This window comes from Arachis ipaensis, chromosome B6 (genome assembly GCF_059453495.1).
Source record: "Arachis ipaensis isolate K30076 ecotype BB chromosome B6, ASM5945349v1, whole genome shotgun sequence".
Taxonomy (NCBI): Eukaryota; Viridiplantae; Streptophyta; class Magnoliopsida; order Fabales; family Fabaceae; genus Arachis; species Arachis ipaensis.
The window spans coordinates 150449553-150589543 of record NC_142441.1 but is presented as its reverse complement, the minus strand read 5'-3'; the positions used below and the strand labels follow the sequence as shown (position 1 = coordinate 150589543).

Sequence of the window (139991 nt, the reverse complement as noted above, 5' to 3'; positions counted from 1 at the left end):
ATGGATTTTTATTCGACCGTGTTCATACTTGTTCATCCCAATGGATATGTAGAAGACACTGTAGATGGACCCTTTCAAAGTTCGGAGCCTTTGTTGATGAGCATTCATCGTCAAAAGTCTCTGCTTGAGTTGAAGAATCTGATATTGAGGAATATGGGTGAACTTGAAAGGAAGCAGATATCTCGAATGGCGTATAGGTTGCATGTTAAAATTGGTCCGCAAGCATCCGACAGTCAGGTTTTTTGGCTCAAGTCTGATCAAGACATTCAGTTGATGTTTGGTTACCATGACTCAAATTCTGAGTTGCGGTGCATAGAGTTGTATGTTAAAGTTGAAGACACGATTAGTTCAGCCAGTTCAAAAGCCAATCCGCAAGTTGTTCAATCGGAGAATAATGTTGGTAGAGGAGCAAAGAGAGTAAAATCACCAGTGACATCCCCAAGTTTTGCGTTCCCCATCCTTTTTGAAAATTCAGAAGCTGTTGATGGAAACAGAAGCAACATTTGTGCAAGCCCAGGTGAGTTCTCTCATTGTTGAATTGTTTATCAATCATTCCAGTTGTCAAGTGTTTTGTCAATTTTGCATATAGCAATTTGCCAAACCACATCCATAATACCATATCTTAGTAAGAGAGGGAAAAAATCTAGGAAGAAAAACTCAAGAATGTAGTGAACTCCAGTTTAATTAGATTGTCTCACATAGAATGAAATAGCTAATATTTATGTTTCAATTTGTCGATATTTATTCTTTTTTTTTTTAAATAAAATATACAATGTCCTTTACTCAGCCTCTTTGGTGCTGACTGCTGAAGGGGAGTGTTAATTATGCTCTTAATAATCTGCCAAGGCCACTTTCCTATTGTTTAAAATTTTGATTACTGTGCTTACTATGCACAATGTAGCCAGTAAAATTTTGTGGGCACAGGTGCTGATCTAGGGCATCCACCTCCGCCAAAAATGCAAAAAATGGTGGATGGCAAAGGGAAGCCAGTTGAAAATGGTGTGCTGCTCCCCGCCATCGAGGAGTCTGATGTGTACTCGAAACACTTTCAAGCCCAAGGTGTGTGCCCCAACTTAGAGCCACCCATCACCTCCAACTCTCAGATGGTGCTAGAAGGCCGAGTTAAGGAATTGGAGATCCGCCTTGAGTCAAAAGAAAACGAGAGAGCTGCCTTGGAGGAATTGAAGGTTACTTTAACCGCCAAGATTAGTAATATGGAAAACAAGCTGAAAGAGGCTGATAAGGAGAAGTCGCAGTTAAGGGAGAAGGAAACAGCATCAAAAAGGAGAATTGAGCAGTTGGAGGAAGAGGTCAAACATCTGGGATGTTGCGTCCCTGAAGCAAAGGAGAGAGCACACAGGAACATCATGGAGCAAGTGCATCATCTGGCTCCGGGTATCGACTTTTCGCGTGTTCACCCTGATTATCGAGTTGTCAATGGGGAGATTGTAAATCCTAACAAGGATAGTGTAAATAATCCTCCTTTATCACAGGATGTTGCTTCTCATAATGTAAATAACCCTCCTTTGCCACAGCATGTTGCTTCTCAAATTGTAAATAATCCTCCTTTATCACAAAAGCAGTCTCAAGATGAACGCCACCTACCACACCCTGTACAAGCTTCTCTTCAAAATTCTCAGACAGTTGGAATTCAAAATTTGGGAAAAGATCCTGTTCCTAATAATGAGGTAGCCAAAACACTTAATCCCAGCAGCGAATCTCAGCAGTATGCAAAGTTGCAGCAAATAAGTAATCAACAGGCTACAGTCAATGAGCAGCCAGGAGGCCAAATTAATCGTCAAAAACAGGTACCATTTGGCATGTTTCTACCTATCTTGATACCTCAACTTCCCAAAGACCAAGCCATGCAACTTCAAACTCTATTTAGTAAATTGAAGGTGGGTTTCTCTAAATAATCTCACTACCTGGTCCTTTGGTAGTGGGAACCTTGTCTCTTTTCTTTGCTAAAGTCAGTTTTGTGTTGATAGGATATGATCAACTTAGGAACAGATATCCCATGCTACTCACTTTCTGTTTTGTGCATTTATTGTGTGTTATAGAAAGACGAAATAGCAAAAGACAGTTTTGTGCGGCTTATGAAAGGTATTGTAGGGGGCCAGATGCTTAGATTAGCAATGGCAAAAATACAAGCACAGGTAGGTTGAGAACAAGTTTAATTCTTGTTATGGATGAGTTTTACAGGTCCCATGAAATATATATGTTGATATCATGCTAAGATTCATTGTTCTATTCAGCTGTTACAGATGAGGCCCAACCAAGGACCTGTGGAGCAGCAGCACCCTGTTCGGATGCCCACTGTTGGCTTAGGTGCAAGGCCCAACCAAGGACCTGTGGAGCAGCAGCACCCTGTTCGGATGCCCACTGTTGGCTTAGGTGCCAGGCAATTAAATGATCCGCATGCTTTAGCTCCGCTTCATCAGTGAAGTATGAATGCTGCTGCAGACCAATCTCATATGACTTATTCAGCTGTCCAAACTATGGAGAACAATGCTAGAAAATCTCAAGAATGGAAACTCAGGGTTTGCAACCGAGCCAGTTGGCATATTGCAATTCCAACACTGTTAATCAGGAAGCAGAAAGATGATCTCTTCACATACAGAGGCAATAAGCAGCCACAGCAGCAGTATCTACATTTCCCATCAGCATATGGTAGTAGTGGTGGTAATTATAAGCCTTTTTCAAGGCCAACAAGTAGTACTGCTTCATCTATCAGACCACCACCATATGAGTCACATATGAATCAATTTCCGCCTCAAAGCACTTATCCAAATCACTTAGGTGGGACAACACAAGGCTTCATTGGTATGCCAAAACTTGAATGGTAGAACACTTCCAATGATCCCAAGTGTCTGCCAGGTGAATCTGTTGCTCTGTTAAACAATCCATCATCCCAACAAACTCCAAATGCATGGCAACCACCATCAAACAAAGATCAAAATTCAGGGCTATTGTCATCTGGTTATGTAAAAAAGGAACTTAGTGAATTACCCACTGAGCAGCGACTGGCAGAATATTTCTAAAATGCATGGATTGTGTTCTGGTAATTCTGCACAAATTGAACCAGGAGGTGCCAATCAAGGAACTATAAAGGACGAATTCTCAAGGGGCGTTCCAGCATCCAGAAGTATGGCACCTACAACATCTACTGGCCTTAACGTCACTCATTTCTGCTTCCCCTTCTGGAATGGGTCAACTAGTTCCTACTGTCTCGTTTGAGAGTGATATACTTGATCTTGACTAATGCAGTGGCTTAACTTTTGTGGATTAAATACTGTCCAATTATGATTGTTAATATGCGGTATGCACCTGATACCTGTAGTACCAACGCTATATTAAATGTATATGTACATAATATGTGTTCTCTTAGTGATGATATTCAGTAATTAAATTGTTGATAGCTATGGTTTTTTTTTTGCTGTCCTTATTCATATTTCAATCTTCTTGTAAGTCAGTTCTAAGAAAACAGTCATTTCTGCTTCCTCTTTTATGTTATTTTATTTTTGGTTGTTTATTGAGTTCTTTTTTATATGAAATTAAGTATCCACGAGAAGATTAAAACAATTGTGATTTTTCTCCCCATGGGGAAGGTACGCTTAATACAACATTGAAGAACAGGATGTGTTAAGGACAAGAAGTCTAGAATTAAAGATAACTTATTGTTTTCCCCACTAAAACCCTTTTGATCTTTGGTTGACCATGATATTTTAGTTGTTTGTTTGGTTTAGTGTCTTAGTGAGCTGTGACTTGGGGGAGACGGCATTCTCTCGAAGTGGCAACTTACGGTGGAGCAAGCCAGGCAGAAACACGAAGGAGGGACAGACATGTCATCTGGTTTTCAACCAGCTAAAGATGTAAATCACAAATCTTGAGCATCTGGAAAAAGTTCAAAGGATAATCACAAAGGGGATATAAAAGGTTCTACTACTTCTGCAACTTCAGGTGAGTTTTCTTTTAAACTCTTTATCTGTCATTTCGGTTGTCAAATAACTTAACCACAAGATGCAAGTCAATGTCAGGTATAGTATTCACAAAACTGACATCCCTAAAACTATTAAGTTGTAGATGAAAATGCGGCGTTGTCGTTGAATTATATTATCTTGCATGGAGGGTGATAATTTAACCAGGTTATTGCTGTTTGATTGTTTGTCCAGATATTTGTGCTTTTGACTCTTCCAGACAGAGGCTGGCAGAAAACATGGGAGAAATGATTCCTTCTGACTCAAACTAAAATGGCCGGAAGCATCTCTGTCAAGGATGTAATTGCTGTGCTCGAAAGATAACCACGGATGTCGAAATTGTCGCTCATTCATGGCTTGTATACTAAAAACATCAACATATGTTTGTGAACTTCTAATATTAAATTATGAATAATTTATCATGTAAAATTGTGAAAGTTTTAATTTCTAACTATTATGAATAATTTATCATGTAAAATTGTGAAAATTTTAATTTTATTAAGTTAGAAATGATTGAATTTATATATTTAAAATTATATGTAATTTTTTTAATAATTTTAATTAATATTTAATTAAACTGGTTGAATTTCGGTCAAATTCTGATTGAATCCCAGTCGAACCAATAAACTATTAAATCAATGACTTTACCGGTTTATTGACCAATTCGGTTCTCGCAATCTTGATATTTATTTTACTCTTTGAAACTTAAAAGTGTTGATTTGAATTTTGATTTATTTAAAAAAAAATCTACTAAGTCTTATAATAATGTCACTCTCTTTGTTTTTTGGCAGGACTTTTGTTTCATATTAGTGTAATATTGATATAGATAATTAAATATTATTGTAACAGCTACATTTTTTAATTTGTGAATAATATGATGTCTGAAATTGGATCATAAATTAAAGTTAAATTAAATTAATAAACATCAATTAATTCATATAAATTAACTTTTACAACTTATGTATAAAAAATTATTCATTAAATTAATTATTTATATAATATAAATTAAAATATAGGGATAAGTACTTTTTTCGTTCCCAAGGTCTGGAGTCAAAATCGATTTCGTCCCTAGCTTTTTTTTTTTTGTTAAAATCATCTTCAATGTTTAAAAACGCTTTAAAATCGTCATTTTCTATTTTTTTGGACCAAATTATCCTCATCATCATCATTCTCCTCTTCACCACCACCACTCCCTCACCCTTCCGGTAACCCCCACCCCCCCACCCCCTCACCACTCACCCCTCACCCTCCACTCCTCACCGCCTCCCCTCACCGCCTCACCTCACCCCCCACCCCTCACTGCCTCCCCCTCACCCCCTCACCTCATCCCCCACCCTCACCGTAACCCCCCCTCACCTCACCCCCCACCCTCACCGTATCCCCTCACCTCCCTCACCGTAACTCCCCCCTCCCACCCCTCACCCCACTCGGTCATCATCATCATCATCATCATCATCAGATTTCATCAACAACAACAAATTTCATCAAAAATTTAGAAGTTTAAATTTTACCAACAACAAATTTTATCAACAACAACAAATTTCATCAAAAACCACAGAAGAAGAAGAAAAGAATAAGAAGCAGCAGAAGGCAGAAAGCAAAAACAGAAAAACAGAGGCGGCGGGGGGCTGGACGCAGGGGCGACGGCGGGCTGGACGCGGGGCGGCCACGAGGGGCTGGACGCGGGGCGGCGGCGTGGGGCTGGACGCGGGGCGGCGGCGTGGGCTGGACGCGGGGCGGCGTGGGGCTGGACGCGGGGCGGCGGCGGAGGGCTGGACACGGGGCGACTGCGGGTTGGGGGTGATGGAGTGAGGGTGGGGGTGGGTGTAGGAGGAAAGGAAAATTGTGTGGGGGGGGGTGGAGGAGAGAAACGAAGAGATCTGATGGGGGGTGAGGGTGGGGTTTTTTTTTTTTAATTTTTATTAATAGTTAAAGGTAATTTGGTCAAAAAAAATAGAAAAGGACGATTTTAAAGTATTTTTAAACGTTGAGGATGATTTTAACAAAAAAAAAAAGGCTAGGGACGAAATCGATTTTGAGCCTAGACTTTGGGGACGAAAAAAGTACTTATCCCTAAAATATAAAATATATATGGTTAAAATTAAAAGAGTAAATTAAGATTCTCAATCATTATTTAGTTGATACGCTTTAAAAATTAAGAATTATATCGATTTGTGAACACAGCTTTAGAGACTAAAACAAAAAATAATTTTTTTTTCTCAAATTGTTATTTTTCATTATACATTTCTTTTAGTACAAAAAAAAGAACATATAAAAAAGATGACGTAAGTTGAAAAATCGTACTCGTTAACGCAAGAACGAACCGAGAGAATCCGTTAAACTCGAAAAATATTATAAACCGATTAAACTCAACAAAAGAAGGAGGTCGATGCCATGCTTTTGTATCTTCTCTGTGTGAACGCCACTGTTCAATACTTCGCGCGTTTTGGTGTTGGTTCTTGTTGAACGGGATTCTCACTTCTCTCCTTTGATCCTTTTTCCCCTTTTCTCTATTTTCCCCTTTCTTTTTCTTTTCCCTATTTGGTTGTTATCTTACTCGCTATTAATACCCTATTATTAATTATCCCCGTTTTGGTTGTTCTATTTTACTCTTCCTTTTTCTTTTTCTTTTTCTATTCGGTAGCTAATACCCTATTTTACCATTAATTATCCCCATTCATTTTCCCCTTTGTTGCGTTTTTCAACTGGGTAGCTGCCCTACAGGTGTTTGATGAATTTACCCAGTGAAACATAAATAGAGCGAGAGATTATACTGTATGTTCGAATAACTCTTAAACTTCTGTTGGGTAATCAGAGTTGGGATTGGAATTGCCATTGCCATGGATCCTTCTATTATGAAGCTCCTCGAAGATGACGAGGTTTTTCCCCGCTTTTTACCTATGGTTTTCTTTTGTTATTTATTTGTTTGGGGTGTTGCTGAACCACTATGTCTGGATGTGTACTTCACAGGATGAAACAATGCATTCAGGGGTGGATGTTGAAGCCTTCCAAGCTGCACTAAACAGAGACATAGGAGGATCTGCTTCCACTTCTGGTTCAGACCCAGGTACCCCAACTATGCTTTTTAATGTGTAATGTTTTTCTGAGTTGAAATAGTTAAATTCTCTCTGGTTTGTTTGTTTTTGATCGCTTGTTATGCCATTTGAATACACGGCTGCATAAACAGTGTTTAGACTTTAGACTATTGTTTATGAGCTTGTTTGGTCGAGATTTTGGTCAGATTGCAATCAAAATAATTGATTTTGAAAGAGTTGTTTTATGGTTGGGGATGGTGTTAGAAAAGTGAGTTTGGATTAATTATTCTGAGCGATAAAAGGAAAATCTATTATAAGGAGATAAATGTTTGACTATACTCTAGTGTTCATAAATGGGAAGGATCTACACAAATCCTTTAAAATCTGGCTGTAATGTAAGTGCTGTAATTTATCTAAGGGACAATGTATCCCCTAGCCAAAATGATGATGATGATGATGATGATGATGATGATAATGATGATGATTATTATTATTATTATTATTATTATTATTATTATTATCACGTACTTTTCCCCAAGGTGTTATTTCTGATTTTTGGTATCTAGAAACAATAGTAGAGGTACCACATTTAAAAGATCTCTTGAAGCGGAGATCAAGGAATGTAGTTGAACAAACTAAAAAGTTTCATCAACACAGTGGTAGTGGACAACATCTTTGAGAACTTAGATGATCTTAATTATTTAGCAGAATACAATCAAATAAATGTAGCACAATGACCTCTAACTCCAAGTATCAAATTTGACCAGTAGAGGTTGCAAAGCTTTGGTTGATATTTTCGCAAATGAAATATATTTTTCTAAATGAATTTCTGTACTAATATCTGTATTTTCAGATGTTAGTTTTCTTGTTTGTTTTTATTTTTCTTTTAATTGATTGTTGAGTCGTGTGATTTTTTATATTTGCTTGGTAATTTATGAATTGCATATGCTTTGTGCTTCTATACTCTCTGCAGTTTTGTCTCAAGGAAGCAACAGTACATTCACTCAGTCAATGCCACAGTGGCCAACTCCTAGCCATGAAAACCAAACCCAAGTTCAAAATCAAGAGCCTGAAACTGCACAGCAACGAGAGCAACCTTCATCTGAGGTGGAGCAAAAGCAACATGGATCTCTTGCTGAGCAAGTACAGCATGTTGCTTCCCAGGACGTAAATAATCCTCCTTTACCACAGCATGTTGCTTCCTCGGACGTAAATAATCCTCCTCTACCACAGCATGTTGGTTCTCAGAGTGTAAATAATCCTCCTTTGCCACAGCATGTTGGTTCCCAGAATGTAAATAATCCTCCTTTGCCGCAGCATGTTGCTTCTCAGACTGTAAGTAATCCTGCTTTATCACAAAAGCAGACTCAAGATGAAGGTCACCAACCACAGCCTGTACAAGCTTCTCTTCAAAATTCTCAGACAGTTGGAATTCAAAATTTGGGAAAAGATCCTGTTCCTAATAATGAGGTAGCCAAAACACTTAATCCCAGCAGCGAATCTCAGCAGTATGCGAAGTTGCAGCAAATAAGTAATCAACAGGCTACAGTCAATGAGCAGCCAGGAGGCCAAATTAATCGTCAAAAACAGGTACCATTTGGCATGTTGCTACCTATCTTGATACCTCAACTTCCCAAAGACCGAGCCATGCAACTTCAAACTCTATTTAGTAAATTGAAGGTGGGTTTCTCAAAATAATCTCACTATCTGGTCCTTTGGTAGTGGGAACCTTGTCTCTTTTCTTTGCTATAGTCAATTTTGTGTTGATAGGATATGATCAACTTAGGAACAGATATCCCATGCTACTCACTTTCTGTTTTGTGAATTTATTGTTTGTGTTATAGAAAGACGAAATAGCAAAAGACAGTTTTGTGCGGCTTATGAAAGGTATTGTAGGGGACCAGATGCTTAGATTAGCATTGAACAAAGTACAAGCTCAGCTACAAGCACAGGTAGGTTGAGAACAAGTTTAATATATATATATATATATCATGCCAAGATTCATTGTTCTTTTCTAATGTTATAGACGAGACCCAACCAAGGACCTGTGGGGCAGCAGCAACCTGTTCGGATGCCCACTGTTGGCTTAGGTGCAAGACAATTAAATGATCCCCATGCTTTAGCTCAGCTTCATCAGAGAAGTATGAATGCAGCTGCAGACCAATCTCGTATGACTTCTTCAGCTGTCCAAACTATGGAGAACAATGCTAGAAAATCTCAGGAATTGGATGCTAGAATGGAAACTCAGGGTTTGCAACCGAGCCAGTTGTCATCTTCCAATTCCATCAGTGTTAGTCAGGAAGCAGAAAGATCATCTGTTCATGTACACGGGCTTAATAAGCAGCCGCAGCCGCAGCCACAGCCTCAGCATCTACATTTCCCATCAGCATATGGCAGTAGTGGTGGTAATTATAGGCCTTTTTCAGGGCCAGCTAGTAGTTCTGCTTCATCTATCAGACCACCACCACATGAGTCACATATGAGTCAAATTCCACATCAAAGCACTGGTCCCAATCACTTAGGTGGGGCAACACAAGGCTTCATTGCTATGCCAAAACTTGAACAGCAGAACTCTTTGAATGATCCCAAGAGGCTGCCGGGTGGCTCTGTTGCTCTATTAAACAATCCGGCATCCCAGCAAACTCCAAATGCATGGCAACCACCATCAAACAAAGATCAAAGTTCAGGCTTCTTGTCATCTGGTTCTTATGTCAAAAAGGAACCTAGCGACATGCCCACTGAGCAGCAACATAGGCAGAATATTTCTAAAATCCATGCACTGCCTTCAGCTAATTCTGCACAAATCGAACAGGCAAGTGCCAATCAAGGAACTGTAAAGGATGAGTTCTCAAGGGGCCTTCCAGTATCCACAAGTATGGCACCTACAACATCTACTGGCTTGACATTACTCAATTCTGCTTCCCCTTCTGGAATGGCCCAACTAGATCCTAGTGTCTCAGTAAGTTTCCAAGTGATATACTTGATCTTGTCTAATATAGTGGCTAAAGTATTGTGGATCAAATATTGTCCAAATGTGATTGTTTTGATACATGGTATGCACCTGTCGTACAGTACCGATGTTTATATTAGATGTATATATACAAAATATTTGTTCTTTTATAGATGCATATTCAAGAGTTAAATTGTCTATAGCTTATGATTTATTTTCTGTCCTTATAACTTTATGAATCTTGTTGTAATTCAGTTTTAAGAAACAAGCATTTTTTTTTGTTTCTCCTTCCTCTTTTATTTTATTTTTTTTTATTCTTGGTAGTTTATTGAGGGTTTTTTGTTTTTGGTGGCATAGACCACAATGCTTTTAGTTTGGATTAGTATGCTGCAAACTTGGTTATTTTCATTAGTTACATGCTAGGAGTAGTGCTTTGAAACATTTTGATTATTTTACCCTATGCATTTATTGAGATGCCTCTGATGCTATTTATGTATTTAAGTTGCAGTGAAGAATAACAAGCATATAATGAAAAGCGTGCTTATTTTACCTTTCATGTCCTGCACTTTTTACCTTTAATTTTTTGAAACAATCTGCTATTGGGGCATAATATGAACTTCAAATTTGCTTTTCCAATTTCACTTTTTTGGGTAAATGCAAATTATCATTTTGTACGCACCCACTATTTAATAATATATTCAAACTTCATGCATAACTCTGACTCTTTGCCCCACTCTATTTTGTGTTTGATCAGTTAAGCACCCAGGTGCCATCAAACACTTCTGGAATTACTGTGAGGGCACCTGTGAAAAAGCCTTCTGTTGGCCAGAAGAAACCACTTGAAGCACTTGGTTCCTCACCTCCTCCTCCAAGGTGATCTGTCTTATTTGCCTGCAGCATGCTTCACTCTTGGAATTGTTCTTTCTTTTCTAAGTTCTAACTCATTTTGATGCATGCATCTTGTGCTCATATCCTCCAGTAAGAAGCAAAAGGGATCTGGGGGGGGATCCGTTGAACAAAGCATTGACCAGCTTAATGATGTCACTGCTGTTAGTGGAGTCGATTTGAGGGTACAATTCTGTGTTATGTTGAACTAAGCTTGATAGCTCAATGATAAGGGATGTCTACTCTCATTTCAAAATCTAAGGCCATTTTTTGCATCTTTTACAGGAAGAGGAAGAGCAGTTATTTTCAGGCCCCAAGGAGGACAGTCGGGTTTCAGAAGCAACTCGAAGAGCTGTGCAAGAAGAAGAGGAAAGGCTGATTTTGCAGAAAATTCCACTCCAGAAAAAATTGTTTGAGATTAGTAAGTGTCTTTTTCATATGTTATCTCCATATATTTTAATTTTTCCTTTTGAGCTTATCTGGATACAAACTAGCCACACCAGGCCTTACAGACAGTTGTTTTGTGTTATTACTGTCAGTGTTTAAGTATGGCTTGAAGGGTGTGAGCAATGATGTGGAGAGATGCTTGTCACTGGTGAGATTCAACCAAGATTTCAATTTTCATAACAGTAGGTTTGCATGTAATCTTACTTATTCAAACTGAGTTTTCAGTGTGTGGAGGAAAGAATGCGTGGACTGATAAGTAACCTGATTAGAATGTCAAAACAGGTTAGTTGTTCTCTACCTGCTTGCAGGAATATTCTCTCATAATTCAATAAAATTTCTTACTTTCAAGAATTTTCCTACCAGCGGGTTGATTTTGAGAAGACAAGACATCGGACTGTTGTCACCTCAGATGTTCAGCAGCAAATCATGACAATAAATAGGAAAGTAAGAGAGGAGTGGGAGAAAAGACAGGCAGAAGCAGAGAAGCTTCGGAAACAAAATGACGTGAGTATTTTGCACTTATCAGCATTTGAAACCTGTGCCTGTTTCTTAATTTCAGTCCATTTTAAAATATAGGGTGATGGTAATGCTGGAGCTGATGGTGACAAGGACAAGGACGAGGGTCGTAATAAATCATCAAAGGTTTTTTTTTTAATCCCATTCTTATATTTCTCCATTATCTACATGGAAACTCTTTTCATTAATATTTAGTAAGCTGCAGGTGAACAAGGAAGAGGATGACAAGATGAGGACAAATGCAGCAAATGTTGCTGCCCGTGCTGCTGTTGGGGGAGACGACATGCTCTCAAAGTGGCAACTTATGGCCGAGCAAGCCAGGCAGAAACGTGAAGGCGTGACGGACACGTCATCTGGTTCTCAACCAGCTAAAGATGCAAGTCGCAAATCTTCAGCATCTGGAAAAAGTACTAAGGATAATCACGAAGGGGATAAAAAAGGTTCTACTAATTTTGCAACTTCAGGTGAGTTTTCTTTTAAGCTGTTTTTTCTGTCATTTCAGTTGTCAAATAATTCAACCACAAGATGGATGTAAACTTTAGATATAGTATTCAGTATTCACCAAACTGACATCCATAAAACTATATCTTAAGTTGTGGATGAAAATGTGGCTTTGTTGTTGGATTGAACTCTAATAGAATTATATTATCTTGCATGGAATGTGATAACTAATCTTGTTTGATAGTCCATTAATTTTGTGGTTGAAATTGTTGTAGCAAACATTATTGCTGTTTGATTGTTTGTCCTATATTATTTTTAAATAATTCTGTTTGCTCTATTGACTCTTCCAAACAGGGGCTATCAGAAAACATGGGAGAAATAATTCCCTTTTGACTCAAACTAAGATTGCCCGAAGCATCTCTGTCAAGGATGTAATTGCTGTGCTCGAAAGAGAGCCACAGATGTCGAAATCGTCGCTCATTCATCGCTTGTACGAGAAGATTCATTCTGATGCTCAACCTGAGTGAAGTAGAATTACAGAGGGAGGTGATCTTGAACTTTTACCACTGATTTTCTTATCATCTTATGCTTACCAGCAGAAATCAAAAGGTCTCCTCAAAGGTGTGTTTAATTTTGCATATTTATCAGTACTAATTTGGATTTTAGAGCAGTTAAACATAAGTTTGGCATCCATCCTCTTGGCTTGGTCTCTGGGAAAAGAATGTTAAAAGAAAAATATATTTTGGTTAGGAGTTATAGTATTTTGATATATGAAGTAATTTATGTGTTTATTTTAAAAATGAGTTTGTCAATATTAAACAAGTAATCTGAATTTCAAGTTTCAACACAATTAAACACGCAATGTAACTTGTTTTCTTGAGAATATTCAACTTGTTCTTTTCTTCACGGGAGCTCCTACGCATTACGTATTTGTTTCACCCTTTATGTAACGGCCGCTATGGATGACCTTTTTGGGGCATTTTATATGAACTCCATACTCCTTTTAAGATTGAGAAAAGAAAAGTATCTGTTTAGAATTTTAGATAATATTAATCTTGGGTAATGCTAGGTAAACAAAAAAAAAACAGCCAAAATTTGTTTTATTTAGTATTAATTAATTGTCGCAACAATTAATGAATGCTAAATAAGGTAAGTTATGACTGTTTTTGGCTGATTTTCTTTGGTTACCAAATATTTTCGATTAATCTTTGACTATTTTTTTTTTCTAAAAGTAAAGCAAAATCAAAGTGAAACGAATATTATGCTTAACACAATTCAATTTTTCGTTATTAATGCATATATAATCATCAACAATATGGAATAATTCATGAAGGCAGCAAACATACCAAACCAGGATGTTTATTTGCTTAATATAAATGTTGGACCACAACCTAAAAACATATATAAAACATGGAATAAAATAAAATTCATACATGAGCTAGTATGCAACATTGGTCAGATAAGGATGATGAGTGTGTCAACCTGGTCCTTCACCCATTTTTCCGCCACAATGGGACCACGCTCCTAACACAGCACACCTTTTCCAAACTCAAAAAGTTACAAAATACAAAATTATAGTAACTTTATGTATAAAAAAACTCCAAACTTATTTCTCATGATAATGAATTAATGATATAAAATCCTTTTTAAAAGGATTTATTGCCAAAAGTAAATTTTCAACAATCGTATGATTAATCAAATAACAAATAGTGATGACTAAAATCAATGATAATAATTTCCTTCACTGTCATAATGATATAATAAATCTCTTTTATAGTGTCAACTTATTTTAATTAAATTATTTTTAAATTGCTGAGTATTTAAAAAGTTCACTTATTCTATACATGTGAAAATACTATATTTTTATAATTCATAAAAATTATATTTCACTATTTTATAAGATTTGAAATTTAACCTCTTTTTTTACTATATAAAATATCTATTTGAATAATACTACACATCTAAATTTTTTTAACCAAGTCCAACTAGTTGGTTTAACATAACAAAAATCAGTTATAGTTAGCATTATTTTAAGTCTTGTTATTTAACTTAATTAAACTTGGTTCATAAAAAGATTTAGATGCGTAAGATTATCTTATTTATTTTAACTAATTTCGAATGAGTACTGCTAGGGAGCTCCTGGGCCACTTATCCAAAAAGCTTACTCTTGACCTTTCGAATATAAAATTCTAATACCATGTTATGAAACCACTCATCCCAAAAGTATAACCTGATAGAACAATGTAACACTAATGGTCATATCTCTGATAATTTCTAAACCTCTATTATACACATTGTACGCTTAGGCCATTAACTCCCTATACTTTCTCATTTCGAATTAGTTATCGCTACACATTGTACTAGAATATATTAATACACTAGTTATAGTAAAAACAATATTATTAATGAAAACAACATCAAAATGAAAATAAATAAATAAATAAAAATGTATCCCATTATTAGAAGGGGGAAGACAGGCAAAGCATAAAGTTGAAAAAAACCGCAGAATATGCTTTTCTCTGCTCATCAAATTATCCTTTTCCTCTCTTCCTTCACCGCTTTTCTTCCTTTCTTCTTCTTCTTCTTCTTCCAAACATTCTCTCTCTAATCACACTTTCTTATTCTAATCCCTATTCTTAACCTCTTACTTCTCCATTATCATCGATCAAAATTCAGCGTAAACTTGTTCGTTTGTTAGTTAGTTAGTTATGGAGCTTGTAACTGCAAGCGATCTTTTTGTAACCGCTTCCTTAGCGCTGCTTCTCTCTCTTCTTGTTGCCAAGCTTGTTTCCATGGCCATGGCTTCTGATCCTAACACTCACAATTCACATCATCGACAACAACAACAAACCCTTGTGACTCTGCAGCAGGAACGGTTAACGGTTCAGAAGCCTCATAGTGAGAGAAAGGTGGAGTTTCTGAGTCCAATTCAGATTTCGACTGTCGAAACAGCTCGGAACAGGGAAGAAGAGTCTAAGGTTGAAATTGAGTCCAGAGTTGTTGATTTTGAAGTTGAAGCCTTATCAACCATTGCTGAGTTGAGCGAGGAACACGTGGCGGCGGAGGCGGCAGAAGAAGAAGAAGGAGAGGTCATTGAGACCAATGGCGACAGTGAAGAATTTGATCCTCGTGAAGCAGTTGAGGATTCTATGGAACAGAGTAAAACAGAACCAGTGGAGGATTTTGAAGAACAGAAAGAAACAGAACCTGTGAAAGATTCTGAAGAGCAAAGAGGAACAGAGGATTGTGAGGAGCAGAGAGAAGAAGAATGCTTGCAAGTTTGTGAAGAACAGAGAGAAACAGAGTGTTGTGAAGAAAAGAAAGGTTGTTCCGAAGATTGTGAAGAACAGAGGAAAACAGAGGGAATCACGGTTGAACCGTTCAACGATGAAGACGACCATGATGATGATGGTTGGGAAGGGATTGAAAGGAGTGAATTGGAGAAGGAGTTCATATCGGCTTCCGAATTCGTGGTTGGTGGAGGTGGTAATGGTTTAGGAAGTGATGTGCTAATGGAGTTGTATGGTCTTCACAAAATTGCAACAGAGGGTCCTTGTCATGAACCTCAACCAATGCCTCTCAAGCTCAATGCACGTGCAAAGTGGTATCAATTTTAATTTAATAAAAAACTTTCTCCCTAACTATTGCACTTGTTTGGAATGTATGAGTGTTTGGTTGGTTTGTTAGTTTGATTTGCCTAACTTGCATTGCCTTGCTTTGTTTGGTTACTCCATGTGGGATGATTTTGTTTTGCTTTTAATTAGAGTTGCATTTGCAAAGTGTATACTGTCCTTCTCTAAAATGGATCATTGCCAAACGTTTCATAAATATGTTGGCTTTATTTAGATGGAGATCTAAGCAATTTTTAGAAGTTTACATGACACCTTCATCCACTATTATTTTTGAATAAGCGCATTAGCACTTGATTCAAGAAGTGACATAATAAGGTTATAGGTTGGAATCTGTGGGTGAGGTTAGAAAATGTTATTGGCTTAATCATAGCTGCTTAACTTAGTAGAATGTCCCCCTTAAAATTTCTTTAGGTACAATCTCCTTTAGCCTTTTAAGGGTTAAGTAGTGCTGTTGTAAGAAAGTAATCAACTGGGGGAGTGAACCAAAAATTGGGCAAATTATAAGGGAATATCTAAAAGTGACTCCTAGATTATACAAGAGGAAATAAAGTTGTTTCACAGGATTTGGCTCCTTCGAGAATAAAGTGCAGCTCCTGAACCATTGATAAGAAAATCAACAGTTTTAGATTATATGAGTAGTTATAAATGTATTTTTTTTATCTTATTAAATCAGAAAACTGTTGATTTTCTCATCCATGATTCAAATAGTATAATTTATCTCTAAAGCACACCATGCATTTAGCGGAGCCAAATCCATGTTTAGAACACTCAAGCCAGGCAAATGAACATAAAATGAACACGTAAAAGGCCGTGCTGTACAAGTTACACGGTGTAGCTTGATTGCTAGTTATAATAACAGGGTTGAGAGCTGCTTTGTATGAGTAATCGAAAGTAGTGATTACATTGTGCAAGGAATGCTTGGCAAAAGCTGGGAAACATGACTCCGGATGCTGCAATGGAGAAGTATATCAGCGTTCTTTCGGATAAAGCTCTCGGGTGGATCAAAGATACTTCGGATGTGAGTTTGTGCTGTTAAGGCAAATTTTTCTTAAGAGTTATCTTTAGTGAAGTGACATCATGAACATTAGAGAACTTGATGTTAACTATTTATAACAGGGAACGATTGAACTTGAACCAAAAGGGTCAGAGGTTTCTGAGTTTGCTGTTCCTGAATCGAGCACATCTTTGTCTCATCCACAAATGACCATAAATGAAAGGTACTCAATAGTATACAGTCCATTTATACAGTGTCAACAAAAGATGCTTAATTTCTAAGTACTTTGGTTATCACACTAACATCCAATCAAGTGGTGCCACCTAAACAAAAATGGTTTCTTTTGAGGTAGCAGAAGTCAGCTGTTTTTGTCTACATGGTTGCATCGGATTGGATATCATATCAATGTAGAAGAGTATTTTAAAGAAGTCTCGAAATGAAAAAAGAAAAAGAAAGCTCAAATTGATCCTGGAAAGATATATGAGATGTCAAATTAGTTCTCCACTTTGGATTGAGTTAGTCCTTCTTTGATAAAATAATCATCAATTTACGATCAAAATCATGTTTGGTTATAAGTTGGAGAAAGAGAACTAGATGTTTATTATAAACATTGATGAACTAAATTGATGGCCAAATCTTAGGAGGACTATATTACTATTGTCTATACCTCTAATTAGAGTATGTGTTATTACAGGGAACTTGAACAAGAATCTGGTGCCCAAGATCATAGCACACCTGCAGAGACAGAGAAGAACAATGTAAGTTTGTAAAACCATTAGATATTAACTTATTTCGGAAGATATTATTTAATGATTGAATCCTAATTAAGATCTCTGGTGGTGTTGTTCAGTCTTAATAAGTAGCTAAGCTAAGAGATTGCACTATAGAAAAGCATGCTACGAAATTGTTATAAGGAACTTTAACATTGGGAAACATATCATTAATCTTGTAAATTTGGGATTGTTCTCTAGAGCAATCATTCTACCTTTGTTTGATTTAATTATATCAGTTTCCAACTCTTCTAACATTCCTTGATATGAAATTATGTGACACTCCGTTTCTTTGTAATTTATAAGATGTATTTTATAAACATAACTTTAGGAAAAATCAAAGTTACCCAATGAAAATTTATATCTATTGGACTGCTTAACGCTCTCAATCTTCATAACTAAATTAAAAACATCAACATAAGACAAAGCAGGTATGTCTGCATTTGAAAATAAATTTGATGTTCCTGTTTAAGAATTTTCCATTCTATATTAATCATCTTTTACCTGATTTCATGCATAGATTTATTTCAGCAACTAGAATTCTCAAGTATATATGCAAGCTAGCTTAGCATGGAAATTTTCAGGTTAAGAAATGATGGAACCTTTCTGCTCAAATCTCATGCCATATGGCATTTTCCAACATTTATCTCTGCAAAACGAAGACTGATTCCAAGATTGGAAGTTTGTTTTGAAGTGATGCAAGATTCTTGGGGTGTTTGCTTTCTCATTTGTTCCTTAAGGCGTGTGCTGAAAATGAAGTATTGTTAAATTGGAAGTGTTAATACACATTGTAAATAAATAAATGCATGTATATATGAATTAGTAGTATATCATCTCAGTCCTATGGCAATTACACGTAAATAGTATGCTCCTTATTGCAATAACTAAGGTTGACCAATTCAGTTTAATTTAATTAAGGTGCCTATTCCTATTCTACCTTTGTTTAAATTTTTCATTAATTAATGTGAAATATCCAGCTTCAAAACAAGTGTTACATTTACTCTTATGATTTTCAATTTTTATGTGAAATGAAAATTACCAAAACAAGGTGAAATTAATTCTACCAAATACTGTTGTAATATTACTAGCGATCTGGTACAAAGTGTGCCAAATTCTTACGTATGTTTTTTATCTTCTCGCAATATGTAATGTAATACATTTTTTCGACATGTTCAAATTTCAAGGTATTTATATTGAAGTGATTAACTGGCATCTCAATGAAATTTTTTTAACAATAAGATAACTTTTTAATTAAAACTGTTTATTGAAGGTCATTTTTTTTAGGGCTGTCTTATATGTTGTTTTAGGATTGCATATATATATATATACAAGGTTATTCCATTTTTCTTTTTAATTAATGATTTAAATTATCAGTATCTACATTTTTAATATTCTCATGATATGGAATAATTTTTTTTATAATAAGATAATTTTTATAGATTTATCTTGTTTGTTTGTAGCTACTATAAATACTGATATAAATCAACTGCTCTTGCTGCCAACAACAAGAAGGTTTATTAATTAAAGAGGATTTTCAATGTATAAAAGTATCTTAATGGTTTTGTTTTTAAATTAGCCTGATTATTTTTGTATATATATTAATTAAAAACAAAAAAATACTTTCTTGAAAGAATGAAAATAGAAATGAAGTTGCTTTTTTTTTTTCCACATAATATAGATCACGTACAACTGAATTTATTGGCAATTACAGAAATTTATAGAATCAATCTTACTAGATTTCAATATATTATCAATCAACATTAACACATCTTTCGGCTCAAGTGGTAATAAGTCTATTTACTCTAACTCACAGCAATAGGTTTATTCTTATTAGAATAATGATACACATTCAAATTTTTTTATTAACTAAGTCTAATTAAATTAGTCTGATATAACAAAAATCAGTTATGATTAGTATTATTCTAAGTCTTATTGTTTAATTTAGTTAAATTTAGTTCATAAAAAGATTTAAATGTGTAGCATTACTCTTATTTTTATTTTCTTGTAAAAATTGGGTGTTTTCACATTAATAATAAATTTATTTTTTTCTAATCTATTTTTAATCAATAGAATTTCTTCCAAATCAAATAATAAGCTGAGCAGAAAGATGATCACGATGCATTCAAATAATAGTCTTCACTGTGCATGAGTGCTCTGTATCTACTTTAATAATAGATAATAGATGTTCCATATGTTTATTTTCTATCTCATGAATTACTTAAGCAACATCGTTGTTAACCTAATTGAAATCTCATGGATCAAATATCAATTGAAGATAACTAAGTTGGGTTGGTCGAGTGGTCAGTTTACTCGTCTGCTTAACCAAGTGTTAGGGGTTCGAATCACGCCTTGTGCATGCGGGCAAAGGAGAGAGTAAAAAGGAAAGAGAGGAAAAAGAGAGGAAGTGAACATTGAGTTACCAATTGTTGACTGATTTTTTAATTAATTGATTGAATTAATATTAGCTCCCCATATTTTTATATATATGTAATGTTAGAGAGATAATATCTAAAATTATCTTGTATTATATAATATCCATAATTTATATAAAATTATACAATTATTTTAGACGGTTTGAGTTGATTTTTTTTAATTGTTTTTCACACGTTATTGCTTTTATATAAACATATATCATATAAATGAAATAAACTACGGAGAAAAACTGAAATTTTAACGGGATAATAATATGCTTATGCATCTATTTTATGTCCTCTATTTCTTTCATGTTTTTTGGGTTGTCAAAAAGTTGACAATAACGTTTTATTTATTTATTTAATGTTTGGATGCTGAAAACAACCAATTCTATGTAACAATATATAAAAGGTGCATAAAAATGTCTTCGTTTTTCCTTTTGTAACGTTGTCCTTGTCTCAAAACCCTTATTTCATGAATTATTGGTTCTCAATGCAACTTTGTTGGGGTAACCCTTGATTTATTACGTGGTTGCTATAAACGGTAGCTTCAATATATTCATATGCAAATCATATGAATAATTAATTGAGTATAGTTGTTGATATATTATAATCTATACAGTTAGCTTTGTAGGTTATTATAGGTTGTCAATTTTATTAAGGAGGTCCATGAACATGAGGAAAAGTCATTATTATTATTCAACATGAATCGACTTTTATTGACAAAATATTTTTGTCCATATTTCTGGTCTCTCATCTGTGAATGTGACTTATCAGCTACCCTATATAATTTGAGTTTATTTATGTATAGACTGTGAATTATATGGATGATCAAACTCTCAATTCTTTTTAACAATTGAAGGAGTAAAATATGATCTCTCACCATTAGTTTTATAAGTAAGAACAAGAATAAATATGAGAGAAAAAACAATGAAAAATTAAAAATTACACTTTACACTCTTAATTTTTTTAACAATTGAAAAGATCCATTCCCATCAAATAAATGTTTTACGATTCTAGTAATAATCACTAGGACCTAGGGGTATTTATGAGCCTGTCCAAAATTTATTTTGTATGAGAATAAGAGAAGTTTAGTTTTAATAGATTGATAGTATAAAGAGTTTATTTGATGATTGAATCAAATTTATGTTTTTAAATATTTTTTAAGTAATAAATTAAAAAAATAGTTATTTTTATTAATATTTTTTTGTAGTTCACGGTATTTTTCTTGTCGATCGACGGGACAAAGACTAATCCGTCGTAGATCTCCGATACTTATTTAAGTGGACGAATCAGCTGACTATTCGACCAATCTAAGTTAGTTTTACTTTTACTGATGTGTTAATACACGATTAGATATCTGCCTTGTAAAAATTAAATTTTAATTGAAATATGAAATTATTGATGTGTTAATACACGATTAGATATCTTAGATTGTTGTATATATAAGGAGGGATTTGAATCTCCGATACTTGTTTAAGCGGACGAGTGAACTGACCATTCTATCAATTTAAGTTAGTTTTATTTTTACTGATATGTTAATACAGGATTGGATATCTGCCTTGTGAAAATTAAATTTTAATTGAAATATGAAATTTTTCGAATTTTTTTTTTATAATCTCTAACTGAATGTAATTCCTAAATTAGTGGCTTGCGTAGAGATTCCATATTGGCTATGACATTTAACTAATTTTCTTGAGGGTTCCATATATAGCTTAGAAACCACAAAGAAAATATCAGATTCCATAATAATCAAGTAGGAATAATCATACGTAATTCTTACATCAAATTATACTGGCTATAATGATTTTTTTTTTAATAAACTATATATATGAAGTGGTCAATAGTATCATTGTAAATATGATACATAATAAAATTCTATGACATCGATGAATTTATATAGTCGACTCCATTTAGTGAGATAAAAATTTGTTATTGTTGACTTAATAATTTAACTACAAAATTCTTAGATGATTACTTACTAATAGATCTCACACAATAATCAAGGAAATTAAACTCAAATTCTTTTGTTTATGGACTCCATGATCACATGCGTCATACTCCATTAACCCTTTTCATAACATAATGATGATTAAGGCCCCGGAAACTGCGATTTGTATAATTGTGACTATATATATGAATATTCATAATGATATGATATATCACTTTATTAATTGGGTTCTCACTGTGATCTGGGACCAATGTATCTTCCATAAGATTAAATGTTCAACCAAATTAATGGCTAAAAAAGAAGCTAGCGCTTTAAAAATCGAATTAAACTGTCCAATTACATTGAATAGACTGCAAAATAAAAAGCTTTTAGTTTAAATATTCTTTATTTCAATTAGAGAGAACACTGAATTCGGTCTCTAACCGTTACTTCAAAAAATAAAACGTTCTTTAACCCAAAAAAAAAAAAAAAAAAAAAAAACTCAATTTCGTTATTGTCCCTTAGGCTACATTTGTTTTCAAAGACAGAATATTGAGAGACATGGATATAGATATTGTGTTCAGAGACATTAAATTAGTGTATTTTGTATCAATCCTGATAAAAAGGACAGAAACACTAACAAGAGACACTACTTATTTTTTATTTTTTTATTATTTTTGTTAATTTTTTATAATTATATTTTTTATTATTATATTTTTCTTCTCAAATTTTTTAAATGAAAAAAATAAGAATAAATTATATTTTCATAATTTGTTTTAATTTATCACCAAATAGAATATAAGAACACAAAATTTTATGTGTCCTTATTCTTTGTGTCTTGTTATCAGTATCTTATCTTGTCCTCTTTTCAGAAATAAACACAACCTTAACATTTTGGAATAATGTGATCTCTCTATCATTTTTATGGTTAATTTCTAAGAAAAATTATTTAGGTGATATGTTTGAGTAATGAGCTGGCATATTAAAAGTTATGTTGTCGGTTAAATTGGTTAAGAATCTTTTTGTTCCTAAATTTAAATTGTTCATAAACTTATTTGTTTTTATTCATTTAGACAAAACGATGTCGTTTTGACGTTAAATGGGTCGAGAATTTATTTATTTTAAAAAAATAATATAATAATTTTTAAAGTTAACTTTTTGTTACTATAATATTCATTATATTAATGTTTTTTTCGGTAAATTATTGAATGTATAATATAATAATATATATAAATTAATTAATAAACTATTTAAATTTAAAAATATTATTTATTATAAAAAATAATTTCCAATATATTTTTTAAATATATGAATAAAAAATTATGCAATTAAAAACAAAAAATATTAATAAAAATTGAAATATAATTTATAAATTATTAGTGGACACATTAATATATTTTTTGACATACGTGGCATATATAATAATTTATTATTATAATATTTATATTATTAGGCTTTGATTGACACAAATCTTTTTGAGTAATGACATACTGAATTTCTCATTTACTAGTATTAAATAAAATAAAACACACACACACACATATATATATATATATATATATATATAATCTATTAATACTATATATTATTATAAGATCAGAGATACATGGAAGATGTAACATTATAAGAAATGATATAGATTAATTAAATTTTTTGTACATTGAAATTCAATTATCTATATAGTAATAACTAATAAATTAGGAGTTATAACTTATAAAGAACTTTAAATATTGTTTGTATGTATAGCAATATATAATAATTAATTAGATTGAAATATTTGTAAATTTATATATGTAAAATAATAGTATTGTTAAAAATTAACTAACCTTTATAAAACATCTGCTACTTATCGTTGTTGACTTGATGTCACTCTTCATGGTTCTTTATGATGTAATTTTAGCAATTTTTTTTAATAGATTTAAATATTTTTATAAAAAAAAAAATTACTATTGCTTGAATATTAAAAATGTTACTTATTGACGGTCTAATAATCCATTCATGTATTTAGTAGCTACTAGTAATATATTATAGATATTATTTTTAAAATTATATTACTAATTTATTAATTGTATTTTAATTTTCACTAATATTTTTTGTTCTTAATTGCATAATTTTTTTATTTATAAATTTAAAAAGTATACTTAGTTTTATAATAAATAATATTTTTAAATTTGAATAATTTATTGATTAGTTTATACTTATTATACCATACATTCAATAATTTATTAAAAAAAATATTAATATAATGAATATCATAGCAATAAAAAATTAATTTTTAAAAAATTATATCAATTTTTTTTAAAACAAATATATTCTTAACAAACAGGTCCTTGACCAATTTAACGTCAATACGACATCGTTTTGTCTGAATAAATAAAGATAAATAAATTCTCGACTAATTTAAAGTTAAGCACAAATAAATCTCTAACTAATTTGACAATAACAATATAACACTTAACATGCTAAGTCATCACACAAATGTGTCACCTAAACAATTTTTGTTATAAATTAACTTGCAGAAATAACAAAGAATCGTAGTTCTCTATGAATTTTATTAATAAATATTGATGAAATACATTAACCGCAAGTTAACCAACAATAATAACATTGACCAAGTTAACCGCAAGCAATACATTAACCAGAAAAGGAAGCTAAGGTTATTAGTAATTAACACAAAAAATTAATAAAAATGTAGTTAGCATTAATGAGTGGTAGGTCCAAAATCCAGCTATTTGCCAGAATAAAGGAAAACAGAAGAAACAAGTTTACAAGTTGGAGATAGAAGCTGTCACTCAAACATCTTCCACACACTCCATGATTAAATGATTTTCTCGCTTTGTCTATTCAGCAAACCCCCCTTTTTTCTTATCTACAACCTCACCTTTAATTTTATATATATACACCAGAACCATAACTATCATCAACGATAATCTGTTTATTAACTTAATTAATTATATTCCTACCTTCATTGTTAAGGAATATTTTTCTTTATAGTTACTTTCCTGAAATATTCTATTTATGGACCCTTATTTTTCAATATATATACATATTATTTTTAGGAGACCACTTTAATAAAGACATTAAAAATGTATTTTTTTAAAGACGTTCATACATGTCATTTTATTATTGGACATCTTTATTAAATCGGTCAATAATTTATTTTTTAATAAACCAGAACAAAATCGGTTTATTATAGTAACAATAATAAACCCAATTGTCTGTATTATAATTATTAGACCCGATTTGATCCAATCGAATTATACCATCTAAACCGAATATCTTTAAATTTTTTTATGAAAAGACAATTATATCCTTGACTTTTAATTTTTCAGACATTTAAATTCCTACAAATTTAAAAATACAATTAAATCCCTAGAAAAAATTTGGATTTATTGTTATTGTTATAAAAAATCGATTTTATTCTAATTTATTAAGAAATTCAAAAATAATTGGTTTATTAATACGTCCAATAATAATTCGACACGTAAAGGTCTTTACAAAAAGACGTTTTACGCGTTTTTATGCTAGCATTCCCTTATTTTTATCTGTAAAATAAGCTGATTTGGATCAAATTAAATAGTGATTCGTTATATGGCATTCATACAAAAAAATGAAAACAAATAAAAAAAAGCCTTGAGTTTGAGTTTTTTAAATGAAATAAAAACTAATTAATAAGAATACATGTTCATCATAATAAATAAAACATAGTAGTAGATTTAGGGTTTAAATTTGATGGACTCACATATCTATATAGTATGATATCATAATAATAAGACACTTTATGTCATTTTCTCCACTTATATTGATATATGTATTAGTTCTAGGTAACCTTTTTTTTTTTTGTATAAATTAGATATAAATTTTGAGGTGGAAACTCAGATGCAATCGACTACTTCACTTGAAGTTAGTCGTTAGATGAAAATTTAATCAAATCAATCAAGTCATTTAACTTCTCTCAACTATCAACTTTACGTGAAGTCGACTACACTTGAGTTTTCACCAAATTTTGATTAGCACCTTATATTGAAGCACGTCCATAATAAAATTGATAGCTTATTCTGCTTGAGAAAGCTTCTTTCATTTAGGTAGTGTTTGTTTTGAGGTACTGAGACAGAGACTGAGAGACTGAGACTCAGTATCGTGTTTGTTAGTTCAGAAACTGGTACTAAAATTTCTGTCTCTGTCTCTAAAATTTCAGTATTTCAGTACCTCCAAAAAGTAGGGACACAGGGGACTGAAATTTTTAGAGATGGAGACTGAAACTTTAATAACATTTTATACTTAAAATACTTTCATTTCAATTAATTAATTCCAATTTTACTCTTTGTGCAAATTAAATTAGAGTTTCATTCTTGTTTCAATTCCTGTCTCCCATTTTGCACCAAACAGAATACTGAGATTTATTTCAATCCCTGTCTCTTAGTCTCTGTCTCTCAGTCTCAGTCTTTCCGTCTCTGTCTCTCCACCAAACGCTACCTTAGTGATGCCAAATCAATGGATTCTTCTTTAATTGTTGCCAAGTTAAATAAATCAAGGATTTAACTTCATTAAAAATTTTCATAATTGTGTTCAACATCTAGGAAGAAGTTCGACAGCAAAACATTTAATTAGGGAAGTGGATTAGATAGAAAATAAATAAATCGTAAAAGGGAGATGAAGACTTAATTATAAAAAGAATATACACAAAATAGTTAAATACTTAACTGAGATCAATATATAAATAATTTTACTGTAAATCATATATACTATAATACAATAATAATGTCTTTTAATATAGAATAAATATCTAAATTAATTATTAAAAAAAGTTTAAATTCGATATTTTTGTTTTTAATAAATTTTTATTTTTTAAAAATTATTTTTGTCTGACATATTAGTCTTTGCATTATTTTGAAGAGAAACTAATTTATTTTAGAGTATATTTTTTTAGCATTTAGCTAATAAAAATAATATTTTAGAATTTAAAAAAAATGTATTAGAAACTAAAATATTTAATTTAAAATTAAAGAATCAAATTAAATTCTTACTCTTTAATATATATAGTTGATTCTATGTGATGACTAACGAGATAAGACTTTATTGTTTGTTAAAATGTAGCATCTACATTTAAGGTGCAGATTTTCATCATGTACGGAAACAAACGTTTTGGGCACTTATTATTCTTTGTTATGCAAATTTCATACTCCACTAAAAAGTAAATAACACATTTTAACAAAATTAAAGCAACAAAAAGACAAAAGAAGTAGCCCCCCAAATTTCTACTGGCCAACCCTAATTATCAAAAGCAAAAGAATCCGTGTGTTTAGATTTCTCTTCATTGGACCCTACCACTTTATTAATTTCTTTTTGTCCAATATTATAAAAATGATATTCGTTATTTGTATTTATTATATTTGTATCAATTTGTGCATATTAAATTAATTTATATATTTAATCAATTCAAATTGATTGAATAGTTAGCTTATTTATCTGTTTAATTAAATAAGTGTTAAGTTTTTTTTTTAATTTCGTTTTATGCATGCAATAACTTGTGACAAATTATTCTTAAATAGAGTTTAAACTTACAGTAATTTAATTATTAATCTATCAAATTAGAAAATATAATCATTTAGAGAGACGCTCCAATAAAGATACTTAAAAGTTAAAACGTCTTTTTTTAAAGATGTTTGTTATTAACTAAAATTTAATACATATAATAATTTTAAAAATCCTAAAAATTCTAACCGTATAACGACACAAAGAAAAGAAAATGGTTAGTGTTACGGTGGGTAACCAGAGATTAGTGGCCGGATGGCGTTGGTTGGCCCAAACGTGTGAGGGAGGTGACTATCGAGTGAACCTGAAACTCGGTGTTCCTCCGTCCGACTTGTACGTGTGAAGGAATGGGGGGTGGTACCTGCAAGGACACTCCGATGCCTAAGTTAGCAAGAGTGTGAGCAGGTTAGAGAGTATTGGACTTAGTGATACCTGAGGGACGTCAGGGTATTTATAGTGGTGAACCAATAACCACCGCTGAAGTAGTGCCACCTTTTTAGGTGGATAACCGTTCCCATATCTTAGGGAGGTTAAGATATGGTTCTATGAAGTGGTTGGAGAGTTTCTAGGGGCAGTTACTCATTCGAATGAGTGTTATCTGCCAGCTAACCCTCGTATCCGACTTCTTGGGAGCAGGTCGTGCTCAGTACCGACTTCTGGAGATGAAGGCTGGTACTGGGTGAGGGCCAACCCTTTGGGTTGGGCCTTTTTGCTTGGATCCTGGACCTTTATTATTGGGCCAGGGTATGAACAGTGCCCCTACTCGAGCCCAATTTCTTTTTAGGATTTGGGTTCGAGTATTCAACTCGGGGTCGTAGCCGATTTGCAAGAGGACTGACGTGATGGTTTAAGAACCGACGTGGTTTTTCGTGACCTTTTGGTTCTGACAGTTACGTCTAATCAAGCGTCGTGTCCATTAGGGGTGTGCGTAGGGATTTAATGGCCTTGGTAACGGTGCATCTTTATTAATGATTGCCCCAATTTTACCATTATGCCCCTAACGTCTTTATAAATACTTTCCCTCTCTTTCGTTGTTTCGTTTCTGCAATCTTTCAAATTTCCCTTACATTTGTTCGTGCTGCGTTCTTGTGTTTCAAAGGCTTTTATTTCCTCCAGTCTTGATTTCAGACTTTAAAGGTTAGCCTTTCCCCTTCGGTAACATGCGTTCTATTTGCGTGTCTTTATCTTGTAGGTAGATTTGGTTTGTAGGCTTTAGTTCCGTACCCCTTCCCTTAGAGACCGTGTGTTGATTTTCCTTTTCTTTTGTAGGTTTCTTGTCACCCTTTTTTAAGAAAAGAAATGGCTTCCGTAGACGCTCTCTCCCAGTGGGTTGATGTTACGGTCCTAGGGGAGGAGCCCTCGGTTGATACTGAATTTATCACCCACCTGCGTACTCACTATAGAATTTGTATTTCTGAAGAAGATGAACCGAAGTACGAGTTGATAGTCCCGGGTCCAGAAGACCGGGTTTGTTTCGGGAGGGCCGACGAGACGGCCCCTCATTTCTTTTTTATGTATGAGAGCATGGTTACTCGTTTGGGCGTTTTTCTCCCCTTTTCAGAGTTTGAAATGTCTGTGTTGCGTCATTGCCGGGTTGCCCCCACCCAGCTTCACCCCAACTCTTGGGGTTTTTTGAAAATTTACCAATTCATCAGCCAGGCCTTAGAGTTTCCGACTTCTCTGAGGATTTTCTTCTATCTCTTCCATATGACCAAGCCCTTCAGTGGGTTAAATAATAAGCAACAGTGGGTGTCCTTCCGTGCCATTCAAGGTCGGAGGCTTTTTACCCTTTTTGACGAATCCTTTCATGATTTCAAAAACTATTTTTTTAAAGTTCAAGCAGTAGAGGGTCACCACCCCTTTTTCTTGGATGATGATTCTTCTCCCCGGTTCCCTTTATATTGGCTAGAGGCCTCTCCCTGCGAGAAATATGGTCTGGATGACCTGGATGAGGTGGAGGCGGCCATTGTGGGGTTCCTCCGAGAAGTGTGGGGGAGGGCCCCATATTTGGATACCAAAAAGTTTCTCCAGGGGTCGCCGACCTTTGTCCAGTCGCAACTAGGTAGCTTTTTGCGTTTTTCATTTATCTCCGACTTGCAACTTCTTTTACCGACTTGTCTGATTTATAGCTGCCAATTTGTTTTTGTAGAGATGGCAAAGAAAAATGCTCAAGAGTCTTTCCAGAGGGTTCAGGAAGCCAAGGCGAAGTCTCGCGCCAGATCTGGTGGTGCTAGGGTGGTCGTCTCTCCTTCTCCTCCTCCTCGGAATGTTGGGACTCCCTCCCAACCTATTGTGATTTCTTCCTCTGCTTCCTCTCTGCCACCCCCTTCTGTCCGACCTACTCCCGAACCAGAGCCGAAGAAGCGCAAGACCTTAGAGTCTGGCGCTTCTGGTGAGGCGGACGCTCTTGCGTTCGTCCGAAAGAACATCTATCCTCATGCTCGTATGAGTATGGATGATGTTTCTGTTCGGCACTACCTCACTACTGTGGTTGAGGAGAGTCTCAAGACGGCGGGGGTTTGTGGCAAACTCTTGGATATATTTGAGAAGACTCCTATCAGCTCTTTAGGGAGGACCTCGAGGGTCGAGGAGCTGGAGGGTAGGCTTCGCATATATCAGGAGCATGAGAGGGAGTTGGAGGGGAAAGTCGCCAAGTTGAAGGAGGAGAGGGACAGTCTTCGAGAGAAGGGGCAGAAGTTGCAGGCCCAATGCAACATGGAGGTAGATTTGAGGAAAGCAGCGCAAGCCAGCTACAATAGTTTATTTGCTGATCTTGTGTCTGTAAAGAACGATTTGCTGAATGCTCGGAAGGCCTACACTGAGTTGGAGGACTCTATTGCGGATGGTGCTGACGAGGCCTGGAGGATTTTCAAGGAACAGGTCGGAGTTATTGCTCCTGACTTGGACCTTTCTCCTTTGGACCCCGATAAGATTGTTATTGATGGCGCCATCGTGGATCCTCCTGTCCCCATAGTGGAGTCTGAGTCTGATTTAAAGACTCGGGGGCAGAGGATCGTAGAGTCCCCTCCTCGCTCTAAGGACGCTCCGAGTTCCTCTACCATTCTTCCGACTTCCTCTTCGACTCCTGCTCCTGGCGTTCCCCCTGACTCTGCTGGTGGTGATCCTCCTAAAAAGTGATTTTGGCTATTGGGGCCCGGCCTGTGGGCCCCTCTTTTTAAACTCTTTATATTTATTTGTTGGTGTTTTGAACAGTTTTTTGGCCTTTTAAGGCCGTAAACAAAACAATTTATGATGCCCTTTTTTAATAAGGGTTTAATTTAGCGTTAAATAAATGCCCTTTTTGGATAAGGGTTTTGAGTTACCTTATGCGCGCATGCTTTTTCTGTTCGTGGTTCTTTTGATTCTTTGATCTTTTTCTAGAAAAACCTTTTCTTTGGGGCTTGCCTGCTTTTCTGAATCTCCTTTGATCTTCAAGGCAGCTTTACAATTTTTCGTAGTTTTTCTTATCTCTTTTTGTTATTCCTAGTACTCAATTTCGTTTTATTGAGCTTTTCGTGACTTAGGCTACTTTTGCGATTCATTTTAATTTTACTCGGTTTCGCATTTTGACTTATGAGTCGGACTGTTCCCGAGTTTATCATGATCGACTTCTATAACCTCTTTACGCCGACTCGTACCTCGTCGTTTTATCTTAACGACCATCTAGGTCGGTTCATGGGATTTTCACGTTTTGTCGAGCTTAAATCGGCGCGTTTCGTAGAAAGAGAATAAAAAAGGGAATTTAAAAGAGATATTAAAAAAAAAGATCTTTATTAGTTGAGGAGGTACCTTATTGCTACTAAGGGCTTTTGATAATTTATTTCCCTTAGCCCCTACTATGATGCCTCGTTAAAAACCCTTCTCCAGAAAAAACCCTTTGATTCTGGGAAAAAATCATGAAGCTGGGAAAAGAGTACATCAGGGAGTAGAGTTTGCTTTTAACTGTAGTACCTTTTCATATTACAAGCATGCCATGACCTTGGTAACTCGGTGCCGCCTAAGTCGGTCACCTTATAATAGCCCTTTCCTAAGACCTCCTTGACCTTGTATGGCCCTTTCCAATTAGCAGCGAGCTTTCCCTCCCCCGATTTGTTGACTCCAATGTCGTTTCTGATTAAGACTAAGTCGTCAGGGGTGAAACTCCTTCGAATGACTTTTTTGTTGTACCTTATAGTCATCCTTTGTTTCAACGCTGCTTCTCTTATCTGAGTTTCTTCTCGGACTTCAGGGAGCAAGTCGAGCTCTTCTTTGTGTCCCTGTATATTCCTGATCTCGTCGTGGAAGATCACTCTTGGGCTTTGCTCATTGACCTCTATTGGGATCATGGCTTCTACGCCATAGACTAGTCGGAAGGGTGTTTCTCCAGTGGCGGATTGGGGGGTTGTTCTGTAAGCCCATAGTACTTGTTGGAACTCTTCAGCCCAAGCTCCTTTCGCCTCTTGTAATCTTTTCTTCAGCCCTGCCAGTATGATTTTGTTGGCTGCTTCGGCTTGCCCATTGGCTTGTGGATGTTCCACTGAGGTGAACTGGTGCTTGATGCTCATACTGGCTACTAGGCTTCTAAAGGTGGAGTCGGTGAACTGGGTTCCGTTATCCGTGGTAATGGAATAAGGTATCCCATACCTTGTAATTATATTTTTGTAGAGGAACCTCCGACTTCTTTGTGCAGTGATGGTGGCCAGTGGCTCTGCTTCTATCCACTTTGTGAAATAATCTATTCCCACTATTAGGTATTTAACTTGTCCTGGCGCCTGGGGAAAGGGACCTAATAAATCCATTCCCCATTTTGCAAAGGGCCATGGAGAAGTGATACTAATGAGCTCTTCTGGGGGAGCCACGTGGAAATTTGCATGCATCTGACATGGCTGGCACTTTTTCACAAATTCTGTGGCATCTTTCTGTAAGGTTGGCCAGTAGAATCCAGCTCGGATCACTTTCCTGGCCAATGACCTGGCTCCGAGGTGGTTCCCGCAGATTCCACTATGTACCTCCTCCAACACCTCAGTGGCTTTTGAGGTCGGTACACACTTTAACAATGGTGTTGATATCCCCCTTCTATAGAGAACATTTTTCACCAAGGTATAGTGTTGTGCTTCCCTTCGGATTTTCTGGGCTTCTTTTTCCTCCTTAGGGAGGATGTCGAATTTTAGGTATTCGACTAAGGGGTTCATCCATCCGAGGTTTAATCCGACCACTTCAAAGACTTCTAGTGTGTCTTCCGTTTTTACCACTGAAGGTTCCTGGAGAGTCTCTTGAATCAGGCTTCTGTTATTTCCTCCCGGCTTGGTACTTGCTAGCTTGGATAGGGCGTCTGCTCTGCTGTTTAGATCCCGAGTTATGTGTTTCACCTCGGTTTCTGCAAAGCGCCCCAGGAGCTCCGAAGCTTTTTTCCAAGTACCTTTTCATATTTGGGTCCTTTGCCTGATATTCCCCACTTATTTGGGAGGTCACCACTTGGGAGTCGCTGTATACCATCACCTTCATAGCACCGACCTCTTCTGCCAGCTTCAATCCTGCGATCAAGGCTTCGTATTCTGCCTGATTATTTGAAGCTGGGAATTCAAACTTGAGGGAAACCTCTATCTGGGTTCCCCTTTCATCTACCAGTATTATGCCTGCGCCGCTTCCTGTTTTATTGGAGGATCCATCCACATAGAGTTCCCAGGTAGTCGGTTTGTCCTCTTGGTCCCCTGCATATTCTGCAATGAAGTCGGCGAGGCACTGGGCTTTAATCGCTGTCCGAGTTTCGTACTTCAAGTCGAACTCGGAGAGCTCTATTGCCCATTGGACCATTCTTCCTGCAACATCCGTTTTTTGGAGGATTTGCTTCATGGGTTGGTTTGTGCGGACTCTTATTGTGTGAGCTTGAAAGTAAGGCCGCAGCCTTCGCGAGGCTATTACTAAGGAGTAAGCAAACTTTTCTAATTTGTGATACCTTAGCTCAGGGCCCTGTAGAACTTTACTGATGAAGTAGATTGGGTGCTGACTGACCTCATCTTCTCTTATCAAGGCTGCTGAGACAGCCTTGTCTGCCACGGATAGGTATAGGACGAGGTCTTTTCCGGCTATAGGTCGGGTCAAGATAGGAGGTTGGCTTAAGAATCTTTTGAACTCCTGGAACGCCTCCTCGCATTCGGGAGTCCACTCAAACTGGTGCCCCTTTTTCAGTAGGGAGAACAGTGGAAGGAATCTTAATGCTGATCCTGCCAGAAATCTGGAAAGAGCTGCTAGTCGGCCGTTCAGCTGTTGGACCTCTCTCAAACAAGTCGGGCTTTTCATCTCTAGGATAGCTCTACACTTGTCGGGATTGGCTTCGATCCCTCTTTGTGTTAGCATGAATCCTAGAAATTTTCCTGCCTCCACTGCGAAGGCGCACTTTGCAGGATTTAGTCTCATCCCGTGCAACCTTATGGTGTCAAAGACTTGCGAGAGGTCGGATAGGAGGTCGACCTTCTCCTTGGTCTTTACTAACATATCGTCGACATATGCTTCCATTAAGCCCCCTAAGTGGGGGGCAAACACCTTATTCATCAGCCTCTGATATGTGGCTCCTGCATTTTTCAACCCAAATGGCATGACCACGTAGCAATAGTTGGCTCTGGGCGTGATGAATGATGTTTTTTCCTGGTCTGGTTCATACATCGGGATTTGGTTATATCCGGAGTAGGCGTCCATGAATGATAGGTATTGATACCCCGAGCTAGAGTCCACTAGGGTGTCAATACTTGGTAGTGGATAGGGGTCCTTGGGACATGCCTTATTTAAGTCGGTGTAGTCGACGCACATTCTCCATTTACCATTTTGTTTTTTGACTAGCACTATATTGGCTAGCCATGTTGGATATTTGACTTCTTTGATGAAGCCGGCTTCTAGGAGCGCCTGCACTTGCTCTTCTACTACTAGGGCTCGTTCTAGACCGAGCTTGCGTCTTCTTTGTTGCACAGGTCGGGACCCTGAGTAGACCGAGAGCTTGTGAGACATGAGCTCGGGATCTATCCCAAGCATGTCGGAGGCCTTCCAGGCGAAGAGATCTGAGTTATCTCTTAGGAGCTTAATCAACCCTTGTCTCAGGGTTTCCCCTAGGTTGGCTCCTATGTGAGTGTTTTTTCCTTCCTCTTCGCCGACCTGAATCTCCTCAGTTTTTTCCCCGGGCTGTGGTCGCAGTTCTTCTTTAACCCTTGCTCCCCCGAGTTCTATTGTGTGAACTTCTTTGCCTTTTCCTCTCAGGTTTAGGCTTTCATTGTAGCACTTTCTTGCCAACTTCTGATCTCCCCTCACCGTTGCTATCCCCGACGAGGTCGGGAACTTCATGCAGAGGTGGGGTGTCGATACCACCGCTCCGAGTCGGTTAAGGGTAGCCCTGCCGATTAAAGCATTATAGGCCGATCCCACGTCGATGACTATGAAGTCTATACTCAGAGTCTTTGATTTTTTCCCCTTTCCAAAGGTGGTGTGGAGGGGCAAAAATCCTAGTGGCTTTATCGGCGTGTCCCCTAATCCGTACAAGGTGTCGGGGTAAGCTCTTAACTCTTTCTCATCTAAACCTAGTTTGTCGAAAGCGGGCTTGAAGAGGATGTCTGCTGAGCTTCCTTGGTCTACTAGTGTTCTGTGTAGATGGGCATTTGCCAGGATCATGGTGATTACCACTGGGTCGTCGTGCCCAGGGATTATTCCTTGCCCATCTTCCTTTGTGAATGAAATGGTTGGGAGGTCGGAGGACCCCTCTTCAACCTGGTAAACTCTCTTGAGATGTCTTTTACGAGAGGATTTTGTGAGCCCCCCTCCCGCAAACCCTCCTGAGATCATATGGATATGTCTCTCCGGAGTTTGTGGTGGTGGGTCTCTTCTATCCGTATCTTCTCGCTTTCTTTTTCCATGGCCGTCCGACCTTTCTATGAGATATCTGTCAAGCCGACCTTCTCTGGCCAGCTTTTCTATCACATTTTTAAGGTCGTAACAGTCGTTTGTAGAGTGCCCATATATCTTATGGTACTCACAGTAATCCCCGCGGCTCCCCCCTTTTTTATTTTTAATGGGTCTGGGGGGAGGTAGCCTTTCAGTATTGCAAATTTCTCTGTATACGTCCACTACGGGAACTTTCAATGGAGTATAAGAGTGATATTTCCTTGGCCTATCGAGGCCGAGCTCTTCCTTCTTCTTCGCTTCCCTCTCCCTTTCTTTCGTTGGGGGAGGGTGTCCGAGTCGCAAACTCGGGTCTCTTAGCCTAGCGTTTTCTTCCATATTGATGTACTTTTCAGCTCTTTCCTGTACATCATTTAAAGAGGCGGGGTGTCTTTTTGATATGGACTGTGAGAAGGGACCTTCTCTAAAACCATTGACTAGCCCCATGATGACTGCTTCTGTGGGCAGGTCTTGAATCTCCAAACATGCTTTGTTGAACCTTTCCATATAGGCCCGTAAGGACTCCCCGGCCTCTTGTTTTATTCCCAGGAGACTTGGTGCATGTTTTACTTTGTCCTTCTGGATGGAGAACCTCATCAATAATTTTCTTGAGAGGTCTTCAAAGCTGGTAATTGACCTCGGAGGGAGACTGTCGAACCACTTCATCGCTGCTTTTGACAAGGTTGTCGGGAAAGCTTTGCATCGCGTAGCGTCAGAAGCGTCGGTCAGATACATCCGACTTTTAAAGTTGCTCAGATGATGCTTTGGATCGGTGGTTCCATCGTAGAAGTCCATATCGGGGCTTCTAAAGTTTCTCGGAACTTTTGCCCTCATTATGTCCTCGCTAAACGGATCTTTCTCTCCTAAGGGAGAATCTTCTCTATCGTCGTGGGAATTCCGACCTTTGAGGGAGGATTCTAACTTTAAGAGTTTTCTTTCTAACTCTTTTCGTCGCTCCATCTCCTCTTTTAGGTTCCTTTCAGCTTCCCTTTGTCGTTCCCGCTCCTGTTCTAGTTGTTCGAGGCGGCTATGGATTAATCCCATAAGTTCACTAGCGTGGGAGGGTCCTTCTTTTTCTGACTCGCGCCCCTCCGAGGAGTTCACCTTCGGATTTTTGATTCCGGAGGTGCCTTCCCTATGTTGGTCATTGACTTCCTGATGGAGGGTCTGTTCTGCCTCATTGTTTCCAGTGTTCAAATTCTCTTGTTCGGAATCTGTCTCCACATGACCCTCTTCAGGGGATCTTTCCGCCATCACTGGTTGATCTCACGGGTCCCCGGCAACGGCGCCAATGTTACGGTGGGTAACCAGAGATTAGTGGGCCGGATGGCGTTGGTTGGCCCAAACGTGTGAGGGAGGTGACTATCGAGTGAACCTGAAACTCGGTGTTCCTCCGTCCGACTTGTACGTGTGAAGGAATGGGGGGTGGTACCTGCAAGGACACTCCGATGCCTAAGTTAGCAAGAGTGTGAGCAGGTTAGAGAGTATTGGACTTAGTGATACCTGAGGGACGTCAGGGTATTTATAGTGGTGAACCAATAACCACCGCTGAAGTAGTGCCACCTTTTTAGGTGGATAACCGTTCCCATTATCTTAGGGAGGTTAAGATATGGTTCTATGAAGTGGTTGGAGAGTTTCTAGGGGCAGTTACTCATTCGAATGAGTGTTATCTACCAGCTAACCCTCGTATCCGACTTCTTGGGAGCAGGTCGTGCTCAGTACCGACTTCTGGAGATGAAGGCTGGTACTGGGTGAGGGCCAACCCTTTGGGTTGGGCCTTTTTGCTTGGATCCTGGACCTTTATTATTGGGCCAGGGTATGAACAGTTAGAATTTAGGGTTCTTAAAATATAAATATATATATAAAAGAATATTTTAGCCATTTTTTATAATAGAAATATTATAATTTTTTATAAAAAAATATTAATTTAGACCGATTCAAGCTATAGTTTATCGATTTTTTTGTCAAATCAATTTATCTGATCTAATTTTGATAAAAATAACATAGTTTAATTAATTATATGTATTGAATTTTAATTACTTAAAAATATCTTTAAAAAAGACGTTTTAAGCGTCTTTATCTAAGTGGCTCCCAATCATTTATACATCTTTATTATAACACATAATATTAATATTCACACTACTTCCATACGATAATAAATGAGCATGTGTTAGTAGTGTACATGACAAAAATAAATACACTTTTTTTTTTAGAGAATAATAAGTGAATGATGAGTTGGATTGTTTGTTCGTCTGTTTTTTTTTTTTTTTTTAATTATTGTTCATCACTAATTTAATTATATATATAGAACATGAGACGATGATGGCAATGCAATAGAAGAAAACAAAGTGTCAATTATTGTGAGAGAGATATATATGGATGAATTATTGCAATATACTCTTGTCATGCATAGCCCTTACTTTTATGTGGCCAAATCAAACTCACTTAAATTGGTATTCTCTCTCTTAAGCTTTGTTTAGTTAACTTGTGAAATTATTAGGAATTCAAATTTTTTATCATGAGGTTGTCTAAGAAGAAGGAGATATTATAACATGTGGAGTAGTTTTTTTCAATCTACATATTCATGTCTTCTAAGATTTGATTTCCAACATCCAATCCAATTTCTCCAACACATACACTAAATATATAATGTATGCTCAAATTTTTTAATGCGAAACCAAAAAAAAAGTTTCTGAAATTTATAATAAAGTAGCTTTTTAGAACAAGATAGGTTAGGTAGATTCATGTTTTATACAAAATTAGATGGAATAATATTGGTAAATTCCAAATTTTACATTAATAATAGGTAAGGCTTGTTTTCACAATATATTTCAAAAAAAAAAAAATGAACAGATATACTAATAGTCTATTTAAAATTTTTTAATAATATAGAATTGAATTGAATTTGAGTGTTTAGAATAAAATAATAATAAAATTATAGAATTGAATTAAATTGTAGTGTTTAGAATGTTTATCAAATAAATTAAAAAGCTAATTATTAATGGTAAGATGATAAATTATAACAACTAATTCATGTTATTAAATAGAACAAAATTATGGAACTTTTTGTTGGTGGCACGATTGACACAACTTCACTTAAAATGTTCAGACATTAACAAACGCTTGATGTCATTAATCTAAGTTAAACACATAAAATTTATACGTGTAAATAGTTTTTTAGATATACATAGTAGGTCTTTCGAAAACAAATGTATGTATTATATTAAGTGAGTTGAAGGAAAGAAAAGAAAGGAAAATGAAGGTGATGAGAGAAGAGAGAGTATATGTTAAAATGTAGGAGACATTAAAAAAAAATGAGTAAAAAATGTTAAGAAGAAGTAATTAGATTATAAAGACATTTTAGAGATTTTAAGTTTTAAATGAAATTTAATGAAATGAAATTTCAATAGGCCTATTTGGATTAGAATTGATTTTGAAAAAAACAATAAAATTTAATTAACTTCTATTTAAATTAATTTAAATATTTTTGTTTCAAATACCGTAATGAATGAGATTTTTTTTTGTTATTATTTGAAAAAAAAATAATATAATATAATATAATATAATATAATATAATATAATAATGCACTTGATGAATGGAAAAATGGTCGTCACTACTTCACTATCTTTTGAAAATGACAAATATGAATGATTAAACACACTAGTTAAAATGTCAAATAGATAGCAAAATGAATAGAATTTGACAAGGAAAAGAAATATCAATGGTCGAAATATGTATGGATTATGTGAGCTTATGAATGACACATTTTTATACGTAGATCTAAGTTTGGTGCACCGATAATAATGTCTACCATTTATTTGTTTTAAAGAATTTATAATTGTTAATTGAAAATATTTTTATAATTTTATTAAATGAATTTAATATTAAACTTAAATTTAAATAATAAGAAAATTAAAATATAATTTAAAAAGGAAAATCATTGAGTTGGTGTGCTTACCTAACTACTCACATTAATACAGAATAAAACTGATTTAGTAGATTTTGTAGCATATTTATTTAATAACGTGACAGTCTCCATTTTTTTTTTTTTTTTTACGGGTATTAGTCTCCATTTGATTTAAAAGTTCAAGTTGTAACTGTAACAATTTAATTATTAGTAATCTGTAACCATTTAATTATTAGTAATTTAGTTACATGGAAAATCTTCAATGTGATGTTACATACTTATTAACAACTGGATTAGGAAATGATTTGTTAATTGTGCAAAGAAAACTTAATAAGAAAAACTTGTGACTCATACCAGCCATAAGAAAATATCATAAAATAATGGAAGTTTCTTTATACATATATAGTTGGAGAAATGAAGAGTAAATCAGAAGTAGAGTTAAAATATTTTTTAAAAAAATTATTTAATAATAAAAAAATTAACCAAAAACTACTCAAACTTTTTATTTTTGGCTTTATTAGTTTTGATTCAGTCTTTTATTTTGTTTCTCTCATGCTCATAGTTATAGTTGATTTTGATAATTACATTTAATGTGGGAAATGTTCATAAACTTTTAATGTGGTGATTTATTTATACACTATCATAGGGTTAAGTACGATTTTAATTTTTAAAGTTTAGGCCGAAAATTCTTTTTATCTCCAATCCTTTTTTGCATACAAAATTGTGTCTAAGGTTTAACTTGATTTTAAAATAGTTCTTATCTTAAGGACAAAAATCGTACAGAGATGACGGCAGAAACGGAGACAGAAGTGGATCGTGAATAACTTATTTTTCTTCTTTCATTTTCCCTTCTTCTTCTTTTATTCGTGAGCAAAAACATTTTTTTAATTATTTTATAATTTTTTTGTTATGAGTTATTTGGTCTAAAATTTTAATATTTAAATAAAAAGAATGATTTTAAAATTTGATTTTAAACTTTAAGGACAATTTTATATATAAAAAAAAAGATTGTGAACGAAATTTTTTTTTGACTTATACCTTAAGAACCAAAATCATACTTAACCCTTATAATTATAATAAAAACATATCCCATGATTCTTACCATTTAACTGATGTCCTACAAATATAAAAGCTGAATATAAAAACTTATTAGTAACACATTCACAATCTCAATTGACGTCCTGCAAATATAAGTTCTAGCAACCAAGAGGAAAAAAACATACCCCGTTAAATTGAAAATTTTTTTTATCATCTATCTCAATTTTCGTATGTGTTTAATTTTTATCCATGATATAATAATTTTTTTTATAAGCATTGCTTTTATTTTTTTTATTTATTGGTTGTTTTTTTAATCTTTGTCCTTTTATTTTTTATTTACAGTTCCTTTCAAATATCAGTTATTATATTATTTTCTTTACATTTCATTTTCTATTTTTTATTGTATTACGATCGATAAGTAAAAATATGAGTTGCATAGTAAAATTTATGAAAATATCTTTCATTTAATATCTATAATTTCATATATATAACATCCACAATTTCATACTTATAACATCTATAATTTTATATTTATAAAAAAATTATATTTATTGATTTTAATTTGATCAGTTAATAATTACATTAATTATTTCATAATTTTCTTCTTCATTTCTATCTTTTATTTTATAATATATATAGTCTGTATGTAAAAATATGAATTGTATAGTAGAAATTGCTAAAATATGTCTAATTTAACATCTATAATTTTATATATATAATATCTATAATTTTAAACATATAACATTCATAATAAATGAACTGAAATTGGTTTGTTATTATTTAATATTTATTTTTTTTTATTTTGTAGGTCATAAACCAATAGTTTTTTTATGTATCTGATTTTCATAAATTGAGACCAATCGAATTTGAGATTTTAGATTTTTTTTTATAAAATATACTGTGGTGGTTTAAAAATATTTTTTAGAATTAATGATATAAAAATTTAAAACTTTCATTTAGAATAAAGATTGTATAATTATGTATGTAATAAACTAATAATAAAAAAGAAATTTTTAAAATTTGATTCACATAAAAATTGAATTGATGTTTGCTATAATTAAATAAAAATAAATTAATTATGTCATTTAATTAAGGAGAATGATTTATACTCTCTTATAAATGAAAATATTATTAAATATATATTTTTATTTATTATTTCTCATTTTTTTGGTTAATATTCATTTTTAAAAGTGGATTGTATGTTGAGAAGTTTAATTATAAAGTAGATTATCGTGTGCATGATTGATTGTTTAATGAGTAAAAAGTTGTAAAGTGGAGTATCTTGCAATGAAACAGCTAAATTAAATCTAATTCCTATAAATATTTTTAATTTACTATTGAATATAACGTGATTAATTTATGTACCATTAATAATACATGGGTGTAAATTAGAATTAGTTAGTTGTTGTTCATTCAAAAAGGAGGTCCAAAATTTCCTGAATGTCTTGAAACACTGGGTCACTCACGATGCATTATTGATTCAACTTAACAAACTTTTTCTTAATATTATTTTTCTATAACTTGGGTCCACATTCATTTGTTGTTTTAAGGGCAACCCTCTTTGTGTGACCCTCCAATTACAATCATCTTAGCCGTAAAAAGAATCTTTGCATCAAGGTTCAATAGTTCCAAATCAACACCAATAAATACCTTACATATCTCTGCACAAAAGAAGCCAAGATTCATTTGACAAATAAAAAAAATCAGTGTGACAAGATGAAGATACTGATATTGAAGTTTCTTCAGATTGTTTTGCTGCTGATTTTCTATGGCAGACACACAATAGCTGAAAAGAAAACACAAGATGCCAAAAAAACATACATAGTTCACATGGACAAGTTCAACATGCCAGAAAGTTTCAGTGATCACCTCAGTTGGTATGATTCATCACTGAAATCAGTGTCAGATTCAGCAGAGATGCTATACACATACAATCATGTAGTTCATGGATTCTCCACAAGGCTAACCAACCAAGAAGCTGAAACACTCTCGAAACAACCGGGGATTCTTTATGTCATGCCTGAAGTTAGATATGAGCTTCACACAACAAGAACACCACAGTTTCTTGGATTGGACAAGGCCACAACACTTTTACCTGCTTCTAAGCAGCAGAGTCAGGTGGTTATTGGAGTGATAGACACTGGTGTTTGGCCGGAGCTGCAGAGCTTGGATGACACGGGACTCGGACCAGTGCCGCGCGGCTGGAAAGGTGAGTGTGAAATTGGAACCAACTTCAATTCATCAAGCTGTAACAGGAAACTTGTTGGTGCAAGGTTTTTGGTCAAAGGGTATGAAGCTATGATGCCTTTCTCATATATGCATATTGTATGTTACTTTATTTGTATATGCATTAAATACTGCTGTCTTATGTCTTTCTCTATTTTTTTATGAACTAAAAAAAAAAAAATTCTTTATTTAATCTACTAACTGATCATTTTGTGGGAAAAATTATCAAGTTCATGATAAGTTTTGTTATTCAATCTAATATCTTATCATTATACTTCCACCATCTATATAACTGTCTTCTTAACAAAAATATTTTAACTGAAATTTGTCATGTGTGAATATCTATGTAGCATTAATTAATCTTTTCCAACTTTACCCTTATGTTCATTACCTCAATTAAATAAAGTAATCATAATATCATATAAGATAAGGAAAAGAAACAAGGGGTAATATAGTCAACATTCAACTATCCCCCTCCCCCACCCCCCCCCCCCCCAAAAAAAAAAAAAATTAAATAATATTGTATTGTATTCAATATTTGTATAGGTATGAAGCAGCTCTAGGACCTATTGATGAGAAGACAGAATCAAGGTCACCAAGGGATGATGATGGTCATGGAACTCATACCTTAACTACAGCAGGAGGATCAGCAGTCCAAGGAGCAAGCCTCTTCGGCTTGGCTTCAGGGACAGCAAGAGGGATGGCTCCACAAGCCCGTGTGGCGGCTTACAAGGTGTGTTGGCTTGGTGGATGCTTCGCTTCTGACATAACAGCCGGAATCGACAAGGCCATAGACGATGGTGTGAATGTCCTGTCCATGTCTATTGGGGGAACTTCAACGGACTACTATAGAGATATCATTGCTATTGGTGCTTTCACAGCCACATCCCATGGAATTTTTGTTTCCACTTCAGCAGGAAATGGAGGGCCTAGTCCTGGAACCTTGTCCAATGTAGCACCATGGATAACCACCGTGGGAGCTGGTACCATAGACCGTGATTTCCCAGCCTATATCAAGCTTGGAAACGGGAAGACACATACCGGAGCATCACTTTACACAGGCAAACCTTTATCTGCTTCTCCAGTACCACTTGTTTATGCTGGTAATGTAACCAATTCAACGGTGGGATACCTTTGCATCCCAGATAGCTTGATTCCCTCACTAGTTGCTGGCAAAATCGTGATATGTGATAGAGGAGGATCTCCGAGGGTGGAAAAGGGTCTAGTTGTAAAGAGAGCTGGAGGCGTTGGTATGATATTGACAAACAACGAAGAATATGGGGAAGAGCTTGTTGCTGACCCCCATCTCCTCCCTGCAGCAGCACTAGGCCAAAAATCCAGCGAGGCTGTAAAGAACTATACTTTCTCCTCTCCAAATCCCACAGCTACAATTTCTTTTGTAGGCACTCACTTGCAAGTTCAACCGTCTCCAGTGGTGGCAGCGTTCAGCTCTAGAGGGCCAAATTTTCTCACACCACAGATACTCAAACCAGACCTTATAGCTCCAGGAGTAAACATCATTGCTGGGTGGACTGGAAAAGTGGGACCAACCGGTTTGACGGTTGATACTAGGCATGTGAACTTTAACATAATTTCAGGTACATCCATGTCATGCCCTCATGTAAGTGGTTTAGCTGCTATTGTCAAGGGAGCGCACCCGAAATGGAGCCCGGCCGCAATAAGGTCTGCACTCATGACCACAGCCTATAGAACATACAAAACTGGGCAAACAATTGAAGATATTGCCATTGGACAACCAGCAACCCCCTTTGATTTTGGTGCTGGACATGTGGATCCAGTGGCAGCTCTTGATCCTGGTCTTGTCTATGATGCAAAAGTAGATGACTACCTTAACTTCTTCTGTGCCTTGAATTACTCTCAATTCCAAATTAGGCTTGCGGCGAGAAGAGACTTTACTTGTGATTCAAGGAAGCACTATAGGGTGGAAGACTTCAACTATCCTTCTTTTGCTGTTCCCTTGGAAACAGCTTCAGGAATAGGAGGTGGTTCCAATAAGGCCACCTCTGTCCGATATAGAAGAATTCTTACTAATGTAGGCAGTGGAGGAACATATAAAGCTTCAGTGTCATCCCTTCCTCCCTCAGTGAAAATTATGGTTGAACCACAGACACTTAGCTTCACTCAACTGTATGAGAAGAAGAGTTACACTGTGACATTTACAACTACTTCGATGCCTTCCGGCACAAATAGCTTTGCTTATCTGGAATGGTCAGATGGAAACCATAAGGTTGCTAGTCCAATAGCATTCAGCTGGACATGACTATGATTTTTCAAGGATCCTAACTCACAGATTCTGAAATATCAGCAAAACCTAGTTGAATAGGTTCGCATAAACTAAGGATCACTCTAGTATTTTAATGCTTGGTTGTTGGTTCAGCAAGGAGGCCTAACTGGGTGCATGTTATCATTATGTTCTGTTTCCATTCTATTGGATAGAGTTTCAGGGGGGAGACTTAGTAAGAAATAATTGTAAATAGCGGGAAAAAAAAGGATAATGGCATATTCTGTATAATATGATCTCAATTGTTTATTATATATTCCCAGCTTTGCATAGACTTTCAAGAAATTCTCAAATTTATTGATCGATCACCTACATCCATCTCAATCCATATTCACCAGCAATAGTACAAGTCGTTTAAGTTATATACATAATCACCTCAACTCTAAGAAATCCAAACACGAGTTAGCAAAAATGTTGGTTTTCATATTTCATATACATAGAAAAAATAAATGAAATTTATCAGCAGACTTACATACAGAACAGATGCAAGCAGAAGAAAATGCAGCACTAATCGTGGAAGATCTGAAGGCACATGGTTTATCATGGTAATTAAATTTATAATGGTAATTGCATGGACCAATCCATTCTTCTACAGTAAGCACCTGAGCCAAATGCTAATCTTAAAAGCTCAAGTCTACTTCTTTGTTACAACAACTTTGAATCTTTGAATTGATCATCAAATCTTCTCAAATTATTGGTTGACCACATAAATCTCAATCTATATTACCATAATGCTACACATTCAATAATTTAACCCTGTTAATTTCTCTGTGTAACACTCAGTAATCTATCAATTAACTTATGCATCTTCAATAATAATAATAATAATAATAATAATAATAATAATAATAATATGTAGCAATAAGTATGAGTATATTCCAGTAGGGTTAAATAGCACTAAGAACTCTGAAACAATTTCTATAGTTTTACCACTAAAACGTCGTCGTTTAGCTCGGAATGTGATTCGTGCTGATGACTTGATCGAGAGAGGTTGGTGGTTTTAACTTTTTAATTGTCAGTGGCGAAACGACACCGTTGCAGCAGCAGTAGAGCTACATGAAGAGGATGATGACAACTTAATCGTTCGTATGTGACAGGTGGCAACGACTTCTGAGAAGTGAAAGGAAGGGAAGCGCAGCGTTGAAGAGATAGAAATGAGTAGAGGAGGAGGAATAGAAAACAGATCATCTTTAACTATTTTCTTTCTGGGTATTACATATTTTACTTATAATAATAAAGATATTTAGATTTACTTACAGTACAGAAAAATATGTTCTTCAAATTATAATTCGAGTAGTTTAGATGCTGCTTAACTAAAGATATTTAATTTAATTAATATTTTTATTAATTAAATTAATACTATACTATATGTTATAAATCCTTATTTTATATTATTTCTAACAACTTTATGACAAAATAACCTCTTTTTGTGATTGGTTAATAGTAATTTTTCACTCATCCAGAGAAAGAAAAAGAAAAATTTTTCCAAAAAAAAATTCCAAAGACAACTTAATTTCTGATAGTAAAAATAATCGAGCAAAAAAAAAAAAAAAAAATACAGGTTCCTGTAGGCAGTAGCCATAAGTGAAGGTTCCTACGATTTAGATACAGTGTGGTTCTTCTTTCTTCTTCTTTTTTCCCTGCTAGCTAAGCTTCCTTCTTCTTCTTCTTCATTGGACCATCCATCAACGACTTGTATCTTAATTATAACCTGTCAGATTTGTCCCACCACCGCCACAATCTTCCATCTTAACTACCGTTCACGATCCCGATCCCGATCTCATTCCATCGGATCGGGTTGCTTGCTGCACCGGCGTTGGTCACCGTTCACGGTTGCCGCATGTTCCTTCTTCATCTCTTTCTCCGTCTGGTGAGCTCTCCTTCTCCATCTCAAGCTTGTTAACTTTTCATCAATTCATTTTCCTCAAATGTCAGTCTAGGTCTGAATCCGTGGGAATGTGCATTGTGGTTAAAGGTGATGCTTAATTAAAGTTGCTCTTATTTTCGGCGATGTTTAATCAAAGTTAATTTAGCTGTAGATGTAATGGGCTTTGAATTGAATTCGAATCCAAGGGAGAATTAGCGTTGTTGTTAGGGAATACTGACAATGGGTTCTTGTATGGCTGCAAATTCATGGTTATGCTTGACTGTGTTGAACTTCGTCAAACTGAGTTGTCTGCTACACGAAATTGGGGATCCATTGATGCTTGTAAATTTGGATTGTGGTGTGTTATTGATCATTAGTGATTCACCTGGATAATTTGCAAATTTGTATTTTGTTCATATTTTTTGTTTTCCGAAGACCTCGTCTATTCTATCATTTATCTTTTTGCTTTTACTAACAATAATCTTTGTTGGTTTTCTTTTTACTTCTTCTCTCAAAAGGTAATACTGAAAACCCAAAGCAACCCGTGAAGAATTATTCGTTGCACAAACGAATATGGCTGATGTAACTCCAAGCTCAGTGGTGGTATGCATTACTTTTCGTTTCCTCTTAGCATCTGCAACCAGATGGTGTGGACTTTTATTTTTGCAATCAATTTTTTTATGTGTTGTGTAGAGCCCTGGTAGCACATTCGATTTGGGAGCGTTTGTTGGAGACTTAAATGTTGAAGACGATCTAGGAAGGTTAGATTATATTTCTTGTTACTACTATCGGTTTTTGTCATTTCATTTTTGACCTTTAAGTATTGAAAAATTGTGGATTCTGTTTTTTGGGTTCTTGTTGCAGTGATGATGTGTCGCTGGAAGGGCTTCAACAGGAGCTTGAAGAATGTAAGAATGATGAAGTGAGTTAACCATATTTTATTTTGTTCTTCAATGGAAACTCTATTAATTTAAAATTACATGATGTTCGAATAGCCTAATTTTTTCTCCTTCTTTTTAATTTAATCTTTTGTAACCATGATGGTTTTTTTATTTGAATATGCTATGTCCTTTTTTGCATGCACCTTTGTGATATTCCAATGCTTGTTCCTAGTCACTATACAACTATGACAGCAAAAACATTTTCTCTCTTCATGGGTTGGTTACAAGGATGAAAAGAAAAAAAAGGAGAAGAGAAGAGAAGGGGGGGGGGGGGGGGGTATAGGATAATGATCTCTTCCTTTTAAAAAGGGGAAAAAATTAAACAAATGTGTGAATACTTCAATGGGTGGCTAAAATTTACAGCTCTTTTACTGAATGAGGATTACAATTAGGTTTTATCGCGCCCGTTCTTTGTCACTAATCACATAAGTTCTTCATATTTCCGGTTTTCTTTGCCTTTGAAATATTCTCCCAGTTAGACATGCATATGAAGTTATTAACTTGTTTTCATTGATGTAGGTTGTTGCAAACATACTATCCAAAGGCACAAAACTTAGGGATTATACAAAGGGAGTTGAAAATGATTTGCGCAAAGTCGAATTGGATTCAATTCAGGTTTGTTTTTAAGTGTTTTTGTAATGCTTTATAATAGCCACTCCATTTTTATTTGGTTTGCTGGACTTGACAATTAGTGTGCCTGTACGATTGCTTTCTGGTTAGAGAACTAACGTTACATGTAGGCTTGGCATTATGGAGATCATATCTCTGTAGGATTTTATCTGGTTCTAGGTTCCGTGGTTGCTGAAATTTACTAATCAATTAGTGTTCCAACTGATTTGTTTGTTGCAGGATTATATTAAAGAAAGTGATAATTTAGTCTCTCTTCATGATCAAATTCGTGATTGCGATAGTATTTTGTCACATATGGAAACTCTTCTAAGTGGATTTCAGGTGTGTTGCTCGACCCTTTGAGCACTTTAGAAACTTACTGTATTTATTTTGGATACATGTGACAGAATCTATTTTGAGTACATGCAGTTGGTAAACAGTTTATTTCACCCATAAGGCAGTTGCATTAATTTGGAGGGGTCATCTCTGTTATCTTGCTTATCTTAATTTTTGTTACATTAATTGACTGCTCTATATAATTGAGATGATTATCTACAAAAGTCTTTGAGCATATAATGGCAAAGAAATAATTGAAATCTGAGGTGGAACCATAGTTCAACAAATCGGCTAAGTGCCTGCAATAATATGGAGAACTTATTCAACTGTTTGAAGTACATGCTCTGTGGATATTGAATATTAAATACTAAAATACTTTGTGCTTTTTAATCAGGCTGAGATTGGTTCCATTAGTTCAGACATTAAGATTCTACAGGAGAAGTCTATGGATATGGGTTTGCGCTTGAAGAATCGCAAGGTATGGCTGTTTTATTTAAAATACTCCCTCTGTTTTACAGTTCACTTTTATAATTTATATTTTTTCACAAATAATTGGTACCAAGGATAATTTTGTAAAATGCATTTTACTATTTATAACTCTGATACATTTCTATCATTTCCTTAATCCAATTGAACATTTAAAAAGGGGCTGCTAATTAAAAACAGAGGGGAGTAAAGAAAATTTAAAAGGTGTTTCTTGTTTGTAACATCATTTGGCCTTTGCTTAAATACAATGGGAAATATGGACAAGCATTATGCACCTAATTTTCATGTTGATATGGGAAGCAAACTGCATAAAAAGGCTATTTACATTAACATTTTGACAAGTTTTGTATGTAGTAAAAGAGTTTTTCTTCTCTCTTTTTTCCCCCCAAAAAGGTGGCTGAATCCAAATTGGCTAAGTTCGTCGAGGACATTATTGTCCCTCCAAGGATGGTGGACATTCTTGTTGATGGAGAGGTATTTATGCTTTTTCATACTCTTCTCTCCAGTAATATTGGCTTAATTGTTTTTGATGGTATACTGTATACATTTTAATCTTTTCTAGTAGTATTGTTTCCATCTATCTTCTACATCAATGAATGCTATCAGTTTTTTAGGCTTTGAAACAAGGGTTTTATTGAGTATTTCCCATATACTTTGATCGTGACTTTTTCTTTAGTAAATGCATAAAAATGAAAATATATGGCATTGGAATTGAAGTAGCTGGTGGATTTTTAACTATATCTTGTTTATTAGTTTTGAATTATATAGGCCCTTTAAAAACAATTATTCTTTTGGAGTTGAGAATATGTACCCTAGGTTGACAGCTTATTGTTGCTGAATAGATGTCTCTCTCTTTTGACATTTTAGCCTTTAATATATTTTAGCCTTTGCTTTATATGTTTTAAAATCCCTGGACACTACACAATATATGATGTGCCTATGCTTAGCATACTCATGTGCTATACTTTCATTCCCTTTTGGTTACTCTTTTCCCCTTTCCTTTCTTAATCTTTTGGACTTTTTCCAGGTCAATGAGGAATATCTGAGAACACTTGAGACTCTGAGTAAGAAACTAAAGTTTGTAGAAGTGGATCCCATGGTTAAAGCTTCAAAAGCTCTAAAAGATGTTCAACCTGAGCTTGAAAAACTCCGGCAGAAAGCAGTGTCTAAGGTTGTCAATAACTGTAAAAGTATTAGCATGAGCTTTTCTTTCTATAATAAAATATCTTGTAATATTTTATTTTTAGTAGTTATTACATAAACAATTATATTTATCATAGCTATCCATACATCTGCAGGTGTTTGACTTCATTGTACAGAAACTGTATGCGTTGAGAAAACCCAAAACAAATATCCAAATACTTCAACAAAATGTCCTTTTAAAGTACAAGTGAGTTTCTTTTAATGGTTTTTAGAACCCTGTAGCTTGATATGATGATAACTGCTAAGCTATAAAATCAAAATTTAAAATTTTATCTACAAGCTGTTGATCTCATGGAATGTTGTTAATGAATAAACACTCAAGAATATTTGTTTGTTCTGTGATAAGAACCATGGGGGGACTTGGGCCAATCATAATGGGCCTAATTTTAATTGCTGAAGCATTAGTGACACAAAGATTGCAAGAGGAGTAACAGAATGTGTATGTAGGTGTGGCCATGTGGCTAGTTTATAATGGAGGGAATATCAGAAAATAAGTTGACAAATCATTTTAGTTACTTTGTGAACTTTGGATTTTGCTTTGAATCTAACAAATCGAAATTAAAAGTGTAGATATGTCATTACTTTCCTCAAGGAACATGGCAAGGAAATATATAATGAAGTTCGAGCAGCTTACATTGATACGATGAACAAGGTAACTCTTGAAATCAGAGTCATCCATTGGGATTTTGACTGATTTATAATTTTTGCCTATGTCTACAATATTGATGTTGCTATGAGGAGTGGACAACGCTTTTGCTTGCTCTTGATGTAATTATCTTCAATTTTGTTTCAATGGGGTGTAAAGGGATGTATGAATATTGATAGTATGTGAGACGTCAGGCATCTCTGTGCTGGCCTGCCATATTCAGGGAACTGCTGTCTGGAAGCTGTTACTTTGTTTCTGTGCTGGTTACTATATTGCTGACCTCCATGCTTTGAATGGTCACTTAAACTTTAGAATATTGCTGTTTGGATTGTTGTGTGAGCTCAGTTGTCTTATTACTGATCCGTGTTACATTTGTGAATTAACAACTTTTAGCGGCTACTTCAATAGTGTGCATGTAGAATAGATTGATTTTAAAGGGAAACAGTGAAGTTGAAGAGAAATATGGAAACTAATCTAATGTTGTTATATTTTTGCAGGTTCTCAGTGCTCATTTCCGTGCTTATATACAAGCTCTGGAGAAACTACAGCTGGATATAGCAACAGCGGAGGATTTAATTGGTGTAGAGACCAGAAGCAGTGGTCTTTTCACAAGAGCAAGAGAACCACTAAAGAATCGTTCTGCTGTTTTTGCTCTTGGGGACAGGATCAATATAATAAAGGTATAACTCAATCTAGAAAAAGGGGGAAAACCATGTAGAATATTCATTTTCTGAATGCTGAGTCAACTAAGATATACAACAACTAAGTTTTGTCAAAAGCTGCCTGGAGAAAGATTTCTTTTTCTTCATTGGGCTGTATTATATTTCTATGGGTTCTGTGGGTGCTGTTGGTGGTTTTATGAATTGATAATTGTACCTTGATTTGATAATAAAAAAAAAGGAAATGAAAAGAAAAGAAAAAAAGGGAGAGAGATTCTTCTTAGGAAGTATTTGCTATACTTTTATTAGTGATGTTTAGTTTCTCCTAGGCTCTGGTATGATTACTAGGAATTTATGTCATTAGATGACTCCGATCTCCACAGCTTGTACGAACTTCGGATTACTGCCTAAGATTTGACATTATTATATTGTTCACGTTTTTAACAGGGAATTGAGGAGCCTGCTTTGATTCCTCATATTGCTGAAGCTAGTTCTCTTAAATATCCATATGAGGTTCTTTTCAGGAGCTTGCAGAAGCTGCTTATGGATACTGCTACTTCAGAGTACACTACAGTTTTCTGTACCTCTTAAATTGTCATATAAAATATTAGTGTGCATAAAACTTACGGTGATATGCATGTTTGGCATTATCTTCTTTTGTCTGCAGGTATAATTTCTGTGAAGATTTCTTTGGAGAAGAAAATGTATTTTATGAAATCTTTTCAGGTATCTGAATTCTTTAATAGTGTCTTCACTGTACTCACAAATTATACAGAAGATCATTATATTAGTAACACCAATGAGCTGGGATGCTTGGCAAAATTAAATAATGTAGCATTGAAAATTCAGTACTGATGTGTTAGGGATGAAAATTTAAGCTCGTGATTTATAATGTTTGCATGGGATTTTATTTGAAGTGCTGAAACAATTAACTTAAAGTGAAACCATTCTATAGTGATCTCCAATGCTCTGAATGTTTTCAGCTCTTTTTATTTTTTACTTTTTGGTATACAAATACTTGCACACACCAAACAAACAGTATCATTTTCACGGTGGCATTTTATTTTATTTTATTTTATTTTTCACTTCTGGCCTCAGGTTCTAAGTGGACTATTTTGTTTGTTCTTTGGTATTGTCAGGTCCTTTCGGTGTCATTGATGAGCACGTCAATACAATTCTTCCAAACTGCTATGATGCTATAGGATTAATGCTTATGATTCTTATAATTCGGCAGCATCAGGTAATGTTCAACTTGTAGCATTCTGGTTCAGTCCTTTCAATAAGGACAACATATTAAAGCCAACATGGAAACACCATAGTGAGAGCTAATTTGACTACTGTTGCAGCTGTCCTATTGTAGGTATAATGCCAACACCTGATCTTAGCCACCTTCCACCTATCCTGGAATTCCCAATTTAGTTGTCGTTTGGGGATATAAATCATATCTCAGGAAGTAAATGCCAAAAGTGAATAATATCCAGAAGATCTATGTAATATTGTGATGCAAATACTGATGAACGCATCCTCCTATACTGTATAAAGCATAATACCATGATGATCTGTGCTTGTGATACAAGCTTACCGTGATAAAGCTTTGTTAGAAATGTGTAACACATAATAGAATCTTCAGCACAGTTAGCATTCAAATTAGTTCCGTTCCCCAGATCATGTTTCAGCTGAAACTAAACTTGTTGTTTGTGTTGGCAAAGAATAGTGCTTTTACAAATGGTTCACTTTTCTCATTTCAGCTCATCATGTCTCGGAGGCGTATTCCATGTTTGGATTCTTATTTAGACAAGGTCAGTTAACACAAGTCTTTTCTTGATCACTGATAATATTTTAAAATGAATAAAGTTAACTGCTCATGAATAGCCTAGGGTTCTTGTTCCCCTTCCACTGCATTTTTGTCTCTCTTCTTGCTTTATAGTCCTTTTACTACCTCTGATATTTTTTGTGCACATTCTTGGTTTTCTTACTCCCTTGCACTTACAATATATTGTGTCATTTATGTACTTTTAATTTAAAATTTTGAGGGACATGCAATTTTGATGGTTCAAATGGATTAACATTAACAACATAAAAGAGTCCATGAACCTGTGCAGCATATGCACCATGGAGTTTAACTGAAGCTGATTCCGAATTGGCAGGTTAATATTTCTCTATGGCCTCGATTTAAGATGGTATTTGACATGCACCTCAGCAGCCTGCGTAATGCTAATGTGAGGACTTTGTGGGAAGATGATGTTCATCCTCACTATGTCATGAGGCGTTATGCTGAGTTCACCGCCTCGCTTATCCACTTAAACACTGAGTATGGAGATGGTCAGGTCAGTATAAGAAAAAAGGAGAATCATCAACTTTTCTTTTGTACGTACTCTGACATCATGACAAAATTTATGTGCTTAATTACAGCTCGAGTTGAATTTGGAACGGCTTAGAATGGCTGTTGATGACTTAATAATCAAGCTTGCCAAGAACTTTCCAAAGCCAAAACTGCAGACAGTGTTTCTTATAAACAATTATGATATGACAATTGCTGTTCTGAAGGTAGGATCTACAATCTGATTCTTTTTTTATAGTTGAGCTATATGTGCATCAATCTAAAGGTCAAGGGTGTCATTAGACAAAAAAGTTACTTGGACGAGACCCCAAAAGAAATTAAAAAATAAAATGAAATAAAATCACATAAAACATTGATTTCTATAGTTTGCTCTAGCAATTTGGAATTTCCTTGAGTTTTGTTCATCTGAAATTTTCTGATGATCTTGATTCCAGGAAGCAGGTCCTGAAGGTGGGAAAATTCAAATGCACTTTGAGGAGCTACTAAAGAGCAATACAACATTATTTGTGGTAATTGCAATAATCTCTTGTATATCTTGTGTCACCACAAACAAAAATTTTGTGGGAACACGACTTATAATCTAAAACAACCATGCTAGGTGTACACCAAAATCAGTCACTAGTGTAGAATACACATTGAAATACAAAATACATATTAAAAATGAATTAAACTACACATGGAACAAAAATACATGGTGGCTGATTTTGGTGTACAAATAGTATTTTTGAATCTAAAAGTAGATTTTTTTTAATAATAATAATAATAAAAGCTGTTTTGAAAAGGTTGTCATGTTTGGTAAAAATAAACAAATAGATAATAAGCAAATAATAATTCCAAGCTGAAAAAACGCTTTATAATCATAAGCAACTTTTTCAAGCTTTTGACTAGAAGCAAAACTCGCACCTTTAATATAGCTATTAAATTCTATTTTATACATCCAAACATAAATTACTTTGAAGGTAATTATCTAAAGATGAAATGATTTTGACATAATCAATTATGGAGAAAAAAGAAAAAGGAAGCAATTATAATTATTGAAAGGAGGAGAAATGGGAAAGTATAGCTAATGATATGTTTTGGGAGAACTTAATTTATCCTTATGCTTTAATACATAGTCATGTTGACACTTTCTCCAATCCATGCAGGAAGAACTGCTACAAGAGCATTTCAATGATTTAATCAAGTTTGTAAAATCCAGAGCCTGTAAGTATAAGAAAACTCTGAAAATGTCAACACCTTATATGCATTCCATATGGATTTTAGAAAATATTCTGGTTTAACTGTGCTTGACTTTTCAGCGGAGGACTCAACGTCCAGTAATGATAAGCCGATAACCGTGGCCGAAGTCGAGCCACTGGTGAAGGATTTTGCGAGCAGGTGGAAGGCTGCGATAGAGCTTATGCACAAAGACGTGATAACTTCTTTCAGCAACTTCTTGTGTGGTATGGAGATCTTAAGGGCCGCATTGACTCAGTTGTTGCTTTATTACACCAGACTCTCTGATTGCATCAAGAGGATAGTTGGTGGTTCTGCATTGAACAAGGATCTTGTTTCCATTTCTTCAATCATGTATGAAATCAGGAAATACTCAAGGACTTTCTAATTCCCAACCCATGATGTTCGGTTTATATATTATGTAAAAGAAAGAAAATTTTACCTCTTCTATTTTGAAAGTGAGATGCTTTTAAGTTTTTGTACTTCAGGGTACATTTATAGGTCCTGGAATTAGTAACTAGGTGCTATGATTATTGAATTCCATTAATTCACTAATGCAGACATGTACAAATTCATGCAATAGATGTGTATCAGTATGACAAGTTGCGAAGTGCGAACAATGAAGGCTTTAAAGTTCTTTATAGACTCCACAAAGAAAGGAATCTTTTAGACCAGATTTTTATTATGATAATTGATAAAAAATTTCATGAACTGGGAGGTTGACTGTCAAAAACATAGCAAACGTTCCATCATAGTGTGGTGGATGCATTAACCCAAACATAGCCTATGTCACTACGTTTCTTTATTATGACGAGTAATGAATTATTTAGTGCATGAAGAACAATTGAATGTAATTAATAACCTAAGAAAACTAGAACTTTATAATAATTACAGTAATGCAAAATTGCAAATTATAAATGAACATTACACTTGGCCACGGGGAAGAGACAAGGAAAAAGAATTTAAATATTTTTCAAATTAGTAGTACATGAGCAGAATAGCAACTTTTCTCGTATTTGATGGGTCAGAAAGAAAAATAAAATAAAATCATATAGTGGTAAAAGAAAGAGAATGAGTAAATGTATGATTTTAGCTTCATTATTTAATGTACGATTCAAATTTAAAATTAAAAATATTTTCCCTCTAATAAAGAAAGAGACATCATCTAATAAATCTTGCAGATTTTTAATTTATATAGCATGGACAAGAATTATAAGAAAAATATGCACCAAAAAATTGAGGAAAAAAATTCTAGATATAAATTTAATTCTCCGTATTACTCAAAATGTGAAAATTGGAATTAGTTACATTTCAATTCCGAGCTATGCTTCATTGCAAACACCAAACAAGAAAGGGGTAAAATACACATAACATAATGTGAAGAGGCAACACAACTACACAAGAGATTAACACAATGGTCTGTTCAAGCTTGCATAACTTTCTGAAAAGTAGTACCTTCTCATGGATCTAAACACATACACAAACACAAATAATTATTAATTCAATTTAACAACACTGCCTAATTATTTTCTATAACTTAGTCCATATTTTTCAGTTGTTTTGAGAACAACCCTTTTGTGTAACCTCCAATTATCACGTAAAAGAATCTTTGCCCCTATGATATATAAAAGTTCAAGAGTTCCAAATCAACAACAATAAATACCTTAACATTCCCACATATCCAAATCAAAAAAACAAGATACAAGCCAAAGATTCAGTTGGCAAGAACACAGTCACAAAATGAAGATGCTGAAATTCAAGTTTCTTCAGATTCTTCTGTTGATTTTCTGTGCCAAACACACCATAGCAGAAAACAACATAGAACAATCCAAAAAAACATACATAGTCCACATGGAGAAGTCCACCATGCCAGCAAGTTTCAATGATCACCACAATTGGTTTGAATCATCATTGCAATCAGTATCAGAATCAGCAGAGATGCTATACACCTACAAGCATGTAGTCCATGGCTTCTCAACAAGGCTAACTAACCAAGAAGCCGAGGCGCTCTCGAAGCAACCAGGAATCCTTTCGCTCATACCGGAGCGCAAATACGAGCTTCACACAACAAGAACACCATACTTCCTTGGATTGGATCTAACTCTTGCTAGTTTGGATAGATTTAGCACCCATTTACCTGCCTCTGTGGCAGAGAGTGAAGTAATTATTGGAGTATTAGACAGTGGTATATGGCCTGAGCATGAGAGCTTAGATGACACTGGATTTGGCCCAATACCAAGTAGATGGAAAGGTGAATGTGAATCTGGAAAGAACTTCAATTCATCACACTGTAACAGGAAACTTATTGGTGCAAGGTTTTTCCACAAAGGGTATGAATCTATGATACCTTACTCATGTATACATTAAATAATCTTATTTGAGCTTACATGGAACATTATTTATCAAACAACTTAACAAACTTATTACGTGTTGTGTTGAATATTGATATCATTGCAACATAGGCATGAAGAATCTATTGGACCTATCAATGAAGAGAAGGAATCTAAGTCACCAAGGGATGAAGAAGGCCATGGAACTCACACCTTAACTACAGCAGCAGGTTCCATAGTTTCCGGAGCGAGCCTCTTCGGCTTAGCTCCGGGGACAGCCAGAGGAATGTCAACACAAGCCCGTGTAGCATCTTACAAGGTATGCTGGAAAAGAGGTTGTTACTCCTCCGACATAGCCGCCGCCATCGACAAGGCCATCGAAGACGGCGTGGATATCCTCTCCATGTCCCTTGGCTCCAAACTAGACGAATACTACCAAGATCTTATCGCAATTGGTGCTTTCAGAGCCACCTCCCATGGAATTCTTGTTTCCATTTCAGCCGGAAATAGCGGCCCGTTTCCGGGAAACATATCCAACGTGGCACCATGGATGACAACTGTCGGTGCTGGTACCATAGACCGTGATTTTCCGGCGTACGTCAGGCTCGGAAACGGGATGACATACGCCGGATCATCACTCTACGTGGAAGCCTCGAGTAAGTTACTGGACACTCCCCTGCCACTTGTTTATGCCGGGAATGTGAGCAATTCAACATTGGAAAACCGCTGCGAAACAAACACACTGATTCCTTCTAGAGTGTCCGGGAAGATTGTGCTATGCAAGAGAGGAGGAAGTGGAAGATTCAAGAAGGGATTAGAAGTGAAGAGAGCTGGTGGAATTGGAATGCTTATAGGGAACGGTGAAGAACATGGAGAGGAGTTAGTTGCTGATGCACACCTTGTTCCTGCAGCATTGTTAGGGCAGAAAGCGAGTGATGCCATAAGAGATTATATTTTGTCTTGTTCGAATGCCACGGCTACGGTTTCCTTTGGAGGCACTCAACTACATGTTCAGCCTTCTCCGGTGGTGGCGGCTTTCAGCTCCAGAGGACCCAATCCTATCTCGCCCAAGATACTTAAACCGGATTTAATCGGACCGGGAGTTAACATCCTTGCTGGATGGACCGGAGCTGCTGGACCAACTGGTTTGGAAGAAGACAGTAGGCGCACCACCTTCAACATTATGTCCGGTAAGTGTTTATACTGAATCGATGATTAAGTGTTGACCAAAAATTATAAATTCTGATAATTCTTAACATTTCTCTTTCATAAATAATTTAACAAAAGCTTATTACTTATAATCAACACAATCAATTTGATTCACATTCATGAAAATTTGTAGAGAAAATGACAAATAGGTCCCTAACCTTTTGTCTCGCGAACATTTTTGTTCCTGACCATTGAAAAATACTTTTAAGTCCCTGACCTTTACAAAACTTGGACGGATCAGTCCCTCCGTTCAAATGCCTCCGTCAGGGACTGATCCGTCCAAGTTTTGTGAAGATCAAAGACTTAAAAGTATTTTTCAATGGTCAGGGACGAAAATGTCCGCGTGACAAAAAGTCAGGGACCTATTTGTCATTTTCTCAAATTTTTATTACTTTAACGTTAAAAGTGTGATTATTTTGTTACCAAAAGTATGATTATTTTAATGTTAAAAAATTACAAGTAAAACATATGCACAAATAACTAATAGATAATTTAGTGATTAATTTTTGGAACTTATAAAACATCTTTTTGTTTGATTAATTTTTGGAATTTATAAAATATCTTTTTTTATGTCTAATATTAAAATTAATTGTGGTCTCTTTTTTTAATAGTTTTTGAGAATTAGATTGAACCAATAAATTTGACTACGTTAACCAAAATTATTTTTCAAATTAATCTGATTTTGAACAAAAATCAATTGTGAACGAATTAGCCAAAGACAAAAATACCTGTCAAATTGTTTCAATTTTTAGCAGTTAATTTATTTAAAATAATAAAATACAAAAAAATTAAAAATAATATATTCATTTATGTTAAATTTTGAAGTTTCTAATTTTAGTTCTAATAGTTGAAGAGTGAATTCGATTTTGAGAATTTGCATTTTGTGATGCTAGTAAAGTTTGATGGTGAGCAACAGGTACATCAATGTCATGCCCTCATATAAGCGGTTTAGCGGCCATCCTTAAGGCAGCACACCCAGAATGGAGCCCTGCCGCAATAAGGTCTGCCCTTATGACAACATCATACACAACATACACAAATGGATACCCTATTATGGACATTGCCACACAACAACCAGCTACACCCTTTGACTTTGGTGCCGGACACGTGGATCCACTCCTAGCCCTTGATCCTGGCCTTATCTATGATGCAGATATACATGACTACCTCAACTTCCTCTGTGCCTCAAATTACAACTCTTCTCAAATTAAGGTTCTTGCTAGAACAGACTTTACTTGTGTCCCAAGCATGACCTACAGGGTTGAAGATCTCAACTACCCTTCTTTTGCTGTTCCTTTTGAAACACCCAATAATAGTGTCCAATACTCAAGGACATTGACCAATGTGGGTGCCCCAGGAACATATAAAGCTTCAGTGTCATTCCAGTCAGACACATTAGTGGAAATTGTGGTTGAACCTGAAACACTTACCTTCACTGAATTGTTTGAGAAGAAGAACTACACTGTGACATTCACATCTTCTAATTCAGTAGCTCTGGGCACAAATAGCTTTGCTTATCTGAAATGGTCAGATGGACAGCATAAGGTTGTTAGTCCGATTGCATTTAGTTGGATATGATTATCAATGAATGAATGAATATTAAAGTTTCTAACTCTTTAGATTAATTTAAAGGTAGAAATGCACGTACTGTTGTTTTTATGTAGTATTGATAGTTGAAAATCGTTAAATGATAATTTAACCAAATATATTAAATTATTTAATGATTCTCAACTATTAACTTTATGTAAAAATTAAAGGGCTTGCATTAGTTGAGTACCACTCTTTGTAATGCTTGCTTCGTTGTTGATCCAACGGGAGAGGATAATGTAACATCTTTTTAAGTTATAACATTAGCTTTGAAATGTTTATCATATCTTATGCCTCAAATGACATGAAAATTAATCTAACTTGATGAAAATCTTGTATAATCAATGTATCTATAGTCATGTTCATAATTAATAACTTAACAAGTCAGCCTACCAGGGATGACAATGTCACCAAGGCCAAGCATTGAAAATGGACGGGTAGAATCTGCTGTGGGGTGACAAAAGCTGAAAAATAATTGGAATGATCAATATTAGGAAGATATTGTATAAGGTATATTATTTAACTTCATATAAAGGAGGAGAAAATAAACTCAATTCACTCAGATAAGACTTTAACCTTTTTCAGAGCATCAAATGATTTAGCAACGCTAACCGCTAACCATCACTGGAGTGAAAAAAACCCAGAAAATGTCATATACAAATAGTCCAGTCTGCACAACACACGAATAGAAATGATACACACATCAACTAACAGGAAACACTAAAAAAAAAAGTGTAGTAGAAACTTTGTTTAAATACTAGTCTCTGTATAAAAGATTGGAAATCAACACAAAGTCAAGATATTAAAAAATGAGGAATTAGTTCTCCAAAACTTTTTCTTTTTTTTTTCAGAAAAAAAAAGAGCTTATCTAAATTTTCTCAAATGAAGAACACAATTTTTATTTATTTTATCATTTATTAATTTTAAAACACAAATATAAATACAGAATTATCTTAATTTAAATTTAAATAAAATATAATATAAAATATAAATTCAAATTTTAAATTTTAGTTCAAACTACTAAAAGAGTCATTAAAACAGACATGGCTTCCTCTGGTCTTGCAAACAAGTCAAAATCAAAACTACGAACATCGTTAAACTTGAATGAAAACCAACTTGGAAACAACAAAAAGACGAGAGAACAAAAAAAGGGAAATAACAGAAAATCTGTTTCTTTTTTTTACGTGGAAAAAAAATCAGTTAAGTGATAGAAAAATGCTTGGGTGGAAAAATCAGTTAAAACCTTAAAAATTTTCAAATCAAAATTAAAATCATATCTAACATTCAATTAAAAGTTAAAACTGTGTGTATCCACTATCCAGTTAAACTTGAACGAAAACAAATTTGGAAACAACATAAACAAAGTGGAGTGAAAACTTGTGTTGTATCCAGTTAATTATTTTGAAACAGTATCTTATCATATCATATCATATCTTAAATTAAACTTACACAGGTTAAAATTAATCAAAATCTTCCTTAATTGATTTTTAAAAACAGAAAGTATTTAATTTTATCATATCTTAAACTCTAAATAAAGCACATCCTATAAATTCTGATTCATGAGTCTCACATTCTTGTGAAAAAAAAGTCTAACCTGTTTTTGGAAAGTGTTTCTAGTGTCATGGTTGCCAAGATGAGAAGCAAGAAAGCTTTGAAGGAGTTGTTGAAGCTGGATTTGAAAACAATAGAAGCTATGGCTCCTAATCCATTCTGCCTTACAAGAATTGACGTCGTAGTGTCCCTACACGATCCGGAGTACTGCAAAGTGAACCGGGCAGCAATTAAGGCAAACAAGAGTCTCTACTGCGAGGAGGACCGTGCGGAACTCAAGAGGTTCTCCAAAGCGTTGAAGATGCACCACTCTCTGGGAAAGGCAAGCATGAAAGAGAATAAAGGCAAGAGAACGCTGAATAAGAAGAATACTGCTGCATCATCGCCTTCAACAGGATCCACATCGACATCTACATCGCCTTCAACAGAATCCACATTGCCATCTACATCCCCTTCAACATCCACATTGACATTTACATTGCCTTCAACAGTATCCACATTGGCATCTACATCAACAGCAAAGACTGATATTCCAGAGCTTCCGGAAATTTTCAAGGCGATTATTGCTTCCCTGAAAGGATTTGATGTAACTTTTGTGATGCAAAGGAAGTTAACAAAGACAGACTTGGAGCCTAATAACAGCCGGTTAGCGATGCCGGAGAAGCAGATAAACGAGGAGTGCAAGTTCTTGGCACACAAAGACGCAGCGATTATGAGGGTTCTTGAGGCTCGGGATGGGAAGGGGCGGCTGATTGGGATGAAAGTAGGGCTCGTAGAACCGTCAGGTGAAGTGTGCCATGATCAGGTTCTGAAGAAGTGGAATATGACCTCTGCATCAACTTATAATCTAGCGAGTTCTTCTTGGTGCGAAATTGCTAGGAGGAATCATCTCAAGAAAGATCATCTTCTCAACATTTGGTGCTTCAATGATGCCGCCAATAAGTTTTATTTTCTTCTCCATCATGTAGGCTCTGAACCTTTCGAGCCTTGCAATCAAATCAAGACTTAGCGTTAGTTTTAGGGTTTAAAACGGGGAAGGGTAACAAAATTGAGGAAACCTAAATGCTTGGCTTACCGGGAATCCTTGTTTTGCAGAAACAACACTCCAACGAAGGAAACCCTTTTTTGGGAAGTTCCTTTGGCTTTTTCTGAAGCTGCTGTTGTTACCTTCAAAAGAAGCATGAACTTCAGTCCCGAAGAATGGGGTGTGATTCCTCACGCTCATTATCGTTTTTCTGTTCTCATAACAAAAAGTTCGTCTTCTTAGTCCCTTGATTCGATTCAGAATTTGCAAGAGCAGATTGTTCTCTGTTGCGTGAATTTCAATGAATGAAACCAATTTTCTTTTTTCTGGCACGAAATGGAAAATTTAGGAAATTGGGGTTTCAATTTGTGTAAAAGGGATAATAAGTGTATAAGCATGTGAAAGAAATTGTGGGACTCCTTTTGTATTTTTTATTTTTAATAAAGTTTAGAGGAATATTTAGTTGCTTGTGGCAGTTGGATTAATAAAAAGAGAAAAAATCTTTTTTAAACTTTTAACTGTATCATTGTTGAGGAGACTTAGCTTACCTTCTCATTAAATATAAGGTTTTTTCATTAGCCATAACATAATATGGTTAAACTCTGAATTAAAAAAAAAAAAAAAAGAGTTTAATTGAATAAAGTGGTGCATAGAAAATAAAGAACAAACAAAAATACTTAGCGATTTTTTGTTCCAAGTTGTTTTTAATTTTTAGATCATTATAATATTGTGAGTTTGTTTGTTTTGTTTATTGAAAAAAAGTTTTATTTTTTTTTAACTAAGAAATGAAAAATAATAATAATTTAAAAATTTATTATAATAGTTAAATTTTATAAAAAATATACGAAGGTGTGATATTTATGAGTAATAATTCATGTATGTTTATTTTTTTTTATAGTATCTTTCGAAGCGTTTAATAGTTTTATTTACTAAATTATAGATCCTCATACATTAAAGAGTGTGACAAATATTTTATATAGAGGACTTATATTAATTAAAATAAGACTTACGCGTGGACGGTAAATTAATAATAGTATATAATAAATATTAAAAATGGTTATGTTTTGTAGAATTAAAGTTAAATTTGAAATGTGCTTTGTTTAAAATAATTTGTAGTACAAAAAATATTGGATGTTAAAGTTGTACAAAGTGATATTTTTATTTGGTGATTTGATTTTTGCATTTGTTTTAGTTGATGGACTTAGTCTTTTTATGTGGCGCTCGTCCTCCTTTTTCTTTATTGGTTATTGTTAGAATTGTTGTTTTTTTCTTTCTGTAGTAGATTCTTATGAAAACATGTTATTTATGAATTGTTGAGTTGTATGCACTTTCTATTATGTTTTCTTGTTCCATTTTTGCATGTATATTTTTTCTTCTAAAGATGTGTCTTGAATTTGTATGGTTTTCTTTCTTTTTAATCTCTTGATGTAGTTTTCCAATGACATCTACAATAAAAGAACAAAAATGTGTAGATTTTTTTAATAAAAATAATTAAAATAATATAAAATAAAATTACCTGTTAGTATTTTTCTTTGACCCACTTTGTCAGACAATGTCTCAAGTGATGCAAATTTAAAATAGTCTTGGAAAATGTTCAAAATTGGATCTTTAATTTCTTTCACAGTTGTGAGTAAAAAGTTTGCGTTTATTGTATCTTTAATTGGCCTATATAGATCATTTGAATCTTCTATTTTTAAATTTTTTATAATATAGACTTTTTCTTCTTGTAACAAATGTTTGAATTTGTTCATCATATTTCTCTTCACAATTATATGAAGATGTGTTCCTGCATTAGTAAATCATAGTTAATAATTAGTTAAAAAGGAACAATGAATAGCATATTAAAAGAAGTATACTTTTAATAATATCAAAATATAATTATATATAAAGTATTATAAAATAATATAAAAAGTATAAAAAGCAAAAATAATTAAACTATTTTTTTCGTAAATTCAATTAAAAAATATAATAAATATTTTTTTTTATCTTTTCATTTAATATAATCATTTCTAAGCAAAGAGACTCTTCTTCATTTGTGGGTGTTAATGTTTTCTATAGATGAACTACGCAAACTTTGATAAACCAATTGTCTTTTTGTTTGGTAATATTATTCAAAGAATGATACTCTATTGAATAAGTTTGAGATGTTGTGTAGCTAGAAAATAAATTTTTCGTACTAAATTTGATGTCATTTGAAGGAATAGTGATTAGAAAGTTATATAAGTAGTTGAAATAATATGAAATTTGAATATTTGTAAAGTAAAATTTATTATGATTATTAATATTATTATTACATTTATAATATGAATGTTTATTATATTTAATGAATTATTTATAGAAATTAACAAATTAATTATTGGAGTTATAAATTTATTGTGTTGTTTATAACGGTAAGATATAATAAATATATAGATATGAATTGAATGTTTTTATAAGTTATAAATTTTATTATAAATTTTTGTATATATATATATTTGCAGTAGGACTTTGTTGACCATAATCCTTACGCGCTCGGTTTTTAAATACCTCCACAGCTTCGTCTTTTACTATGACAAAATCTCGTTGACTGAACTTACCATAAACAAAACATGACAAAAATAAGAACAATTCAACTAATTAATTAACATTTTTCCCTATGCGATTTGCGCTTTGACTAATGTAGTGTCGTCAGTTATATTTGAATTTAGTATGGCATTCATGCTTTGACTTTTGTTTACATTAATAGGCAATGAAAAAAATCTTTTTTTTTTCCCTACTTTCTTAAAGATATTTTAATATAAAGATAATATTACAAATTATTAAATAATTAGTTATATTTGATTGGATATATCTGACTGAATATATTTAATTAAATTATTTAATAATTTATACTATTATTTTTGTGTAAATTTTTTTCATAAAAATAGACAAGTAGTCATTTTTTGTTTTTGTATGTATGAAAAAATTAAAATAAAACTAAAGAATAATATTTGGAAGTGATATTTTAGGAGTTAAAGAGATTTATAATTTTTTCTATTTTGGTTTTTTTGCAATGCATTCATTCCTTTATTAAATGAGTTATTTAGACATAATAAATATATAAATATAAATATTATATATATATATATATAAAATTATAAATATTAAGTTAAACAAGATAATTTTTTATTTTTTATTAAAAAATAAAATGGTTTGACTATTATATATCCTAAAAATACATGTAATTATTATATATTTATCAAAATAAAATATTTAAAATTTTTTATTCATAATAATCTTAACTTGTGCTCTATGAGCATAGCTAAACTCAAAGTAAAATACTTATCATATTAACTTGATATTTATTTAAACAAACAAATAAACTAACAATTTTTAACCCGAATTGGTTTATAATTAGTACCCAGCTAACATACATTAAAAAAATTGATAAATGATAAAGTCTTCATCTCTTTGTTAAACTCTCAAATAACAAAAGAAAAAATATATAATTTTCTTCCATTAATAACTTTACTTATTGCTCTCCAAACTCCACTTGACTTCATTCTTATTAATTTGATATATTTTATTGGTGAAAAACCACCCTAGTTCTCTTCTCTTCTAAAATTCAATAAATTATTTTTGATATTTTGAAAAATATATATAATATTACTTATGATAAGTTGATAACTTATTAGCTATGCTGATTTATTGAACTCTTTTCTTTCCTTTTTCTAACTTTTTACAAAAGATATTATATTGAATTCTAAATTGTTTTGGAAAAAATTGTATCAAACTATGAATGTACCAAACAAAAGAAAGAACTAAAACTCTATGAATTACGCTTAGGACCCGCTTCTTTCTCGTGAATCTATATTCTAAACTAATCAGAAATGTTCTCACTTCTCACGGATCCATAATTTTTTATTACGTCCTTCTATTTATATTGACGACCCATTTTCATTACCTTCTCTTTGTTCATCAACCAACACCGATTTTCTCAGTTGTTAGGGTTTATAAAATAATTATTTTTGTTCCCAATTTCTATTCATTTTCATTTTCGTTATTGTGTTTCATAATTTCTAAATTTCGAGACGACTCATTTCTATTCATGACGTCCAATTTTGACCGGTGGGAGAAAGATCCTTTCTTTGAAGCTGCCGAAGAAGTTCAGGAATCTGCAGACAGGTACTCTTAATTTGCATGTTATTCATCACCTTCGTGATGTTCTTCTAATTTGCTTTTGTTATTATTAATTATTGTGGTATTCTTCTCTGTAATTTGTAGCTAGTATTTTGGTTTTGGATAGAGATTTAGGGGCAATTTGTGATTTTTGTTTAACGTTATTCTCTAATATTGGATGTTGAATTCAGAAACCGGTTTTGAAGCTCATGGTAATTTTTTGTTTGTTGATTTGTTTATCATTGTGGTTTTTGTTTTCAAGGTTGGAATCTGCATATAGGACATGGATTCGTTCCACAAAAGATGATTCCAGCGTGTGGAACTCTGATGAGCTTCGTAGAGATCTAAATACTGCTCTTGGCACTGCTAAATGGCAGGTAATTGATTTTTTGTGTTTGGAATAGCTCATTTTGTTTTCTGTGCAGCAATTTGGGAGGGAAAATAGAAATAGAAAAATTAAAAACTGTGTTTTGTATGTCATCTTGAGATTGTTGTTACATGCTTACATGTTATGTGGGCACTATGCAGTTAGATGAATTCAATCGGGCAGTTAAGTCGAGCTATAGCAGAAGCTCAATTGAGGATACAAGAAATAGGCACCGCGATTTTGTTGCTGCCATTGATGAGAAGATCACAAAAGTTGAGTATTCATTATATGAATCAGACCAATCGGGTGGTGAGGCACCTCGGCCTTGGGCGCATTTGGATGAAGGAGAACAAGATGAACTTGCATTATTTCTTTCGGGAATGCCAGCGACCGGAAATCCGCGATTAGTTGATACCAATTCAGTCAGTAATTGTTCAAAGAATGCACATGCTTTGTCTGGGTTGGGTGAAGCAAAGGAAGATAGATTAAATGCGCATCGTAGGGCAGCTAGTGCTAGTGCTGATATTGGTTCTTGGAAAATTGCAGTTTCTGATGATGCGCAGCAATGGAGTTCGTCCAGTGGTTCCTCCGGTCCTATGCCTAAGGTAGCAAGTTTATCGGCATTTCTTAGTTCGATGGGATCCGTACCTGTGTTGAAGTGGCCTAGGAATGGTTATAGAAAGCTGAATCATCAAGAACCCGATAATGCGCTACTTCCAATGACCGAATTGAAAAAGGTTTGTTCTTAACCTGATCTTGCTGTTTTGCTGATATGGAAACATACTTCAGTAGCACTTCTATTAAAGAAAGAAAATTTATACATTGGTTGGTTTACTAATACTCTAATTCCTTCTTTATCTAATTGAAAAAGGGCAACAAGGCATCCTTCGAAAAAAGTAAGAGTTGTCTTGAAAGTTCTGATGAATCTTATGACAAGCAACTTTATGGATGGTATGGTGCCATTCAGAGACAGATTCGAAGATCTCAATACCAAATGCGATACAGTCAACCAGTTCGAATAACAGTTTCCATTGTTGTTCTCCTTTGCTTGATTGGTAAGTTGTTTGTATCTCTGTGCAACCGTGTGTTCCACATTCATATAGACACAAGTGTACTTGCATGTCCTTCAATTTCTTAGTGATAAAAAGCTTCTTGCAACTTTGGAATTTAAGTAATTTGATAATTGAATGGCCTTCTTGCTTATAAGTTGGGTTTACTATATAATCTCTAGGTTATAGTTGATTCCTTAGTTGGAAAAGGTTGCACATGTTGCATCACTTCCTGCTTATTCTTTCCCTCTTGTGTTGGGTTGACTTTGTTGCTCATTATTGGGGAGTTTCCAAATATCATATAGTAAACCATGGCTCATGAGAATTTGAATTTGAATAACTTGTTACTTTTTAGCACCATGTTTGTTCAGCATCTCTTCCCAATTACCATAGATAGATTCCCTTGGTATTTTGTATGTAATGTAGCTTACACTTATCGTTATCTCTGCAGTTTTAATTGTGATTCGCGCTATGTAGAAGGAAGAAGGCTTAGACACACGTGTTGATATCAGTTTGTAGCTGGCAAGAGCATGAGGAATGACAAGCTTTTGCTTCAAGCTAATTTAACATTTCAAATGCTTTGGGATTTAATATTTATAGCCAACCATAGCATTTGCTCAGTTATTCATTTGTTGCTAAAAAGTTCTCCTTTTCTTCTTTTTTTTTCCCCTTCCTATTTTAAAATTGTTCATCAAGAGCTCTCTCTTGTAGTGGTATCACAAGTCATAAGATGCATGAGATGGAGATGAAAGAGGGAATGGACATGTTAGATGTGATATATACTACTGTACCTTCTTGATGAGCTTTGGTTTTGTACCGAATCCTTTTGTAACATGTACATATTCAAGATGATGTTTTATTACTCTTTTCACTCAATTGTAAATTTTGTATTAATCAATAACTCTTTGCAAAATTAGCATCTAGAGCTCACATATAAACCCAGCATTGAAAGCAAGAGTTTCCAAATTATATGAGGTTGATCACAAAATTATATCTCTTCATACTTTAAAGGAGAAAAATGATAGATCCAATATTCATTGCCATGTTAGGTGCTTGTTTTTGTTAATGGAATCCAATCATAAACTTTAAACTCTTCTCAGATTCAGTGAGCATTTCAATGCAATCACCAGTAGAAATATTTAAACCAATATGTATCTCCTAGAATTCTTAATATTTGCAAAAAAAAAAAAAAGGAAAAAAAAACTATGATAGGCACAATTAATGGATACTTTTATATAAATAAAAAATCTTTATTTCTAAAAACACAAAGGAGCATTATTTATCACGATATTTTTTAAGGATAATTCATGCAGTTCGTCTAATAGTTTTAAATGTATTGTGTTAAAATGACTTTAATGTTTTTTCAAGGTTTCATTTTTTCTTGACGAGAGGAATGGTGCCAGAGAGGAGGAGAGAAGAGTTAGAATGAGTGAATTTCTACACTGATTAGTCATAGGTGTACTTATATATACATGAAGATTAAGTTAGTAGAAGTTTAAGAGATATAAGGTTTAATATTAAATACATCATTTAGATATATATTAAAATCGTTTAATTGGTGTGGATATTTTAATCTTCATTTTAAGGTCATGCTCTCTGTTTTTCAGTTATGTTTATTTAGTTTTAAGAATTAAAATATTAATCATAATTAATTATATGAGTATAATAAAACAAATACGTTTATTTTTATTAAATTAAATTAATAAAAATAAACGTCTCCTCATATTTTAAAGCAAAAAATGATAGAACTAATATTCATTGGCACTTTAGGTGCTTGTTTTTGTTTATGAAACCCAACCATAAACCTTAAACTCTCCTCAAACTCAATGAGCATTTCAATAAAATTGCTGCGCAGAATAATTTAAACCAATATGTATCTCCTAGAAATCTTAATACTTGCAGAAAAAAATGAAGAAAAAAAATGATAGGCACAATTAATGGATATTTTTTTATATAAATAAAAAATTATTATTTTTTTTAAAAAAATATATTTTTTTGGATAATGCATACAATTAGTCTAATAAGTAATCAACTTGAACGAGTTTGTTCAGTGACCAAACTCTGCTTTGGAAGTTAAAATACTAGTCATAATTAATCATCTGAATATAGCAAAATGAGTACATTTATTTTTATTAAATTAAATTAAATCATTAATTTAAATTTATATCTATTCGAATTTTTGAATAATCAAACTAGATTAGATAAATAAACGGATAAATAGATTTGAAAAAGAAATATTTGGTTGACTTTTAAATTAAAAAGAAATCATAGAGATCATAGTAAACATAAATACTATTAAATAGAGGCAAAGATTCTGAAATTAAATTATCTCTATTTCATAATCTTTTTTACTAACAAAATCTGGGTTCAAAACTGTGATAAGATATATTTCACTTTTTATTTGGGTTCAAAAATTAAAATTGGTTCAAAACTGTGATAAGATAGAGAAGATAGCAAACGCGTAACTCGTTAAAGTGATATAAATAATTAATAGCACAAGCCACAAGCTATAAAGAACATAGTAATCCTTAATTATCGAACACAAAGCTGGAGTTGAGAATCCACAAGAAGAGCAAGAACTAGCCAACTGCAGGTAAGCAAAAAAATTTGTATATTCATAAATAAAATTATTTGATCACTTAATGCATGTAACCTTTGATGTTGATTCAGGAGTAAGAAAAATCAGTCCAACATGAGTGATTTACAATGGAAGAAGGTGGAGGTCTTGGGAGCGGGTTCTTATGGCACTGTTTCTCTTGCCATTCTTGTTGATGAACAAAATCGGTTTCACAGCTTCATTGCTGTAAAGAGCTCCATTCCTAGGTTGGCATTCTCACTGGAGAAAGAAGAACAGATTTTTAAATCACTTTGGGAAGGTGAAAGCGGTGGTTGCCAAGAAATTATTGAATGCTTTGGAACTGAGATCACCGTAGAGCACGGACATCAATTCTACAATCTTTTCTTGGAGTATGCTCCTTATGGTTCTTTGGCTGACTTGATCCACAAGAAACCTCTCCCCGAGACTGAGGTGAGTGTCTATGCACGCATGATTGTTAAAGGACTTTCACATATTCATCGCAAAGGAATCGTCCACTGTGACCTCAAGCCGGAGAACATTCTTGTGTTTCCTTCATTGGATAAAGAGATTGCAAACTATCAATTGAAGATTGCAGATTTTGGATTATCGAAAACCAAAGAGGAGAAAGCAGATGTTGAGTTGTGGAAGTCCAAGCCGAGAGGTACGCCGTCATACTTGTCGCCAGAAGCGTTTTCCGGTCATATTGATGCTCCGATGGATATATGGGCACTTGGTTGCATAGTGATTGAAATGCTCACTGGATTGCCTGCCTGGGGTGAGAGCCCTTTGCTTATTGAGGAGTTGAGGTACTTGGTTGAGCATCATGAACTATCACCCAGGAAGCCGCAGGGAATCGGTTTTTTCTGCCATGATTTTCTGGAAAAATGCTTTACCAAGGATCCTAGCAAGAGGTGGACTGCTGACAGGGTTCTTGATCATCCTTTTCTTTATATCACACAGTTTCATTCATATTATCTTGCAACTTGGCTATGATGGCTATGCCTTAGGGTTTTTTAGGTCTGTTGATACATAATGAGTTGTACAAAGTAAAGTATTCATACATACTGAGTGTGTTGCTTAACATTTATGGTTTGTAAGATTTAATAAACTATTTTAATAACAATAGTTTTGTTTGTTATTTGTGGTTCGAATGTTATCAGTTCTTTCGATTTTCTTTTTCTTTCTTTCTTTTATAATCTTGCTTTCAGTATATGATCAAATAATTTAATTAGCAACGACCAACAACCCCAACACTCCCTCGCGATTCCCGAGGACGACCTCGGCGTTAAGCGCGTGAGGGACCTCAAGAAGCGGAAGCGCGAGGAGCCTGTTGCTTCGGGGACTCTCAGGATCTGGAATCTCGAGTTCATTGAAGAAGAAGATGAGGAAGGCGAGGGTGCGGTTGAGAAGAGGGTTTGGGAGTGGAGGAAGAGGTTGGTGGAGAAGATGAACGGGATTGAGCTGAATCTTGAAGGGGTTAAGTTCAAGCTTGATGTTTCTGTTCCCGTTTCGGATGACTTTGAGGCAATGAAGAAAGATTGGGAACAGTTTTTTGCGTTTAATACTCGAGGTTTGTCTCTGCGTTCATTCTTCTTATTTTTTGTGTAAACCATGAAATTAGTAGTAATGTAAAGTGGTAATGACTATAAATTTGTCTATAAGGTCCTTGAAGTAAAAGTGGTCAAGTTTAATCAATGTAGCTGATCCGAGCTAGTGAGAAAGGCTTAGCAGTTTAATTCTTCTTATTTTCAATGTTTTTATTTTTCAAGGAACAAAAATTTTTAATCAGGATTAGGTTGGAGGTGAAGGCTATATTTTTTCCTTCGACGATTTTGTTTCTTTGACCTTTTTAAGCAGTACAATGAACCTTCTTAATTTGCTGTTACTTATTGTTAAATGTTGTTATATTCCACCCTATACTGATACTTATATGAGAATTATCATATTTCACCTTACTATGGGTGTACATAATTTTCTTGTTCTGTAATTTACATTTAATAGGAATCTTAATGTTGCTGAGGACGATGATCCAGGTAAGGTTGCGAATGAAGACAGCGGAGACCTGGTTTCAGGCCTTTACTGTAAGATTGTGGTTCAGTTTGAAAAATATAGAGACTTCCATGATGCATTGAGAGTTCTATGTGGTCGCTCATTGCAAAAGGTATTAGCTTGTTTCTGACTTATGTTTGGTAACTCCACTGTGAAATAATCATAGTTTCTTACTACACTGCAATTCACATCTTTATTGTCATTTGTCACTATTTCTGTTTTGGTTGTCTATAGTAAGATGATCAGTTCATTTTACTGTCAATGACTGTGGTCAGAAGTGTTATGGCAATTGCTTAAACTGGAAGTATAAAGCCGCCTCACACTTGCATCAATTCGTGAATTATACATGATGGATATTGGAAACTTAGATATGTTTATGTGATGAGTGACAGTAGAATTTCTTGTTTATTGACAGAAAGGATCGCGATTAGGGTTTATAAAATAATTACTTTTGTTCCCAATTTCTATTCATTTTCATTTTCGTTGTTATGTTCATAATTTCTAAATTTCGAGACGACCCATTTCTATTCATGACGTCCAATTTTGACCGGTGGGAGAAAGATCCTTTCTTTGAAGCTGCCGAAGAAGTTCAGGAATCTGCAGACAGGTACTCTTAATTTGCATGTTATTCATCACCTTCGTGATGTTCTTCTAATTTGCTTTTGTTATTATTAATTATTGTGGTATTCTTCTCTGTAATTTGTAGCTAGTATTTTGGTTTTGGATAGAGATTTAGGGGCAATTTGTGATTTTTGTTTAACGTTATTCTCTAATATTGGATGTTGAATTCAGAAACCGGTTTTGAAGCTCATGGTAATTTTTTGTTTGTTGATTTGTTTATCATTGTGGTTTTTGTTTTCAAGGTTGGAATCTGCATATAGGACATGGATTCGTTCCACAAAAGATGATTCCAGCGTGTGGAACTCTGATGAGCTTCGTAGAGATCTAAATACTGCTCTTGGCACTGCTAAATGGCAGGTAATTGATTTTTTGTGTTTGGAATAGCTCATTTTGTTTTCTGTGCAGCAATTTGGGAGGGAAAATAGAAATAGAAAAATTAAAAACTGTGTTTTGTATGTCATCTTGAGATTGTTGTTACATGCTTACATGTTATGTGGGCACTATGCAGTTAGATGAATTCAATCGGGCAGTTAAGTCGAGCTATAGCAGAAGCTCAATTGAGGATACAAGAAATAGGCACCGCGATTTTGTTGCTGCCATTGATGAGAAGATCACAAAAGTTGAGTATTCATTATATGAATCAGACCAATCGGGTGGTGAGGCACCTCGGCCTTGGGCGCATTTGGATGAAGGAGAACAAGATGAACTTGCATTATTTCTTTCGGGAATGCCAGCGACCGGAAATCCGCGATTAGTTGATACCAATTCAGTCAGTAATTGTTCAAAGAATGCACATGCTTTGTCTGGGTTGGGTGAAGCAAAGGAAGATAGATTAAATGCGCATCGTAGGGCAGCTAGTGCTAGTGCTGATATTGGTTCTTGGAAAATTGCAGTTTCTGATGATGCGCAGCAATGGAGTTCGTCCAGTGGTTCCTCCGGTCCTATGCCTAAGGTAGCAAGTTTATCGGCATTTCTTAGTTCGATGGGATCCGTACCTGTGTTGAAGTGGCCTAGGAATGGTTATAGAAAGCTGAATCATCAAGAACCCGATAATGCGCTACTTCCAATGACCGAATTGAAAAAGGTTTGTTCTTAACCTGATCTTGCTGTTTTGCTGATATGGAAACATACTTCAGTAGCACTTTTATTAAAGAAAGAAAATTTATACATTGGTTGGTTTACTAATACTCTAATTCCTTCTTTATCTAATTGAAAAAGGGCAACAAGGCATCCTTTGAAAAAAGTCAGAGTTGTCTTGAAAGTTCTGATGAATCTTATGACAAGCAACTTTATGGATGGTATGGTGCTATTCAGAGACAGATTCGAAGATCTCAATACCAAATGCGATACAGTCAACCAGTTCGAATAACAGTTTCTATTGTTGTTCTCCTTTGCTTGATTGGTAAGTTGTTTGTATCTCTGTGCAACCGTGTGTTCCACATTCATATAGACACAAGTGTACTTGCATGTCCTTCAATTTCTTAGTGATAAAAACCTTCTTGCAACTTTGGAATTTAAGTAATTTGATAATTGAATGGCCTTCTTGCTTATAAGTTGGGTTTACTATATAATCTCTAGGTTATAGTTGATTCCTTAGTTGGAAAAGGTTGCACATGTTGCCATCACTTCCTGCTTATTTTTTCCCTCTTTTGTTGAGTTGACTTTGTTGCTCATTATTGGGGAGTTTCCAAATATCATATAGTAAACCATGGCTCATGACTTTGTTGAATAACTTGTTACTTTTTAGCACCATGTTTGTTCAGCATCTCTTCCCAATTACCATAGACTCTGGTCGTTTCCTCATCTGTCACTATAAAAATATGATACATCGTCCTTGGTATTTTGTATGTAATGTAGCTTACACTTATCGTTATCTCTGCAGTTTTAATTGCGATTCGCGCTATGTAGAAGGAAGAAGGCTTAGACACACGTGATGATATCAGTTTGTAGCTGGCAAGAGCATGAGGAATGACAAGCTTTTGCTTCAAGCTAATTTAACATTTCAAATGCTTTGGGACTTGATATTTATAGCCAACCATAGCATTTGCTCAGTTATTCATTTGTTGCTAAAAGGTTCTCCTTTTCTTTTTTTTTTTTTCCCCTTCCTATTTTAAAATTGTTCATCAAGAGCTCTCTCTTGTAGTAGTGGTATCACAAGTCATAAGATGCATGAGATGGAGATGAAACAGGGAATGGACATGTTAGATGTGATATATACTACTGTACTTTCTTGATGAGCTTTGGTTTTGTACCGAATCCTTTTGTAACATGTACATATTCAACATGATGTTTTATTACTCTTCACTCAATTGTAAATTTTGTATTAATCAAGAACTCTTTGCAAAATTAGCATCTAGAGCTAACATATTAACCCAGCATTGAAAGCAAGAGTTTCCAAATTATATGAGGTTTGATCACAAAATTACATCTCTTCATATTTTAAAAGAGAAAAATGATAGAACCAATATTCATTGCCATGTTAGGTGCTTGTTTTTGTTAATGGAACCCAACCATAAACTTTAAACTCTCCTCAGATTCAGTGATCATTTCAATGCAATCACCGGGTAGAAATATTTAAACCAATATGTATCTCCTAAAATTCTTAATATTTGCAGAAAAAAATGGGGAAAAAAACTATGATAAGAACCATTAATGAATACCTTTATATAAATAAAAAATCTTTATTTCTAAAAACACAAAGGAGCATTATTTATCAAGATATTTTTTACGGATAATACATTACATGCAGTTTGTCTAATAGTTTTTCAGTTATGTTTATTTGGTTTTAAAAATTAAAATATTAATCATAATTTTATGAGTATAATAAAACAAATACATTTATTTTTATTAAATTAAATTAAATTAAATCATTAATTTAAATTATATCTATTTAAATTTTTGAATAATTAATTAGACTTGATAAGTAGATGGATAAATAGATTTGAGAATGAAATATTGGAAATTAAAATACTAGTCATAATTAATCATATGGATATAGCAAAATGAATACATTTATTTTTATTAAATTAAATTAAATCATTAATTTAAATTATATCTATTTGAATTTTTGGATAATCAAACTAGACTAGATATTTGGTTGACTTTTAAAATTTAAAAGAAATTATGGAGATCATAGTAGACATAAATACCATGAAAAAGAGACAAAGATTTTGAAATTAAATTATCTCTATTTCATAACTTTTTTACTAACAAAATCTGGATTTAAAACTGTGATAAGATATATTTCACTTTTTATTTGGGTTTAAAAATTAAAATTGGTTCAAAACTGTTATAAGATAGATATATTTCAAGATTTTTAATTTGTTTTTTGATTTAAATTATTCCTACTAACACTGTCTTTATACTTTCTATTATATATGCAAATCAACTGTTATCTTTCCGTTAATAAGATAAACGCGTAACTCGTTCAAGTTGAGCTGAGAATCCTTAATCAAACACAAAGTTCTATTATATATACAAATAATTTATACGAATAGCCACAAGCTATAACCAACACAGTAATAATTAATCCTTAATCGAAAATAAAGCTGAGTTGAGAATCCCCAAGAAGAGCCAAAAGAACTAGGCAACTGCAGGTATGCAAAAAATTTGTATATTCATAAATAAAATTATTTGATCACTTAATGCATCATGCATGTAACCTTTGATGTTGATTCAGGAGTAAGAAACATCGGTCCAAGATGAGTGATTTACAATGGAAGAAGGTGGAGGTCTTGGGAGCAGGTTCTTATGGCACTGTTTCTCTTGCCATTCTTGTTGATGAACAAAATCGGTTTCACAGCTTCATTGCTGTAAAGAGCTCCATTCCCAGGTTGGCATTCTCACTGGAGAAAGAAGAACAGATTTTTAAATCACTTTGGGAAGGTGAAAGTAGTGGTTGCCAAGAAATTATTGAATGCTTTGGAACTGAGACCACATTAGAGCACGGACATCAATTCTACAATCTTTTCTTGGAGTATGCTCCTTATGGTTCTTTGGCTGACTTGATCCACAAGAAACCTCTTCCCGAGACCGAGGTGAGTGTCTATGCACGCATGATTGTTAAAGGACTTTCACATATTCATCGCAAAGGAATCGTCCACTGTGACCTCAAGCCGGAGAACATTCTTGTGTTTCCTTCATTGGATAAAGAGATTGCAAACTATCAATTGAAGATTGCAGATTTTGGATTATCGAAAACCAAAGAGGAGAAAGCAGATGTTGAGTTGTGGAAGTCCAAGCCAAGAGGTACGCCGTCATACTTGTCGCCGGAAGCGTTTTCCGGTCATATTAATGCTCCGATGGATATATGGGCACTTGGTTGCATAGTGATTGAAATGCTCACTGGATTGCCTGCCTGGAGTGAGAGCCCTTTGCTTATTGAGGAGTTGAGGTACTTGGTTGAGCATCATAAACTATCACCCAAGAAGCCGCAGGGAATCGGTTTTTTCTGCCATGATTTTCTGGAAAAGTGTTTTATGAAGGATCCTAGCAAGAGGTGGACTGCAGACAGGCTTCTTGATCATCCTTTCCTTTATATCACCCTGTTTCATTCATATTATCTTGCAACTTGGCTATGATTGTTTTTCTTGCAACCTTATTCATGGTTTATGTAATTAGAACTATTCTGATGACATTGTAAGATTGAATGGTTTGGGCTTGATGGCTATGCCGTAGGGTTTCTTAGGTCTGTTGATACATAATGAGTTGTACAAAGTATTGATACATAATGAGTTTGTTGCTTAACATTTATGGTTTGTAAGATTTAATAAACTATTTTAATAACAATAGTTTTGTTTGTTATTTGTGGTTCGAATGTTATCAGTTCTTTCGATTTTCTTTTTCTTTCTTTCTTTTATAATCTTGCTTTCAGTATATGATCAAATAATTTAATTAGCAACGACCAACAACCCCAACACTCCCTCGCGATTCCCGAGGACGACCTCGGCGTTAAGCGCGTGAGGGACCTCAAGAAGCGGAAGCGCGAGGAGCCTGTTGCTTCGGGGACTCTCAGGATCTGGAATCTCGAGTTCATTGAAGAAGAAGATGAGGAAGGCGAGGGTGCGGTTGAGAAGAGGGTTTGGGAGTGGAGGAAGAGGTTGGTGGAGAAGATGAACGGGATTGAGCTGAATCTTGAAGGGGTTAAGTTCAAGCTTGACGTTTCTGTTCCCGTTTCGGATGATTTTGAGGCAATGAAGAAAGATTGGGAACAGTTTTGTTGCGTTTGATACTCGAGGTTTGTCTCTGCGTTCATTCTTCTTATTTTTTGTGTAAACCATGAAATTAGTAGTAATGTAAAGTGGTAATGACTATAAATTTGTCTATAAGGTCCTTGAAATCTTCAAAAATGAGTAAAAGTGGTCAAGTTTAATCAAATATAGCTGATCCGAGCTAGTGAGAAAGGCTTAGCAGCTTTTGTTATGGTAGTCAAATTGGTCAAGGATGAAATTGAAGACGATTATCAACTTCAGGGAGTGGTTTGGCCTTTGATCGTTCACTCATGTTCTTATTACTAAATACTAAGTGCTTAAAGGCTTGCTAGAAAGATTTGTAGTACATCGAATTAGAGTCTCTTCGTAAATTAAGGACTAAAGTTGATGCCTAATATGCATTAGAATTTAGAAGATTGACTTGATGTTTATTTTAAACTTTGAAGGATGAGATTGATGCTCAAAATCTCTAGAGGACTAGTTTGATGCGAAGATCATTTTTGGGAACTAATTTGGGCTGCTTCTTTTCTTGGGTCTGATTTTTGGTTTTTTCTTTATGTGATTTGAAAGGGAAGGGTTGGATTGTATTTTTAATTAGGTGTAAAGGTTTGATCTTTCTGCAGGGTATTAACTGCACCAATTCGGTATTGATTTCCTCAACCATGAAAATTTCGTTGGTTGATCCATTAAAGGTGCTTGATCCATTCATGGTTGCTGTTGGATGAAACATGTGTTAGGTTCAGTGGCAAAAGAACTCGAAGTTTATGTCTATCCGCGATTTCTGGACAAATTTTGCTTCAACTTAAACCGCTGGAGGGGTATGTTTGGAATCCATGGGATCCCTCTCGCGGTTTACATAGTTTACTAAAAGTTGTATTTTGATATCCATTTTGTAAAAGTTGTATTTCGGTAAATTTGAAACTCAATTGTTTTATTTTGGTAAAATGCCCAATAATTTATTAACTAGAATCCAGATTTTAAGTAGTATTTTCCAATTGATTTTGAACCCATTCATCATAATCTTGAAGCATCTGCAGAAGTAGCAGTGGCACGAGTTTGTCCACCAAAGCTTGCATCATTCTGCACTCAACCACACTAATCTATCATAATTCATGAATAAAAGTTGTTGATTGAAACTGGTAGAATAATATATAAATAAATCTTCTTGTTGGTTTTCAGAGAAACTATTCAATTAATCTGTAAAAAAATTTGATGAGTTTTGCATTGAATTAGTAGCAACATTGCCAAACCACTATCATAAGCAAGTATAATTTCCAGGGAGATATATAATCTTGAGAATTATTAATTCACAAGTTCGGTCGAAAGTCGAAACTACAGAAGTAACTTGTGTTTGACCTTGATATGTGAAGCTAGCTCTTTCAACAAGGATCAATCTACAATCAATAAATGATAAAAACAAATTCTTGAAAGCAAAATGAATAAATAAATCAAGGTCAGAAAGAAATGAGCAAATTTTGTTGGAAGAAATCAGCAATCTCTACCATTCTGTGATTGACAAAAATAGAAATCGAGTTAATTTGGTTGGAATTGATTTTTGGGACCATCCGAAAGCATGAGAGGAGAGTAGCATGGAAAACAACCTAAAAGGATTAAACCAAGATTATTTACTAAAAACACTCACAAATTTCCTGGACGTTCCACAGCTGATACAGGCATCATGGTGAATGGTTTTGTATAAATCTGCAGAACACAAATGAGCACAAATGATTAAGGCTTAATCCTAACTGATTTTAGCAGCATGACAAAAACATGCCCTGGATTATTTTCACTAGTGATCATGTTGTCTTGACTAGAATTCTCAGCAACATCATCAATTGGTAAAACGTGTATCACTTGTGGAGCTCTGAGTGTTCCTCCAAGAGGAACAAGTGAGTGCAGAACATACATGCAATATTAAGGGACAAAAATTTGTGTCCATGCAAGGATGTGAAATTGAGAAGGAGGGATTGGACTCATTAGTGAAATTGTATTTCTAATATTTACTAAGTTGTTTTTCATTCCTAAAGTTTCTTGTTCAAATCTCACATCATATATAATTCAATTGTGTTCGACAAATAAATTTTATTAACTTATACCTGCAAATTTTAATAAGTGTATGCAAATTTTATTGCTGGCCAAGTACGGAGTACGGACACAAAATGATAATATTTATTGATCATGTAATATTATTCTTTTTAAATAGTCACAAACTCGCCACCATGGCAAAAGAATGAAAACTAATTAGTTTAATATAAACAGTGACAAACTGACAATTAGGTAAAAAAATAGTCAAACTCATTACCATAGCAATTCCCTTTTTTACTATCTTTTTCTAACAAAATGATTCATATATGAATAAACAAATTCATACCAATATATGAAATTAGAGTTGATTTAATTCTAATATATATGTGATGAGTTGGACACCAAAAAATATATGTAATAGTCACTTTAATTTTACACCTTGCAGTGAGTGTCATTTAAAATTTCAAAAATAAAGCTAATACATAACCAACGAAATTATCCTATTGTAGCATGAAGTGTTTGCAGTTTGCCTATGCAATCACGTTGCACCTGAGTGCTTGCCAACAAAACGAACTTGGGTTCACTACCATTCTTGTTCCATGTGTTACCATGTGATATCTCCTTTGCTTCATGGACGCAGCATTGGATGTATTTGACGTTTGCATCCAAATTCCATAACATAAGTAACTTGGGGTACACTATCCTTCTTGGGATTTACAATGATAGTAGCCCATTAACAACAGCTACTACTTCCGGCCCAATACAAGAAGCTGAAAGCGATGAGAAAGCAATTGGGCCAGATAAACCGTTAGTTGAGCATAGAAACAAGCGTGTGAAGAAGCAACCAACTTGGATAAAGGACTACAAGCTGTGAAATAGAGGCGCTGTAGAGTGATACCTCTAATTTTATTACTCTACAGCGCCACTATTTCGCAGCTCATAATCCTTCATCCAAGCTGATTACTTCTTCACATGCTTGTTTCTCTGCTCTGCTAACGGTTTCTGTGGCCCAATTGCTTTCTCATCGCTTTCAGCTTCTTGTATTGGGCTGGAAGTAGCAGCTGTTGTTAATGGGCTCCTATCATACAATCTCCCCATTGACAACTCGATTATCAGGGTGAACAAGCAAAAAGTTGCGCCTCTATTTCACAGCTCGTAGTCCTTCATCCAAGCTGGTTGCTTCTTCACACGCTTGTTTCTCTGCTCTGCTAACGGTTTCTCTGGCCCAATTGCTTTCTCATTGCTTTCAGCTTCTTGTATTGGGCCGGAAGTAGCAGCTGTTGTTAATGGGCTCCTATCATACAATCTCCCCATTGACAACTCGATTATCAGGGTGAACAAGCAAAAAGTCAATACCCAGAGCCAGAAGACACACTTGCTCCATGATGTTCTTGTGTGCTCCCTCCTTTGCTTCAAGGACGGAACATCTCAGATGTTTGACCTCTGCCTCCAACGGCTCAATTATCCCCTTTGATGCTGTTTTCTCCTTTCTTAACTGAGCCTTCTTCTCCTTATCAGCCTCCTTCAGCTTGTTTTCCAGATTACTAATCTTGGCGGTTAAAGTAACCTTCAATTCCTCTAAGGCAGCTCTCTTGTTTTCCTTTGACTCAAGGCGGATCTCCAATTCCTTAACTCGGCCTTCTAGCACCATCTGAGATTTGGAGGTGATAGGTGGCTCCAAGTTGCGGCACATATCTTGGGCTTGGAAGGGTTTGGAATACACATTGGACTCCTCAATGTCGGGGATCAGCACACCATTTTCAACCGGCTTCCCTTTGCCATCCACCATTTTTTGCATTTTTATCGGAGGTGAAAGTCCTAGATCAGCACCCGTGTCCACAAATGAAGACTTCTTTGAAGTTGGAGGTGGAAAGACACTGCAGGCACCTCCAATATTCGCAGTCTTGGGTGGAAGGCAGAGTTTGTCCACTGCAACACCTCTTGATGCCATGTTAGCTGCAATAAAGGAGAAAGAAACTCAAGTCAGAAAACAAAGTATATTTTATTTGCAATATTGTGCATAGTAGCATAGTAATCAAAATTTTACACAGCAGGATAGTAGCCTTGGCAGATGATTAAGATTTAAGAGCATAACACTCCCCTTCAGCAGTCAGCACCAAAGAAGCTGAGTAAAAGAGGACATTATATATTTTATTTTATTTTTTTCTTAAAAAAAGTAAATAATTGGTAAATTGAAACATAAATTTGTCAATATTTTATTTAACTGGATTTCACTCCATTCTTGAGTTTTTCTTCCTAGATTTCTTTTCCCCCTCTTTTACTAAGATATGGTATTATGGATGTGGTTTAGCAAATTGATATATGCAAAATTGACAAATCACTTGAAAACTGAATTGATTGATAAACAGCTCATCACAGAGAGAACTCACCTGGGCTTGCACAAACATTGGTTCTTTTTCCATCAACTTTCACATTTTCAACACGGTTGGGGAACACAAAACTTGGGGATATCACTGGTGATTGTACTCTCAATATTGTCCGATTGAACAACTTGCGGATTGGCTTTCGAACTGGCTGAACTAATCATGTCTTCAACTTTAATGTACAACTCTATGCACCGTAGCTCACAATTTGAGACATGGAAATCAAACATCAAGTGAATGTCTTGGTCAGAGGTGAGCCAAATAACCCGACTGTCAGATAATTGGGGACCTATTATACCATGCAACTTATATGCCATATGAGATATCTTCTTTCTTCCAAGTTCACCCATGTTTGCCAATATCAGATTCTTCAACTCAAGTAGAGACTCTTGATGATCAGTATCAAAATTCATCAAAAGAGGATCCCAACTTTGAAAGGTTGCACCACCTACAGTGTCTTTTATATATCCATTGGGTTGAACAAGTACAAATATGTCTGAACAAGCCATCTGTAACTCAAGATCTTTTCCAACTTTGGATGATTGTGTGTGGCTTGAATGAGGGAAATGAGGCCTGCTTCAGATTTTATAGTAATTTGATGAAGTAAATTCCAACCACAAATCCGTGGAACTTTTATCCAACTGCCCTAATAGAAGAATGCAATTCGATCATTTCTACTAGTTTTGCACAAAAAGGTAATTTTTTTTTAAATTCACTAAATAATAATCTACTGAGTTGGTGCACAACTTGTTTTACTAAAATACCTTTTATTATAAATAATCCATAAAAAAATATATTTTTTTGGCTATTTTCAAGACATGAACCAAGACCCCTTAGTTAAGTTATAAACAAATTTCATCTCAACTAATTTCAAAAGTTATTATTTTTCAAAAACGTGCCGTTTGATATACTAGTAATAGCATGTCTAATATAGAGATATTTGATTAATATGCAAAAGAGCCTAAGTGTCACTGAGGAAATTCATCGAACACATGGAGAGCATAATAGATAATACCCAGTTGCAAAACTCGAACCAGGTTGAGCGAAAATCAAAATGGGGAATGACAATAGAAACATGAATGGAGTGAGTAGTCGCAACTAACCTGTGTGAGTAATAATGCGAGGAACCGATGGAAACTTTCGAAGAGCTCAAATTCGCAGAAACCACAAAGAAGGAAGAAGCCACAGTGCTACACAAAGCTTCAAACTTAACTTCATAACTAAGGACACACACACACTCTCTCGGATGAAGCTTGTTGGTCAATTCGCAAAAAACCATTGGAGCAGCTCAACCAAGCAATTGCATGTTAACATTCTCAATTGAAATATTTTTATAAAAAACATACATAATTCAAATATTTAATATATTTATTAAAAAAATTAAAATTTTCTGCTAATAACAGTCTAACACTTAAAAATCTCAATTGAAATATTTTTTTTCGGTGGACTGATATTTTTTTTGTTGGATATGATAAGAATAATTGTGTATTGAATGTGTAAGAATTAATTATTGAAATTATATTTTATGTATGTAAAAGAATTATATATATATATATATATATATATATATATATATATATATATATATATATATATATATAATTGTGTATTGAAATATTATTAAAAGTAATTTATTTTTAAAATTGTGTACTGTAAAACTCTGATTAGATAATTCTATAACATTTTTAATATCAAAATTAGTTTTTTAGTTAATTTTAAAATAAATACATAAATAGAGTTTAACTAAGCAAATAACTTTTAGCTAAATATTTTTTTTATCTTAAATTTTATATTTTAAATTTCCTAAACAATAAAAGTTATAAAAATAATTTTACAATAATAAAAAATTGAATAATATTGAATCTGATATTTATTCAAATAAATAATAAAAGAAACACCAACCATTTTAGTAAACGAAAACGACGGCGTTTCGTCGTTGGCCGCCAGTATCACGGTTACAGTGGCAGCGTCAGCACCAGCTTCAGAAAACCCTCTCTTCTTCGTCTTCTTCAGCTTCGAATCCGAATCTCATTTTATCGTGACTGTGAAGTGTTGTGAGAATTTGTGAGTTTGGACAATGAGCAACAGCAAGGACCAACAACCCCAACGGTCAAAGCCGTTTCGCCCAACGAAACCGTTAGAGATTGACAACAGTAGCGGCCTCACGCTCGTCCCGCGCGTGAAGCTCACGCTCACTATCTACCCTCTCGCCGCAACCGTTACCTCCGTCGACGAGTGGAAGATGAAGCGCGCTCTGATCGACTACCTTCACACCACTCATTCCCTCGCGATTCCCGAGGACGACCTCGACGTTAAGCGCGTGAGGGACCTCAAGAAGCGGAAGCGCGAGGAGCCTGTTGCTTCGGGGACTCTCAGGATCTGGAATCTCGAGTTCATTGAAGAAGAAGATGAGGAAGGCGAGGGTGCGGTTGAGAAGAGGGTTTGGGAGTGGAGGAAGAGGTTGGTGGAGAAGATGAACGGGATTGAGCTGAATCTTGAAGGGGTTAAGTTCAAGCTTGATGTTGCTGTTCCCGTTTCGGATGATTTTGAGGCAATGAAGAAAGATTGGGAACAGTTTTTTGCGTTTGATACTCGAGGTTCGTCTCTGCATTCATTCTTCTTATATTTTGTGTAAACCATGAAATTAGTAGTAACGTAAAGTGGTAATGACTATAAATATGTCTATAAGGTCCTTGAAATCTTCAAAAATGAGTAAAAGTGGTCAAGTTTAATCAATGTAGCTGATCCGAGCTAGTGAGAAAGGCTTAGCAGCTTTTGTTATGGTAGTCAAATTGGTCAGGTTTGTACTTAGGTGCTCACTTCAAGGATGAAATTGAAGACGATTATCAACTTCAGGGAGTGGTTTGGCCTTTGATCGTTCACTCATGTTCTTATTACTAAGTGCTTAAAGGCTTGCTAGAAAGATTTGTAGTACATCGAATTAGAGTCTCTTCGTAAATTAAGTACTAAAGTTGATGCCTAATATACATTAGAATTTAGAAGATTGACTTAGTGTTTATTTTAAACTTTGAAGGATGAGATTGATGCTCAAAATCTCTAGAGGACTAGTTTGATGCGAAGATCATTTTTGGGAACTAATTTGAGCTGCTTCTTTTTTTGCGTCTGATTTTTGGTTTTTTCTTGATGTGATTTGAAAGGGAAGGGTTGGATTGTATTTTTAATTAGGTGTAAAGGTTTGATCTTTCTGCAGGGTACTATAGAGGGAAGCGTGAACCAGATACGATTATTTTGAGGGGTGTTCCCTCACGATGGTTTGCTGAGCCTAGAGTTTCTTCTAAGCCTTCCATGCTAGTCACACATACCATCTTCTCAACATTTGGCAAGATAAGGTACTTGCAGGAATTGATTGTTTTTAAAGGATGTTTTTATCTTGTATTTGATTTTCAATGATTTTATTTTTTCAAGGAACAAACATTTTTAATCATGATTAGGTTGGAGGTGAAGGCTATATTTTTTCCTTCCATGATTTTGTTTCTTTGACCTTTTTAAGCAGTACAATGAACCTTCTTAATTTGCTGTACTTATTGTTAAATGTTGTTATATTCCACCCTATACTGATACTTATATGGGAATTATCATATTTCACCTTACTATGGGTGTACATAATTTTCTTGTTCTGTAACTTACATTTAATAGGAATCTTAATGTTGCTGAGGACAATGATCCAGGTAAGGATGCAAATGAAGACAGCGGAGACCTGGTTTCAGGCCTTTACTGTAAGATTGTGGTTCAGTTTGAAAAATATAGAGACTTCCATGATGCATTGAGAGTTCTATGTGGTCGCTCATTGCAAAAGGTATTGGCTTGTTTCTGACTTATGTTTGGTAACTCCACTGTGAAATAAGCATAGTTTCTTACTACACTGAAGTTCACATCTTTATTGTCATTTGTCACTATTTCTGTTTTGGATGTCTATAGTAAGATGATCAGTTCATTTTACTGTCAATGACTGTGGTCAGAAGTGTTATGGCAATTGCTTAAACTGGAAGTATAAAGCTGCCTCACACTTGCATCAATTTGTGAATTATACATGATGGAAATTGGAAACTTAGATTTGTTTGTGATGAGTGACAGTAGAATTTCTTGTTTATTGACAGCAAGGATCGAGATTAAAGGCTGATTATGAAGTTAGCTGGGATAGAGATGGATTTTTTCGGAACACGAGAAATCAAACTCAAGAAAAGACCAACAGAGTGTCAACAACGGCGGCAGATCATTATAAAAGTGAAACTCCTAGACGCCATACCCCTTATGCTCGCCACAGCCCAGAGAATGTCCGGCCAAGGAGATTCCGGGTTAGATTTTGATATCTCAAATGATTCTTATGATTGTCCCTAGTGTACACTCGGGATTTTTTTTTTTGGTTTAAATATGGACATTTAAATTGACATATGATTATTGCAATTCAAATAGGTATGCATTTCAGTTGTCTATGTGTTGTTGAGTGTGTTATTAAGCAGAGGTATATACTATTAGCAAAGGCAAATGTTAAATCAACGTTTAGATAATTGAAATTCTCACATATTTGAACTGAAATAATCACATGTTAATTTCAATATCCAATTGCTATGTAGATTTCACTTATCTAAGTATATGATATTAAGAATAGATATACTACTAGTAAAAGTAAAAAGTTAATCCAAAATTTACATAATTGAATTCCACATAATTTTGACTGTCTGAAATTGATCAAAGGTTGCCAATTTTGACTACCAAGTCCCTTTATGTTATGCAGGAATAAGGACTCATGGATCCAAGCCTACACTGAGAAGTTTCTAGCAAATGGACCATTCCATGCATTTTCTAGCGACTATGACTAAGACCATTTTGGGTCACTAAGGCTCATAGTCTTTTGAGATGTCAATTGTACTCACACTAATCATAGTTCAATTGTCATAATTATTATTTGTATATGTTTTTGCCTTTTGGATATTCTTGTTTTTAGTTTTTAAACACCAAGCAAAGATATGTTATTTTTAGTCACTCCTCTCTTGTAGCGGATAAAAATTAAAAAGGTGATAGAAATGGATTACGAAATGTGTTGAAGTTGCCTCACAGGTTTTCTTTCTAGTGTAATAATGGATTAAGAAATGTGTTAAAATTTCAGAGGGGCTGTGTTGTTTCGTGATAAGCAAGTCGGTAGGGGTGTTCATAGATCGGATCCGATCTAAAAATTGCGGTATTTATATATTTTGCGGACATATCCGAGATCCAGTCCGATCCGATAATTTTGGTGCGGATCGAATAGAGATTTTGGCTATATCCAATCCGCGTTTACTCCTACAAGTCAGGACTAAATTGTCTTTGATATTTTGTTTAGGTCACGTCTTTTGAAAAAAATGAACACGGACCGAATTAGAGGTTTATATAGTCGGAAGATTTTCGGATACATATTTAATTTAGTGAATAATGGTTTCATCATTTAAAAAAGTAACGCAATCAACTTTAATTTGTGGGAGTTTAACAAAAAAAGAAAATTTTAGTTAGTGGGATGGAACTGAGTGAGTTGGATGTTTAATCTAGAGACAAGAACGTAGGGATAGAAATGCTCGGATCAAGATTTTCTAAAGTTAGAAAGTTGGTAAAATGATGAGTAAATGAGTTGATTATTTTTAAATTAAAATAATATTAAGATATGAGGTACATATTTTATAGAAGTTATAAAATCAATAATGATTAACTTTTCATTTTATTACTTTTATCAATTTTCTCACTTTAAAGGATTTACATTCAAAATGTTCCATCAATAACATATATTAAAGCATTATATGATGCACCAAATTTAACTATATATTAAAGATTATCCAACAAGATTAATTCCAGTGAAATCATCACTAAAGTTTCAGAAAATGCATGTTGTTTCATTTACTACTTCTAACCTAACCAATGCAACTTTACATATGCCAATGGTTGATTTTAGTGTGTAATATTAAACAATGTTTACCTAACTTTTCATTCAAAAAGTTAGATGAAATTTTAGACTTTTCCTTTAAAATAATGAATATCCATACCATAGGATATCTTGGTTCATAATTTGAATAACCTATTCATTTTCTTTTTCAGTTTTTACCATGAAGAGAAAAAAGTGCCAAAATTATATGAATGTAATTGAAAAAAAAATCTTGAAAAGATGTGTATATTCTTCATGGTAGTAAGTATAAAATAACTTACAATAGCACTATTCATACTTTAAATATTTTTATATTCTTATAAAAATATGATTGTTATTAATTAATTGTGTATTTAATTAAGAAAATAAAAGGAATACATATTGGTTGTTAATATAGTGTTTACCATAAGGAACTTAGATGCAAATAAACCACACCATGATCATGAAGCAAGATTAGCTAACATGAAAGGATATTACCACTTAGCTTATATCCTTTTACACTCAAAACAAGTAATAAATGATTGACATTTGAAGCATTGAAACTTTTCAACCAAGATTGAAATTTACACTACTATAATTCACAGCATCAAAATCCTATTCCCACTCCAGGAAAAAAAAAAGACTGAAAATTTCCTTGAACAAAAAGCAAAAAGAAAAAAAAAGAGAAAGAAAGGGTAATTATGAAATGAAAAACAGAAAATTACAATCTTCACCAGCTTTTCTTATGGCTGTGTTTTGCTGAAGACTTGTTCTTAGAAACTTCATCATTAGAATCACCAATAGAAATCCTTGGAGACATTAAACCATCTGTGTTCATCTTATTCTCACTCCAACCTCTAACCTACTCTTTCTTAATCTTCACTTTTTCTTCATTCACCACCATTTTCTTCTCACTAAATCCTCTAACATAATCTTTCTTCTCATTATTCACCAACCCTTCATTGATTACAATCTTCTTGGTCTCACTTACCCCTCTAGCATAATCTTTCTTCTTCGAATTCTTCGGCAACATCCTTGAATTTGATGATGATCTATTACTACCCTTCAGTGCAGGGATCACATACCACAAAATGCAAGTGCAAAGTGTTGAAACTGATCTCCCAAACATTGTCAACAACACCAAGATTAGTATCATAACCATTGGAACATAGAAACATGGCTTCCACATATCAAAACTCTTCAAATTCCAATTCAATCTCTTCTTTTTCACCTTCTTATCACCATTTTCCAACTTGGGTTGCTTTGATTCATCCACAATTTCACTTGATTCAACTGTGGGCTTGTCACTTTGATGAGGATGATGATGATCTAACTTTCTTGGTTTCATCACTTTGAGTTCTTGGCTCTTGTTGTTGTTCTTCACCTTCACAACTATAGGAACAAAATCATTGGTGCTAGAATATACAAACCTAACAAATGAAATTTCATGAGGGTTCATCTGTGAGTAAATCCTCTGCCTCTTCTCATCAAGATCAGCTAAGAGTGCAGAGAATTTGTCGAGTCCACGTGTCGAAAAGGGATTGTCCTTCTTAGTTTTGGATTTTCTTGGAGTTGGGCATGGTAGTTCATCATCAGCTTCATGATGGAAAGTTCCACAACCAAAATGGCTCAACATATGGGAAAACAAATGACTAAGGTTTTTGTTTCTTTTGTATCAGAAAGTGTTTTGTGAAGATTTTATGATATGGCTACTATGGATCTTGTGTTTTAAAAATTGAAAGGTTGAGAAGATGTACAAAAATTAAAAAAAAAAAAGTCTCTAAAGTCAAACTAAAAAACACATAGAAACTTGAGGTTAATTCTATAGAAGTTTCCATAGAGTTATTATTAGTTTTTTGACCAATGAGAGAGAGAGATAGAGATGAAACAATATAATGTGTTGCGAATGATTATTTCCACATTTAAAATAAAAGGTGAAAATTCAGGTACGTCGACTTCACGTGAAGTTGATAGTTGAGAGTCGTTAGATGAAAATTTAATTAAATTAGTTAAATCATCTAACAGCTGTCAGTTATTAATTTTATGTAAAGTCAACTACATCTGAGTTTCTACCAAAATAAAATTGATGTTTATCGATATCAAATACGAGTTGCTTTTAATTTCTCACATATTTCTAGGTCTTATAGGTCAAAAATTAAATTTTATTTAAGTATTTATTATTAATCAATGAATTTTTGCATATATAAAATCCGATTCAAATCTTCAATACATATTTAAAAAATAAATAAACTAATAATAATATAAAAAAGTGAGATTTATTGATCTAGGTAATTTGGTTATAACAAAATTTAAAAGTGAAAAAATTGTGGAAAAAAAAATACTTAAAATGTTGGTAGCACATATTTAATACTTACTTCAAGAACATGTATTAGCATCCATTCTTAAATTTATTTCATATAGTTTTTAAATGTTACATGCTAAAATAAATAGTTATACATAACTCACCAAATAAAAAATTATCCATATTCTTATATCATATATTAAATTAAATGCATTAAATCTGTTTCGAAAATATATAACTATTTAGGGTTTGCCATAAAATGAGCATTATCAACACATAATATTATATTTTGACGTTAAAAAAAAAAAAAGTTTTCCTTGTTTATTTTAGTCTTTCTTGACCATTTACTTCTAATATGAATTCATTAGATATTAGAATCTAGCTAGTGCCGTAGGAAATCAACTATGGATCATGAGCTATGCTTGGTGCACATGTAACTTCTGGAACAGACTATGGACTTAGTCTATAAAATCATAAATATAAGTATTTAAGATGTAGCATGTTTCAACATGACAACAATACTTCAATTTTCATGTCAATCAATTAATATCTTCTAGAAAGAACTTTGTTTGAACATGACAATAAGAGTAGTTATCAAGAAAAAAAACAATGGACGTATTTGCTAATGTCAAGGATTCATATGTATAATAATATTTTATCTGTGATGTAATAATATATATGATATTGTGATTGTGTTTGAAATTTTGTGTTGCAATGCATGGAAATTTTATGTATTCGGTTTTCCCAAAATTAGTCTTTCAGTTTATTTTAGATTTTTATGTTTAGTTGCACTGAAATGCAAGTCATATGCTATGGAATAATTTTTAATTTAGTATATATTGTTTTAAAAATTTTAAATGGGGTCCCTGTCTTGAATATAATTTTACAATCAGGTGTTTCGTTTAATCTAATATTATAAATTCTTTTATATTCTCATATTATAATAATCTTCTAATTTCTTATGGGAAAAGCTAAAAGCTTATCTAATTAAGCAAAAGGTTTAGTTAAAATAATAAATTACTTTAGGTACTTGATTAAAATATTGTATTTAATGGACATGATTAAAAAAGAAAAAATTTAGATGGCTAATACTTCTTTTTTATTTATATCTTACTTTTGAATTAACCAACTCTTCTCTTTTATTTTTTATATTATAAGTGTTGGTTTCTAACCATTTTCATTAAAAAAATTTAAAATTATAAATATTTTAATTATAAATTAGTTTGAATTACAGGACTTTACTAATAAATTGAACCTTGGTTTTAAACATACCAAGAATTCATTTGTACATTCAAATAAGTGATGAGTAATGCTAGGTAGACAAAAAAAACAGCCAGAACTTGTCTTATTTAGCATTAATTAATTGTCGCAACAATTAATGAATGCTAAATAAGACAAGTTATGGTTGATTTTGACTGATTTTCTTTGGTTACCAAATATTTTCGTTTGTTTTTATGTGTGTTCTTAATTCTCCATATGATGCTGTAGGATTGACTTGGACATTTATAGCAAAAGATTACTACAAAGGAAAACTGAAAATTGAACTAAATACATATCCAATAATAAATAGTCATACAAATTTGTTTTGTAGGGAAAAATTGGTTCCCTGATTAGTGATTGCAGCAGCCATGATGTCACAAGAAATAAATATAAACATTATTGTTAACACCCACCTCAATATTATCTTCATCACAAGGATGTTTTACATCTGCCAAATCATCATGATTTTTATTTCCAAGTTTCTCTTTGCTGAAAAATAATCCTAGAAGAGGTATTAAGAACGTAGACTTTGTTTTTGATAAGAAAAGAACAAAACACACATACACACAAGGGTAGACTTTGCATTGCTTGCACTTGAATAATATTATTAAAGGTAGATTACTAAATTGATTTTTTACGTTTTGGAGTAATTTTATTTTGATCTTTAAGATTTAAAGTATCCTATTTAAATTTAAAAAAATTTTATTTAGTTTTAAGGTAGTCTCACCGTGAGATCAAAGTTAAATAATTAACAAAATATCCTACATGACAACAGTACAAGAATAAAAATGATAATTTGAAAAATAAGTACAAATTTCAGAGACACAAAATTAACTGTGGATACATCAATACATTTATTTATTATTCTCCTTAGTTCTATATAAAATATTTCATTTAAATAGTAAAAAAAATGATAACTAATTTGGTATACCCAAACGTAAATGACCAATTTAATACTTTATCTTATTATTAATTATGTTTTGGAGATTTATGAATTCTTTTAGCTTTTATAAATACAGGTCATATAATATTATTACCTATAAAAACTTTTACATTATTTTTGTCCTTGTTATATGCTTTAGTTTAAGTCCTTGTCATATAAAATTATAAATACTTTAAAATATGTATTTAATTTATGTTATGTAAATATAAAAAATTATCATAGTCATCACATGTTTGTAGAACTAAAAATATACATCCTATTTTACTTCATTTTCAATATTTTATATCACAGTCAAAGAGACTTTTCTTTTTCAATATATAGTTCTCAATTTCATGGTTTTCATTTTGGTAAATTATTTCTCAAGTTTATTGTATTTTTCTCTCTAATAAATTATGAAATGCGAGATATCTATTATATATTAGATCCCTAAAAAAGGTATTTATAATGTGTTTTTTATACAGATAATATTCACTATATATTCTCCTAATTATTTTAAAAATTTAGCTTTCGTACATAGTTAATAAATAATTAAATATATAGAAAAATAATAATTAATTGTAAAAATTAGTTTAAAGTTGCATACTTTAATTTTATGTTTGTGCTTTTTTTTTTTTTTTTTTTTGGTCAGTGGATTGGACAACCCCCAATCCTAGGTACCCCAATGGATTGGACAACCCCCAATCCTAGGTACACAACACACCCACACACTCCTCACATATTTATCATATTTTTTCCACAAATGCATCCTCTAGAGTTTGAACTCTAGACCTTTAGTAATGGGGAGGGGGTGAAATGCCACTGAGCCAAGGCTCTTCGGCGGCATGTTTGTGCTTTAAATTTAGTTATGCACAAGTTGGGCTTGTACATTTTTGGGCTTTTTGTTTTAAACATAATTTAGTGGGTTTTAGAATAAGGTTGTGCTGCTCCAAAATTTTGATTTGTATTAAATTCGTTTTAATATTTTTTTATTTATTTGTAAATAAATTTTACTTGCATCTAAAATAACTAAAATATAATTTTAAAAAATTTATTTCCCAACGGTTAATACTTGAATGATTATTTAAATAAAAAAGGATTTGATTCGTGAAACACTGTTACTAAATAGAAACTAAATATTTTTAATAGAGAATCAGATATGTTGCAAAATTAATTTCCAGTCACATACAAGTTTCTCTTCTTTAGTATTAGTTAGTTAACCATTTAATTAATGAAATCTGAGACACCTTTAGTACATGCAAATATTAACACTCTATGATCAACTCCCTACTTAAGGGGTTCTAATTGTATTATTCTTAAACAAATAATATAGTCAAAGTCAACAACACTACACCATAGTCCATAGGACATTTAACTAACACAAGATGAAGTAGACATTGCATTCCTTCCAGCTACTTCCATATGCAACAAACTTTTATTTCATATGACACTAAATTTTATTGAACTAACACAACATCATACATATATCTGAATAAATTGGATCCACTAAGGCAAATAAAGCTAACTAATTAATGATTCAACTGAACCATCTTGATTATTTCATATGGCATTAATTAGTTAATGTTATTACAAATTTTACATCTCTAAAAAATATTTCTTTTAGATAATTTACATAAATTGGATCCTAAACTATTGTGGTTATTTCAAATGTTATTTTATATGTAATTAATTAGTCAATGTAAATGAAGCAAATTAACCAATGACCTGATCATTATAGAACATCATTTTGTTAATTATTTTATTACATAGAGCCTTAAACTAGCCAAATAAAAACATGGCATTAAATTTAGGATAATTTATCTAAATAAAATGGATGGAAGAAATTTTATTAAAATACAACAATTGAGATTCTTTTACTTATGTGTCCTGTCATTGTTTTATGTAATTCGTGATAACATACCACATTTTAGAGGATTATACATAAATCGTGGCAAGTTACTGCAGTTTATGAAGAGAGTTGTTTGATCATAAACCATTGTAACTTATAGTGGTTTATGAAGAAAGGTTTTGAACATAAATTATTGTAACTAGGCACAATTTATAAAAAAATATTTGTATGCATAAATCTTTATTACTTACCATGGTTTATGAGGAAAAAAATTCTATATACACACGGTAAAAATTTATACAATATTTTTTTTAGTTCCAATCAATTAGCATTTAAAAAATCATCATATAATCACCAAAAAAAATCATCATATAAAATAATAAATTTAAAGATGATTTTTTTCCATTCATTTTATTTAGGTAAATTACCCTTAAATTTATCAATGCAATCTGATGACAGAACAAAAATGCAAAGTCAGAACATTGTCCCTTCTTTTTTTTTTTTTTCTTTTTTTTTTCAGTGGGACAGACTTAGATTAATTACAAGCTGTCATCATAATTGGAGTGGGATGCAAGATTACTATAACCAAAGCACCTGCAAGATGCAGCACACACCAGACCCATCATTGCAATGTTGCACCAAATTACAGGGTGTTACATTAAAATAGACATAGCCATCTATGTTTCTTCATAAATTAAAATACATACTTTATAAGAACAATTTTAATGTAATTTTCCATTATTAGGCAATATAAACTTAGGAAGGTGAGAAATTATGAGTTAATAGAATTGTACTACATTTGGTAGTAATAAATAAAATACTAAATGGCATACGGTTAAAGTCCTACAAAATAGAAAAAGACAATTTGAATAAAATATATTTGAAGAGAAAGAGATAACACCAAAAGGAAAAAAATTTGTCATGACCTAAACAATTTTTAAGTCAATTTTCATTAAAGAAAAAAACAAAAAACAAAAAATGACATAAACATATGTCTCTACTCTCTACCTCTTTATTTTCATGCATTCTGTCCCAAAATAAATATCAAAGGCTACCTAAAGTTAATAAAACTTGACCTACCCTTGTAACTCAAGAAATCAATTGTTACTATTTGGAAAAAGTAATATTCTAGAATAAAAGTAAGCCAGCTAGATATTGAATAATAAGGTGCTGGCAGTGCCATATTTTAGCCACTGGTCCCCATGATTACAAAGTGTCTTTTCTTATCAAATACACATTGATTAAACCAAAATATCTAATCAAGATTGTGACTGCTTACTTGGATTTTTCATAGTGGATCTATTTTAGTTTAATAGTTAATAACACTAGTTTTGTACACCAATTTCTGTTTGGAGTATTGTTACTAAATTAGTATTTTACACTAATTATTTAGGACTTAATTGAAGGCCCTACTTGAAGATATATAATTTTTATGGTGTAAACTACATGGATGACATAAACTTGAAGGCAAAAAAGTCAATGAATTCTTTCTTGGTAGGGTAATCCCTTTTGCAACTTTCACTTTACATTATGCATGATTCTTCTCCATGTTCCAAAGTGAGACTCAGATTATCAAAATAAACTTTGTTAATGATGTTATACAACAATTAAGTTTATCCTTTACTAAACATGAATCACTTGAAAAAAAAAGGATTCTATCTAGATCAATTTTACAAATACATAAACATGTTATTAGTGTGATAAATTTCTTAGATTTTACGCATTTATATTCACAGTTGAAGGCAGAGAGAAAAAAATAAATAAATAAACTAATAAATAAAGAAAATGAGAAAGTGTAGTTAGGTGCTTAGAATCTGATCAAAATGATTGTCATGTCACTATAATTGTTAGGAGGTTGTGCCTTTGTCTCCGCAAATTTCTGCATTCTATCCTCTCTCTTTTCTTCTTTTTCCTTTTTTTTCTCTTTTGTTTTTCCCTTGGCTTCATCTTTGATCCTCTCATTGATCTTTTGTTCTTCATTCAGTTAGTAACAACTTAAAAGATTCAGAAGAGAAAACAAAGAAAGAAAGAAAAGCAATGGCATTTGCAGGAACAACTCAGAAATGTATGGCTTGTGACAAAACCGTTTACCTTGTTGATAAGTTGACTGCGGATAACCGAATTTTCCACAAAGCTTGCTTCCGCTGCCACCACTGCAAAGGAACTCTCAAGGTATCTCTCTATACTCGCGCACGAACGCACGCACGCACACAATTAGTTCTTGGTAATATAGCCTTGGATCTGGTGTAATATAAGCAGACTAACCTGATACTGATAATTATGTCAGTAGTGGTTGATTCTACGGCTTGAGATGTTAAATTCCATGTTGAAATTTTGATTAGTGACAGATTAATGTATCTGCAGCTGAGCAACTACAACTCTTTTGAGGGAGTTCTTTACTGTAGGCCGCACTTTGATCAACTTTTCAAGAGAACTGGTAGCCTTGAGAAAAGCTTCGAAGGTAAGAAACCATTAATTCCTTCTCTTTTATCTGTCACTCACACTTTTTGATGCATCATTGAATCTCAGTATTTCCTTTCTTTACTTAATTAGGAACACCAAAAGTTGCTAAACCAGAGAAAAACACTGATGAGGTAAACAAAAATTGAAATCTCGGTTCTTGCAACTCACAAAAGCACATTCAGCTTTCTAACATATCTCTTAACTCTTGTTCTGTTCTAATCAGAAACCTGCAGCAGCAAAAGTTTCAAGTATGTTTGGTGGAACAAGAGATAAATGTGCTGGTTGCCAAAAAACTGTGTATCCAACTGAGAAGGTAACAACACAATTCAACCATAGCTTCTTTCCACTATTACAAAAATAGCTTATTAATGATATATATAGGTCACTGTGAATGGGACTCCTTACCATAAGAGTTGCTTCAAGTGCTGCCATGGAGGATGTGTTATCAGCCCTTCCAATTACATCGCGCACGAGGGAAAACTCTACTGCAAACACCACCATGTCCAACTAATCAAGGAGAAGGGAAACTTGAGTCAGCTTGAAGGTGATCATGAGAAGAGTGCAGTGCAAGCGAAAATCAATGGCGAAGAAGTCACGGCTGAGACATAAAATGCTTCACAAAGGAAAGAGTCTTGAGAGTTTTATTCCTTTGATACGGTTCTATGTTTTCTTCCCCATATGTTTCTACTGTGTCTCATGCTTTACCAGTATTTTGAGTCCTGGAAATTGGAATATACCTTTACCAGTGATAAATATTGTATTGCATTTTTCTAATCTTGATGATCTTCATTTGCTATTTCCCATGTTGTGAGTGTTGATTGATTTAGCAGTTACTCATGCTTTTGCAATGTTTTTAATAAACTTTCATACTTTCATTCATTAATAGTGAAGGTAATAGCCAATTAAAAAGATTATGCAGGAAATCAGCAATCTTCTCTATTGCAAAGTCCTTCCAATAAACATTTTTTTAAAGTTATTGCTATGCAATAATAATGTAAAATCCAATGAAATACTTTGTATTGTAAGACTTTTAAGATAATGAGTAACTGAATCAGATATTTATACTAATTTGACAATACTTGAATTGATATTTGAGTAACTAAAATAGTTGCACTAACAATATATACAAACTGAATCCATTTTCTCCCGGTCATCAAGAGAAAGAAAGTACAAGATATACTTTAGAAAGGTCACAGTGTTTCAAGACATAAATAAGTAAATAATTAAAACCACAATTGAAAGGCTACATTGTGAAAGGCCAATGCTTGAGTATGTAGAGGAACAACACAAAGCTAAAAAGTGTGCTGCTTGCACATTTCTTATCCTATTTTTCTTCTGCATCTATTCTAAACATTATCTGTTTTGCCTTTGGGGTGAGGAAGTAAAAGGAAAAGAGGTACCATCTAGGAAGATTGTAATTATTTTCACAGCGAATAAAATAATATGTCACAGGGTATAGGTGACATTGATCTAACTACCTATGAACAAAGAATGCAGAAGAAAGAAATCAAGGATTCACTATATCCACAATACAACCGTTGCGGAAAATATGCTTCATGTCTATGACAAAGTTGTCACAAAGGAATCCAAATCCAAAAGTATCATTGTGGTATTGCCAAATCCTTCCCTCTCCACTCCTTGGATTTACTATTCCAGCTGCATCTGGAATAACTAAATCATAGCTTGAGCTTATGTGAAGAATTCGTTTGACAACTTCGTTGTCTGACAAATGTAACTGCTGAAATGGGTTTACCACTTCGACATCGGACAAGTGGAACTGCTCTTGAATTTCAGAGCTTGTTTGAAGCGGTCTGATATGAAGCCGGCTGTCATACAAGGTTTCTTCCTCCAGAGAAAATGGAGTCTCCAGAAACGTCGTTTTAGATGTCCAGAAAACCGGGGCATAGTTGGAAAAGCGCTCAGGAGGATCCCCAACTCTTCGGCAAGCAATGCCCCCGATGTCATCATACACCACAAGGTAAAAGGCTAAATTCATGTCATCACAGATTCCCTGCAACAATGATAGTAAAGAGTCCAATGAGCCAAAGTGCTCCACTATCATCCATCTTCATAATCATAATAGAAAAGGGAAAATATTGAGCACTAGTGCACTACACCATGTTTCATTTGGAACACATAGTGCTACCAACATGATTTCAATATAATGTCTGCATCTCCACAAGATCATAAACATCAGAACTTCTCAGCATTCTTACCAGCTATTGAATTCCCAATTCCCAATCACTTCTCTTAACATTTTGCAATTTGATTATTTTGACCCAAACAACCAAGTATTTAATAGTTCAACTACTCTATGATATCATTGCAAAATGAAAGATATCAAAGAAGGCAACTTATGCACATAATCGAGCGTAACAAGAGGGAACAGCATAGAAACACCTTCCAAAGGCCTTGTAAAGGCCGCGATGGTGTTGGTGAGCAATTCTCGATCTTCACAAAATGCTCAGGCTCCCATTTCCTCTTAGCCAGCCTCTCCTTCTCCCTTCTCCTCTGCTTCCTTGACTTATCACTTCCAGGGCTAGTCCTATTTGCCAAATGCTGATAAATCTCAGACATCAACCGGTCTGGCAAGCTTCCTGGCGATCCACTGACATCCTCCCCGACACTACCGTATTCATCGCCGCTTAGGTTCCCAGGACTCATACTCCTACTACATCCATTCCTCTTCTGATCAGAACTCCAACTCGAAGAATTTGCAGCAGCAAAGCTCTGATTTTCCTCCACAACAAAATGCGTCCTCCCCATGAAACTCAAATTCACTGGAATCAACTCATTCTCAGTTAATCCAACCTGTTACAATTTACATCAGAGACTGAACAAAATGAATCACTCAATTTCACTTGAAGCATTATACTAATTCAATCAACTCAATATAACTAATTGACTAACTATCCTGCACCAGAAAAACTGTGTTTTTGTCAGTTTTTATTTTTGTTTTTTTTTTTCTAATTATCACAAAAGGTGATTTTTCATTTTTCACATTAAAAAAGAAAAAAGCATTACACAAAAGTTTCCCATTCCAATTTAAAAGCTTAAAAAAGGTTTTTTTTTTTTTCCAGCTCGTGACTAAGAAGCCAAGGAGAATACATCTCTACATTAAAAAAAAAAGAATCTTTCCATCCAAAACAGCTGAATTGTGCATTTGTATTAGCTCATTTAATAAATAAATAAATTGTCAAAAAAAAAAAAAAAAACTCAAAAATAATCTGTTACCAACAAACATGCTCTTAAGTAATGAGCTTATGAAACAACCTCCCCATTCGCCGGCACCGCCGCGAACTCCGGCACGGAAACCTCACCGCGGCCATCAGGATCCAACAAATTAACGATCTGGCCATCATCCGAAAGACCCATCCAAAGAAACGGAGCTTTAACAACGCCATATGACCCATTGGTCGACGGAGAAACCCTAAATCCCGAAATGCAAGTATCCCACCACTCAAAGAAGAGCAACGAAGGCGAAGAAATTGAAGCGCTCCCTGGGCCGCTCCGGCGCCAGAAGCCAATGAGATTCTCCCACTCGCTTAGAGTTCTATAGAGGTGCCTGTACGTGACTGCACCCTTCACCCATTTATTGATCTGTGTCTTGGAACCCCACCTTCTCTCGCACATCGTGAACCAGAGGCGCGAATCGCTGGTGCAGAGCGAAACGAAGCGTTTTGATGTGCAGGAGAACGTGGCGATTTCGGTGGGAGAGAGAAACGACAGTATGCAGAGCTGAACGTCTTCGGGGAAATCTGAAAACGACAGAGACGAAGCCATTGTTGTTGTCGTTTTGGGCGTTTCTTTTCTTTTCTTTTTTTGTGTGGTTTGAACTTTGAAGTTTCAAGTGATGCGAAGTGTTGGGTTGCAGAAAATTAAAAAGGTAGAGAAAAATGGTAGATTCTTTTCAACTCTATGGAATCATTCTTTCTTTGGTCTATATTACTGGGCTCGGGTTCGTGGTCATCAGTTAAACGGCAACGACTAACGTCACGTATATTCAGACACGCTTGCGTTTCGTATTTTCATGTTCGTTCCGTCTTAAACGACCCATAATATTCGAAACGACATGCTGTTTTTGGGTCGTAATTGGTTTGGTCACTTTGAGTGAAGGTACTGGATACTGGTTATCATAATGGTCACGGCCCAATGGAGGTATCTAATTATAAATTCGTTAATTTAAGGGTAAAAAACCATTATAAGCCAATGCCATTTAGAATTGACGTGTATAAGCCAAACTGAAAATCGTTTCAATAATGCGCCAGATGCTATATTTATATAATTCGAACCAGTGTGGTTCGAACTGCATATGATAGTAATTCGAACCAGGGCAGTTCGAATTATCAGTTGATTGTTCTTCATAAATCGAACCAGGTTGGTTCGAACTAAGAATGCACCTAATTCGAATAAGGTTAGTTCGAATTACACACAGCACGCGTTTCCAAGTAATTCAAATTTGACTATTAAAAAATTAAAAATATATATATTTTATTTCATACATTAAAAAAAAGCTAACAAAATATTTAATTACGAGACTTCTTTAAAATATTTGTGATCTATCAATTCGAATTCCAGACAATACTCTTTTGTCCATTTTTAATAGCTCATAAATATTTTTTAATAAATTTTTTAATAAATTTATTTAAATTATACTACAAAAAATATTTTATCCTATGCAAAATAATTTAAAAAGAATGGCTTAAAAATGTTAGGAGTACTATAAAAATTTATAATGTTCTAATAACTTAGGTAAATACATGCATGTACTCAAATTTTAAATAAAATACTCTACATAATCAATAATAATTTAGAAATGAAAGAAAATATTTTATTCCATACAAAACAATTAAAAAATATATTTTGTGAGAATAAAATATATTTCATAACATATTTTAAGTCATTTTTTTAAAAGATGTTATGAAAATGGCTTAAAAGATATATTTTATTCTAATACAAAATATTTCATAACATCTTTTAAGCTATTTTTAAAAAAAATATATTTTATTCTAATACAAAATAATTTTATGCCATTTTTTAAGCCATTTTTTTAAAAAATGGCTTAAAAGATATTATGAAAATGGCTTAAAAGATATATTTTATTCTAATACAAAATATTTCATAACATCTTTTAAGCCATTTTAAGCCATTTTAAAAAAAATGGCTTAAAAGATGTTATGAAATATATTTTATTCTCACAAAATATATTTTTTAATTGTTTTGTATGGAATAAAATATTTTCTTTCATTTCTAAATTATTATTGATTATGTAGAGTATTTTATTTAAAATTTGAGTACATGCATGTATTCACCTAAGTTATTAGAACATTACAAATTTTTATAGTACTCCTAACATTTTTAAGCCATTCTTTTTAAATTATTTTGCATAGGATAAAATATTTTTTGTAGTATAATTTAAATAAATTTATTAAAAAATTTATTAAAAAATATTCACGAGCTATTAAAAATGGACAAAAGAGTATTGTCTGGAATTCAAATTGATAGATCACAAATATTTTAAAGAAGTCTCGTAATTAAATATTTTGTTAGCTTTTTTTAATGTATGAAATAAAATATATTTTTTTAATTTTTTAATTATTAATTTTTTTAATAAATTTTTTAATAAAATTTTTTTAATAAATTATTAATTTTTTAATAGTCAAATTTAAATTATTTGGAAACGCGTGCTGTGTGTAATTCGAACTAACCTTGTTCGAATTATGTGCATTCTTAGTTCGAACCAACCTAGTTCGATTTATGAAGAACAATCAACTGGTAATTCGAACTGCCCAGGTTCGAATTACTATCATATGCAGTTCGAACCATACTGGTTCGAATTATATAAATATAGCATCTGGCGCATTATTGAAACGATTTTCAGTTTGGCTTATATACGTCAATTCTAGATGGCATTGGCTTATAATGGTTTTTTACCCTTAATTTAATGTTTTTATATTTTTAATAAAATCTAAAATATTTTTATACTAATTTTTTATGAGCAGAAATATTATAATTGACAATGAATTTACATAAAATATATATTTTTTGTTACTTTGGTACCGACACATAATTAGTTAGAATGACGTATTAGTCCTTTTAACAAATGATTTTCAGTTTGGTTGTTGAATACAAAAATTGAAAAAGAAAATGAGTTATATTCTCTTTGAGATTTTAAATACTGTAATAGTATTGTTTCTGAACAAAGAATATTAATAATTTCAAAAAACAGAATATACTACAGAATAATGTGTTAGCGTGAATATTGTACGAGAAGTCTCTGGTACGGTTTGAAGGGTGGATCGGGAACCCGCGGATGGAACTAGAGCCGGGTCGCTTGACTGGAGCGATGGGGGTGGTACCTGCAAAGACACTCCGACGCCCAAGTCAGAATGGATCTAAGAGGTAGAAAGTGTGAGGAATGAATGAATACCTGGGGGGACCTGGGTCCTCTTATTTATAGGTGATGGCGAATACCTTATCTTATCTTTATTTGGTTAGGATAAGAGAGATATTTGGGTTAGAGGCTTTGAAGGGCCGGTGTTTGGGCCTTTGTATCAAAGCGGGTCGTCCCCGGGTAACCGGGTATGCGAGGTCCGTGGGTCGGATCCGTAACAGTTGCCCCCGCAGCGGGAGAGCGAGCGAGGTCGGTCTGTCGCTGGGAGATGTTTGTTATGGGCTCGATTTTTCTCGGGTGCCCGTCTGGTTCCTTTGAGGTGAGGTCGGTGCCTCGGTCTCCGTGTTGTAGAAGATTCGTCTGACCGTTTAGGTCTGACGTGACTTTTTCCGTATCAGTCGCGTCTGTTGCGTTCTTCGAGGCGTTAACTTTTTCCGAGGGGGTATTTATTGCAGGTTGTGCTTTTTCTTTTTTGCCCTTGCATTTGCTTCGCTTTCTTGAGGGTATTTTCGTCGTTGTACTTCTTTCAAAAACCGTTTTGGTTTTCCTCCTTTAGTTCCCTCGTTTTGCTTTCACTTCTCTTTCTGGTTGCAGCATTTCCCTTTCTCCATTTTCGCTTTCTGTGGTTTTGGTTGGATTTCTTTTGCGGCGTCTTTCCTTGGGGTTGTCTTCCTTCGATTTATCAGGTTAGCATCTCTTTTGTTACTTTTTGCTTTCTTCTGCTTTATTTTTTGCAGCATTTTGTTTTTGTTTTTGCTAAGTGTAGCTGTTTTAGAGTAGTTTTGTGGTGTTTGTATGGTGGTTTAGATAGTTCTGTTGGGTTCCTAGAGTAGGGTTGGGGCGAGTGCCACCGTATAATTGGTGGTGTGCGGTGGCGGTATTTTTGGTTTTTTACCCGCCGTTGTTTTCTGCCGTAAGGTTTGGCTGACGGTGGTGCTCGTCGATATTTTAGGTATGGCTCGCCGACGGATGGAGGGTGTGAGGGCTCCGGTGGCCCCGGCGGGGGGTGTCCCTGACCTTTTTTCCTGGGTCACCAGTGATGTTTGGGGGACACCGTCGCGGATGACGGAGGCGGACCTCCAACGGCTCCGTGATGAAGGGGCTGTTTGTGGGGGTGGCGATGCCGAACGCCATTACGAGCTTGCTCTCTCTGGGGTCGATGAGAGGGTTTGCTATACCAATCTCGACTCCCCGTCAGTGCCGGATTGGATGTGGGTGTATGAGGCGATGTTCACCCGGCTTGGTGTTCGGCTTCCTTTTTCTCCTTTTGTTCAGCAATTGTTGAATCGGTGCTCCGTGGCGCCGTCCCAGCTACATCCGAACAGCTGGGCGGCCATACGGTCTTTTGAGCTCATTTGTGATTATTTAGAGTTACCTGCCTCGGTAAACGTTTTTCTTTTCCTTTTCTTGTGCACTCTTCCGACTAAGGAGGGGAAACATAAAAAGGGGTATGTGTCTTTCCGGGCTCAGCCCCATCGTCGGATCTTCGGTTTGTATGAAGACTCCTTCCACGGTTTTAAGAGTGGTTATTTTAAGGTTCGTCCCGCTGGGGGACATCATCCCTTTTGGTTGACGTTGGAGGGTGATCGTCGGTTCCCCACTTACTGGAATTTTAAGGCGGGTCCGTCAGTTTTTACTCGTGTTTCGAAAGAGTTCCTGTCCTCGGAGGAGCGGGATATTGCTCTCGTTCTGTGGCAGTTGTTTGGAGAGCGTCCTTTGAATCCCCGGGACGTGATGGGTGATCCGGTTTCTTGTCGGTCATATGTTGGTGTGTGTCTGTTTTTTCTTTGGTTTTTTATGTTTTGTTTCCCGTTTTTGTAACTTGGGAATTTTTTGTATTGTTTGCAGTTGAGATGGCTGGTGGTTTGACATCCTTAGCACGTCTGAAGGCGGCGATGGCCCAGGAGGAGGGGTCGTCGTCCCCGGCTACTCCCGTTTCTAATCCTGCCGTGGAGTCGCAGCCAGTTTCTCAGGAGGTGGTTTCTTCGGGTGCGCGGGCCGATACTCAAGTTTCCCCTGGCCCTGCGAATTCTCCTGAAGTCGTCGTGGTGACGGCTGCTGAGGCTTCTCGGAAGAGGAAGAGGCCTGAGGACCCGAGCAGTGAGACTTTTGAGGATGAAGGTCTTGTGCCCAGCGTGATGGATCGACGCTTCGATGCTCCGGGGTTTATTGATCAACACTTAATGCCTGGAACGGAGCCGTTTTTTGATGGCTGCGATGTTTCGTTCCAGGCCAAGTCGGTGTATCGTGCTCTCCTCCGGTCTGCCGTTGTTGTTCGGAAGGCTGAGCCTGTGATGGCTCAGGTTGGTTTGCTGGACAAGAAGCTTCGTCATTCTCATGCTGAGGTAGCCAAGTTGAAGGGGGAACTTGAGGCTGCCGAAGCTGCGAGGGAGAAGGCTGTGAAGTCTTCTGAGGAGGCCGGGTCAGAGATTCTTCGACTTGCCGAGGTTGAAACTTCGCTTCTCTCTCAGCTGGCAGAGGAACGACAGCGGGCTTCTGATGTAGGGTCTCAGGCTGCCGTGCTTCTCGCCGAATCGGAGGCTCTAAAGGCCGAGGTTGCTGCCTTGAGGAGGGAGAAGACGGAGTTACTAGCTGATGCGAAGGACGCAATTGCGGCTACCGAGGAAACGATGAGGGCTCAAGCTTCAGTGCTGGCTCCTGGTGTGGATATGTCCGTGATGGGGGCCTTCAAGACTGTTCGCGATGGCCAGATCGTTGACCTCGAGTAGCTTTTACTTTTATCTCTTTGGATTTTTTCTTTGTACTGTGCTTTTGGATATTTTCGGATGGCCGGGGGCCGTGTATTTTGATTTTGGAACACTTTTATCTTTGTTTTAATGGTACTTTATCGGCCGTTCGGGCCTTTTGTATGTTTTGTTTGTTGTTTTTGGGCCGTCCGGGCCTATCATGTATTCCGTTTTAGGCTATTTCGTGTGTATTTCGTTTGTTTCCCCGGACCGTCGTTTGGTCGGGTTCTTTTGTGGCTATCCGCGTTTTTGGGCCTGGGGGGTGATCAGTCCCCCAGTTGCGGCCGTGTCTTTGTTCCGTTTTTTTGGGATACTAAAGAAAATAGAAATAGCCGTTCTAATGGAATTTTTATTGATGGTTGGGCCTCGTTAAAACCCTCCGTTGGTGGCGGGAAAGAGTACCCGAGTTTAAAATCTTAGAATTTGTAAACTGGTAGGAGAAATACGAAAACAGAAATGAGGACGAGGGTGCGTCCTTTGTAGGTTGGTCTAGGCGTAGTATCGTCGCAAGTTGGCGGCGTTCCACGTTCTCGGGACTTCGTCGCCGTTGAGCCGTTCGAGTTTGTACGCTCCTTTTCCGATTACAGCCTTGATTCTATATGGTCCTTCCCAGTTGGGGGTGAGCTTCCCTTCTCCTGGGGTCGGGGGACCGATATCGTTTCGTCGTAAGACGAGGTCATCGGCCGCGAATTCTCGCCGGATGACTCCGTGGTTGTATCTCAGGCTGATTCTTTGCTTTAGGGCTAGCTCCCTGAGATGAGTTATGCTTCTGGTTTCGTCGATGAGGTCTCGTTCTGCTTCTTCGTCGTTACCTCCTACCGTTTTCCTGGGGCTTGGTTCTCCGATTTCTACCGGGATGACCGCCTCGACGCCGTATGTTAGTTGGAAAGGTGTTTCTCCTGTTGTCGTTTGGGGTGTGGTTCGGTATGACCATAGGACCGACCCGAGTTCGTCGGCCCATAGCCCTTTGGCTTCGTCGAGCCGCTTTTTAAGTCCTTTGACGATTATTTTGTTTGTGGATTCCACCTGTCCGTTTGTCTGGGGATGTTCTACCGAGCTGAAACGGTGGGATACGCGCAGCCCCTCTAAAAATTCTCTGAATTTTTCGTCGGTGAATTGGGTTCCGTTGTCCAAGATGACGATCTCGGGGATCCCGAATCGGGTGATGATCTGACGCCAGAGGAATTTTCGGCATTGGGTTGCCGTTATGGTGGACAGAGGTTCGGCTTCGATCCATTTAGTGTAGTAGTCTACGGCGACGATGAGGTATCTGAGTTGGCCAGGTGCCGTAGGGAAGGGTCCGACGAGGTCGATGCCCTAAGTGCCGAATGGCCGCTCTGCCGGTATGGTGCTGAGCTGGTGCGGTGCGGCTTGGTGGATATTGGCGTGTCTTTGGCATTTGTCGCAGTTTTTAACTATTTGCATGGAATCTCGGATGACCGTGGGCCAGAAGTAGCCTGCTCTGATGATTTTTTGGGCTAAGGTCTTGCCTCCGACGTGGTGACCGCAGCAACCTTCGTGGATTTCGCGGAGTATGTACTCCGTGTTCTCGGGTTCGATGCATTTGAGCAGGGGTTGCGAGAATCCGCGTTTGTATAGCTGTCCTGCGACAATGGTATAGTTGGCGGCTTCCCTCTTTATTCGCTTTTCCTCTTTGGGATCTGGTGGTAGTGTTCCATCGAGGAGGTATTGCCGGATTGGGTAGGTCCAAGATCCCTGGTTCGAAATTGTTAGGTGAGCATTGGTTGTTGTTGACACGGAGGGTGTCTTAACGACTTCCTGGATTAACGATTTGTTACCGTGTCCGGGTTTGGTACTGGCCAGTTTGGAGAGTAGATCTGCTCTGGCATTTCGTTCCCTAGGGACGTGCCGTATGGTGACGTGTTCGAATCCTTCTCTTAGTTTGTTTACCCTAGCGAGGTATTGTTGGAGTAGGGGGTCTCGTGTCTGGTAGTCTCCGTTAATTTGGGAACTGACTACTTGTGAATCGGTATTTACTTCTAGGACCTTTGCTCCGACTTCCCGTGCTAAGGATAGGCCTGCCAAGAGGGCCTCGTATTTTGCTTGGTTGTTTGATACTGGAAATTCGTATCGTACCGACTGTTCGATCGTGATTCCGTCTTGATTTTCGAGTATGACTCCGGCGCCTCCGTAGGTGGAGTTTGATGAGCCGTCGACATGTAGTTTCCATGATTCGGGGGTGAGCTTTCCCGGGGTCATCTCGGCGATGAAGTCGGCCATAGCTTGTGCTTTGATCGCATTCCGGGGTTCGAATTTGATCTGGAATTGAGATAGTTCAATGGACCATGCTAGCATTCTTCCAGCTAGGTCGAGTTTCTGCAACACCTGTTTGACCGCTTGGTCGGTTCGAACCGTCACGGGATGAGCTTGGAAGTATTGTCGTAGGCGTCGGGAGGCTGTAAGGAGTGTGAAAGCTAGCTTTTCTAAGCGTGAGTAGCGGGCTTCCGCGTCCTGTAGAACTTTGCTTATGAAGTATATGGGTTTTTGTTCCTTTTTCTCGTTTTCACGGACGAGTGCTGCTGCGAGTGCCTCTTCCGTTATGGAGAGGTATAAGTAAAGTGTTTCCCCTGTCTGGGGTTTTGCGAGGATTGGTGGTTCCGCTAGGACCCTCTTGAAGTGTTGGAATGCTTCTTCACATTCCGTCTCCCATTTGAAGGGGGCTTCTTTTTTCATTAGCTTGAAGAAGGGGGTCGCTTTTTGGGCTGAAGCCCCGAGAAAGCGTGATAATGCCGTTAGTCGGCCGGTAAGCCTTTGGATGTCTTTGAGGTTTTTGGGGCTCGTCATCTCGAGGATGGCGCGACATTTTTCTGGGTTTGCTTCAACTCCGCGTTGCGTAATCATGAAGCCGAGGAACTTCCCTGCCTCCATTCCGAAGGCACATTTTGCCGGGTTGAGTCGCATTTGGTGCTTTCGTAGGGTGTTCATTATGGCTTTGAGGTCGTCGGTTAGTTGTTCGCCGGATTCGGTCTTGGCGAGCATGTCGTCTATGTAAACTTCTAATTTGTTACCGGATAAGTCTCGGAATATCTTGTTAACCAGTCTTTGGTAGGTTGCTCCAGCGTTTTTTAGGCCGAAGGGCATTACTGTGTAGCAGTACGTCCCGTCTGGGGTGATGAACGCTGTTTTCTCTTCGTCTGGTTGGTGCATTGGGATCTGGTTGTATCCGGAGTATGCGTCCATGAAGCTGAGGTACCGGTGACTGGATGCGGCGTCTACCAAACCGTCGATGTTTGGTAGGGGAAAGGCGTCTTTCGGGCAAGCTTTGTTGAGGTCTGTGTAGTCGACGCACATTCGTCATTTCCCATTAGATTTTTTCACCAGTACGACGTTGGCTAGCCAAGTCGTGTAGGGGAGTTCTCGGATAAAGTTGGCCTCGAGTAGGGCTTTGACTTGTTTTTTGACCTCGGTGGCTCGGTCCGGTGACATTTTTCTTCTCCTTTGTGCTATTGGTTTGGCTTTGGGGTCCACGGCTAGACGGTGAGACATTAGGTCGGGGCTTATTCCCGGCATGTCGGCCGGTGTGAATGCAAACAGGTCCCTATTTTGTTTCAGGAGTTGAGAGAGCTCCTCTTTGAGGTCGTATGGGAGGTTCCTGTTAATGAAGGTGTACTCATCCTTGGTTGGCCCTATTTGTAATTTTTCCATATCCCCTTCTGGTTCTGGCCTGGGTTGGCCGTCTTGTCGGGCATCCAGATCAGCTAGGAATACACCGGCCGCATCCCGTGATTTCTTCCTTAGGGCTAGGCTGGTGTTGTCGCATTCGGCTGCGACTTCTCGGTCTCTGTGGATGGTGCCGACGGAGCCGTCGTCGGTTCTGAATTTCATAAGGAGGTATTTGGTAAAGATAACTGCGGAGAAGTCGTTGATTGTTTTCCTTCCGAGAATCACGTTATAGGCTGTGGAATCTTTTAGGACTACGAATTCAGATAGAATTGTCTTCTTTTGGCTGCTCGTTCCTATGGTGATGGGAAGTGTGATTGAGCCGTCTGGTTTGAGGAAGTTGTCTCCGAGTCCCGTGACGCCGTGGCGGTGTGTTTGGAGGTTGTCGTTGTGGAGTCCGAGTTTATCGAAGGCTCCCCGAAAGAGGATGTTTGAGTCTGCCCCGGTGTCTACTAGTATCCTTCGTACGAGTCCTGTTCCGATTCTAGCTGAGATGACGAAAGGGGCGTCCTCGGCTGAGGTGCCGTGTTGGCAGTCCTCTGGTAAGAATGTTATCGTATTGTCGGCCGCGGAGATTGGGACTTGGTTCCTTACAGCCATTATCTTGAGGTCTTTTTTCATTGTTAGTTTTGACTTGCTTGATACGTCTTTGCCTGTGATGACGTTCACTATGATGGTTGGATCTTCCTCTGGGCTTTCCCTTGGGGGTTGCTTTTGGGTTCTCGGGTTACGTCCTTCCCTCTCCGACGACCTGTCTCTCTCCGCGCGTCTCGGTTCTCTGATGATTTTGGCGAATTCTGGGAGTTTGCCGTCTCGTATGGCTTGTTCAATGGCGTCTTTAAGGTCGAAACAATCTTGTGTTCTGTGACCGTAACCTCGGTGGTATTCGCAGTAAAGTGTCTTGTTGCCTCCTGTCCTTTCTTTGAGTTGCCGTGCTTTCGGAATGATGCCTCGATCTGCTATTTGGTGGTATACCTCGGTAATTGGTGCTGTCAGGGGCGTGTAGTTTGAGAATTTGCCTATTCTCGGTGGTCGGCTGGTCGGCCTGGGGTGGTCCCGATGATTCTCTTTGAGTGTTGGGTTTTGGTGAGAAGCCGAGTTGCCGCGCTGGGCGTTGCCGTGCTGCCGCTTGTTGGCGGCAACGACCTGGCTGACTTCTTCGTCGTTGATGTAATCTTTGGCGACGTTCTGGATCTCATGCATGGTCCATACCGGTCTGGTGGTGAGGTGTTTGCGAAAATCTTCGTTCATTAGCCCATTGGTTAGGCAAAGGCTTGCGACGGAATCCGTGAGTCCGTCGACCGTTAGGCATTCGTCGTTGAAGCGGTCGAGGTATTTTCTTGTGGATTCTTCTTGTTTTTGCGTGACCCCTAGTAAGCTGATGGGGTGTTTGGCTTTGGTGATCCTAGTAGTGAACTGGGCCATGAACTTTCGTGTAATATCGTGGAAGCCGGCTATGGATCCGTTCGGGAGGGCGTTGAACCATTTGATCGCTGGCCCGGCGAGGGTTACCGGGAAGGCTCTGCATCGGACTGCGTCGGCCGCTCCTTCTAGGTTCATTCTGGCCTCAAAAGCCGTTAGGTGTTCTTGGGGATCCTTAGTTCCATCGTATTTCATATCGGTAGGTTTGTCGAAGCCTTTGGGGAGTTTTGCCCTCAGGATTCTTTCTGTGAAGGGTGTAGCTCCCATTATTGTATGGTCGTTCCTTGTGCGTTTGGTGTTTCGGTCCCTCGGATCTTCGTCTGAGTAGTGTTGATAACTCAGATCTTGAGAGGCGCTGCGGTTATGTTTCTTGTTGTATCGCCGTTCTGGTGATTTCTCGTGTCTGTGATCGCGTGTTGAGCTGCGATCGTTTCTTCTGTCGTGTCGTCGGGTTGGCGACCTTCCGCGGCGAGATTTTGATCTGGAGGTTGCATGGCTTCCGTGCTCGTTGTTGTGTTTTCCTTTATCGGTTATCTTACCTTCGAGTTCTTGGACTCGGAGGCATAGATCCTGGATGATCTGCGCTGCTTTGTCGCTGGCTTTTTCAGGATGTCGTCGGTCCGTGATGTCGTGATTGTTCGCGTTTTGAATAGTGCTTGCTATTCTCGCTTGGTTCGTTGCTTCACGGTGCTCGGGGGTTGGGTTAATTGGTTGAGAGTCATCCTGGCTTGAGGGGGTTTCCACCAGGACGTCCCCCATTGGGTCCAGCTGGCGCAGGTTCCCCACAGACGGCGCCAATGTACGAGAAGTCTCTGGTACGGTTTGAAGGGTGGATCGGGAACCCGCGGATGGAACTGGAGCCGGGTCGCTTGACTGGAGCGATGGGGGGTGGTACCTGCAAAGACACTCCGACGCCCAAGTCAGAATGGATCTAAGAGGTAGAAAGTGTGAGGAATGAATGAATACCTGGGGGGACCTGGGTCCTCTTATTTATAGGTGATGGCGAATACCTTATCTTATCTTTATTTGGTTAGGATAAGAGAGATATTTGGGTTAGAGGCTTTGAAGGGCCGGTGTTTGGGCCTTTGTATCAAAGCGGGTCGTCCCCGGGTAACCGGGTATGCGAGGTCCGTGGGTCGAATCCGTAACAAATATTTTAGAAAAGTATTTTACTTTGTCAATTCTTCAAGGTTTGGTTTTCAAGTTTCAACACCTGGATTCATGTAGCTTCTTGTCCTGGCAAGGCATTTTTTATTTTTTATTTAATTAGTTTAGAGAGAAAATGGAGTGACAAGAAATTAAAAAAAGTAGCTGCTAAAAGTGTCAATTATAAAATTGTAATGATTAATAGGGTCAACGTACTTGATCATTAATGTGTTCATGTTACACATGATTTTAGTATATTTTAAGTTTAATGATTGAGCCTATTGTAAATATGAATATTACAAAGAGTTCCCATATAACTGTTCCCTAGTTCGTTAACTGTAATGATTTATGAAAATCTTATGCTGCAATAACTTATTCACTGTTTAATTGTGTTCATTTTCCTGATGAAATTGTTAGTTGTACACAGCAATTTGCTATTGTATACATGGCTTTCCAAGGTCATACATCTGAATCAAAGAAACAATCCATGCCTTACACTAATTGGTAGCATGTTCGTGTTTCACTTTTCTTGCCTCAAATCAAGGTCTGAACAATCTGAACTTCAATTCATTTTAACATATTTGACCAACTCGTGTTATAAAGCACTATGACTTAGACTTAAAGTATCATTTTGTTGAGATTGTGACTTTTTTACTTTAGTATCCAAATTTATAATTACTTATTTTGAGAGTGCAGTGAGTAATAACTAATACTATATTACCAAAATTTAGAGTTAAATAAAAAAAAGTCTCATAAAGTAGAATCGGTAATTATTTGAGAGAAGAAAAAAAAATATATATATATTTTTACACATATACAAAATTATTATTGTAAATTGGCCACCTGAATTAGGACGACTAATTATTTACTTTGATCATTTGAATTTTTAAGACGAAGTTTGTGGTTGGAATTATGGATCACACAATAACAATTCTATTTTGTTAGTATTTTCTTCGTCTTAAATTTTATTTGTAAATTTTAATGTTTGGATTGATCGGTTTTTAATTTGTGACTCTTTTATTTTTCATATTAAAGAGGTTTTTATTTTTATTTTCTGATTTTCTGTGTAATTTTTTTACTACATTAATAATGTTTACTACCCGCAACCTAATGGTGAGACTATGCCATTTGAGCTATAATTCATTGGCAAAGATAAAGTTTAATTTTTATACATTGTTATAGTGTATAAACAATTTTACATGATATTCAAATAAATATTGTTACATAAATAAAATGAATGGCTATTCAAATGTCAGTAAAATTTCAGATGTATGTAACAGCTTTCTTTCATCTAACTTTATATGAAATTAACTGTTTCTGCCACCTCAAATGCCACTTATATTTGACTAAATTGTTTAACATAACTCGAAAACATAACACATATCCCTCACACATCTTGAGTGTTCGATCTTGATGGTCTCAAATATCTTATATCACCCTCTAGAGACGCAGAGTTCCCTCCGGCATTCCGATCATTAGAAGTCGAACCGCGCCTCCTCGGCCTCCCCTCGCCGCCGTCAAAGGCCTTCGTCACCATCCCTCGCAACTTATCGGGGCTGGGATACATTTTCCTCTGCAAGAATCCAGAGTAAGACTCCAAGAACTCAACATAAGCCGGAACAACAAGCTTCATAGTGGATTCTCTCATTTGTTCTCTCAAATCTAAATCCGGAATGCTATAACCACCTCTTATGTGCCTCTCACAAACCTCATTCAAACACTTGAAGAAACTCTCCATCTTCTCATTCACCAACCTTCCTATGCTATCCTTCCCATGTTCTTGGACATCGCCGCCATCCAAAATGCCCACCAGAACACCCCACGATTGCTTCTGGTACAAGTAAGCTGATTCTTCCGCCACTGTTTTGTACCCAATCTTCATGTATTGATCTCCCAATAGCTCACCAAGTTCTGTGTTCTTGGTCCTCATGTAAATGTACCAATACGTGTTCATCAAGAAAACTTGCACTAAGATCTTGTCCCTACATCTTGAACGTTTTGATTCAATGTTTCTTGCAAGTGCTTCCATGACATTGGAAATTGCATTCTTCAATAGACTCCCATCTGTTTCTTGTTTTGACAGTATCCCATTTTTCCATATTTGTTCTGTTCTTAGAACCTTAGCCATGGATGTTCTGTAATTCTCCGAGGCAAGGTACTTTAGGTAGTTAATTGCGTACCTATATTGTATGGTTTGACTAAATTATCATTTAACCGTTCTTAGCTATCAACTTCACGTGAAAACAAAAATACATGTGAATTTTCACTATAAATATAGTATAGATATGTCACTAAATTTTTAGCAGAATAAAGTTTCACAGGACATTAAAAAAATGGTAAAGTATTAAATCAGTCCCTTATGTTTTAGCATAATTCTGTTTTGGTTCTTAAGGTTTAAAGTGTCATAATTGAATCCAAAAAAGTTTCATTTAGCTTCAATGTAGTCCCACCGTGAGGTCAAAGTTAAATAATTAACGGAATGTCCTACATGACAGCAGTATAAGAACAAGATCGATAATTTGGAGAACAAGTACAAGTTCCAGAAGTTCAAAATCAATCGTGAATGTATCAATACATTTATTTATCATTCTTGTTAGTTCTATAGAAAATATTTCATTTAAATTGTAAGAAAAATGATAAATAAATGTATTGATGTATCCACGGTTGATTTTGTGCCTCTGGAGCTTATACTTGTTCTCTAAATTATCGATCTTGTTCTTGTATTGCTGTCATGTAGGATATTCTGTTAATTATTTGACTTTGACCTCGCGATGGGACTACATTGAAAATAAATGAAACTTTTTTGGATTCAAATAGGACACTTTAAACTTTAAAGACCAAAACAGAATTACGTCCAAACGTATGGACCAATTTAGCACTTTACCCTTAAAAAAATGATGCATGATAGTGATTAGTGAGGCATACCTAACAAGTTTTGGAACAGAACCATCTTGTGGTGGAGGAAGTCCATCAGCATTGCCTTCAATTTGCAATCCAAATTCCCAAAAAACTTTGCTGGATGCATCAATAATAAGCTTCTCAAGTTCCCTAAACCTAGTACAAATATCCACACCAGATTCACCTTCAAAAGTTTCCAACACATGTTCTTTTAGCCTCTCCAATGATTCAAACATGTCCAAAAGCTTGAACAACTTCTGCGGCTCCTTGCTGCTCCTCGCAACTCCTTCGCCGAATCGAAAGAACACGGCCATGATCTTGTCTGAGATTTTAACAAAGCATTCTGGCCAAACTAGTCCATCCATGATTGTGCCTAGGACTCTTTGGCAGAGTGATTTCTCTGACTTGAGAACTTTTCTAACAGCAACTTGGAAGTGTTGGGTCCAAAGGGTTATGGCTGATTCTAAGGTTTCCCATTCCATTTCATCAATTCCTTCTGGTGTGTATGTTTTTAAGTAATCTGGGTTTAGCTTCATTAATGCTTTTGCAGCCCTTCTATACCTCACCTGTTAATTCATGTATTAACACAAATGTGTGATTAGAACTTTAGTCATTGTGACTATATAATAGGTAAATTGATTGTTACATAACATAATTTCTTCTTATTCTTTTAGAAATTAATTTTGATGTGCTCTCAGTGTAAAGTAGTTTTACATATGCATTTGTAATGCCACGTCAGTAAAAATAACTACCTTTTACATTAATTGCTTGAATAGTCAACTAAAAAAACGGATGTAATTGCATGACTGTGTAAAACCCTTTACGCTATTAATGCATCCAAATTAAACTCATTCTTTTATCCTAAAGTTGTTTTGGAAATGGGGAATCTGTATCCTTCTTCTTTTGCTTTTCACTTTTTTTTTCAACCAAAGCAATGAAATGGTCTACAGTTAGTGTGATGAAAACCTATGTGCAAAACTTCAAATATCTTTTTTTTATATAAAAAATAATATTAGAATTAATTTCTATACATGTGAGGTTTAAGACTTTAAGCAGTGTACATCTATTCTAGTTAAACTAACTAATAAGAGTAGGTCAAATAAAATATTTTATCCCATATATTTTTTCTATAGAGAATATCTACTATTAAAACTAAAACTGAAGTAATGAAAATAAAAATAGTTAAATAGATGAATCATCACCTTGACGTAGATATCAATGCAAATATCCAAGCAATCATTAGCAGCAAGAGTGAATGAAATTCTTCTGAGGACTTCAACTTCAAGCTCTGACCCCAATTCACAAGCAACAAAGTTGTTATTGACAAGTTCATTGTTAGTATCATTATTATTTTCATCATCATCATCATATTGTAGTTGTGACATATCTCCTAGGTTCTTATGCTTTATGCTCAAGAATATTGCCTCAAATTCATCTTGCATATGAAGCAAAGCTTGGTCTAGTAACCCTTCAAATCTCATCTCATCCACCTCAGTTTCATACAGTGCCTTCAGTGTGGCTAGTGCCTCTCTCAACCTATGCAAATGGTTCATATTATTAATATAATTTGTCTAATAATGTGCAAATAACAATGATAAAAATTTTATGAAACTAAATAAAATACTATATTACTCTCTTTGTTTCAAAATTTTTGTCTCTTTTAAATAGAATAGTTAATTGAAATAAAAAAAGGTATCTTGATAATAACTTAGTGAAACTTAAAATTACCAAAAAAAAAATTTTGTTGACAAAATTGTAAATTGAAGATGAAAACTTCATCCTTTATATGTAGCAAAAGGACATTATTTGTTGGGTAAATTTTGTTAGCAACATAAAAATGATCAAAGTGTGTTGTATGAGTATGACAACCTTTGTGTCCTGTATTGATCCGCAGCCTTTGTTCTGCTTATGAACTCCACAACCTCTTGAAGCTTCAAAATGACACCCTCACCAACTTGACATATAGAGTTAATCGCCTCGTTTAACCTATCAACGCAATCGGCGTATTCTAGAAGCTTCTGGAGCCTCTTCTGCTGTGTCCTCTCGGCCAAGAGATTGGCCGAGAGGTCAAGAATCCGGTGCTGGAGGGACTCGGCGACCTTAAAGGTCTCGATGAGCTCCAGCGCCGGCGAAACGGCTCGGTTGATCCTTGTTTCAAGTGCTTTCCTTGACATGGCCAAGGATTGCAAAGGTGTGATCCTTCTGGATGCATTGGATAAAGATCCTTGTAAGAGATCGAACCTTGTTTCCATGGTTACAAGGTTGTGTTCCATGATCTCTGTTGCTCTGAGGAAAGATTCTAAATCAGAACATGCTGATTCAAGCTTATTAAGAGCTTGGTTTTCCTCAGGGTCCTCATTATCATTGGATTTTGGTGTTAATGGTGCCATTTTTTGGTTCGATAAACTTATGGAATTTTGGTTTGAAGGTTTGGAAATATATTAAGAGAGTAGTGAGTGATCTTAGTTATTAAATAATAAATACTATATTTTTAAAGCGGCATAGTTATTGTTTTATTGGAGAAGTTGTGTAATGTTTTAATATTTTTAAGTCATTACTAAGAAATTAATACTCAATTTGACCCTAAAATTTAAAATCGAATTTAATTTGACCTTTAAAATTTTAATAGATTTAAAATAGACTCAAAATTTACAATTTTAACTCACATTAACTTTTGAGCTAATATCCGTTAACAACGTTTAATTTGGTATATTAATATATTGTGATTTGGATTCTTTGTCGAACTTCTATGTGACCAAAATTTATTAAAACTCCAAAACTTGTTATTGTCATATGTTGAATCAAACTTCTAAAAGGTCTAATAAATCTTAGTTGTATGAAATCTAGACGAGAAATTCAAATCTTAGCAAGTTATTGTAAATTTTAGGAGTCGAATTGAGTCAATTATAATTTTAAGAGTCAATTTAAGTCCGACCTTAAATTTCAGAAATCAAATTGAGTATTATTTTATACTTAGAATTCGAATCCAAGATTAATGACAAAAGAAAAGTATTTGTAACTCAAACTAACCATGTGTTAGTAGTATTTACGAAAGAAAAATAACTGAAAATCTTAATATATCTTCTTAATTTTTAAATAAAATTTTTATTTCTTAAAACCTTTTAATCTTTTGATATTTTAAAAAATAACATATATATTTGAGTTTTTATTCATTTACGTATTAAGAACATAATTAGAAAGATGGATTAAAATTCCTAATCATTACTCTTATTAAAACTACTAAACACTATGAAAATGATGAAAATTATATTAGAAATATGACTAGAAATTTACAATAATGATGATTTATAAAATTAAATTAAAAATAACAAATAGCCATTTTGAATTTGATTCCTAACAAAATTTTCAATTCTCTTTCAGATTTGAAAATTCACCTATATATCCTCTTTGATATAAAAAGATAGTAAAATAATTGTTTAGTGGTACAAACATTAACAAATTCTAGATACAGTGACTGAGATGCTCATCTTTTTAAACGATGTGAGACTTTTTATAAGAGATTTTCAAATCTCATTTGTTCCCCGAAATTTTAACTAGTGACCAAAAAGAATATTTACTATCAGATTAAATAAAGAGTTTTTCCGGCTTTAATAAAAAATATTTAGTATATTAATTAAGGAGTTATATTGGACCATTTATTCCGAAGAAATTTTCATTGTTGAAAAGCAGAAGATGTGGAAAGAATAATGCTCGATGTGAACAAGGGATACAAATGGCGTTTCATTGTGAGAAACAAACAAAACGACAACTGGGCAGCTTAGAATATGCAAAGCCGGTATATTTAACTTTTGTTATTCATTCTTTCACTTTTTTAAAACAATAATATTAATAATCAATAAATTAATCACTCTGAAAATGATCGCCTAAGTGAATTATAATAAAGTGAATACTATGGTGTTTATCACTTTGTATTTAAGTTATTAAAAAAAATAAATAAATAATATTTAATAAATTTTATATAATTTATTTTTTATTTTAAATATTTTATTTTTTATTTAAAAAAAAATTAAAAAAAATTAAACAATTTAAACACAAGGCATCATAGAACCCACCTTCTAATAAACGTCAAGACTTGATATGTTCTTTTGGAAGTTTTGATATAATCATCCTATATAATTTTAAAATAGATTCCCAAATCCGTGGTTGTTTCATAATAAATGCATTCAGAATAAACTAGCTAGTTTCTTGTTAGACTTTGATAATAAATTATTAAATATTTTTTCGGTAAAAAAATTTAGGAATTAAATTAGTCATGTTATATACTATATATATTTTTATATATTTTATAATTAAATAATTAAATATTTAATAATAAACTACATATATTTAGTTTTTTATTTAAGGAAACGATTTCCTGTTTTTTTATTTGGATATGAGAATATGAGATTGAGAATTTACTCATGACTATTTGTTTGTTTCAATTTAAACCTCTAATGACAGCCTTTGTATTTTTTATGTTTCCTAGTCTCATGGAATTTTCATATAATCATATTTGATGTGCATTTTTTTTTTAAGTTTAATTTTGATGTAAACATTTAATCAAATTCAGATTATTTTTAAAAATATAACAGTATACATTTAAATATTTGTGTAAAATTATTTTATATTATCAATTTTTTATCAATAATTATAATAAGCTTAACTCTATATAAAAAAGGAACAAAATGCAATCAGTAATGTTGTATAGATAATGCTACTAGTCCAATAGGTATTAAGACAAATCTAAGTGGATCTCAAACTAACTCAATAACAACATTCCATGAAGGTCATAGATCTTCCTAATTGTATAAATATAATAATAAAACTTATAAATTATAAACATAAACATAAACATTGCCAAAAGTATCCTAATTGTATAACTAAAAAAATAAATAAAAATAAGATAATTATTTTAATAATATAATTGTTCATGTCCTATCCCAATATTATAATTCAGGTTTAAGTAAGTCAAAAGAGGTCCAATCAGGTCTAAGTAAGTCAAAAGAGGTCCAATCTAAAGATTGGCCTTTACTGTTTAGCCGACCTCTTTGGAGGTCAAGTTCGACATAAACCGGCAGATAACACTTATTTACCTAAAATCTCTCATCCATCTACTTCTAGAAGAGATATCTTAATAACACTACGGTTATCCACCTTCAGAAGTCCACCTTCAGAAGTGACATAATCCAATACATCCTATACATCCTAAACCTACTTATACATCCTAAACATACTTAATTCTTTACTAACTTAGATATCTTTACAGGTATCACCCCATTCTTAGATATCTTTACAGGTATCATCCCCATTCCATCCAGTGCACAATATCTTTACAGGTATCACCCCATTCCATCTGATGCACAAATCTTTACAGGTATCATCCCCATTCCATCCAGTGCACAACATCTTTACAGGTATCACCCCATTCCATCTGATGCACAACTCGAACGGCATCTTTACAGGTATCACCCCCATTCCATCCAGTGCACAACATCTTTACAGGTATCACCCCATTCCATGTGATGCACAACTCGAACGGCAATTCCAGGCTTAAACCTTTCATTCAAACACAATCCATTCAAACACAATCCATCTCTGAATCATCTCTTTCAGATTATCCACGTAACAATAATATATTTATTTAAAAATAATATTATACAGAGTTAGATTTTTTTTTTTACTATGATAAACTGTTAATAATTTAATCAAACATATTTAGATGATCATATCTTCATATATATACAAAGCTTAGATATCTTCATTATTCGAAGGTTTAAAGATATTATAAACAGTTAAATAATTTAATCAAACATATTTAATTAAATAATAAAATATATTTAACTAAACATATAGTTAAATATTCATTATTTAACACCATTCAACTATTTAGACAAATTTAGAATATAGTTACCTAAAAATAAAAATTCAAGAGATTTGTTTAGGAACTGAAAAGAGAATTAGGAAAATGAGGGTAACACCAAGATTCATAACTAGCAAACTTTGTCCTTAAAGTACATTAATATTATAAGCACAAAGCATAACAAAACTATATAATATATATAATTGATAGCTAATACTATATTAGCATATATCTATTATATAACTATGTAATAATGTACATAGATATATATGTATAATATATAGATAATAATAAGAACAAAGCTAAGGTTTCACACTACTACTAGAACTATATAATCTAAGAAGAAATTAAAATAAAAACATGCAGATTTCTTAAAGATTGCAACTAGATTGAGAAGCTTCTCTGGTGCGCGTGTGGAACCTCCACGAGAACACATAATCCCTCGATTCACAACACAACTTGGTAACATCACAGAAAGCATTCACACAAAACTTCTTCCTCTGATCTTCACTGCTTTGCCATTCAATCCTAACCCAGCAAGAGAATCCATTTGATGATGATGAATCTGGTATCTTAATTGAATCATCACAGACTTGAAGTGCTACTTCACCACTTATCCTCTTGTTACTTCTTGGAGATGATGATCTTGGTGATGATGATGGTGTTGATGATGATGCTGATGACCCGCATTGAATGCTTGTTACCATGGATTCAAGCCATGGACATTCTGGTTGACCAACTAGTTCCTTGTATGAGGAATTTACCATCCTAACCCGGTTTTTTGAGTCTGTTATAATTGCTGGTAATGTCTCGGTTTCAACCTCATCCTCAACCTCTTGTTTTCTCTTGAGATTCTGATCTTGAATTGCCATTGTTGCATCTTCATTGATGCAACCAACGCTTATGGAGGAACCAACCGGTCGAACCGGTTGAGGAGCTACTACTACCACATTGTTATTTGTTGCTGCTGTCGCCGTCATCGCCACCGGCCTCTGAAGTTGCTGCAAGAGATCCTTCTCTTCCGGGATGTGCAACTTCGCAGTCAAATTCAGATCAAATGTTACTTCTTTGCAAGCATTGTTGTTGTTGGTTAAGTCAAACTTTGGTGGTTGATGGATGGAAGAAGTAGAAGAAGAAGAAGGTGAACATGGAAGAAGTGGAAGTGTAACCAAACTTGGGCTTGTAGTGGAATTACTGATAGTGCTAACATCATTAGTGTTTTCTAATTGACAATTAAGAACCCCAATTGCATGATTAGAGAGAGGATTACCGAGTTGTTGATGAGGAGGAACAAAATTCAAACTTTGTAATGAAAGTAGGTTCTTTGTTGTAGAGGGATAAAATCCTAGTAGAAGATTATTTGTGTTGTTGAGTTTTTGCCTTTTAAAGAGTGAAGAAGGTGGAAGTGTTAAAATTGGGGCTCTACCTCTCTTTCTAGTCCTTGTTGGTCTTGCTTGAAGCTGTGGCCAAAGACTCCTAAGATAAGGAGAATTCTTGATCTTTTGAGAGAGTGAATTGTTGCTGTTGCTGCTGTTGGAGCCATTGTTATCAGTGAGGGAGCTTGATGAGGAATTATTGGTATCTGGCTTTGGAGCTATTGGCCTATACCTTGACATGATCTCAGCCGTTTTTGCTGTATTATTTGGGTAATTAGGGTTCAGAGTTTTGATCATTTTGATGGATTTTGAGCACACCCTTTTGTATATTTTGGCCTAATTTATCTCTTGAAGTAAAAAAGATCCAAACTTTGGTTGTGATTTGAGAGGATATGGGATTATAGCAATGTGGGTGGTGTATGTAGTTGAAAGAGTTATATAAAGGGGGAAACTGAAAGAGAAGAGAGGAATTGGGTATGTGTTGTGAGAGTGAAGTTTGAGAGTGTTTGTGTGTCAAAATGTGTGAGTGGAGAGGGTTGTGACTTGTGATGGCGTGTTAGTTTTTGTTTTATTTGAAGGGGGAGATGTTTTTAGGGAGTGAGATTTGGGGAGTATGAGAAGGGAACCAATGAGAGAAGGGCAAACATGAAGCAATAAGAGAGGAGGAAGTGACACTTGGAGTTTGCATGGTGGGTACGTGTTGCCATGGCTCATCAAGAAGGACATCTGGGGATTGGGCACAAAGGGTGGGTCCATGCATGCTTACACATATATACATGCCCTATAGTAATTTTATTGGATATATATATAGTATGTGGATTTTTGGATAGATTAAGGATATTTGTTTTTGTTTTTCAGTGTTAGATATATATAATTATTATTTATGTCATATAAATTTTTTTAAAAGGTAAATTTATAATATAATATTAAAATTTTTATAATTAAATAATCTAAAATTTAATCTTTTGTTAAATCTTAAAAAAATAATATACATAAAACAAATATAATTATTTATATATTTTTTTGTTAGTTTAAATTTTAGAGAAAAGTAATTTTATTATTTTTAATATTATTCATGATCATTGATGAAGAATATATAAATTTTATTTAGTCTAAATGAAATACTATATTGAGCCAAAAAAATTTCGGGGATAAGTAATATAAAATATAAATACTTCATATTTTAATTATTTCTTTTGCTGTGTGTTATGTTATTTTTTATTTATATAAAATTTATAATGAATTGATTGGCTTATTAGTGTCCAATTTGATTTTCGCACATATTAATTATTCTTCTTAAATAATGTCAAAGATGTTTATGGCTCCGCTTGACTCAAATATTCAAATTAAATGTTCTGGATTGAATTTGAGTTTTTTAAAAAATTAAATGGGTATCAAATAAGTTTATAAAAAAATTGCAGTTGACTAGAGATTTCTAAAAAAAATCAAGTAAATATCTCAAAAATTGTAATGTTAAACACATTTCATTCTTTTATTAATCTCATATTCCATTCATCAGAAATTCATAAAATTCAGCATTACAATGCTTTGAACATTTATTTAGTATTTTCTTTAAAAAAATTATAAATTTATCAAAAAATGAAAGAATTCGCAATAACTTATTCAATATATATTTAATTAAAGATATATAAGTTTAAAATTTTTTTTATAGAATTTACTTGTCCTATTAAAAAGAAAAATTATCATTAAAAAAATTAAATTTTGATATACTGTCAATGTAAAATAATTTTATATATACATCTAATTACATAGCATCACATTAATAAAAATAATTATCTTTTATGTTAATAGCATAAATGGTCATAAAAAAAAATAAATGTGATTTATACGACTGTATAAATCGCACCATATATTCTCACTATATCAAAATTAAATTCATAAAAAAATCAAAAATGGTAAAATTGCATAGAATATGGTTAAATCCATTGGATAAGAATCGAGATGGATGGCAGAAATGGGAATTTGCATTGGGTGCATTGATTTTGTCAAAGGTACAGAAATGTAATAAGATCTAAGAAGGGAATGGAGGTTGACGCAGCAGAGTGATGAATATGCTAACACCATTCCACCAATGAGAGGCGTTTGGTTAACCCTACTCTCTGTCTTCATAACGCGTGTGCTTTTCGTTGCCATGCATGGATACACCTATTAGCCTTCATTGGTTTTCTCAATTTTCTTATGTCGGTTCCATTTGTTCTTTCTTCTTCCACATGTCCCTCCCACCCCTCTTCTCTTTGCATGCAACTCCATCAGATACAATCATCTCATTGGACAACCCATTTCAACAACGGTAACAAGTAACAACCACTCAATTTATTAAGCTCTTACTTATGAGAAAAAAATGTTATATAAAAAAAAAATTGATATATTGTTAATATAAAATAATTTTATATCTACATTCAATTATTATATTAATAAAAATAATTATATAAAAAAAATATAGGTAGATAATAAAAATATTAAACAATGTAAACAATAAATTTATTAGATATTCAATTCACTAGGTGTGTAGATAATTATTTTAATATTAAAATTTAGGTGAGTAATTTAGAGTATAGTGTGTTTTACTTGAATTAGACCAATTTTAAAACTCGTTGTTAATGTTGTTCAAAAAAATCATTGGTTACTTAATAACATAACCCGAATCATATTTTATATTAGTTGGTAAACGGTCATTCAAACAAACAAATATAATTGCACGACGGTGTAAAATACATTACATTCGGTGCATTAAAATTAAATTCTAAAATTTATAAATCGATAAAAATAATTCCAAAAAAATAAAATAACAAATAAAATATTTAAAATATTTAAATATTTGACAAAAATATGAGTAGTTAAATAGTTTTGGTTTTTGTTAACAGACAGAAATAAAATTGTTTGATAATAAGTTATTTTTGTCAATTTTTTACATTATTCAAATTTTTTTTTATTATTTTTGTTAGTATCTAAGTTATTTTTATATGAATTCTTAATATATTCTATCTTATATTGGAAAAACCTACATTTTAGTTAGGGCTGCTTCTACTCATTTTAACTCTAAGCACTTACATTTAAAACTATGAATTTTAAATCAGAAACCAAATAATAAAGAAGTACGACCTTCACCTCGTCTTTTGGCCTTTCTAGTTAAAACTAAATTTACTTAACTCATAATAAGAACTTGCATTATTATTTGGTGGTGGAAATTCAGGTGCAGTTGACTACAGTTGACTACACGTAAAGTTAATAGTTAAAAATTGTTAGATGGTTTGATTAATTTGACTAAATTTTCATCTAACGACTCTTAATTATCAATTTTACGTAAAGTCGACTGCACCTGAGTTTATACCTTATTGGGTCTAAATAAAATTAATTAGATACAGAACACCTTTACTTTTGAAATATCTTGCACCGCATTCCTATCATTTAAGAGATTACGTCACTCAAGAGTTTTGATGTGTTGAAATTTCAATGCTATTACTAGCTGTGTTTGGCTTGGCTTGAATCTGCTGACATTTTTCAACACTTATTCAGGGAAAAAATTATTATTTCTCATAACATATGATACAAAGATATTTATGTGTTAGAGCTAATAATATGATATTTTATATATAAAAATAAGAATAATATTATATGTACATTAAAATCAGTCATTTATATAAATTAAAATACATATTAAAATATAAATACAAATTAAAAATAAATTAAACTAAATATGTATTTATATATAAATACATTGATAACTGATTTTAGTATATAAATAATATTTTTTAAAAAATAATAAAGTGCAACATACATACATGCATACACTCAATGTTTGGATTGTATATTCTGGGTTTCGTCAATAATACTACTGGGATACATACAACCAACAAGGAAAATGATATTTGTATAAAGATTTCATTTGGTCTAAAATATGCAGGCTGTAACAGCCTAGCTTAACTAACTCTTGTATGTGAATATTATTCATTTTTATCACACTGGTTTTTATAATTTTATTTTTGATAGTAGACATAATAGAAAAGTTTCCATATTCATCTATCACAAAAACCAGATATTTATAAAAATATATTTACACACTAAAATTAATTATTGAAATCATTATATATTATAAAAATATACTTATCTGTCACTATGTACTATGTGTTAGTCTTAGCTCTCTCTCTATATACATACACTGTATAGAACTATTAACATCCAAAAAGATATAAAAAAGGAAACAAAGACCAAGACGTTAAAGTTATATCATAATAGATATAAAATATTTGTATAAAAAATATTTTAGCTATAAAAATTTAATAAATTAGCGATAAATTTTACGATTTTTTTTTTTTTTATCATTAATCGTTACTAACTAATAAAAAATTGATGATGCATTAACAACAAAATATTTGAACTTGAGAAAAATAATTGATTAGCAAGAGATTTACAAAGAAACTAATTTCTTACAAATTGAGTATTATAGTTAAAAGAAGGGTGAAATTTTTTTTCGCTAATTCGTCATAAATTAATTAGCAAGTAATTACTTAAGAATTTTACAGAATAAAAATAAAATAGTGAGGAATACGGTTGTTATTATTTCGTCGCAAGTATTTGATATTCAATTAGCGAGAGATTTACTCTTAGATAATTCTTAGCCAAAATTTACCTTCATTTTATTGCCAACAATTCACACACTAATTCGTCGCTTAATAAATTTATTGTGAAAAGATGTATTAGCGAGGAACAATCCTAACTAATTAGTCACAAAAGACTTGAAATGCATTTTGTGATAGACAATCTCCTAGCTAATTTATCACTGAAATATTTTTCGCAGGCAACTAGTTTCTCGTAAATTTGTCGCAACAGATAAATCATTCAGTTAGGGGAGTGTGCCTTACTAATTAGTTGCTAAAGCGAAAATTTGGATATTGAGAACTTAGGACCTCAGTAGCGAGAAATTCGCGACCCCTTAGCAACTTACACACTTTGTTCGTTAAATTCAAGTCACTAATTAGTGAGCAAAATACATTTGTCACTAAGTCGTCACAATTTTAGTTTAGCGAGTGACTTGACAACTGCAATCTTGTCGCAAAACAAAAATTATGCCCTACTTAATTTGTAGCAAATAACTCGCTAGTTTTATTGGAAATCCGTCATATAGATATAATAAATTCAAAGCTAATTCGTGAATTTATTAAATGTAATTAATCGCAACCAAGTTGGGTTGGTCTAGTGGTTAGCTCACTAGTCCGCTTAAACAAGTGTCGGGGGTTCGAATCCCGCCTTGTGCATGCAGCAACCTATTGGCCAGCGGCAAACCCTTAAATGGAGCTCAGTGCCGCGACGGATTAGTCCTTGACCTGCCGGGTTGGGAAATACCGTGGGAAACCAAAAAAAAAATGTAATTAATCGCAATTGAGTCACTAATCAAAAGCTTGTTTAGTGAGGAATTAGCAACCACTTAACCATTGATAGACTTTCCTTACTTGTTTCATGTTGCTACTAATTTGTGAGGAAAAATATTAGTCTTTATTTCGGCAGTATTTTAATTTAGCAACTGAACAAGTTGTTACAAATTCATCGTAAAATTCAAGTTATTTGTTGATAATGATGAATTGCATGTAAAATGTAGCTATCAAATATGTTCTATCGAAAATTCAATCAACACGGTAAAAAAAATAGTTAACTTAAAAGTGACATTTTTTTTTGCTAGAATAATTTTTTTTTTTCAAAAAAATTGGTTTCATGTCCTTTTTTTTTTATGATATAACAGGTGTAATTAACTAGTGAGCAAAAATTACTAAAATATCCTAATATATATAGTAGCTAAAGTGTAGATTGTGTTAGTAACATATTTTTTGGACTCTTGTATAAATAGTCTCATGTTTTCATATTAGTTATCAATAATAATATAATCACTTTTGCTTCCTTTCGTTCAATTTCTAGACTAGGTTTTCTCTCTCCGTAATTCATTTTCATATGGTATCATGGACATTCATAATTCATGGCCGACTCACTTAAAATCTCACACACAAGTGATCCCACTAATAATATTGTACCTACTCTATCTTCAATTTCTTCTCTATTCACTCTTATTTCCAAACCCTTCACCATTTCTCTTTCTCAAAAGATTTCAGAGAATAATTTCTTGATCTGGCGCCATCTTGCAACCTTGATGATTTGCGGCCAAAAATTCTAAGATCATCTTGATTTATCCAAAATTCTTGCAAAATTCAACAGCACCAATGATGAAACAACGCTAAAAGAATCAACAGCGTATAAATCATGGAGAACTGACGACTATAACCTCACTTCTTAACTCTGTTTCCGTGGAAGTCCCCTTTCAGCACCCTATCATTGGGTGTAAGTTTACACACGAAATCTGGGCACGAGTTCAAACATATATATTTTGCATCACAAACCAAAGCAAGAGTTCAACAACTTCAACATCAATTGAAGTCAATCAAGAAAATAGATTTCACCACTGAATATGTCTTACAAATCAAAAAAATTGTTGACTCATTCAATATTGTAAGAAAGCTAATTACAGGTAATGAATACACCAATATCATATTTGACGGCCAGAATGAGAATTATGAATCTTTCATTACTTATGTGATTGCAAAGGATTTTCTTTATAACTTTCCCAATTTAGAAGAATTATTGACAGCTCAGGAGGATATTGTTGAGAAATTCAAAAAGACTGATTTTTTACCAATACAAGTCTATGTCTCTCAAATCACTACCTCTAAAGTACACAACTCAGAATTTTTCCCTCAACTCTATGGATGTGACTCTTTTAACAACTACAAATTGCGGAATAAATTCAGGCTGCATTTTCAACCACCGTGAGTTTGCATATTGTGCTAGTATCACTTTTCTTGGACTATTGTATAAATAGTCTTCTATTTTCATATTGATTATCGATAATAATAGAATCACTTTTGCTTCCTTTTGCTCAATTTTCAGGCTAGGTTTTTGTAATGTCCTAACTTTTTTTTTGAAACATTTTACATCTAATTCTTTTTACTACTACCCAACCCGCCAATTTTATCAAAATGCTTACACTACCCTTATTTTCTTTTCCCAATCCTAACCCTAATTTCAAAATAAACTCAAACACTCTCATCTCACACGCTACACATACAGAAAAAATAGAGAGGGTGAGGATCAGGAAGAAGAAGAGAGGGGAGGAAGGGACGACGTTGGCGGGGCTGGCAGCTGCCATTACTGTTGTTGTCGCGAATCAGGAAAAGAGAGGGAGAGAGAGAAGGAGTTCAAAACAGGGAATGGGGGAAGGAGAAAGGAAGAAGCGCGAAAGAGGAGGTGATGTCCCGCCGTCCTTGCCGTCGCCCTTGGAGACCATCCTTGCCGCAGCTGGAGCTTCCATTGTCATCGTCGAGGACTCCATCGCCACCACAAGAAGCCACCGCATGTGAAAGAGAAAGACACGACACACAGAACAGAGGAAGGGGACGACATCTCGTCACTGCCGTGCCATGTCGTTGCCGCTTGACCGGGAGCTTCGTCGTCGCCATCACGATTGCGGGTATGGGGCTTCGAAGAGAGAGAGAGGAGGTCGTAGAGGAGAGAGAAACGCAATGGCCAGAGAGAGGAGAGTCTCGCGAGCAGGGGGAGTTGGTACACCTCCGCCGTTGTTGCAAGCTGTGCCACCGCGCATCCAGTCACCGGAAATCGCACTGACGTCACCGGAAGCTGCCGCCGGAAATTTTGCAAGTTTTCCCTAGCTCAACTTTGCTTCTTCCGGTTCTGTCCTTGCCGGTGGGGGTCACCGGAGCTACTGATACTCCATCCTCTTATTTCTTTTGGTAAGACTAATCTTGTTCTGATCTGCCTTGTCTTGCCATAAAGCTCTACTATTGACTCTATCCTATCCTGCTTGATGTCCTTTTCTGTCTTTGCTTAGTTTTAAACCACCGTAGGCTATTGGATTCGTTGTCATTGTTACTGTAGTTGTTCCATGTTGTTGATACTAGGGCTGTTGTTGATGTTACTGTAGTGAGGATTGAAGTTGTTACTCCTATCCCGGTCCAAATTTCGTGTTCTTTTATTCCATTCTACTTCAACCTTCCCACCTTTTATTTTGGCACTCTAGTTTCGTCTCTTCTGTCCCTTGGGACCAATTTGTGAGTAGGCTTTACATTTATAATTATAATCATTTAGCTTTATGTCTATAATTATTTTGATATACGGTGCTTTGAACTTAGTTATACTTACAAAGATTACTATCAAAGGATTTTAAACTGGTTTTAATAATCGATTTTTTAGAACTAAATAATTATCTTTGTTAAGCTCATTTTAATATGCACATGAGACTATATATTTTTACGAGACTATATGTATGTTCGAAGAAGTTTTATATTATTTTAAAGCATTTGATTTTACTTGAATATGTATTTTTGAAATAATGAAGTATTTATTGGTACTTGCTTATTTTGAAATTGTGAAATATATTTAAAATGCCTTAAGATTGAAAAAATATGATTGACTATGATTTGGATGAGAAAATATTATTTTATTTGATTTGATACCTCATATTTGAAAGACCGAAGAATTTGTTATATTCGAAACTTAACTATATGTTTTGAATTGGTTTGGGTGGGTCATATTAGAAAACCGTAGTTAACGGCGGTTATGACGTTAACCTAGATGCATCTGACTCAAACCTCAGCTTGCAAAGGTGTTGCTAGCTTAATGTGTAGGCCACACGTTAGATTTGTTATCCCGTACGGGCACACGAGAGGAAAGGGTTACCCTTAGAGGTGGAGCCGCCTAAGTATGGATTATTTGATTTGCTTTCTGTATGATAACTCCCTTATTGATTCACTCATTTATATAAATTACTATTTTCTAACTAAAATTATTTTTATAATAATATTTATATGGTCTCATGTATGTGAATTATAGATGTACTGTCTAGTCACTGGGTTACAAAACTCACCCCGTTTTTTCTAAAAATAAATTTTCGGGAATAAATATTTGATTATGTAAGCCTTTCTATATCCAAGATTAATGATCTGCAAGGAGTATCTATTCTTTATTGAGTTCGTAAAAGTCATATGCTCCATATGTCACAGGCATGATTCATCTATATTTTATTTTTAGTTAAGTACTGAAATCGTCCCTAAGGTCTGGGGTGAAAATCAAAATCGTCCCCGACCTTTTTTTGTTATTAAAATCATCCTCAACGTTACAAAACGTTATAAAATCATCCTTTTCTATTTTTTTGGACCAAATTACCCTTAATTATTAATATAAATAATATTAAAAAAATAAAACCCCACCCCCACCCACACCCAGATCTCTTCGTCTCTCCCTCCACCCCAAACCCCCTCCCTCACTCCCTCACCCCCTCACCCCAAACCTCCCTCACTCCCTCACTCTCCTCATCAGATCCCACTCCCTCACTCCCTCACCCCCTCACCTCACTGCCGCCGCCCCTGCGTCCAACCCGCCGCCGCCACCCTTCGTTCTTCCTATTTTTGTTTTTTCCTTTTTTAATTTTTGAAGAACATATACATGATTGATGATTATTGAACTTCTGCTTCTTCCTCTGCTCTGCTTGAACTTCTGCTTCTGAAATTGTAACTTGATGATTATTGAATTTTTGGATTTGAAAACTAAAATTGTAGTTGATGATTATTGAATTATTATTTATTGAAATTGATGTGATTATTGAAATTGTTATGCTTCTTCTGCTTTTGATTTGCTGTTAATTTGTTTTGTGGGGTGATTGGGTGGATGCTGTTAATTTGTTTTGTGGGATGATTGGGTGGATGGGGTGATGGGTGAGGGATGAGGGGTGGGGGTGAGGGGGTGGGCTGAAGGGGTTACAGGAGGGTGGGGGAGGGGCGAAGGGTGAGGGTTGAAGGGTGGGAGGTGAGGGAGTGGGCTGAGGGGGTTACGGGAGGGTGAGGGAGGGGGGAGGCGGGAGGGAGGGGGGAGGGCGGAGGGAGGAGAGTTGAGGGGTGTGGGGGGTTGTTTTAATTTTTTAATATTATTTTTAATTATTTTTATTAATAATGAAGGGTAATATGATAAAAAAAATAAAATTGAAGTGGAAAATGACGATTTTATAACGTTTTGTAACGTTGAGAATGATTTTAATAACAAAAAAAGGTCGGGGACGATTTTGATTTTCACCCCAGACTTTAGGGACGATTTCAGTACTTAACCCTTTTATTTTTGCTAAAAATATGTAATTATTCATTTTTAAAATTATAAATTTATCAAAAATATTTGTAATTTTTTTATTTATCTTATATTCGAATCTATTAAATTTGATGGGGAACTATTTTCTTAAAAATCAGTCATAGCTCATTTTAAGCCAGTGACAGTTTTCTCTCTCCGTGTTTTATTTTATAAAAGATAAAAAAATTAAACTGATAAACCCGATTTAGTTATTGGATTAGCCTTAAACAATCAGGGTTATAAATAAGAATACGTTTAGGAATATGTATAAAATGACGACATTCATATTTATAATCAAATTATATAAAAAATATTATTAAACTAGATTTATACATACAATTATCTATGTCAGTATTTATATTTATATTTTTAAAAAATTATTATATCGTTGTATATGTTAAAATATTTTTATTAAAAAAACTAAATTTTTTTTGTTGTGTGACAAAAATATTTTTATATATTAAAAAAATTAAAATTAAATATCTTAATCTAAAAATCTCAAAAAAAATAAAACAGAAAATAAATTTATTATTCTTGTTCATCTTCAACTTTTTTGTCCTTGTTGTCTTTTAGATTTGTGATGTTTTGTAACCCGACAAAATAAGGATAATCCGCCGTAAATCGGAGTTCCATTAAGGATTTGTCGTTGTCCAATAAGTTGTTGCAAGCACAATGTGAAATTTGAACGAACCCTCAATACTTTGGTTAAACAGATTAGCGAACTAACCACTAGACTAGTTAACTTAATTACTTCTCTCATTGTATTCTTTGATTGCTCGCTATTGTTTTGTTGTCTGCTGTTTGAAATAAAATAACAAGTAGAAAGCAAATTTTCAAACTTTCTAGGCCGACAATCTTTTTTATGTTTTTGGTAGAATTCGCTCATATTGAATTAATGAAGCTTGTACATCTTTGTGTGTAGGGAATATGTTTTAAGGTACCTACGAGTCAGTCTTTGTTAAAAATAATAGATTAAGTTAAAATTTTGAGTCTATTAAACAAAAAAAAAGTTCACTAAATTCGCATGGTTGAATCTGCGAATTTTGATAGAGCAGTGCAGGATTGGGCTAACAACTATTGTTTAAAAAATTATATTTAAAATTTTGTAAAATTTTGAATGTGCAATGCAATCACACAATTAACAAGAAAAAAATTACAAAACTCTAATAAAATCTTAGCACATAGAGTTCTGTCTTTCCACCTCTAAGAACTTATATATAAGAACTTTGGTAATGGTATGTAAATTCCTCATACGCATAACGTTATTGACTTTATGGTTTATAAGCAGCCCAGAGTTTCAACAATAATTCACAACTACAAATTCTTAAAAGATACAAGACGTACATCACTGGCACTACTTAGCAAAACATTCATATTGATGATGCATTTTTCTATGTGAGAATGAGTTCAATCCATTCACTCAGTATAAAACTCCAAATTAAATCTTAAAACAGGTTTTGGTAATTTAAGTTTGAATGTTTATTGTGGATTATAAATTGGGTTGTAATTTGACTTTTTTTATTTGTTTTTTATATTATGTTATATTTTATTAAAAAACTTTAATTATGTGATTTTTTGTTAATTTAACTATTAAAAAAAAGAGATTAGCTAGACCTACCTAGTAAAGTAGTACGAATTAGAAATTTTGGTCTATCTAACCATAATTATTATTTTTTTTAAAACAAAGAGTTCAATACAATAAAGTGGAGTAGTCAAAACATAACAATAAAAAGAAAAAATCTTCTGTCATCTCTGGCATAGCCATCAATAACTAAAGGAGTCCATACTTCTCCACTCGTTGTGGCTCAACACTGTCATATTGATAATATCTTCAACTCCTATGCTTTTATTCTGAAATATCCTTCTATTCCTTTTCAGTCAGATGTTCCAAACGATTGCAAAGAAGCATCTCAATCGTTGCTCTCTATTCTCCCTTCTCCTCAGCTTCTCTGTCCACAATAGAAAATGTTCTTTCATCGAACCTGGAATAGACCATTATCGGCCAAACATCGATATCCAAACATTCCACACCTGCCAAGCAAAATCACAGCCTAGAAACAAGTGGTGCACATGTTCCACATTTTTATTACATAAAACACAGACGTTATCTTTCTGGTTAATGATCCCAAAACGACTTAGCCATTCTTTTGTATTCACTCTACCTATCAGGACAAACCAAGCAAACAGTTCCACTCTTGGTGGAACTAACCCTTTCCAGATGGTCTTAGTAAAGTTGTAGCTTGTAACCTCCTCTGGGAGTATCGCCTCCTGCAAAACCTGTACAAATGAGTTAGTTGAAAAAACTCCTTGTCTATCAAATTTTCACACCACCCTATCCTCTCTGTTATTTACTAGTTTCACAGGTCTCAACGCCTCATGTAATTGACCCAGGAGTTCCAAATCCCATTGAAAGAGCTCTCTCCTCCATTGGAAGTTCCAAATCCACTCTAACCCATCCTAGAACCCACAATCCCCTATAACACATCCACATTGGTTTGAAATAGAGAAAAGTCCGAGAAACCGATCTTTCAGAGACCCACAAAGCAACTATATATCCTCTCAAAACCAAGTACGCTGTCCATCACCAATCTCCATAGACAATCCTGTAACCATCTTATCCCTTATATAGTTATTCGTTATTTGTAACTGACATATATCCTTTCATGGTCTTTCTTTAGTAGGTAGCACTTAAGTTGACAGTAGCTCATTAGGATTCAGATTATAACAGGAACAAACCAACTTCTTCCACAACGGGCAATCTTCCTTTGCAAACTGCCACCACCACTTAAACAACATAACTGTGTTACGAACCATAGCCTCTCCAACTCCCAACCCGCCTAATCTTTTAGGGGCCTGCACCACTTTCCATCTTACTAAAGCCATCCCATTGCTACCATTCTCCTTACTCCACAGGAACCTTCTTTGCAATGAAATTAATTTATCAGCAACAGCTCTTGGCATCTTAAACAAATTTAAATAATACACTGGTAAACTATTTAAAACATATTTAATCAGCACCAACTTTTCAGCTTTATTTAGTACTTTAGCTTTCCACAGACCGAGCTTCTCCTCAACTTTGTCTATTATAGGCTTCCAGGTCTTTACCAACCTCAGATTTGCACCTAAGGGGATACCCAGGTATCTAACTGGAAGGGAATCACCCTTACAACCCAACAACTGGCACATACTCTGGATCTACTGTTCATCACAATTTATCGGAATCAAGCTCGACTTGTCAAAATTAATACTGAGCCCAGACATCAACTCAAAGCATCTCAGTAGCCGCTTGTAATTCTTAATGGTTTCCTCCTTTGGTGGGTAGAACAGAATTGTGTCATCGGCAAAATGAAGATGTGACAACGCTATGCTATCTCTCCTAATCAACAATGGTGATATATGTCCGTTCCTAACTGCCTCTCCAACCATTCGATATAGTACATCCACAACCAGTACAAACAAGAAAGGAGAAAGCGGGTCACCTTGTCTCAAGCCTCTTTCCATCTTGAACGGCTTGGATGGCGACCCATTTATCAGAACTGACATAGATAATGTGGTCACACACTCCATAACCTACGATCTCCATCTATGCCCAAACTCCATCTTCCGCAACACAATGTCCACAAAGCTCCACTTGACTCTATCATATGCTTTTTGAAAATCTAGCTTGATTATTGCTACTTCCTTTTTTCTCAGTTTAAGCCATTTTATAGTTTCACATGCAATAAGTGCCCCATCATGTATTTTTCTTCCCTTTAAAAATGCACTCTGAGTTTTCCCTACTAATGCTGGCATCACGGATCTCATTCTTCTAACCAATACCTTGGAGTTAACCTTGTATACATGACGAATGGATTTTTGATGGTATAGAATTTCACAAATGAATTCTCGTTGCAAGTATAGTTTCTAAACCAATCACTAATCCTTTCATACAAAAAGTTGTTTGTCACTAGTACAAACCCCTAAAATTTATAAACCGAAGTATTGGATCTCGGGTCGTTCTCCCTAGGAATTACAATAAAGTGTCTTGTTATTGGTTATGAGTTATTTTGGGGTTTTGGATAAGAAGCATGAAAAGTAAATGGCAATGAAAATAAACTAACAACTATAAAAGGCTCTTGGCAAGGTGTGAGAACTAGAAGTTCTATCCTAGTTATCCTTCTCAATTGTGATGAGAATTATTCATTGCTACCACTTAGTTAACCTTACTAATTAAAGGAAAGTCAAGTGGATGAATTGACTTGAGCCACAAGTTCTAGCCAACTCCCAAGGAAAGACTAGCTTTAGTGCACTTCAAACCAATTAGCAATCTCTCCAATTATCAATCAACAAAGGAATTAGATAACTCAAGTGTCACTAATTACTCTACCTAGGCCAAGAGGAACAAAATCTACACTAAAACTAAAAGAGACATTTCAACAAACACATAAAGTGCAAGAGGAGTAAACATTATTAAATGCAAGAATTAAAGGAATCTACAACTACAAAAATAAGAGATCAACAATAGAAAAGCAAAGAAGACACATTTATTATGAATTACCTCTTATTGAATTGGAAGAATGTAGAAGGAACAATACTAGATCTACAACAAAGTATAAGAACAACATAAAGGAAATTACAACAAAGGAATAGAAGAAGATTGAATGTAGCAACAAAGAATTGAGAGATAGAAGTGGAAGAAAGCAAAGATTAAAACCTAGATCTAAAAACTAAACTTAATTCTAATCCTAATTCTAGAGAGAAGAGAGAGCTTCTCTCTCTAGAAACTAACTCTCACTACTAAACTAAGCTAAAACTAAACTAATGGTAACTAACTTCTAAAGTATGAAAAGTATGTTGATTCCCCTTCAATCCTTGGCTTAAATAGCATCAGAAATGAGTTGGATTGGGCCCACAAGGCTTCTAAAATCGCTGGCCACGTTTGCATTAAGTGGGTCATGTGCCACCATCGGCGCGTCCGCGTACCGTGCGCGTGTGCGCCCCTATGCGCAATGCAACTATGACAAATCTTATATCGTTTTGAAGCCCCGGATGTTAGCTTTCCAACCCAACTGGAACCGCATCAATTGGACCTCTGTAGCTCAAGTTATGGTCGTTTAAGTGCAAAGAGGTCGGCTTGACAGCTTTCCGGTTCTTTCATTTCTTCATGAGTTCTCCAACTTTTCATGCTTTCTTTCTTCATTCCCTTGATCCAATCTTTGCCTCCTAAACCTTAAATCACTTAACAAACATATCAAGGCATCTAATAGAATCAATGTGAATTAAATTTAACTATTTTAAGTCCTAAAAAACATGTTTTCACTCTTAAGCACAATTAAGAGAGAAGTTATAAAACCATGCTATTTCATTGAATAAATGTGGGTAAAAGTTGATAAAATCCCCAAAAATCAATACAAGATAAACCCTACAAATGGGGTTTGTCAATACACACCCAACCATGCTGATAGGTCGCAAATCTTTAATCTCCCTTGCCCCAATGAACTTAAGTGCCAACGCCACCCAAGTGATGTTGGAGTCCGCCGGCAACCTTGATGTCTGAAAGAACCCTATCACTGCTGCCGCGAATTCAGACCCAATCTCCTCCCAACACCTCTTAATAAAATTTGTGTTGTACCCGTCACAACTTGGTGCCTTAGAAGATTCACAATCCCACTCAGCCTCTCTGATCTCCTCAACCGGCGGCAACGCCTCTAGACTTACAGAATCTTCCTGCTCTATCCTACCCACCAGACCGTCCCTGAAACCTACCATAGAAGAATTATCCTGGTGATATAACTCTTTGTAGAATTCTCTAATAGCAATTTTTATTCTAGCTTGATTCCTGACCAGTCTATCGTTGGTTAACAGTGTATCAATCCTATTATTCCTCCTTCTTGTTAAAGCTATGTTGTGAAAGTATCTTGTATTTTTGTCCATCTCTTTTGCTTGCTGAGACCGAGACATTTGTTTTTAATGAACTTCTTTTCTGACATACCACCGCTCACAGTAAGTAACTAGCGCCTTTCTTCTAGCCTCCATCGTTCCATCATACACCCCATTGCTTACCATATCATCAATCTTCTTAATTTCTTTCTCAAACTCCGTAATCTTCTTGTCCATATCTCCAAAATTAGCCTTATGCCATCTTCCTAACGAAATTGTTAAAGCCTTCAATTTGTCTGTGAACTGGATCTCCCCCAAACCTCTCCACTCCTCAACCATTCTGAGAAAGTCTTCATGTGTAAACCAAGAATCTAGACTTTGGAACGGCGTTGAACCTTCCCTCTG

The 139991-nt window shown here is 34.7% G+C and overlaps 19 protein-coding genes and 2 pseudogenes across 26 annotated transcripts in view; 15 read left to right on the top strand and 6 right to left on the bottom strand.

The window, feature by feature from the left end:
* The window catches only part of LOC110263644 (uncharacterized), a 5058-nt gene extending 600 nt beyond the window's left edge, over nucleotides 1-4458 (top strand). For 2 of the 4 annotated variants that reach the window (XM_088489538.1, XM_088489539.1), the window contains exons 2-5: nucleotides 1-517; nucleotides 925-1898; nucleotides 2061-2156; nucleotides 2256-3422. The exon at nucleotides 1-517 is cut by the window's left edge and continues 37 nt beyond it. In XM_088489538.1, coding sequence (XP_088345664.1) covers nucleotides 1-517; nucleotides 925-1898; nucleotides 2061-2156; nucleotides 2256-2444 — 1776 coding nt within the window. In that variant the 3' untranslated portion in view covers nucleotides 2445-3422. Of the gene's footprint in view, nucleotides 518-924; nucleotides 1899-2060; nucleotides 2157-2255; nucleotides 3423-3746; nucleotides 3961-4172 lie in introns of those variants that run through there. The other 2 variants (XR_015885734.1, XM_088489540.1) reach the window with 2 other exon arrangements.
* A 1420-nt stretch (nucleotides 4459-5878) lies between these two features.
* LOC107605608 (transcription initiation factor TFIID subunit 4b) lies at nucleotides 5879-13051 on the top strand. Its single transcript, XM_016307541.3, has 14 exons — nucleotides 5879-6856; nucleotides 6948-7044; nucleotides 7986-8692; nucleotides 8857-8964; nucleotides 9039-9971; nucleotides 10717-10835; nucleotides 10942-11032; nucleotides 11133-11268; nucleotides 11387-11442; nucleotides 11520-11576; nucleotides 11658-11798; nucleotides 11871-11936; nucleotides 12016-12274; nucleotides 12606-13051. The coding sequence occupies exons 1-14, from the start codon at nucleotides 6818-6820 to the stop codon at nucleotides 12776-12778; spliced, it is 2982 nt and encodes a 993-aa protein (XP_016163027.1). The 5' UTR covers nucleotides 5879-6817; the 3' UTR covers nucleotides 12779-13051.
* A 1648-nt stretch (nucleotides 13052-14699) lies between these two features.
* LOC107605607 (uncharacterized) lies at nucleotides 14700-18581 on the top strand. Its single transcript, XM_016307530.3, has 5 exons — nucleotides 14700-15855; nucleotides 16796-16901; nucleotides 17000-17100; nucleotides 17572-17635; nucleotides 18232-18581. Exons 1-5 carry the CDS (start codon nucleotides 14960-14962, stop codon nucleotides 18241-18243), a joined length of 1179 nt encoding a protein of 392 aa, XP_016163016.1. The 5' UTR covers nucleotides 14700-14959; the 3' UTR covers nucleotides 18244-18581.
* Nucleotides 18582-29674: 11093 nt separating this feature from the next.
* LOC148563133 (uncharacterized) lies at nucleotides 29675-30561 on the top strand (annotated as a pseudogene).
* An 11493-nt stretch (nucleotides 30562-42054) lies between these two features.
* LOC107605604 (subtilisin-like protease SBT1.7) lies at nucleotides 42055-45184 on the top strand. The gene is made up of 2 exons (XM_088490924.1): nucleotides 42055-42659; nucleotides 43144-45184. The coding sequence occupies exons 1-2, from the start codon at nucleotides 42088-42090 to the stop codon at nucleotides 44876-44878; spliced, it is 2307 nt and encodes a 768-aa protein (XP_088347050.1). The 5' UTR covers nucleotides 42055-42087; the 3' UTR covers nucleotides 44879-45184.
* A 1179-nt stretch (nucleotides 45185-46363) lies between these two features.
* POK (Vps52 / Sac2 family) lies at nucleotides 46364-55860 on the top strand. 2 transcript variants are annotated; one of them, XM_088489631.1, is made up of 22 exons: nucleotides 46364-46489; nucleotides 46618-46769; nucleotides 47285-47369; nucleotides 47460-47527; nucleotides 47631-47688; nucleotides 48227-48322; nucleotides 48557-48658; nucleotides 49047-49130; nucleotides 49532-49612; nucleotides 50166-50309; nucleotides 50437-50528; nucleotides 50912-50993; nucleotides 51485-51667; nucleotides 52094-52209; nucleotides 52314-52372; nucleotides 52786-52886; nucleotides 53395-53445; nucleotides 53794-53973; nucleotides 54059-54193; nucleotides 54422-54496; nucleotides 55133-55190; nucleotides 55286-55860. In XM_088489631.1, exons 3-22 carry the CDS (start codon nucleotides 47340-47342, stop codon nucleotides 55588-55590), a joined length of 2100 nt encoding a protein of 699 aa, XP_088345757.1. In that variant the 5' UTR covers nucleotides 46364-46489; nucleotides 46618-46769; nucleotides 47285-47339; the 3' UTR covers nucleotides 55591-55860. The 2 variants fall into 2 exon arrangements, with proteins under 2 accessions (XP_088345757.1, XP_088345756.1); XM_088489630.1 differs by lacking the exon at nucleotides 46364-46489 and having other exon boundaries at nucleotides 46503-46769.
* Nucleotides 55861-56930: 1070 nt separating this feature from the next.
* LOC107605606 (subtilisin-like protease SBT1.7) lies at nucleotides 56931-60399 on the top strand. The gene is made up of 3 exons (XM_016307528.3): nucleotides 56931-57532; nucleotides 57665-58722; nucleotides 59658-60399. The coding sequence occupies exons 1-3, from the start codon at nucleotides 56943-56945 to the stop codon at nucleotides 60317-60319; spliced, it is 2310 nt and encodes a 769-aa protein (XP_016163014.1). The 5' UTR covers nucleotides 56931-56942; the 3' UTR covers nucleotides 60320-60399.
* LOC148563132 (uncharacterized) lies at nucleotides 59594-63104 on the bottom strand. The gene is made up of 5 exons (XM_088491188.1): nucleotides 62955-63104; nucleotides 61923-62680; nucleotides 60905-60998; nucleotides 60722-60792; nucleotides 59594-60259 (listed from the first exon to the last, which is right to left on the bottom strand). The coding sequence occupies exons 1-2, from the start codon at nucleotides 63102-63104 to the stop codon at nucleotides 62129-62131; spliced, it is 702 nt and encodes a 233-aa protein (XP_088347314.1). The 3' UTR covers nucleotides 59594-60259; nucleotides 60722-60792; nucleotides 60905-60998; nucleotides 61923-62128.
* Nucleotides 63105-66626: 3522 nt separating this feature from the next.
* LOC107605602 (uncharacterized) lies at nucleotides 66627-69332 on the top strand. The gene is made up of 5 exons (XM_088491630.1): nucleotides 66627-67046; nucleotides 67303-67417; nucleotides 67569-68144; nucleotides 68279-68462; nucleotides 68908-69332. The coding sequence occupies exons 1-5, from the start codon at nucleotides 66970-66972 to the stop codon at nucleotides 68931-68933; spliced, it is 978 nt and encodes a 325-aa protein (XP_088347756.1). The 5' UTR covers nucleotides 66627-66969; the 3' UTR covers nucleotides 68934-69332.
* A 1815-nt stretch (nucleotides 69333-71147) lies between these two features.
* On the top strand, nucleotides 71148-72027 carry LOC148563131 (mitogen-activated protein kinase kinase kinase 20-like). Its single transcript, XM_088489648.1, has one exon. It carries the CDS (start codon nucleotides 71149-71151, stop codon nucleotides 72025-72027), a length of 879 nt encoding a protein of 292 aa, XP_088345774.1. The 5' UTR covers nucleotide 71148.
* A 39-nt stretch (nucleotides 72028-72066) lies between these two features.
* LOC107647747 (uncharacterized) lies at nucleotides 72067-73213 on the top strand. Its single transcript, XM_088491187.1, has 3 exons — nucleotides 72067-72080; nucleotides 72267-72581; nucleotides 73036-73213. Exons 1-3 carry the CDS (start codon nucleotides 72067-72069, stop codon nucleotides 73211-73213), a joined length of 507 nt encoding a protein of 168 aa, XP_088347313.1.
* Nucleotides 73214-73541: 328 nt separating this feature from the next.
* LOC107605603 (uncharacterized) lies at nucleotides 73542-76048 on the top strand. Its single transcript, XM_088491556.1, has 5 exons — nucleotides 73542-73690; nucleotides 73947-74061; nucleotides 74213-74788; nucleotides 74923-75106; nucleotides 75587-76048. The coding sequence occupies exons 1-5, from the start codon at nucleotides 73572-73574 to the stop codon at nucleotides 75610-75612; spliced, it is 1020 nt and encodes a 339-aa protein (XP_088347682.1). The 5' UTR covers nucleotides 73542-73571; the 3' UTR covers nucleotides 75613-76048.
* Nucleotides 76049-77405: 1357 nt separating this feature from the next.
* On the top strand, nucleotides 77406-78284 carry LOC107647746 (mitogen-activated protein kinase kinase kinase 20-like). Its single transcript, XM_021105724.2, has one exon. It carries the CDS (start codon nucleotides 77406-77408, stop codon nucleotides 78282-78284), a length of 879 nt encoding a protein of 292 aa, XP_020961383.1.
* A 3066-nt stretch (nucleotides 78285-81350) lies between these two features.
* LOC107605601 (uncharacterized) lies at nucleotides 81351-84717 on the bottom strand. Of its 2 annotated transcripts, none has more exons than XM_016307522.3 (3): nucleotides 84427-84717; nucleotides 83330-83969; nucleotides 81351-82895 (listed from the first exon to the last, which is right to left on the bottom strand). In XM_016307522.3, exon 3 carries the CDS (start codon nucleotides 82888-82890, stop codon nucleotides 82237-82239), a length of 654 nt encoding a protein of 217 aa, XP_016163008.1. In that variant the 5' UTR covers nucleotides 82891-82895; nucleotides 83330-83969; nucleotides 84427-84717; the 3' UTR covers nucleotides 81351-82236. The 2 variants fall into 2 exon arrangements, with proteins under 2 accessions (XP_016163008.1, XP_016163009.1); XM_016307523.3 differs by having other exon boundaries at nucleotides 83330-83964.
* A 505-nt stretch (nucleotides 84718-85222) lies between these two features.
* LOC107605600 (uncharacterized) lies at nucleotides 85223-88402 on the top strand. Its single transcript, XM_016307520.3, has 5 exons — nucleotides 85223-85920; nucleotides 86535-86673; nucleotides 86981-87140; nucleotides 87442-87639; nucleotides 88080-88402. Exons 1-5 carry the CDS (start codon nucleotides 85401-85403, stop codon nucleotides 88083-88085), a joined length of 1023 nt encoding a protein of 340 aa, XP_016163006.1. The 5' UTR covers nucleotides 85223-85400; the 3' UTR covers nucleotides 88086-88402.
* Nucleotides 88403-89755: 1353 nt separating this feature from the next.
* LOC107605599 (uncharacterized) lies at nucleotides 89756-90958 on the bottom strand. Its single transcript, XM_088491580.1, has one exon. It carries the CDS (start codon nucleotides 90847-90849, stop codon nucleotides 90076-90078), a length of 774 nt encoding a protein of 257 aa, XP_088347706.1. The 5' UTR covers nucleotides 90850-90958; the 3' UTR covers nucleotides 89756-90075.
* Nucleotides 90959-96991: 6033 nt separating this feature from the next.
* LOC107605598 (LIM domain-containing protein WLIM1) lies at nucleotides 96992-98813 on the top strand. Of its 3 annotated transcripts, none has more exons than XM_016307514.3 (6): nucleotides 96992-97037; nucleotides 97528-97715; nucleotides 97908-98004; nucleotides 98097-98137; nucleotides 98230-98319; nucleotides 98388-98813. In XM_016307514.3, the coding sequence occupies exons 2-6, from the start codon at nucleotides 97581-97583 to the stop codon at nucleotides 98613-98615; spliced, it is 591 nt and encodes a 196-aa protein (XP_016163000.1). In that variant the 5' UTR covers nucleotides 96992-97037; nucleotides 97528-97580; the 3' UTR covers nucleotides 98616-98813. The 3 variants fall into 3 exon arrangements, with proteins under 3 accessions (XP_016163000.1, XP_088347413.1, XP_016162999.1); XM_088491287.1 differs by lacking the exon at nucleotides 96992-97037 and adding an exon at nucleotides 97076-97100; XM_016307513.3 differs by lacking the exon at nucleotides 96992-97037 and adding an exon at nucleotides 97101-97397.
* Nucleotides 98814-99128: 315 nt separating this feature from the next.
* On the bottom strand, nucleotides 99129-102078 carry LOC107605597 (F-box family protein). Its single transcript, XM_016307512.3, has 3 exons — nucleotides 101280-102078; nucleotides 100407-100817; nucleotides 99129-100017 (listed from the first exon to the last, which is right to left on the bottom strand). Exons 1-3 carry the CDS (start codon nucleotides 101787-101789, stop codon nucleotides 99514-99516), a joined length of 1425 nt encoding a protein of 474 aa, XP_016162998.1. The 5' UTR covers nucleotides 101790-102078; the 3' UTR covers nucleotides 99129-99513.
* A 12659-nt stretch (nucleotides 102079-114737) lies between these two features.
* On the bottom strand, nucleotides 114738-118689 carry LOC107605596 (exocyst complex component EXO70I-like). The gene is made up of 4 exons (XM_016307510.3): nucleotides 118164-118689; nucleotides 117497-117830; nucleotides 116322-116860; nucleotides 114738-115576 (listed from the first exon to the last, which is right to left on the bottom strand). The coding sequence occupies exons 1-4, from the start codon at nucleotides 118682-118684 to the stop codon at nucleotides 114784-114786; spliced, it is 2187 nt and encodes a 728-aa protein (XP_016162996.2). The 5' UTR covers nucleotides 118685-118689; the 3' UTR covers nucleotides 114738-114783.
* A 3592-nt stretch (nucleotides 118690-122281) lies between these two features.
* On the bottom strand, nucleotides 122282-124102 carry LOC107605595 (uncharacterized). The gene has a single exon (XM_016307509.3). The coding sequence runs from the start codon at nucleotides 123825-123827 to the stop codon at nucleotides 122526-122528; it is 1302 nt and encodes a 433-aa protein (XP_016162995.1). The 5' UTR covers nucleotides 123828-124102; the 3' UTR covers nucleotides 122282-122525.
* A 6197-nt stretch (nucleotides 124103-130299) lies between these two features.
* Nucleotides 130300-131263, top strand: LOC148563130 (uncharacterized; annotated as a pseudogene).
* The last annotated feature ends 8728 nt before the right edge of the window (nucleotides 131264-139991 follow it).

Bases quoted from the DNA above. Each gene is read 5' to 3' on its own strand.
- LOC107605608 (XM_016307541.3), top strand. From the start codon at position 6,818: ATGGATCCTTCTATTATGAAGCTCCTCGAAGATGACGAG. The intron at 7,045-7,985 runs GTACCCCAACTA...TACTCTCTGCAG, and splicing joins CACTTCTGGTTCAGACCCAG to TTTTGTCTCAAGGAAGCAAC. The intron at 12,275-12,605 runs GTGAGTTTTCTT...TCTTCCAAACAG, and splicing joins TACTAATTTTGCAACTTCAG to GGGCTATCAGAAAACATGGG.
- LOC107605607 (XM_016307530.3), top strand. From the start codon at position 14,960: ATGGAGCTTGTAACTGCAAGCGATCTTTTTGTAACCGCTTCCTTAGCG. The intron at 16,902-16,999 runs GTGAGTTTGTGC...TATTTATAACAG, and splicing joins GGATCAAAGATACTTCGGAT to GGAACGATTGAACTTGAACC. The intron at 17,101-17,571 runs GTACTCAATAGT...GTGTTATTACAG, and splicing joins CAAATGACCATAAATGAAAG to GGAACTTGAACAAGAATCTG.
- LOC107605604 (XM_088490924.1), top strand. From the start codon at position 42,088: ATGAAGATACTGATATTGAAGTTTCTTCAGATTGTTTTGCTGCTGATT. The intron at 42,660-43,143 runs GTATGAAGCTAT...ATATTTGTATAG, and splicing joins GCAAGGTTTTTGGTCAAAGG to GTATGAAGCAGCTCTAGGAC.
- POK (XM_088489631.1), top strand. From the start codon at position 47,340: ATGGCTGATGTAACTCCAAGCTCAGTGGTG. The intron at 52,210-52,313 runs GTACACTACAGT...TTTTGTCTGCAG, and splicing joins ATGGATACTGCTACTTCAGA to GTATAATTTCTGTGAAGATT. The intron at 52,373-52,785 runs GTATCTGAATTC...TGGTATTGTCAG, and splicing joins ATTTTATGAAATCTTTTCAG to GTCCTTTCGGTGTCATTGAT.
- LOC107605606 (XM_016307528.3), top strand. From the start codon at position 56,943: ATGAAGATGCTGAAATTCAAGTTTCTTCAGATTCTTCTGTTGATTTTC. The intron at 57,533-57,664 runs GTATGAATCTAT...ATTGCAACATAG, and splicing joins GCAAGGTTTTTCCACAAAGG to GCATGAAGAATCTATTGGAC. The intron at 58,723-59,657 runs GTAAGTGTTTAT...GGTGAGCAACAG, and splicing joins CACCTTCAACATTATGTCCG to GTACATCAATGTCATGCCCT.
- LOC148563132 (XM_088491188.1), bottom strand. From the start codon at position 63,104: ATGAGCGTGAGGAATCACACCCCATTCTTCGGGACTGAAGTTCATGCT. The intron at 62,681-62,954 runs GTAAGCCAAGCA...TTCAGAACCTGA, and splicing joins CTGCAAAACAAGGATTCCCG to TCATGGCACACTTCACCTGA.
- LOC107605602 (XM_088491630.1), top strand. From the start codon at position 66,970: ATGACGTCCAATTTTGACCGGTGGGAGAAAGATCCTTTCTTTGAAGCT. The intron at 67,047-67,302 runs GTACTCTTAATT...TTTGTTTTCAAG, and splicing joins GTTCAGGAATCTGCAGACAG to GTTGGAATCTGCATATAGGA. The intron at 68,463-68,907 runs GTAAGTTGTTTG...TTATCTCTGCAG, and splicing joins TGTTCTCCTTTGCTTGATTG to TTTTAATTGTGATTCGCGCT.
- LOC148563131 (XM_088489648.1), top strand. From the start codon at position 71,149: ATGAGTGATTTACAATGGAAGAAGGTGGAGGTCTTGGGAGCGGGTTCT.
- LOC107647747 (XM_088491187.1), top strand. The intron at 72,582-73,035 runs GTTTTTTGCGTT...TACATTTAATAG, and splicing joins ATGAAGAAAGATTGGGAACA to GAATCTTAATGTTGCTGAGG.
- LOC107605603 (XM_088491556.1), top strand. From the start codon at position 73,572: ATGTTCATAATTTCTAAATTTCGAGACGACCCATTTCTATTCATGACG. The intron at 73,691-73,946 runs GTACTCTTAATT...TTTGTTTTCAAG, and splicing joins GTTCAGGAATCTGCAGACAG to GTTGGAATCTGCATATAGGA. The intron at 75,107-75,586 runs GTAAGTTGTTTG...TTATCTCTGCAG, and splicing joins TGTTCTCCTTTGCTTGATTG to TTTTAATTGCGATTCGCGCT.
- LOC107647746 (XM_021105724.2), top strand. From the start codon at position 77,406: ATGAGTGATTTACAATGGAAGAAGGTGGAGGTCTTGGGAGCAGGTTCT.
- LOC107605601 (XM_016307522.3), bottom strand. From the start codon at position 82,890: ATGGCATCAAGAGGTGTTGCAGTGGACAAACTCTGCCTTCCACCCAAG.
- LOC107605600 (XM_016307520.3), top strand. From the start codon at position 85,401: ATGAGCAACAGCAAGGACCAACAACCCCAACGGTCAAAGCCGTTTCGC. The intron at 86,674-86,980 runs GTACTTGCAGGA...TACATTTAATAG, and splicing joins TCAACATTTGGCAAGATAAG to GAATCTTAATGTTGCTGAGG. The intron at 87,141-87,441 runs GTATTGGCTTGT...GTTTATTGACAG, and splicing joins GTGGTCGCTCATTGCAAAAG to CAAGGATCGAGATTAAAGGC.
- LOC107605599 (XM_088491580.1), bottom strand. From the start codon at position 90,849: ATGTTGAGCCATTTTGGTTGTGGAACTTTCCATCATGAAGCTGATGAT.
- LOC107605598 (XM_088491287.1), top strand. The intron at 98,138-98,229 runs GTAAACAAAAAT...TGTTCTAATCAG, and splicing joins CAGAGAAAAACACTGATGAG to AAACCTGCAGCAGCAAAAGT. The intron at 98,320-98,387 runs GTAACAACACAA...TGATATATATAG, and splicing joins CTGTGTATCCAACTGAGAAG to GTCACTGTGAATGGGACTCC.
- LOC107605597 (XM_016307512.3), bottom strand. From the start codon at position 101,789: ATGGCTTCGTCTCTGTCGTTTTCAGATTTCCCCGAAGACGTTCAGCTC. The intron at 100,818-101,279 runs GTTGTTTCATAA...AAATTGTAACAG, and splicing joins CGGTGCCGGCGAATGGGGAG to GTTGGATTAACTGAGAATGA. The intron at 100,018-100,406 runs GTGTTTCTATGC...TCATTGTTGCAG, and splicing joins CTTTACAAGGCCTTTGGAAG to GGAATCTGTGATGACATGAA.
- LOC107605596 (XM_016307510.3), bottom strand. From the start codon at position 118,684: ATGGCACCATTAACACCAAAATCCAATGATAATGAGGACCCTGAGGAA. The intron at 117,831-118,163 runs GTTGTCATACTC...CCATTTGCATAG, and splicing joins GATCAATACAGGACACAAAG to GTTGAGAGAGGCACTAGCCA. The intron at 115,577-116,321 runs GTATGCCTCACT...CATACAATATAG, and splicing joins TCTGTTCCAAAACTTGTTAG to GTACGCAATTAACTACCTAA.
- LOC107605595 (XM_016307509.3), bottom strand. From the start codon at position 123,827: ATGATCAAAACTCTGAACCCTAATTACCCAAATAATACAGCAAAAACG.